The sequence below is a fragment of the Girardinichthys multiradiatus genome, chromosome Y (assembly GCF_021462225.1).
Source record: "Girardinichthys multiradiatus isolate DD_20200921_A chromosome Y, DD_fGirMul_XY1, whole genome shotgun sequence".
Classification (NCBI taxonomy): Eukaryota; Metazoa; Chordata; class Actinopteri; order Cyprinodontiformes; family Goodeidae; genus Girardinichthys; species Girardinichthys multiradiatus.
This window is the reverse complement of record NC_061818.1, coordinates 36924264-37028767: the sequence shown is the minus strand read 5'-3', so window position 1 is coordinate 37028767 and position 104504 is coordinate 36924264. Positions and strand designations below refer to the sequence as shown.

General features: G+C 40.7%; 4 protein-coding genes across 6 annotated transcripts; 3 read left to right on the top strand and 1 right to left on the bottom strand.

The window, feature by feature from the left end:
- Positions 1-2383: 2383 nt before the first annotated feature.
- On the top strand, positions 2384-21102 carry LOC124863760 (splicing factor U2AF 65 kDa subunit-like). The gene is made up of 11 exons (XM_047358230.1): positions 2384-2608; positions 6929-7103; positions 7245-7348; positions 7494-7645; positions 7727-7843; positions 9288-9426; positions 9517-9596; positions 14897-15019; positions 15113-15199; positions 15595-15837; positions 18246-21102. Exons 1-11 carry the CDS (start codon positions 2503-2505, stop codon positions 18375-18377), a joined length of 1458 nt encoding a protein of 485 aa, XP_047214186.1. The 5' UTR covers positions 2384-2502; the 3' UTR covers positions 18378-21102.
- Positions 21103-22546: 1444 nt separating this feature from the next.
- On the top strand, positions 22547-60213 carry LOC124864021 (myosin phosphatase Rho-interacting protein-like). 2 transcript variants are annotated; one of them, XM_047358624.1, is made up of 22 exons: positions 22547-22842; positions 29732-29809; positions 29899-29964; positions 30306-30457; positions 30542-30626; positions 31536-31710; positions 37960-38140; positions 39863-39977; positions 46379-46477; positions 48981-49040; positions 49126-49194; positions 49280-49369; positions 49459-49568; positions 49788-50304; positions 50599-50694; positions 51621-53666; positions 54947-55094; positions 55172-55289; positions 56588-56747; positions 58408-58509; positions 59664-59750; positions 59836-60213. In XM_047358624.1, the coding sequence occupies exons 1-22, from the start codon at positions 22717-22719 to the stop codon at positions 59974-59976; spliced, it is 4821 nt and encodes a 1606-aa protein (XP_047214580.1). In that variant the 5' UTR covers positions 22547-22716; the 3' UTR covers positions 59977-60213. The 2 variants fall into 2 exon arrangements, with proteins under 2 accessions (XP_047214580.1, XP_047214579.1); XM_047358623.1 differs by having other exon boundaries at positions 51618-53666.
- A 1511-nt stretch (positions 60214-61724) lies between these two features.
- On the top strand, positions 61725-71667 carry LOC124864023 (transcription factor 20-like). Of its 2 annotated transcripts, XR_007037248.1 has the most exons (7): positions 61725-62094; positions 63222-65125; positions 66248-66341; positions 66433-66482; positions 66679-66747; positions 67640-67676; positions 68192-71667. XR_007037248.1 is itself a non-coding variant. In XM_047358625.1 (6 exons), exons 2-5 carry the CDS (start codon positions 63224-63226, stop codon positions 66718-66720), a joined length of 2088 nt encoding a protein of 695 aa, XP_047214581.1. In that variant the 5' UTR covers positions 61725-62094; positions 63222-63223; the 3' UTR covers positions 66721-66747; positions 68192-71667. The 2 variants fall into 2 exon arrangements, 1 of the variants encoding a protein (XP_047214581.1); XM_047358625.1 differs by lacking the exon at positions 67640-67676.
- Positions 71668-82810: 11143 nt separating this feature from the next.
- On the bottom strand, positions 82811-104033 carry LOC124863967 (serine/threonine-protein kinase SBK1-like). The gene is made up of 4 exons (XM_047358558.1): positions 103814-104033; positions 88673-88890; positions 85959-86161; positions 82811-84750 (listed from the first exon to the last, which is right to left on the bottom strand). Exons 2-4 carry the CDS (start codon positions 88842-88844, stop codon positions 83947-83949), a joined length of 1179 nt encoding a protein of 392 aa, XP_047214514.1. The 5' UTR covers positions 88845-88890; positions 103814-104033; the 3' UTR covers positions 82811-83946.
- Positions 104034-104504: the final 471 nt, after the last annotated feature.

The following is a 104504-nucleotide window of genomic DNA, read 5'->3' as shown; positions in this document are numbered from 1 at the left end:
AAAAAGTACTCTGATCAAATGAGACCAACATTAAACCTTTTGGCCTAAATGCAAAACTCAATCTGTGGCAGAAATCTAACTCTGCACATCATCCCGAACACACCACCCTGTAGCAAAATAGAGCGGTGGCAGCATCATGCTGTGGTGATGCTTTTCTTCAGCAGGGACACAAAAGCGGGTTAGAGTTGGTGTGAAAATGGATGGAGCAAATTCAGGACAATCCTGGAAGAAAACCTATTAGAGGCTCAGGAGAGGTTCACCTTTCAGCAGGATAATGACCCGAAACATACAAGAGCCACAATAGAATGGTTTACATCAAAGCATATTCACCCTTGTGTTAGAATGGCCCAGTCAAAGACCAGACCATCATCCAATTGAGAATATGGTCTTCTGCAAGATTAGAAAAAATATATTCAGATTCTTGCCAATCATACAATCTGAGCTTGAAATATTTGGAAAGAAAAATGGGCACATTTTAGCTCCTAGTTGTGCAAAGCTAATAGAGACGTACCTCATAAGACCTGCAGCTGTAACTGCAGTGAAATTAGGTTCTTCAGACTCAGGGGAACTAAATACAAATGCACAGCATGCTTCTCACATTTTTATTTTGTCAAATTTTGAACACCCTTGTATCATTTTCCTTCCACTTCTCAATAATGTACTACTTTGTGTTACTTTATCACATAACATGCCACTAAAATGTAATAAAACAAACATTAAAAAAGCTCAAGAGGTACAAATACTTTTGCATCATATTGAAACAATGAGTCAAATAACTTAAAAAAGATGAGATGAATGCTCAGAGACAAAGAACAGCAACAAAACATTCAAATACAACCACTGCAAGACTCAGAACTATTTATGGAGAAATGACTGACAGTGACGCTGCTGCAAACCAGATTCCCAGAGTCCATTCACCGTTTTCGTCACAGAGCCAGTTTGGTCTCATCTAACATTATAAAACCAATATGTAACATGAGGCATCCAACTGGAAACTTGAAAATATCCTTTTGATTTGACGTTATGTTGCCAAGCACCAGTCGTTTGTTCAAGTAAAGGCTTCTATATATAAACTAGCACTAAAATAGATACTGAACTATTCAGTGTCACAGAATACTTAACCCATTATTCAACAACATGATTAGGAGCAAAGAAAGCACGCTGTCTTCTATTCTGCTTTGTATTTCTGGAATAAAACAAAACATCTTGCTGTTATATTTAAACATTGATTAAAATGCTGCCACATTAAAGAGATTAAATTAGTAATAAGAGACTGAGCCATCTGACTGTATTAAATGAATTAGCAGGCTCCCACTCACTGTTTCTCAGCCCTCTGCAGGTGGTTAGGTTTAATTCCCCTCCTGAGGAGCTGAGGCTGCACGCTTCAGCAGAGCTCCTCCAACATGACAACTGGCCAGCCTTCCTTAGCAATACTTTGGGATTTGAGGTCTTTTAATAGCTGCCCAGCTGACTCGGTTGTCTTCCTTGTGCGTTGTCAACATGGTATGAATGGAGTGACAAGCTGGGAGGACACAGTCATTCCACTGGCTGCAGAGGAGCTTTATTTAAGTAAACATAATCTTTTGTTTGGAAGGACACACCATTTCTCTGCATGAGTCAGAATATATTCTGCTTCTTCATCTGATAACCCCGAAATTTGCAAAACTGATGGTCAGATTAAAATATTTCACAGTTACTTTCAGTTTCATGTTAAGCAGCAAGCCATCTTCTTATTACCTCCAAATCACATCAACTTCAGTTTTTCATTTTTTAATTATTTTCTTAAGGGCTAGCAGGGTAATATGGACACTGCTGTTGAGACACAAGTTGGATATAAAATACACTACTGTCCGGTTGTAGATGTGAGTCAATGTTGGAGGAAAACCAGTGGGATTTCCAATTCAGTTTATTTTGCTGACTTGAAACTTTGGTTTACATTTTTTTACCCTGAACTTTAAAACTCAAAATACCTAATACTGACATGGTACACGAATATTAATTCCATCAGAATCCATCTACTTGGACACCATCAGAATTTCAAAGATATGTTTCACTTCAGTTATTTGTTTTCAACTTGGACCTCCGAAATTCCAACTTTACAATACAGAGATAATTTACCGTCAGACTTTGAAAGTGGGGATTTGGACTTCATTTAATTCAATACAATTCAATTCAATTCAATTCAGTTTTATTTATATAGCGCCAATTCACAACACATGTTGTCTCAAGGCTCTTCACAACAGTCAGGTACATACATTCCAATTAATCCTAACAATTGAACAGTGCAGACCAGCACTTCACATTTATTTTCCCATTGGGCACCTTAGTTTAGATAATCCAACAAGCGAAAACAAGTGAAACATTTCATTTCCTTAAACCCTCTGAACTTGGAACGTACGAAGCTTTTATTGTGAAGGGTTTACCGGATGTACGGCGCTCACTTTAAACTCCGCACGGAGGGAGGACTCCGGTTCCTCTGCACTCATACAGCGGGCAGTTCGTATGTATTTTCTCCCTCAGGCGTCACAAAGCAGCGGTATTTTGTTCACAGCAAATAAAATGTCGGATTTCGAGGAGTTTGAGAAGCAGCTGAGTGAGAATCGACAAGGTTAGCTGTTTGTTTTATTTTTCTGCCGTCGGAATTTTCTGTCTGCGTCCCGGGTTTTTTTTTTTTTTTTTTTTTTAAGGCGCAAGCTAGCGACCTAACGGCTGTGCGTACCGTTAGCTCGCTGGTTTTTATGAATGAATAAACCGACGTGACGACAACTTTACGGTGCACTGTATGCCGCTGCGGCTCAGGTGGTCCAGTGTGTGGGTCCTGCCGCTGATGCCACTCAGCTTGGCTTCATGTCTCAGCCACCATCCCATCCTTCACCTGCAGCTCCGGACACAGGCTGCCAGTTTACCTGTGGGGGAAAAGAGGCAGGAAGATCCTCTGGACCTTTAAGTGTATCGATTGCTTATAAATACAACGTGTACGAAGAGCTCAACACTATTGTTATGAACGCTTATTTAAAATGATGAAATTTCTTAACTTGCAGCTGTGGTTAGAAGTCCACATCCAAGCTTTTATTGATTAGGGCTTTTCCCAACATGGATGGACTATACAGGTCCTTCTCAAATAATTAGCATATTGTGATAAAGTTCATTATTTTCCATAATGTCATGATGAAAATTTAACATTCATATATTTTAGATTCATTGCACACTAACTGAAATATTTCAGGTCTTTTATTGTCTTAATACGGATGATTTTGGCATACAGCTCATGAAAACCCAAAATTCCTATCTCACAAAATTAGCATATTTCATCCGACCAATGAAAAAAAAGTGTTTTTAATACAAAAAACGTCAACCTTCAAATAATCATGTACAGTTATGCACTCAATACTTGGTCAGGAATCCTTTTGCAGAAATGACTGCTTCAATGCGGCGTGGCATGGAGGCAATCAGCCTGTGGCACTGCTGAGGTCTTATGGAGGCCCAGGATGCTTCGATAGCGGCCTTTAGCTCATCCAGAGTGTTGGGTCTTGAGTCTCTCAACGTTCTCTTCACAATATCCCACAGATTCTCTATGGGTTTCAGGTCAGGAGAGTTGGCAGGCCAATTGAGCACAGTGATACCATGGTCAGTAAACCATTTACCAGTGGTTTTGGCTGTGAGCAGGTGCCAGGTCATGCTGAAAAATGAAATCTTCATCTCCATAAAGCTTTTCAGCAGATGGAAGCATGAAGTGCTCCAAAATCTCCTGATAGCTAGCTGCATTGACCCTGCCCTTGATAAAACACAGTGGACCAACACCAGCAGCTGACACGGCACCCCAGACCATCACTGACTGTGGGTACTTGACACTGGACTTCTGGCATTTTGGCATTTCCTTCTCTCCAGTCTTCCTCCAGACTCTGGCACCTTGATTTCCAAATGACATGCAGAATTTGCTTTCATCCAAAAAAAGTACTTTGGACCACTGAGCAACAGTCCAGTGCTGCTTCTCTGTAGCCCAGGTCAGGCGCTTCTGCCGCTGTTTCTGGTTCAAAAGTGGCTTGACCTGGGGAATGCGGCACCTGTAGCCCATTTCCTGCACACGCCTGTGCACGGTGGCTCTGGATGTTTCTACTCCAGACTCAGTCCACTGCTTCCGCAGGTCCCCCAAGGTCTGGAATCGGCCCCTTCTCCACAATCTTCCTCAGGGTCCGGTCACCTCTTCTCGTTGTGCAGCGTTTTCTGCCACACTTTTTCCTTCCCACAGACTTCCCACTGAGGTGCCTTGATACAGCACTCTGGGAACAGCCTATTCGTTCAGAAATGTCTTTCTGTGTCTTACCCTCTTGCTTGAGGGTGTCAATAGTGGCCTTCTGGACAGCAGTCAGGTCGGCAGTCTTACCCATGATTGGGGTTTTGAGTGATGAACCAGGCTGGGAGTTTTAAAGGCCTCAGGAATCTTTTGCAGGTGTTTAGAGTTAACTCGTTGATTCAGATGATTAGGTTCATAGCTCGTTTAGAGACCCTTTTAATGATATGCTAATTTTGTGAGATAGGAATTTTAGGTTTTCATGAGCTGTATGCCAAAATCATCCGTATTAAGACAATAAAAGATCTGAAATATTTCAGTTAGTGTGCAATGAATCTAAAATATATGAATGTTAAATTTTCATCATGACATGATGGAAAATAATGAACTTTATCACAATATGCTAATTTTTTGAGAAGGACCTGTACAACAAACTGCAACGGTGTTTATAAACTAGAATTAGTTTGATCTGTTTGATTTTAATGCAGATTTTCTTTAATCCACACACAATCGTTGTTATACATGCAAGCTCAGGTATATACCTAGTCATCTAAATATTTGAGTACGTGGTACTGAAGGTTCTGCAACATATTTTATCTTAACAAGGTCAAAACCTGCTAACATTTGGTACGTCTTCCAGGGCAGCTGCTAATTTCTGTTTTGCCGCTTATAAAAGATCCGACAGCACTCTTTGGTCGAAGTAATACAAGGAGCAGTGGAAAAGTCAGAGGAAGTCAATACCTATAGAAGTTGGGAAAGCCATTTCTAACTTAATTCTAAAGCTTACCATGATGACTACCAGCAAAGAAGCTTCTGCTTAAAAATCGAAAAGTCAGTTTTCGTCTGCAGAAAGGTTTAATGGTCCGATGAGTACGTATGGAGGAGTAAAAGTAGGGCTTTCGAACCTAAAAACACTATTGGCTGTCATGCACGATGTTGGTAGCATAATGCTGTGGGGCTCTGGGGACAGGGATGTCTGGGTTTCCCTCCAGACCTGTTACACCATCGACCTCATCTCGGACATGTGAAAAAAATGAATTGATGGATTCTGGTAATATTATCTGTAGCTGACCCTCTCCACCTCTGCTCCTTCGGTTTCGGTGATTTCCTTCCTGTTGTCTCCTGTAGTCCACCTTGAGCTCCTTGGTCCTGTTGATATCAAGCAGATTGTTGACTTCGTTTAATACAAACTAAGCTCTGCAGTGAAACAAGAAAGGTCTCATATTGGTTTGTTGTAAGGTCTTAAGTTGTGCTCTGCCAAGAAGAGCGGCCATATTTACCCGTGAGCTCCGACATAGAGGAAACACGAGGGCATCAGACCATGTTATTAATACACAGGAGGGAAACATATTGTGCATGGTAGTAAGAAAGAAGCTGGAAGCTGAGGTTCAGCACTTCTATCAGAGTTGGAGTTCAGTCATTCCCGAGGCTCTCGTAGATATGTTTTTTTTATAAATACGCATTTATCAGAAGGTTTCCTGTTAAATACATTTGATAGTTTTTGTTTAGCTGTTTATGCTAAAATCAACTCCTCGTGCTTCAGAATTGATTTATTCATCAATTAATATTTAGTTAGAAACATCAGAGTTTGGGATAGTTTTACTTTCATGTTTTCAAGGTTTGGAAAGGCCTTGAATGTAGGGGATTGCATGAAATGGTTGCTTTCATTATAAATAGCTACACATTTATGATTTATAGATTAGATTGTTAAAAACTGGAACTGGCTTAGGTGTGTAGGCAGGCAGACATACAACAGGCCCAGTCCCCCCCCAGTCAGCCACAGCATGCATCCACTTGCAGCCTTTACCGTCGCCATCATTCCAGTCAACAGCAGACAGAAGAAAAAGGAAATCTCATTGGGTTTGGGAGTCAGACAGAGAGAAGCTCGATGGGTAAGCTGAAGAAGTATGAGCTCAGGCTGCAGGCAGTGCAGATGTTGAAGGTGATGCAGTGGAATACAGTGTTCACAAAATTTCCAGGGGGGTTCAAATTCTCATAAAGCGAATGGATGGAAACAGTAATATAAACATGTTGGTACCACATAAAGTTCTGAAGATGATCATTGTCTTCATCACTGTTTGCTCCAGCTTCTCCATCTACTTGAGCCTCTGTCAGAGGTCATCAGAGTCCAATTCCAGCTTAGCCATGTCAGGGTGAACCCCTTCAAGACTCTGATCAGCTTTGTGTACCTCTTGTGATGTCACCGACCCACGGAGTGCACTTCTTAAAAATGTTCGTAATCTTCACCACCCCGATCTGTTTTTATTGTCAGTGAAAACAAATACTGTTAGTATTTCTGTTCTCACCTCTTTGAACATGAAAGCAAAGATAGTCAAAGAAAACATCTAAAACAACCAAAATATTGTTTAAATTAACCTTTTTGTGTGAGGCTGAACAGTAGATTCAGGGTTAGTTAGAATTTATGAGTAATAACAGTAATTAGTGCAGGACTGTTCCTCAACGCTACTGGTTCTCCAGGATACCATTACCTTTAACAGCTGGTGATTAAAAAGGCCAAACTACATAAAACACGGTCCTTCTTCCTCGTTGGTGTCTGTTTCCTGAAATGCCTTCACAGATGTCATCCCATTTCGTTGTTACTGGGTTTAATGGGGGACCATTTTTTTTTCCTCACAGAGAGGGAAAGAGAGAGGCACAAAAAGCGGAGTCGCAGTGGATCTCCGGGCCGCGGCGACAAGCATCGCAGCTGGAGCAAAGACAGAGGGAGCCGCAGCCGAGAGAAGAGGAGCCGCAGCCGTGACCGGAAGAGCCGGGACCGCCGCAGCTCCTCCCGGGAGCACAAGAAACACAGGTCAGGTGCTTCCGAGACCTCATAGCAGCATCTCTAATTACATCATGGAAAAAACATTCAAATAAAACCAATACTGGTTTAAAAAGCCAGGAGAGAAGTTATTCCTCACCGAGGTTTTATTTGATAATTTTCTTCATCTAGCCATTCACCGAGGCGAACAAGAAAGAAAAAGACTTGCAAATACTGGGATGTTCCTCCTCTAGGCTTTGAACACATCACACCAATGCAATACAAAGCTATGCAAGGTACCTCCTGCTTCTACGTTTATTACATTTGTATGTCCACAAGAACATTTCTTCAGTGCTTTGTTGACTGATTGTCTTTTTAAAGTGCTGCTTTGTCTCACATGGTTTCACTGTCCAACCACGTTTCTCCTCCTTGTTCCCCCAGCGGCAGGTCAGATTCCAACAATAGCTCTGCTGGCAACAGCCACCACCACTGGAGTGGCTGCAGCGCCGACACAAGTGCCCATAGTTGGCAGTCAGATGACAAGACAAGCCCGACGCCTGTATGTTGGAAATATCCCGTTTGGTGTAACAGAGGTAAAGGCTTCAACATGCATGTGCTGCACTGATGTGTTAGTTCTGCAGCATTTTTCATCTTGTTGGACTTCTGTTGCGCAGGAGTCAATGGCAGAGTTCTTCAACGCTCAGATGCGTCTCGCAGGCCTCTCCCAAGCGCCGAGCAACCCGGTTCTGGCGGTCCAGATCAATCAGGATAAAAACTTTGCTTTCCTAGAGGTGAGGCTTTTAAAGATGCACTGATTACAGTTCCCTCAGTCTGTCTTTTGAAAAACATTGATTTTCCCATAATATTTTTAACTGGTTCTGATTTATTTTTCAAGAAATCTTACAGAAGAACATATAAGAGGCCTTAATACTCTGAGTAGCCGTTAACTATTCCTAATAACAGCAGAAGTAACGATACGCTTTATGCATGAGAGGAGTGGCTGTAAAACAGGGTTTTAATATTATTTTTAATGATCTGAAGTTGATATTTTAAAGTGTCTTTAGAATCTTACATTAGCAATTACATTACAGTCAGTTTCAGTTTATTTGAATGGAGCAAAATGCATCTGGAGGTAAATAAAACCAAATCGGTCCAATTCAAATCTGGTTTTAGTCATTTAGTTCATTTCCAGTATCTTGATTTTTGTAAAGCTCTGATCAGCTGATGCCATGTTGAGCTGATCCAGATTCCTCTCTGAGATTTACACATTTCAGAACATTTTCTTCCAGCCTTCCTGGTGTTTGTGACATCAGCTCCAGGTCAGTTCACTTCTTCACCAATTCGACTAGGCATCCTCAAGACAAAAGGACGTCTTGTGAAAAAAATCGGGCACAGACCGACCAGAATTAAAGTAGTACAACATGACCAGAACCTCCCTGTAGCTGCCTGAATCACCGCCGACACGCCTCAGTAGAAAATAGAATTTCAGTGAAATAGCTCCTCTGACTTTACTGTGAACACCTCACTGACGCTGACAGTAGCTAACCTTGAGTTTTCTCCATTCAGCAACCGTCTTTGCAGAAAAGAGTCCGGTGGTTGAGGCGACCTGGTAGCGCTTCGGGTCGGTGCGTTCACTGATAGGAAAAAAGATCAGATTTCTCCGCTGAGGACCGATTCTGGTTACCAGCTGGCTCCTACAGACGTGGGGAAACTTTATGTTAAAACAGGGTTTAGATGATTCGACAACCAAAGCTTTCAGAATTTATATGAATTTAATTAACAGCTGTGGAAACAGGTTTTTATCACAGCTGCAAAATATATTGTTACAGTAATATCAATGTACATATTACATAAATATTAACTAATTATTTAGCTACTATGCAATTAGGTTTTTTGTACCAGTAATATAGTTAGTAATATTTCTTGTTTAATGCAGAATAAAACGTTTTAGGAGGTAGAGTGGTGGTAAGGTTGTAAGTTGGTTTATTACCAAACCAGATGAGATGAATTTCATTTTTCTGCAGTAGCAGGTTAAACCAAACATTATGTGGTTTCTATGTTTGCAATGAGCAAAAAGCAGAAAGACATGACCTGTGTTTCATTAATTAGGTTAATGTACCTCAGGTTATACCATTACCCTAACCCTCGCTAACATTATTGCATGTTTCCCAAACATTGTGCACAGATAGTTTCTGTCCAACGTTTCCATTTTGTGTAAATGGACTTCTCTTCTAGTTCCGATCTGTTGATGAGACGACGCAGGCCATGGCCTTTGACGGGATCATTTTCCAGGGTCAGTCGTTGAAGATCAGACGGCCTCATGATTATCGTCCCTTACCTGGAATCTCAGAACAACCGGCTTTCCATGTTCCAGGTTGGTTTCAGCTGCCTATCCCTTGCTCAGAGTTATCCCATTCTGTTGAGTGATTTCTGACTTTCCTTTCTTTGCTTGTTGGCTGTGTAGGTGTCGTCTCCACAGTCGTTCCTGACTCACCTCATAAACTATTCATCGGAGGCCTGCCTAATTACCTTAATGATGACCAGGTATCTTACTGACAGCAGACTGCACAGGTTCCCTTTATTTTGCCAACTTTTCTCTCACACGCTGAGCTTTTAGTCGTACTGAAACAGGCCTTAGTGATTGTTTTGGCTTCCTGTAGAAACATGACGCCTTTAAATAACAATGTAGGAATCTTTTACTAAAATACTGTAAAATATTTTGTGTTTTTGTGATAGTTCCAACAGGACGCCAGCTTTCATTCAGCTAAATACTTAAATATGAAAGAGTCAATATGCCAGTAATTATATTATAACAATCACATGCTGAGGAAAATTATTTAGGAAAGGTAAGCAAATCCCAGTGTAATTATTTAAAAACAGATTAAGGGACACATACCTATCTCTTCTGAAAGAAAAAGTCCACCTTAAGAAACTATCAGGGAACCTTTTCATGAACACTTTATGAAATTTGCCTTTCTGGATTTTTTCAGTTGTTTGGTGTTTTTTTTGCATTCGGGTAGGCATTCTGAGTTCCACTCCTTTGCTGGCAAAAACTGTAACTGTAATGTCTACTTATTTTAACAACTGTGTGACTCAAATACTTTGTATTAAGAATCTGTGCAGTGTCGTTTAAAACAGACTGACAGTGAATGGAAGCAGCTGAAAATCTCACTTCTCCACATAATCATTCCATGTTTTACTGGCACAAAGTTTATGTTCTGCCAAGCCACCCATACTCAGTCACGTATGTCAGTTCATCTACAGGTAATATTTTTAATACAAAAAAGTGTTGTCTAGCCCTAAAATATCACTTTAGACTATTGCTAAATACATGAAGGATGAAACAGACGTCAAAATACTCATAAACAATCTGTCATTCGTTGCAGTAAATACTCAAGGCTGTAGCTAATATCCTTGCCACTCTATTGTGTATTGGGCTTTGGAAGTCATGACTCCATAGGAAATTAATGCTCCCACCTTGCTTTCTGACATATTTAACCCTGTAGCATTATAATTTGATCACCTGCCCCGTAAGGCCGCGAGGTTTGTTTTTTTGACACGTCAAAGCTTTCCGTTGCATGAGGGCCGCTAAACTCCCATGGTACATATAGCTAACATGCGTGTCACTGCCACAGAATCAATGCAGTTGTGACACAAGTATTACAGCAATGACCCAATAACAACATTACTGAGCATGAATCTCATGCAACAGTATAGAGATCTGAAATTTAACTTTTCAGAAGGTCAGCTTCAGATTCAGGCAACAGTTGACCCTTTTTAATCGAAAACAAAATCCAGTGAAATGGCAACATCTCCAAAAATGTATGTACCCTGTCGTGGCACAGCAGGACAATGGGGATTCCACACCATTTATCTCAGTATATACACACTATTCAGAATAAGAGTGCATAAAAGTTTCCAGGAAATTGTTAGTGATTTATTTATTAAAGCACATTGTTGTTCCTGTTAAGCCACAGGAAAACAACACATTTTCTAAACTGAGAAAACATTACGCTGTTTTAGGGGAAAGAGGGAAAAACCTGCGAGGAGGAAGGCTTAGTGTGTCCTGTGCTGTGTTGCCACAATAAGCAGCTCCACTACAGTTCGCCATGTCCACATTTAAACGGTCTGTTTTGTTGACAGAACATTCTGGCTCCTGTAATTCCCCACCCCAGCTTGAAGGTCATTGCTTTCTACTGATCCCCAGGGGTGGGTGACGTAATCAATCCACATATGATAACCATGCCACCCCGTCCCAAGCACAGAGTCCATTTGGCTCCAAGATGGTTTGTGTGAGTTAAAAGTTTTTTATGTATTTTGAAGAAAAGTGGCAAGGCTCATTGTGATTTGTTGGGAGTGTCAAGACTATGGAGTCTTCTGGCACCAAAAGGTTCTGGTCTTTAAAAATGTCATCTGATAAAACCAAAATGAGGGAGATTTGATTGTTTTCTCTGTGGACAGACATGAGGCTTATTACCTCTCAAAGGTATAAAGCAGGTCTAACCTAGAATAATATAACTCACTGATACATTCAGGACCAGATCACGTTAAAGGAGTCTTCATCGTCTACGTAAAACATCTGAGCATGCTCTGGTTTCTCTATGACTGACTGATGAAGATCTTTCATGAACAGATTAAAACACCAAAACATCACTGAACAACTCCAGAAACGCCTTTAGCTGCACAGATAAAGTGAACGTTTTTGTGACGGAGTAAAACCTTTTAGCAGGGACAATTTGCAGCCTGATGTCTTTTATTCACTGACTCTTTTCCTTTGATTTTTTTATTGAATAATTACAATCACTTCCACTGCGTTGATACTCACAGCTCTTTCATTTTTGTCCCCCCACTTTGTCCCCAGCTAGGGGCCTGTAAGATCGTTAAGTCTGCGCTCATAATTTGTTCAGTAGTACTGATCTACTGCTGCCATGCCAACATGTAACACAAGGCAAGTAAGAATTTCTGGTCCACACTCGGATCCACAGCGAGCCGGCAGGTTCCTGTTCTGGCTGTTCTCTCTTTCCCATCATGCTTTTGGAGCGCGCTTAGGATCTGGTTATCTGGGGTGAAGCACTGATGATCATTAAGACGTGGTGTTGATGGTGTTGGAGTTTGTTAGTGGTGGCGTTGTGGTGTTTTGAGGGTTTTTCTTTACAGGTAAGCTTTGATATATGAGTGGTTTGTTTTGGAGCTTTAAGAAGGCAGGTCACGTTAAAAACACTAAACATTAACTGATTGTTTTATCTTTGAAATTCTGTTAGAATATATATAATTATTATATCTTTACTGTTTGCACTCTGATGCCCACACCTTGTCATCTCTGCACATGAGAACTGGAGCAATTCTATAATTAAAATCATATATCAAGACATATTTAAGGCAACATGATTCCAGGCATCAGTTTTCTGTTGTTCATTGTTTGGTTTTACATCAGAAAAGTGTTGCTGCACACAGACTGGAGATTAAAATCAGTTAATCCTGCAGGTTGACTAATCTTCACAATAATCATCCTGGGGAGGTTATACAGCTTTTAGAAACCTATTTAGTATAAATCCAGACATTGCATTCAGTAGCCATATGTGCTGTGGATTGCGAACATATTCATACCACTTGAACTTTTTACCTTTTTACACATTGCAACCACCTCATCATGAAAACCAAGGAACACAGCAGACAGGTTGATGAAGGTTCTCTGGTTGGAAGACACCAAAGCTGAAGTCTTTGGCCTACATGAAAAACATCATGAGGGGTGGAAAACTAACATTGCACCACTGCAAACACACCATCCCTATAGTGAAACATAGTGGTAGCAGCATCGTGCTATGATGATGTTGTTTTTTAGCAGGGACAGATAAACTAGTCGGAGTTAATAGGTACACGAATGAAGTGATGAGACTGGCCTGGAGGTTCACCTTCCAGCAGGACAGTAACAATAAACATGCAGCCAGAACCACAATGGAATGGTCTATATGGAAGCATACAGGTCCTTCTCAAAATATTAGCATATTGTGATAAAGTTAATTATTTTCCATAATGTCAAGATGAAAATTTAACATTCATATATTTTAGATTCATTGCACACTAACTGAAATATTTCAGATCTTTTATTGTCTTAATACGGATGATTTTGGCGTACAGCTCATGAAAACCCAAAATTCCTATCTCACAAAATTAGCATATCATTAAAAGGGTCTCTAAACGAGCTATGAACCTAATCATCTGAATCAACAAGTTAACTCTAAACACCTGCAAAAGATTCCTGAGGCCTTTAAAACTCCCAGCCTGGTTCATCACTCAAAACCCCAATCATGGGTAAGACTGCCGACCTGACTGCTGTCCAGAAGGCCACTATTGACACCCTCAAGCAAGAGGGTAAGACACAGAAAGAAATTTCTGAACGAATAGGCTGTTCCCAGAGTGCTGTATCAAGGCACCTCAGTGGGAAGTCTGTGGGAAGGAAAAAGTGTGGCAGAAAACGCTGCACAACGAGAAGAGGTGACCGGACCCTGAGGAAGATTGTGGAGAAGGGCCGATTCCAGACCTTGGGGGACCTGCGGAAGCAGTGGACTGAGTGTGGAGTAGAAACATCCAGAGCCACCGTGCACAGGCGTGTGCAGGAAATGGGCTACAGGTGCCGCATTCCCCAGGTCAAGCCACTTTCGAACCAGAAACAGCAGCAGAAGCGCCTGACCTGGGCTACAGAGAAGCAGCACTGGACTGTTGCTCAGTGGTCCAAAGTACTTTTTTTGGATGAAAGCAAATTCTGCATGTCATTCAGAAATCAAGGTGCCAGAGTCTGGAGGAAGACTGGGGAGAAGGAAATGCCAAAATGCCAGAAGTCCAGTGTCAAGTACCCACAGTCAGTGATGGTCTGGGGTGCCGTGTCAGCTGCTGGTGTTGGTCCACTGTGTTTTATCAAGGGCAGGGTCAATGCAGCTAGCTATCAGGAGATTTTGGAGCACTTCATGCTTCCATCTGCTGAAAAGCTTTATGGAGATGAAGATTTCATTTTTCAGCACGACCTGGCACCTTCTCACAGTGCCAAAACCACTGGTAAATGGTTTACTGACCATGGTATCACTGTGCTCAATTGGCCTGCCAACTCTCCTGACCTGAATCCCATAGAGAATCTGTGGGATATTGTGAAGAGAACGTTGAGAGACTCAAGACCCAACACTCTGGATGAGCTAAAGGCCGCTATCGAAGCATCCTGGGCCTCCATAAGACCTCAGCAGTGCCACAGGCTGATTGCCTCCATGCCACGCCGCATTGAAGCAGTCATTTCTGCAAAAGGATTCCCGACCAAGTATTGAGTGCATAACTGTACATGATTATTTGAAGGTTGACGTTTTTTGTATTAAAAACACTTTTCTTTTATTGGTCGGATGAAATATGCTAATTTTGTGAGATAGGAATTTTGGGTTTTCATGAGCTGTATGCCAAAATCATCCGTATTAAGACAATAAAAGACCTGAAATATTTCAGTTAGTGTGCAATGAATCTAAAATATATGAATGTTAAATTTTCATCATTACATTATGGAAAATAATGAACTTTATCACAATATGCTAATATTTTGAGAAGGACCTGTATTTGTGTATTAGAATAGTCCAGCCTGGTAGAGATATACCTCCAAAGACCTGCAGCTGCAATGCAGGGTAAGGTGGTTCCATAAAGCATTGATTTAGGACTTGAATAGAATGCAGGCCGCACCTTTCAGTTCAAGTGGAATGGATGCTTTTGCAAGGCACTGCGTGTTTGTAATTAGTCACTCAGCAGACATACAGAGTGATGTTCAGATGGATCTTTGGTCTTAGATGGGGCTCCCTGACTCTTGTTTGCAGGTGAAGGAGCTCCTGACGTCATTTGGGCCACTTAAAGCCTTCAACCTGGTGAAAGACAGCGCCACATCTCTTTCAAAAGGTTACGCCTTCTGTGAATACGTTGACATCAGCGCCACTGATCAGGTAAAAGCTCTCCTACTGTTTCCTCTGAAAGATCAGATCGTCGCCAGCGGGGTTTGATCCGTTCTTCATGGCTCTGAGTTTCTTCTTCGACAGGCTGTTTCTGGGCTCAACGGGATGCAGCTGGGCGACAAAAAGCTCATCGTCCAGAGGGCAAGTGTGGGAGCAAAAAATGCTAATCCTGTGAGTAGAAGTTAGAGTTAGAGATGCATGGTATGGCTTAAGAGTAATATAAGCAGGATTCCATAGTAGTCCTTTAGTTTTTCATTATTTCTGACGGCTTGTATCCACAATAGATGTCACAATATTAAGATCTGAGTTACAAAAGTAACTGGTTGAGGAAAGGCGTATAGACAATATGTTTAAATGGATTTAATTAAAAAGTGCTGAAACAAACAACAACCTTGCTGTTAGAAGAGAAAATGAAAAAGCTTAACTGAAAACTGCTTTATTTTCTCTGATAGAGAGACAGAGGACAGGATGGAGGAGGATGTTAAATCTTCATCTATATTTGATCATTTAATGACCTACAGTTTGACGTTCAGAGCTCACAGCTGCTGACCCTTTTCCCCCTGCAGACCTCCATCATAGAGACCCCGGTGACACTCCAGGTGCCCGGGCTCCAGAGGCTGCAGAACTCCGGCATGCCAACAGAAGTACTGTGCCTTCTCAACATGGTGATGCCGGAGGAGCTGGTGGACGACGAGGACTACGAGGAAATCCTGGAGGACATCCGGGAGGAGTGCTGCAAGTATGGAAACGTCCGTTCCATCGAGATTCCCCGACCCGTGGACGGCGTGGAGGTCCCCGGCTGTGGAAAGGTGCGCTCAGAAAGTGTTTGGATAGCATAAAACAGATCTGTATGGGATCTTCTTTACAGAGAAAAGTTCACTTTATCTTTTATTGTCTTTGTAGTCTTACTGGCTTTTACAAACAAAAAATAAGTCATGCCAAAAATTCTAAAATCAAAAATATTTCCTGAGTAAAATTTTGTTTGTAGGTTTTCTTATGCAAAATATTTTAACATTTTTCCCAAGGCCTCCTGCATACAAAGACTTTATGAAATACTTTTGTAAAATGTGATATTTTGGGGCCAAGTATCACTTATCACTCAAATACAGGTCCTTCTCAAAATATTAGCATATTGTGATAAAGTTCATTATTTTCCATAATGTCATGATGAAAATTTAACATTCATATATTTTAGATTCATTGCACACTAACTGAAATATTTCAGGTCTTTTATTGTCTTAATACAGATGATTTTGGCATACAGCTCATGAAAACCCAAAATTCCTATCTCACAAAATTAGCATATCATTAAAAGGGTCTCTAAACGAGCTATGAACCTAATCATCTGAATCAACGAGTTAACTCTAAACACCTGCAAAAGATTCCTGAGGCCTTTAAAACTCCCAGCCTGGTTCATCACTCAAAACCCCAATCATGGGTAAGACTGCCGACCTGACTGCTGTCCAGAAGGCCACTATTGACACCCTCAAGCAAGAGGGTAAGACACAGAAAGACATTTCTGAACGAATAGGCTGTTCCCAGAGTGCTGTATCAAGGCACCTCAGTGGGAAGTCTGTAGGAAGGAAAAAGTGTGGCAGAAAACGCTGCACAACGAGAAGAGGTGACCGGACCCTGAGGAAGATTGTGGAGAAGGGCCGATTCCAGACCTTGGGGGACCTGCAGAAGCAGTGGACTGAGTCTGGAGTAGAAACATCCAGAGCCACCGTGCACAGGCGTGTGCAGGAAATGGGCTACAGGTGCCGCATTCCCCAGGTCAAGCCACTTTTGAACCAGAAACAGCAGCAGAAGCGCCTGACCTGGGCTACAGAGAAGCAGCACTGGACTGTTGCTCAGTGGTCCAAAGTACTTTTTTCGGATGAAAGCAAATTCTGCATGTCATTCGGAAATCAAGGTGCCAGAGTCTGGAGGAAGACTGGGGAGAAGGAAATGCCAAAATGCCAGAGGTCCAGTGTCAAGTACCCACAGTCAGTGATGGTCTGGGGTGCCGTGTCAGCTGCTGGTGTTGGTCCACTGTGTTTTATCAAGGGCAGGGTCAATGCAGCTAGCTATCAGGAGATTTTGGAGCACTTCATGCTTCCATCTGCTGAAAAGCTTTATGGAGATGAAGATTTCATTTTTCAGCACGACCTGGCACCTGCTCACAGTGCCAAAACCACTGGTAAATGGTTTACTGACCATGGTATCACTGTGCTCAATTGGCCTGCCAACTCTCCTGACCTGAACCCCATAGAGAATCTGTGGGATATTGTGAAGAGAACGTTGAGAGACTCAAGACCCAACACTCTGGATGAGCTAAAGGCCGCTATCGAAGCATCCTGGGCCTCCATAAGACCTCAGCAGTGCCACAGGCTGATTGCCTCCATGCCACACCGCATTGAAGCAGTCATTTCTGCAAAAGGATTCCCGACCAAGTATTGAGTGCATAACTGTACATGATTATTTGAAGGTTGACGTTTTTTGTATTAAAAACACTTTTCTTTTATTGGTCGGATGAAATATGCTAATTTTGTGAGATAGGAATTTTGGATTTTCATGAGCTGTATGCCAAAATCATCCGTATTAAGACAATAAAAGACCTGAAATATTTCAGTTAGTGTGCAATGAATCTAAAATATATGAATGTTAAATTTTCATCATGACATTATGGAAAATAATGAACTTTATCACAATATACTAATATTTTGAGAAGGACCTGTATCTCCAGCGGTCATTGGACGAGAGGCGGGGTACACCCTGGACAGGTCGCCAGTCCATCACAGGGCAACACAAAAACACACGGGACAAACATCCATGCACACACACTCATGCCTAAGGACTGTTTAACATAACAGTCTTGTTTTTAGACTGTGGGATGAAACTGGAATAACTGGCAAGAACCCACACATGCAGGGGAGAACTTGCAAACTCCATGTAGAAAAACCCCAGGCTGGGATTTGAACCCAGGACCTTCTTGCTGCAAGGCAACATTGTTACCAACTACTCCACTATGCAGGCTTTAAACCCAATAAGGAACAAAAAAACGTGCCTCGTTGTGGGCAAGTGTGGACAAAATGTCTACCACTGCAACACTACTCACTACTACCATGCCTGGGGAAACATTTGTATGGTTTTGACTCAGTTCTCTGTGAAATGTTCTGATCCGTTTCTTTTCCATTCAGGACCTGATTCTGGGGTTTTCTCTGTTTTTTCCTTTCAGATCTTTGTGGAGTATGTTTCTCCTGCAGACTGTCAGAAAGCCATGCAGGCCCTCACCGGCCGCAAGTTTGCTAACAGAGTGGTGGTGACCAAATACTATGATCCGGACATGTATCACAGACACGAGTTTTGATTCAGCAGACAAGTCCTACAGCCAGTCCTTTTCTTTCCTCCTCTGATGTTGTAAACGTGTCGTTTAGAGACCAGACCTGGAAAACTGTCACCATTTCATCATCTTCACCCAAAAAATATTTTTTCCAGACATTTTCCATTCCATCCATCCATCCATCCATCCATTGTTCCTTCTACTTACACATCCATCTTTCTTTTTCTTCCTTCCTACTTTCCTTCCTTCCTTCCATCCATCCAGTCTCCGGTTTTTCCTGGTTCCATATGTAAAGCCTGACCACTCTAGAAATATCTGCCATAAAGTTATGGTGAGTTTTTGTATTTTTATTGTAAATCTTGATAAAAAGGACTGAGAATTCTGGAAATGTGAGTCTGGACAAGTACAGAAGTATGACAGGTAAATCCATAAGAATCCTGAGTAAATGTTATGTTTGCTGTGCAATGAGTGACATGTATTTTACCTAAACTAATACTGTCTCAGATTAGCTGGCTTTTGAGAATGAACCACATAAGGAAAAAAAAAACATGTCAGCTGTTTAGATTTTCTTCCTGAGCACAAACATTTATTTCATGTAGATTTAAAAGTCCATCATGAAACGTGGCTACGAGAGAAATGTGTTTTTAAGTTACTCATTGTACAAAACTGATTACTTGCTTCTGAAGCGCCTCATTCTATTGTTCCTTAAAACGTTTACTTTGCGGGTTTGCTGCTCATTCAGGCCAAGCGTTGGTGACCTTTGTCTGATTGTTAGTGCAACCTCAAAGAAAACTGTGTAAATACAAAACATGAATTTGGAAAATCAAAGCACTCAATTCAAGCTGCTCCAGGTACCAGAATGGAAACTTAAACCTTTTTTTTCTTGGCAAGTTAAGATGGAAGACTGTCAGTCGCATTTTCTACTGTTTCACTGATTAGGATCTATAAAAGTAAATACGTTTGGGTGCCGACCCTTATGATGAAGTGATATTGTCTAATATATTTATATTTATTTAATTATTGTTATTTAATACTAATAAGCTAATAGTATTATTTATTTCTTTAATACAGCTTAGGAAAATATGCAAGATGTATGTTTTCTTTTATTATTAATGTACTTTAATCTGCCTTTGAGTTCGTTGTTGAGTCTAATGAGGATCCAGGGGGTTCCTGTAGCAGCTGAAGATCTTTCTACACAGATTAAACAGATCAAAGATGGATCCTGTTCAGACTCGGACCACATTGAGAAACAAGTGGACACCTTTAAGCACGAGTGTTCACTCTGACCATTAAAATCAGACCCGAATGAGTAGATTTTATTTACATGCAAATAAACACCAGGTCATTTCAGACCATCGGCATTACAGATCGTCTGCTTTTAGCTGCTTCCTATGGGGGGCGCCACAGCAGATCTTTGGCCTCCATCTCACCCAGTTTGTAGCATTCCTCCTCGGTCACGTCAACCTACTGGGAATATGTCCTCTATCCCTGCTCAGCAGATGTCCAAAACATCATTTTACTGAGTCATTTAAAAACAGGTTAAATACATGTTGAGAATAGCAGCTTTAGAGATTTGTAGATGAATAATTCACCGTTGAGCTTTTTACTCTTTACATGCTGTTCTGCAATCTCAAATGACGTCTATTTAAAGCATTCATTTAAAATATTAAAAAAAAAAAATCAACCTTAAAAGTCCAGCTCAAATAAATTACACCTGAGGGAATATTGTCTCATAAACCGAAGGATTTCTGTTCCTGTGTAAATCATGTTTTATTGTTAAAATATCAACCGGTATGAAACAGCTGCTGTGTTTTATGCGGGTTTTGGATGACCAAAAATGTAAAGGAAGAAAAAAAGTTTTTAGTTTATAAAACTAAAAACTGCCACTGCCATTTCCTCGAATAAATGCTTGTCTCCCTAAATATGGCTGCTTATGTGGATGTTTCTGTAGCTATTGAACACAAATAAGTCAGATATATGACTCAGCTTTATGCTTTTGCCAGTAAATGTGTGCAGGATGGCACAAACTGATTACTGGATCATGCTTTCTTTTTTTAATCCATCCATCTTTTGTTTAAGAGATTGAGTGGGATTGTGGAGACACTCCCCATATCTTCATGTAGAAACTCAGAGCATTCCCAGGTCAGAAGGGATATAAAGTCCTTCCAGCAGGTTCTGGGTCTGCTGTAGAGTCTTCCTCTAATTGTATGTGCATGGAAAATGTCCACATGAAGGCATCCAGGACTCATCCTGCTCAGATGAACCACTGGTGTGAGTTAGCAGCAATTCTCTGAAGCAGAGCCCCGCCCACTCAATGGAAGAAGCTCTTTTCAACTCCTTGTTTGTTCGTTTATTCCTTCAGGATGGATATTTTTTAGAACCATGGGTGGGTGATGGAACGTAGATGGACCAGTAAAACCAGAGCTTTTTCTTTTCAGGTTAGAGATAGACCTGAGCAATTCCCTCATTACTGTAAATATTGGTCCCCTGCTCCATCCTCCCATCGCTCATGAACAATACATCGAGATACTTAAACTCCTCGATTGAGGCAGAAACTCACTCCTGACCCGAAGGAAGCATCCTGACTTTTAATGTCAGCCAAGATCCAGTCCTTAGACTTGAAGGAGCTTCTCCCTTTGCTTCATTCTAAAAGCTTTGTTTGAAATGTGTTCCTTTTTCCTTGACCCTCTCTGTCTTTGATAAGTGACCGCTGCAGTATTGTCAATAAAATGCTTATTAGATTCATTCTCAACCTGATGTACTGGATAATATCTGTATCATAGACATAACTACTTCTGATCCCCATCCATCAAAGTATAAAGACAGAAATGTGTGTTTCAGTGTATAATTACTTTTTAAACTGCTTCCCTATTTTAACCATGACTATCCCCGTACTCATCATCTCCCGCTGATCCGTGACCGGGTCGCAGGGGCAGCAGACTAAGCAGAGACTCCTAGTCTTCCCAGGTCAGCCAAGAGACATAGTCCCTCCAGCGTGTCCTGGGCCTTCCCCCGATGGGACATGCCTGGAACACCTCCCGAGGGAGGCGTGCATTAGGCATCCGGAACAGATGCCGAGCCACCTCAACTGGCTGTTCTTGATGTGGAGGAGCAGCGGCTCTTCTGCGAGCTCTTCCCAGATAGCTGAGCTTCGCACCCTATCTCTAAGGGAGTGCCCGGCCACTCTGTCGAGGAAGCTTATTTCTTTTGGTCATGACCCAACGTTTATGGCCATAGGTGAGGGTGGGACCCTAGACCAATGGGTAAATTGTGAGCCTTGCTCAAAGCCCGCTTTGCATTTGGCTGCGAAGTGCCCCAGTGCATGCTGTAGGTCTTGGCTAAAGAGGGCCAGCAGACTATTCTCTCTTGTTTTATTGCTTTGACCCATTATGTCCCATTGTGTATAGCCAGAAAAAATCTTTTACAGATCCAACCTAATGATGGTTGGATCTGTAGTTAAATAGAGAATCAGTAGCTGTAAACTCTTTATAAAAACAAAGATAAAGAAAAACATGGAAAACCTGTGTGTGAAAGCTCTGTATTTCAACATCTGGTAGAACCATCTTTAGCACTATCAATCCAAACGACATTGTCCCGGAAGTCCTGTGGTTCATTTAAATACATCTCTGCAAGCCTTTTTCCAGGCAGCGTTTCCAAACAGGCTGTACTAATCCAGTCTAATTATGACTTTTAACATTTCACATGCTAGCTGAGGCCTGTAATGTCTGAGATGGAGCTCCTTGGTTCTATTTAAATGTCTCTTAGGATTACAGTGGCTTCTTTAGGGTCATTGCTGATGCCTTTCCAATTTGGCATTGTTTTACCATACACCTGTATAATACAGACCAGCATACTGCCAAAACCCCTGCTTTTATAGTGGTGGCCCCACTACTGATAATCACTTAATAAATTCATTCGATAGTGGCAACTGTCTGCTACTTTCCCTCTTGGATCTCGTGGAAGCAGCAATTGTGTATTTTAAATAAAGCTTGGTCATTTAATTAAATAATGAAAATAGATAGATAGATAGATTATAACTTAACAGAAACCTGTTTTATCTTTTTTTTTTTTTACTAAAATAAAAAATAATGGTAGATCATCACAATACATGTAATGAAAATGTCAAAAGTTTACTTTCCGAATAACATCGGCCCTTTTATTTTGTAGGTTTCAACCGGATGTGGATGGGTTCTTGTGGAACGTCAGACGCGTTGACCATGACGACAGTCGTCAGGAGAGCTCCGCGTTTGACAGATGCCAGTTGACGGAAACCCGCTTCATTTAATGCCGGGGAGCGACGCAGGACAGCCGGGCTTTGCTTTCGGGATTCTGTCGCAAAGCTAGGAGGACTCCGCTGCCTGAAAACATGCCCGGCGAGAAGGCGACAGGTTCCTGTAACAAGTTCCAGCCGAACATCTTTAATAAAAGCAAATGTCAGAACTGCTTCAAGTCCCGGGAAGTGCATCTGTTGAAGGACAGCGACCTGGAGCAGGTAGGTTCACCCCGCAGGTAACAGAGATATGACGGCTTGGAGGAGCAGCTAATGTTACATCTGACGCGTTTTACATCGAGAAGTCGCTTTTTTCGCCTCAGTTTGACGCAGTTATCGGCATATGTGTAAAATTACTGCCCCTTTGGGTTAACCGCCCGTTTTTTGCTCGTATGTTAATCTGTAAAAGTATCAAAGGGGGTTTTAATTCTTATGGACATATTAGAAAATCGGAGGCAGGACTTTTATTCTCGTTATTCTAAAAAAGGACAATCATTCATTTTGATTCATTTTGCCTTTTATGGCAGCGATTTTAATCCCTTTATAAATAATCAATTAATTTATTAAAATCAAATAAATAATTATAGGAACCTGTTTATCCCGTCTAATTTCTTTAACCACACGTAGAAATAACTATTTTATGAAAAACGTGGTTTATTAGTTTTCTGTTTCTCTCTAAGTCTGATCTCAGCCTAAATTGTGATTACTGTGTTGTGAAAAAGTATTTGCTCCCTTACAGATTTCCTCTCTCTTCCTCGTAGATAACCTGATTAAATGCAGAACGCCATTTTTTATATAATGATTGTATTTATTAGGAGAAGAAAGCTTTCTGGACCAGCCGGGCCCTGTGTGGAAAGTAATTGCTCCCTAAACCAAAACAACAGCCTGTTCCCCTCTTGGCAACAACTACCATCAGGCATTTGCAGGAGCTTGCCATCAGTCTTTTACCTCACTGTGGAGGAATTTTGCGCTCTCTTCCTAGCAGAGTTTCTTTAATTTAACAACATTTTTTGGTTTCTGAGCAACAACAGCATTTTGATCCAGACTTTAGCTAGGCCAATCCAAAACCTTCATTCCTTTTCTTCATTTTTTAAATTTTAATTACAATTTTAGGATGAATGGATGGCCACACCAGAGTCTCTAAGCTGGATTTAAACCTGGACTTTGACTATGCCACTTCAGAACTGTCATTTAATACTTGTGAGCCATTTGGAGGTGGAGTTGCTGTTGTGCTTTGGACCATTGTTCTGCTGGATAAGTCCTCTTGAGCTCAAGGTTGCAAACGGATAGCCGGACATTCTCCTTCAGGATTTTGTAGTAGAGAGCAGAGTTCATGGTTCATTCAAATACAGCAACAAGTCGTCCAGGTCCTGAAGCAGGAAAGCAGTCCCAGACCATCATGATACAGTCCTGACATGCTGGGTCCGTTTCACGGCAGATGTAACGTCCACAAAATTCCAGTTTTTTACCTGGTCAGTCCACAGAATATTTTTCCAAAGGTTTTGCTCATCATCAAGATGTTTTTGGCAAATGTGAGACAAGCCCTGTGTTCCGATTACTCAGCAGTGGAACTCTCCCATTTTTGTCTCTTTGTTACTGGTGACTCATCAACGCTGAGGCATGTGAGGCCTGCAGAACCGTAGATGTTCTGGGTTATTTTCGGACCTCCTGGATGGGTTGGTGATGCGCTGCTGGAGTAACTACAGTGGGCTGGACTCTGTTCCATGTTTTTTACCTTTGTGGACAATTGTTCTCACTGTGGGTCACTGGAGATGGCTCTGTAACCCTATCCAGGTTTTTATCATCTGCTCTTACATTTCTGTGGTAGGGTCAAAACGTGTTGCCTTTTGAGATCTTTTAGCCTACTTCATGTTGTCCCGACAGGTTCTGTTTAAGTGATGTCTTGATTCTACGGATCTGGCTGGGATCAGGCCTCGCTGTGACTGGTTACATTTAGCATGGTTTTCCAAAACAATTGGTTAATCACATTTTATTCCTGATTTAACACGGGGTAGGGGGAGCAAGGTTGCTTTTTTTCTCTTTTATGAATGAAATCATAATTTTAAAACTATTTGTTGCATTTATTCAGGTTATCTTTGCCTGATTTTAAGGTTTGTGGGATAATCTCAGAAATTCAAGTGTCACAAAAAAGCAAAAAACATATAAAATCTTTTAGGAACAAATACTTTTGTCAATCATATGTTTGTATCTATATATGGAAGAAAGTGCCTTCAGATGACACTTGCTATGAATTTGGCTTTTAATAAATGGATTAAATTCTTGTGAACAATGTTAATTTGAACAAGGCCCACCTGTCAGTATATTTTACATCAAGATAAATTTGAACAAACTAAATGTTTCATCTTGTTTGCTCATGTATTTAGTCTCTATGAATTAGGCAAAAGTTCTAAAAAATTAGGGGATAATTTGTAAAAAAAAAAAAAACATCAGCACTTTCAGAATCAGAATCAGCTTTATCGCCAAGTTCATACATACAACAAACAAGGGATTTGACTCAGGTACACTTTGCTCTCTGGCTTTTTTTTTTTTGGGGGCTTTATAAGCTATATCCTGCATATATCCTTATGTCCATAAATGCATATATACAATATACACATATACAAGGTGGAATTGCGACTTCAGTATGAGGTTGTTCTGTACTCTATTAAATGTTCATCAGAGAAACAGCCTGGGGGAAGAAACTTTGTCTGTGGCAGCTGGTTTTAGTAAACAGTGCTCTGTAGCGCCACCTGAAGGTAAAGCTCTGAACAGTTTATGTGCAGGGTGTGTGGGGTTTGCAGAGATTTTAGCAGCTCTTTTCCTGACCCTTGACCTGTATAAGTCCTGGATGGAGGGAAGGTCAGCTCTGATTATTCTCTCTGCAGTCCTGATTATTCGTTGCAGTCTGGACCTGTCCTGTTTTGTGGATGAGCCAAACCACACTGAGATGGATGAAGACAGGACAGACTGAATGATGGCAGTGTAGAAGATGACCAGCAGCTCCTGTGGAAGGTTGAACTTCTTGAGTTGCCTCAGGAAGTACAGTCTCTGCTGGGCCTTCTTTCAAACAGTGTCTATGTGTGAAGACCAGCTCAGGTCCTCAGAGATGGTGGTTCCTAAGAACCTGAAGTGGTCCACAGCTGACACGGTGTTGTTGAGGATGTTGAGGGGGTGTTCTCCGAAAGTCCACCACCATTTCCACAGTCTTGAGTTTCATCTACTTCCCCAATTGTAAGAGAAGTGAAAACACCAGTTAAGAATAGAAACGAGTAAAAAAAGGTGGAATCCGTGGAACAAAGGGCGTCTTTCACATTAACGTACATTGAAATGAACGCTGACCCTTCAAAGTTCAGGCAGTTAATAGGTTTAATTGTGCCTTGTGCTTTAAAAATGACATGTTTTCTAAATTTAAAGCAGAAATTCATCAGCTGCTCTGCTGGGAAACAAAAATATGCATTTGCATGATTCTTACCTGTATTTACATGTACAAATATAATGATATGTACCTATTTGTTCTTTTTTAAGCTTTTTATCTCTAAAGCACATATTTATGCATGTTTAATGTCTGTTTGCCGTCAGCCTGTGAAGCTGAAGTCGTATTCCTTGTTTTCGCTCTCAAACTTGGCCAAACCTGATTCTGATTCATTATTGAAGCATTCCGACATAAAACCCACCTCCAGAATGGTCCTGCTGAATACAGTGAGGGCCGATCCGCTGTGGTTCAGCAGAACCTCGGCCCGCGCCCTGTGGAAACACTGTCCCCGCAGGTCCGTGTTGAGGAGACGGCGCGCTACATGCCTCAAATTGTTCCAGTATGTTATCACCTTCTGTCCCCGTGCCGGGTTTCTCCACACCCTGTAATTTCAGCACTGTTGCTCAACCTGTAGACGCTCCACATGGTGTTACTCTGACACAGCGGACTGGGCTCAGACAGAGGCTGTTCTTCTGCTGGGGAGGTGCTGCGTCCTTTAACTGGTTTTATGTGTTTTCCTTTGGAAATATGGCTTTACTAGAAAGCTGCTTGACTTTATTAATGTTACTTATTTGTGCCTTTGATCAAAGCCAGTAAAAGAGTTAGTTTTTCAAGGCATTAATTAATTCAGATGGGTATTTAAAGTGGTTCTGTTATCTGTTTGTGGTCCAGTGAGTCGCTACTAATCAAATAATTGATTGATGAAATGATTTGATCACAATAAAAATACATTTTTTTATGTTGGTTGATGTGAATGAAACTGATCTTTAGCTTGTTCAGACCTGGGAACTAGAATGAAGCAAAAACAGATTAATGACAACTTTTAATGGCATGAAATCAAATAATTGTCATTTCATAAAAAAAAAAAAAAGATAAAGAAAAGTGTAGCAGCTGCAACAATAATGAATCAAATCATCCTAACAGCGACTGATCATTTGAACAGCAGACATTTGCCTGATAGTTCATGGAGTCTGATGTTGTTCAGGGACCTGTTCTTGCAACAGCTCTGAAACAGGCCCTGATCAGAGGATAAGGACTAATGATCTTCTCAGCTCGCCCCAGAAACCTCAGCAGGACCTTCTTACCTGCCATGTTGCAGGGCGAGAACCACCGAGATGCAGCACGGTCTCCACCACAGCTCTGTAGGGAGTGACGTTTCTTGTAACATTTGTGTTCAACCATTAAAACAGTTCTCGTTAATTTGATAAAAATTTGGGTCTGTCTCTGCACCAGAATTTATGAATAATGTCTGTTGTAATGAGCAGACCGAATTCTTCTTCTCTGGCTGCTTCTTACACACGTGTGTTACTGCATCAATGCAGTGTAGCATGGAGGAGCTCAGCCAACCGTGCTGAGGTGAAGCCTTAATATCGGCCTTCAGCTCGTCTGCAGAGCAAGATCTGGAGGACATAAACTTTTATTAGTGAAAACAAAGTACTGCATTTACAGGAAATGTCCAAATGCAAATTCCTAAAGTTCATGTAAGGCAAAAACAGGAACTTTGGAAGTAGATTTAATTAGGGAAAACCACCACTAACACAATGCAGTTGTGGTAAGTGACTAAATTCATAGGAAATAAATCAAGAAGCGGTTCTTGGTTCTCCAGGAGTCAAATGCCAGCTTCTGATCAGTAAGGTTAGTGATTTCTAGTTGTGTGAGTTTGTTTCTGCATTCCTGCGTAACTGATTCTCGTATGTTCACATTCTTCATGTTTTAAAGTTGAAAAATCCCCAAAAAGCTCAGAACCAGCTCATTTAACCTGTTTCCATTTCCATCTGAAATTTAACTGAAAGCTGCCCACATGTTTCTTTCCAAGTTAGATACTTTAGTTAAGTCCTTATTTTACTGAGGCTTAGTTATGTGATACGAAGGCATCTGCACCATGACTCCACGTTTACTTAAAGGTACAATGAAGAACAGCAGTGTCTTATCTGAGCTGGAGTTAGACGGGCAGAACTAGTTAGGTTTGGGTTCGTTTGTTCGTCTCCTCGGTTCAGCCGATGCATTAAGGAGCAGAGTAGCTCTTCACAGTTATGCTGCTGTGACTTTAAATGACATTAATGTCCATAACTCAACCAATGTCAGGGTTTATTCAGCTTAGAAATGAAATTAATTCCTCTGAGGATCAATTCTGGACCTTTCCAGGTTGTTTTAAAGTTTAATTAAAAAGCAGAGGAGTAGATTTCTTTTTATTTTATGGTTAATATTTATTAAAAGTATAAACATTGAAAACCCAACATATGAAGAATAGATTGCTCCTTTAGTTCCTTTAATGCTGCTGTAGACCTCTTCCTGACCGGTTCTGCAGGGACGTCACATTTCTGGTAATGAAAATGCTGAGTCTTCGCTGTGCTCCACTGTTTATATCTAATCCTTGGGAATGTTCTTTTTCTGTCGTTCTCCTGACTGGTACCTTTTGACAGTAACATCTCTCTGATGCTGTGGAAACTCTTCGTGGCTTTGGCTGAGATGTGAGAAAATGTCAGGAAAGGTCTACTAGAACAGTTCAGCTGTATTCGGGGTAAATCAGAGACGCTCTGAATGCTGGCACGTGTGTTGAGGCTATTGTGAACTAGGGTGGAAACGAATAACCATGATTAATTGATTATTGAAATAATTGTCAACTAATTTAGTGATCGAATATTTGTTAAATAGAGCATAGAGTCTACTCGAAGTCTTCTCCTTATCCTGGACCGGGTCACGGGGCCAGCAGACTAAGCAGAGACACCCAGACGTCCCTCTCCCCAGACACCTCCTCCGGCTCCTCTGGGGGGGAGCCCAAGGCATTCCCAGGCCAGCCGAGAGACATAGTCCCTCCAGCGTGTCCTGGGCCTCCTCCCGGTGGGACGTGCCTGGTCCATTTGTACAGAAACCGGATGGCCCCTTATAAAGGGCCCCTGACTCCGTACTCCTGGAACGTCTGCATCACGAGGGGCACGGTCAAATGCTTTCTCCAGGTCCACAAAGCACATGTGGACCAGTTGGACACTCTCCCATGAACCCTCGAGCACTCTGCAGAAGGTGTAGAGCTGGTCCACCGAAGTAATCAAATAAGCATTAAATAGAGCTTACAGAGTCTTAAATGTGCCATTTGATGAAAGAATATTCCACTCAGAGCAGTAATTAACCCAAAACTGTACAAAAAATAAATACATTTAGCATCTAAGACGAAAAACCTTCTTTATCTGTAAATATGCTTTAACCAGAACACCTTTAGTGGCATAGTTTTGGCTTCACCTGGTTTAAATTCTGTAAAAAATCTCCCATTAAGCACCCTTGGTATCCAATTATTAATCTGTTAATCGATTAGGAAATTAATGGTTGGTTGCAGAACTGTTGTGAACAGATCCACATCTCTGCTTATTGTTTTAGCTTTTTTAGTTTCTATTTTTCCACTAACATTTTTTTTATCCTCAATTTATTATCCTGACTTTAAAAACATTCTTGGTGAGGTCAAAGTTCACTTAAAAAGAGATGAATGTCACTGCTGAGCGCGCTCATTTGATGGCATTGAATCATCGACGTTGTATATACAACAATCACACGTCTCCAATCCCTCCAACATTAAACGATCACAGAAGATCTGATCCCACCCCAGTGATGCCCTAGACGGGTCCTAACTGCCCTCTTCCTTTCCAGGCGAAACCCGTCTACGCTGGCTGGCTGTGTCTGGCTCCTGTGGGGACAGATTTTGACAACCCGATGCAGAGATCCAGGGTAGGAAATGTGGAGTTTCTGACTGTTAAGTTTTTGCTTTAATAACTTTTCACCCTGTTCTTCTATAATAGAATATTTTCTGTTATCAGAAATGGCAGCGGCGCTTCTTTATCCTGTATGAACGCGGCAGCCTAACCTATGCACTGGATGAACTGGTAAGAAACAGCACAAATGATCCAACTCTGAATTGGTACAAAAACATAATGTGCACATTAATCCTCATTGTACATGTGCAGTGTTTTGGGATAAAACAGGCATCTTTAGCCCAGATGTTGTGTGCAAAACCACAGCACATGATGAGGCTTAGCCTTTCGTCGCAATGCAACCCACCCCCACTTCAATCTCATCTTCCTGATCCCTCCAAATCCACTCTCATCCCCAAAAACTGCTTTCAGATCAGCACTCGTCTGATTCTCAGTATATATGTTAACACTTTGTCTTAACGAGCTTGTACAACCTGCAGCAGCTTCATTCAGATGTTCTGGTTCTCCTGCAGCCGAGCACTCTGCCACAGGGGACCGTGAACATGAATCTGTGCACAAACGTCACAGATGCCGAGCCCAGGACAGGCCAGAGGAACGCCCTCTGCATCGTCACCCCGGCACAGGAAATCTTCATCCGTGGAGAAAACAAAGAGATCATTAACGGGTCAGCAGCCACTGAAACCTTACAGGAGCTTTTCCTAAATGCAGATTCCTGCCTCATTTTTGTTTTTCTCTGTGTCTTTACCAGGTGGTGTGAACAGCTCACACTTTATCTGCGAACAAATAAACAAAACCAGAAGAAAAAACGCAAAGTTGACCCTGTGACTAATCAGGTACCAGCGAGATTCGTTACCCAGACAGCCTGTTTGTACACAACCAAAACTTTACAAGCTCTCATCTCCGTGAAACCTAAAATCTGCTACCAGCGAAGGAAAACTGCTGGATTTAAACATCTTATTAAGGCCTCGGATAACCTCTGCTGCTTTCACAGGTTCCTCAGAATCTGCAGCCATGTTTAACACATGCAGATTCATCCCCAAGGCTGAAAATATAAAAATGAAACAGCTTTAACAAAAGTTTCTGACTCTCTTTGTGCTCAGTGTTGGTTTACACTGTAAGCATGTAAAAAGCATCTCATTACCTCAAGAACACGGCCTATTGTGTGGCCTTAGAGCAGGCTTTAAAGCTGCACAGTAGCTGATGTTTTATGTTTACACTGAACTTTTCTTTGATTAGTTCATACAAATCTGTCCTATATCTGAATTTGGAACAATTTTCTGTTTTTCTGATTGGATATGACGGAAACTGTTAGAATTATAATTATTATTTATTAAGTGAATTATCCCAAGGTAAGACATTTAGTCCAATTCAAGCAAGGAGCAGGAAATTATTACAGTTAAAAAGAGCAGGTTTCATATTGTGTTAGTTAGATAACGTACCAACATCTTTAGTGTTAAATGTTTTTATGTATGAAAATGCTAATTATTCTCATTAAATTAAGATAAGAAGAAAATAAACAAGGAATTTCAGTTTTTTTTAATTTTTATCAAGCTTTATATTTTAAGCCTAACTGTGTAAATATCCACTATACATTCACAATGAACTTTAATACTTACAGTTTTACATTACCTCCACTGCAAATAAAATACACTATGAAAGAAATAAGAAAACAAAGTCTGGAATTTTGACATGGAAAATGTGTCGGGAAACAATTTTGTTTTTGCTTCCTTAACCATTCCCAGGACCCCAGCCCAGCGAAGATGGCAGCCACTGGTCAGAGCTGTCCTGCCTCGGAAGCCGGATCTGCAGCAGATTCCCACCACTGGCAGGAAGAGCTGCATGCTGCAGGGCTAGATGTAACCCCAGTCTGGACCGTCACCAACACGGATCCCCCGGGCCCCGAGTGGAACCCTGAAGGTGCGGCGCAGTCAATCTATACACTGACACTCTGCAACCATATCCATCAGTCAATGAAAGCCATTTCTTGTCCTTTTCCGTGCTTATAGTTTGATCTAGTTGTACATTTGATTTAGCCCGTCTGAGACCAGGCTCATTCACCGAGTGCTGACTCATGTCATGGGAACTGGTTGGTGGAGTTTGTCTGTAACAGGAAGGGGAGTTACATAAAGACAGCGAGAGATGTTCTGACCTTCAGGCGTCATTTAGGCCAAACAGCAGCTGTGATCCATAAAAAGGTCCATTTAAACATGAATTTAAAAGCCTGCTGCTAGGCACAGAACAGGTTGTTCTCTCTGTTGGAGCTTTAAGCGTTGACAGTGGACACCAGTGACTTTTTGCAAAGTCTGGAGAGGTACCATAATAAAAGCCTGGATTATGTCCTGCTGCTACAGACTATACTCTGCCTCATTAGAGAGATGAAGTTTAAGCACAAAGATCTCTCTGTCCAATGAATGAAGCTCTGTTAGGGGCTCACTAAGGTTTCTTCAAGGAAATCTCTGGAATTTGTGAGATGTTTTACTAACTGTTTTTTGCGTCATTTCTGTCTATATCTATTGCTCTCTTTATGAAAAGAAACACAATGTACTTGTCGCTTAAACTCTCAAGTTAAATATTGGAAGCTACCAGTTTTCTGATATCACTTCTTGCAGTATAATGAGTGCGGGTTTTGTGAAAATCATGAACAAAGTTACAAATCAGACAATTAAAACATGATGTTCCTTTTACTTCACAGTAACTACCTTCCAGAACACATATAAACATGTTCATAACCTCGTTCCAGTCCCTGGGAAGCTGCTTTGTCGTTTGGTTTTATGAGATTCCACTTCCTGCAAGCAAAGAGCCTCTGGGTGTCTGAGACAGTCATTTAACAAGTTACGTTTTGTTCTGCATACGTGAGAATGAAAATGAAAATTCATTGAACTGCAAAGTCAACAAAAAAACCTCCAACAACGTGGATATTTCAGAGGGATTATTTTGGTTTAAGTTATGAATGGGTTCTGATTCTGGTTCTGATAACCCTGCAGACAAAAATACAACTATGTTGGTGCGAAACAGCAAAAGTTTAAAACAAAAAATGTATCACAAGATCCCAGTGCTTTTGTTTCCCAACACAAATACAGCAATTTCTACTGCTTCTTGAATATTAACTCATGAAAAGATCTAAGCAAAAAGCACTAATCCAAATTTTGTGGCCCATTTCTGATCTCTGGGTTAGGACCTGCCAATATTGATTTTAGCCAATTCCGGACTATAATTTCACAAATTCTGAATATGCCTTTATTGCCTTCTGCAGTGAGCAGGCATTAATTACCTACATTAAGAGCAGAGGTGATGTCACACTGTGTGTGTGACAGAGACGTTGCTGTGAAACAGGCTTTTATTCATTTAAAACAAAGATAAAATAATTTAGTTGGCATTTCAAACTGTCTTTAGCATCTTATACTAGGGATTAGCGCTGTTACCATGGTTGCCATTAATAGCCTGTTAACATCAGTTTATGTGTGTATTCCCTAAAGCAGAGATGTAAAACTCCGGCCCTCGGTAAAGGTGTCCTGCATATTTTCGATATGGCTCTGCTTCAGCACACCTGAATCCAAATATTTGGTCATTAACAGAACTCTGTAGATCTCGACTGCATGCTGAGGATGTGAATCTGCTGTTTGATTCATGTGTCTTGGATCAGTGAGAAGAAGTTGCATGAAATCATATGGACAAGGTGGCAGGAAACTGGCCTGAGGACTTGAGTCTGAGACCCCTGTCAAAAAGAACGGTCAATTTTTTGTAAAAATTATAAAGCTAACATTTGTGAAGCGTCGCTATAGTTCTCAAGCTAGTATACATATTGCAAGAATATTATGTATTTTCTGCTATTTTGGTCTTTGTCACATTAATTAGTTAAAACCAGACAAATTGGTTTTAGCAAATTAAGTAGCTGGTCAGTGAGTTTGAATGTATGATTTGCAAATGATTTGAGCTGTCATTCAACCATTGTACACAGCTGACAGACATCTGCAGAAAGATCCCATATTCATGTGAAGCAAATATAAAAAGCAGCACACGCTGGTTATTTTTCTGTTGATGTTTAGGTCACTACAGGTCTTGTTCAAGTTGTTCATTCAGGTTTACATCTTTTTATCAAACACACACCCAGAACTTTTAAGATCAATGCGTGAATTGTAAAGACACTACTTATACCACCCCCTTAACACCAGTACAGTAACATTTCTCCCCTTCAGATGTTCTCTTCTCAGGAGATTGAAATTTATTTTCGATCTGATGGATGAAAAACAAAGTGACCGTCAAGTAATCAAGAGGAAAAAAGGTTTTCATTTTTAATCCGCTTCAGTTTATTCGTACCACGCCAATTAAATCCCATCTTAAGGCCATTTACCTGAAAAACTGATCAAGATCATTTCCAGTTATACAGAAATACACAACAAACCAACTTCATAGCAAAAAAATCCAATCATATGTAGATTCAATGGCAAACAGTCCAACAGGATCCTAAATGTGATGAAAGACTGTCGAATTCAGTTTACTGATCAATGTAGAAGAGGTGCAGCCAGAAGCATTGAGTTGTTGACTTTGCAGCATAAGGAAGTGGCGACAGTGGACAGATACCTGCACGGAGTCGTTGCCTTGTTAAGGGAATGTAGACCCCTCTGCCCAGTTTTTACAATCATTTTCTAGAGGTAGAATTTATTCTGCAAGAATAATAGAAGCTTTTAGTAAAATAGTTTAAAGAAATACATCAATAATTTTTTTTGGAATTCCTGATGAGCTCTTATATCATGGATGTACCAGTGAGTCCTTTTAATAAGTATGTTTCTTTCAGCTTTCTTCCCAGATTCTGTTACAGAAACATTTGATCAAAACCAGTTTACAGATCTGGTCCTGTTTACTGTGAAGTGGACATTTCTCCTTCCTCCCCTCGTTTCTTTTGTTGCTTAACAATGACATCACTGCTATTAGTCTCCATGTTGGACTGTGATCCTAGTTTAAACACAGTGATTCATTAGCTGCCATGCACTTTAATGCTGAATGGGGCTGTGTTGATGTTCCCATGGCAACATTAATGTGTTAAGACTGGATGTGGGATTCTGTTCTTCAACGAAGAGAAAATGGAGAACTGTCTGCATGTATTTTTTTCCGGTGAAGTTTCACTCCCACAGATCAAAACTATAGAGAAGAAAAAGGAGACGGCTGATTGGTTCAGCTGATTGAGTCTTTTGGAGTTTTTCCACATATTTAGGTGAGATAGCCCAGAGTAACATAAAAAAAAATAGACCAACACAAAGAAGTGCATAATTGTAAAGCAGAATGAAAATGATACATGGCTTTAAAAATGTTTTACAAATAAAATTCTGGAAAGTGTGGCTTCTATTTTCATTGAACCCCTGTGTAAATACTTTGTTAAACCACCTGTGGCTGCAGGTCTTTTGTTCCTTTAGCAGCTTAGCACATCTAGAGATTTAAACTTTTGCCCATTCGTCTTTGCAAATAGCCAAAGCTCAGTCAGAGTGGATGGAGAACGTCTGTAAACATGTACACTCGTGGACAAAATTGTTGGTAACCCGCGGTTAATGAAAGAAAAACCCTCAATGGTCACAGAAATAACTTGAATCTGACAAAGGTAATAATGGATAAAAATTCTATGAAAATGAACAAATGAAAGTCAACATTGCTTTTCAAACACGCTTCAACAGAATTATTAAAAAACATAAACTCATGAAACAGGCCTGGACATAAATGATGGTACCCTGAAAATAATCTCACCAAAGGGACATGTTAAATCAAGGTGTCCATTAATTAGCATCACAGGTGTCTATATTCTTGTTATCAGTCAGTGGGCCTATCTATAGGGCTACAGGTAGTCACTGTGCTGTTTGGTGACATGGTACCACACTCAACATGGACCAGAGGAAGCGAAGGAAAGAGTTGTCTCAGGAGATTAGAAAGAAAATTATAGACAAACATGTTAAAGGTAAAGGTTATAAGACCATCTCCAATCAGCTTCATGTTCCTGTGACTACAGTTGCACATATTATTCAGAAAGTTAAGATCCATGGGACTGTAGCTAACCTCCCTGGACGTGGCCGCAGGATGAAAATTGATGACAAAACAAAGAGACGGATAAAACAAACGGTAACAAAAGAGCCCAGAAAACCTTCTAAAGAGGTTAAAGGTGAACTTCAAGCTCAAGGAACATCAGTGTCAGATTGCACCATCTGACGTTGTTTGAGATAAAGTGGACTTAATGGGAGACGACCAAGGAGACCATTGTTGAAAACAAATCATAAAATAGCCAGACTGGAATTTGTCAAACTACATGTTGACAAGCCATAAAGCTTCTAGGAGAATGACCTATGGACTGATGAGACAAAAATTGAACTTTTTGACAAGGCACATCAGCTCTATGTTCACAGATGGAAAAATGAAGCATATGAAGAAAAGAACAAAGTCCCAACTGTGAAACATGGAGGAGGCTCTGTTATGTTCTGGGGCTGCTCATCTGGTACAGGGTGTCTTGAATCTGTGAAGGTGTAATGAAATCTCAAGACTATCAAGGGATTCTAGAGAGAAATGTGCTGCCTAGTGTCAGAAAGCTTGGTCTCAGTCGCAGGTCATGGGTCTTGCAACAGGATAATGACCCAAAACACACAACTAAAAACACCCAAGAATGGCTCAGAGGAAAACATTGGACTATTCTGAAGTGACCTTCTATGAACCCTGACCTAAATCCTATTGAGCATCTTTGGAAGGAGCTGAAACATGCTGTCTGGAAAAGGCCCCCTTCAAACCTGAGACAACTGGAGCAGTTTGCTCATGAGGAGTGGCCCAAAATACCTGCTGAGAGGAGCAGAAGTCTCATTGACATTTATAGGAATCGTTTCATTGCAGTGTGCAACAACATATTAAGTTAAGGGTACCATCATTTATGTCCAGGCCTGTTTCATGAATTTGTTTTATAAAATAATTCTGTTGAAGCGTGTTTGAAAAGCAATGTCTGACTTTCATTTGTTCATTTTCATAGAATTTTTATTCATTATTACCTTTGTCAGATTCAAGTTATTTCTCTGACCATTGAGGGTTTCTCTTTCATTAACCGAAGGGTACCAACAAATATGTCTACGTGTGTAGGTGCGGACTTTGACTGGACCATTCTAATACATGAATATGTTTAAATGTTTTCGTCCTGCTGGAAGGTGAACCTCCAACCTGGTCTCGAGTCTTTGACAAGTCCTCTAACAGGTTTTCTTGAGGGATTTTTTTAGCTCCATTCATCTTCCTGTGAACTCTGACCAGCTTCGCTGTCCATGGTGAGGAAAAGGATCCCCCAGCAAGATGCTGCCACCATGTTTTACCGTGAGCGTGATGTATTCAGCATGATGTGCAGCGTACATTTTGCATGTAGACCAGAACACCTTCCTCCATGTTTGCTCGGTCTCACACTGTATGCCAGACTTTTTAGAATAATAAAAATAAAAACATGTATCCATTTCTCTCCACTTCACAATTATCTGCCAGTTTGTGTTGGTCTTTAACATAAAATCCTTATATAATACACATATATCTATATATATATATATATATAGATATATGATGGACATGTGGGCTGCACGGTGGTGCAGTTGGTAGCACTGTTGCCTTGCAGCAAGAAGGTCCTGGGTTCAATTCCCAGCCTGGGGTCTTTCTGCATGGAGTTTGCATGTTCTCCCCGTGCATGCGTGGGTTCTCACCGGGTACTCCGGCTTCCTCCCACAGTCCAAAGACATGCCTGTTAGGTTAATTGGTCACTCTAAATTGACCTTAGGTGTATGAATGAGTGTGTGCATGGTTGTTTGTGTGTTGCCCTGCGATGGACTGGCGACCTGTCCAGGGTGTACCCCGCCTCTCGCCCATAGACTGCTGGAGATAGGCACCAGCTCCCCCGTGACCCACTATGGAATAAGCGGTAGAAAATGACTGACTGACTGATGATGTGCATGTACCCTAATCATGGTGCTGATAAGACTTTTAGAAACTGTTTATCGCATTTATTGTGATTAAAATACATTTTTCATCCTGGTGTTAGCTGGTGAGTTTGTATTTATGTGTTATACGCACAGGATCTCAGTATCGGTTTCAGACACCAAACTGTAGTTACATTTTACTGATGTCACTAAATGCAACAATCTAAAACTGCTTGTGTGAAATCGTCTCCAGGCAACACATCTTCCCACCTGTGCCCGACCTCCAGGGGCTCTCTGACCTCGAATGGTGCTGGACGCTTATTTAGCTCGGTCAGCTCCCCGGACTTAACGGCTGCTGGCCATTACAACCAACTGACCGAGTCGAGCGATGGCCAAACGTCAGCAAGCAGGCATAACCAGAGACAGGACAGAAGGTTAGAAACAGTCAACTAATTTTCACGATAAAGAACATGCTTTTTATTCTCTTGCCTGTGTGCATGTTATCTCTGAGTACTACTGTTCATAATGCATCGGCAGAGAGAAAGAAGGAAAATGTGCAACTGATTAGAACAGAGCACCCCCCACCCCCCACATACACACACATACAGATCAAAAGCTCTACCCCTCCATTAGAGATCTTACTGCTGCGTCTTTATATTTAGCCTACAGAAACCCTCCCAGCCCATGCCGCAGCAGCATGTAAGCTGGCTTTTTTTGGAGGATCCATGTAAGCACTTCATCCTTGTTGCCTTTTTGGGAAACAAAAACACTAAATGCTTAAATTGTCCCCCCATCCACCCCTGAAGTAAGGCCAAAAATTCCTAAACACTAGTGTAATTAGAGATCTGCTGCATTGTTTCTCATGACCTCAACCCTGACAGCCTGCCTTCCTGTCAGAGAGAGTAGACTTAAGTTAGAGCTCAGTTTGGCCTTCTTGGACCGACCAGTGGAAGGATCACAGACATTTTTAAAAAACAAAGCACAGAAACTCAAGAATACTGATTTTTAGTAATATACTAAGTATGATAAAAAAAACAAAGGTCTGTAAGATACATAAGTGCAACAGATTCTATCCTGAAGACCCCATTATTTAAACTCTTCCTCTGTTGTAAGCCGTCTACAAGAAGGGAAAGAGCAGACCGTACTTCTTGAGGAAGCTTAGGACCTTCGGTGTTTGCTGGGGAAGCAGCATCAGAACCAGGGACTTACAAAAGCTCAACAAGCTGATAAAAAAGGCTGGCTCTGTTCTGGGGACTCCTCTGGAACCTCTGGAGATCATTGTGGAAAGAAGGATTCTTCATAAAATAAAGAACTTTAAGGAGAACCCTGAGCATCCCCTTTATGATACTGTTGTACAACAACAGAGTGTCTTCAGTCAGAGGCTTCTTCAGATCTGCTGTAAGACGGAGCGCTACAGGAGATCCTTCCTGCCCACAACCATCAGCATCTACAACGGTTCTTTGAAGAAACCTTCATAATGAGCTACAACAACATTTAATTTCCCTTTGGGATTAATAAAGTATTTTTCAACTGAACTGAATTGAATCTTCCAGTAAAAGATAATCCAAAACAGGAGAGGAAAGGGTGTGAATGCTGCACAGGTAAAGATGGCAGTGAGGAAAAGTGCTCAGCGTTAAGGTGCCTTTCACATAGCAGGAATGCACTGTGTTCAGCACTGAAATGGATCAGAGCTTCAAATTGAGCCAAGTGTCAGCAGTGCTGATTGGTGTTCAGCCTAACGAAGCCCTTTTACGCAGTTGTGCAACAAAAGAATAACCACAGAAACTGGTCAGGACAACATAAGAGAGCTTTTTCAAAGGGGAACGTTTTTAGCTTCAGTGTCTAGCTCACAACCCTTGGAAGAAACATGAGCTCTCTTTTTAATTTTTATCTAAACTTTGACACATTCTGATAATTAGGAATTACGGTAGTCCAGCCTAAAGTAATCTCTGTATGGACTAGTTTTTTGCATCAGTCTTGGAGTCTTTGGATTTTTAGTAATGTTACGTTTTTGTTTTGTTAGTCTTAGATTTTGTTAATTTTCCAGGACATCTTACAAACAGAGTTTGCTGTTTGCTTTGGGATTTTAACAATTTCAGATGAGTCACTCTTAAGTGGACATGTTACCAGGTTTTGATTTTTAATTTTTTTCCCAGGCTGGGTCGCTCAGCAGAGCAGCTGCTGGGGTCGGAGTCCACTAGGAGAGCACTGAGAGGTGGAGCAGCCGCCTCCAGGCAGGGCAGGCCCAATGCTAGACCTACGGGTCGAGAGGTAAGCTCATCCCTTTCCTGTCAGTGGGCTTCCTCAGAGGGAAGTCAGAGGATCTTTTAGAAATGTGTTACATATTGGTACTGTTTTACAAACCTGTCAGGAGGAATAAGAAGTTTAACTGATGAAGAAAGGCATGGATCAGACTAGCAACCTTTAGCTCTGTGGTTGACCTCTTTAAACACCTTAAAGCCTCATTATTACAAAATCATTAATATCAACGGTGAGCCTTTGCATTATATCTCCAGACAAATATATATTACACCTCCTTGATCTTTTACATTTTGTTACATTACAACCACAAATGTCAATATAATTTATTTATTTGTTTTATGTGACAGAAACATGCTTTTCAAAACGTCTTCGCTTAAAATATGAAAAGTGTCCCATGCCTTTGCAAGTCTCCACCAGCTCTGCTCATCTAGAGGCTGAAAGTTTTCTCCTTTCTTCTGTGCAAAACAGCTCAAGCTCAGTCAGATTGAATGGAGAGCATCTGTAAATATCAATTCAGGTCTTGCCACAGCTTATCAGTTGGACTTTGACTGGACCATTTTAGCTCATGAATATACTTTGATCCATTTTAGTTCTGGCTGCATGTTTAGGGTGGTTCTCCTGCCTGAAGGTGTACCTCCACCTCAGTCTCAAGTCTTCTGCAGCTTCTACCAGGTTTTTCTATCAGGATTGCCGTGGATTTATCTCCATCCATCTTCCATTCATCTCTGACCGGCTTTCCTCTCAATGTTGATGAGAAGCATCCCCACAGCATGATACTGCCACTACCATGTTTTAACTGTGAGGATGGACTGTTAAGGCTATTTATTCCCCGCCACATGAAACATTTTCTTTTATGTAAATCAATAAGTTCAGTTTCGGTCTCATCTGACCACAGCGCCTTCTTCCATGTGTTTGGTGTGGCTTGTGGCAAACTGCTAACAGGACATCTTCATTTTTCTTTCAACAATTACTTTCTTCTCACCACTCTTCCATAAAGGCCAGATTTGTATAGTGCAGCTCCTCCAGAGTCACCATGAGTCTCTTGGCTGTTTCTTTGGTTAATGGTCTCCTTCTGTCAGCACAGGTGGTCAGCCATGTCTTGGTAGGTTTGCAGGTGCCATACTCCGTTCACTTTCAGATGAGGGTTGAGGTTCTCCTGGTGTGTTCCTTGGTCTTCATGGTGATGTTTGTTCCCTAATGTTCTCTAACAAACCTCTGAGGCCAGTAACAGAACAGCTGGATTTTCTACTGAGATTAACTTGCACACAGGTGGACTCTGTTTACTGTTTAGGTGACTTTGTGAAACTGGATTTTGTTTAGAAGTATCAGAGTTAAAAGAGGTAGAATCCAAAAAAAATATATACTTTTTATAGTTGCCTTCTTTGAATTGTGATGGTCTGTCACGTTTAATTCCCACAAAATGCGCTGAGGCTTGTTGTTCCAACATGACACAATGTGAAGAAAGTTCATGGGGTGTTAATGCTTTTTACAAGAAGCTGTAAAAGGCCTAATGATCCTCTTCTGGTCTCACTGGGAGTCTCTGCGTTGGTTGTGGAGATTCCAAAGGTTTTCCAGGGTTTTCCTTTTTTTGTGCACAGTGACAATGTTTGCTACATGTTCTGAAGGTTCTTGCATTGGTTATTCTTGCCTCTCATAGCTACCGTAGAGATGTGCTGTTTTGGTTTTGCAACGTCCTGCATATATTAATCACCTCTAGGAATCATGTTATTGTGGATGTTGCAGAACCAGTCTGGCGGGTGGGGAAGTGCTTACAATATTTGTTTAATAACCTGGAGACACATGACAAGACGGGTGCCAGTCGTGTCTGTACAGTTGGTTAGTTTATTTAGCACCAGGACAAGAGAAAGGACAAGGAAAACAAATGAGACATGTTGAATAAGTGGTGTTATTAATGTGCTTTGCTGGCAGACTTGTTGCAGCACATTCACTCCTGATTGGCTCGTGGGGACTCCCTTATGTCATTTTATTGACCTCATGCAAGATTCACAAGGTTTTTCACACTGACTGATGTGTTCAGACTGTGGTTGTTCTTTTTATGTGACTCTGTGAACCATTTGTAAAGCAAATTAATCTTGATGAAGGATTTCCATGCAGTTTGCAGCTGTGCTCCGTGTTAATCATGCAGCCAGGTGTTACGGATCAGATGTGTCACGTTAACTGTGAGGTTCGGATCTGCTCTGACATCACCGAAGGTGCCCATGAGAATCCCACAGACGCTGTGTGCTTCAGTCCAACCAGAGAAAGACCTGATTCATGCCGGCACACGTGGTTGTAAAGAGGATGACGAGCGTTTGGCCTTAAACGTATGGAAGAGTGTGATCATGTGTCAGCAAGTGGGGTAGACGGCATGAATCATTTGTTGCTGATTTGTTGTTTGTGAACAAAACAGGTTGTGGTGCCTTGAGGGCATTCGGTCCACCTCCTGGGAGCTGGAAAGGGACATTCTTTGTAACAGCTTTTTTAATAGGGATTCCTCAGAAGTTGAGAAGGACTCGGAGCTTCAGAAGCCCTGAATTTTAAAAACTGTTCACAGAAATGCTGACGAGCTGCACTTCAACATGACCCTCTTTGTTTAGTTTACTGACAAATGCCCAGCAAGCACATCCTCCATTTGCTGTCATGTGATGCACATCTGGCTCTGAATCATAGTCACTGTGTTGTTGGGCTGAGGGCCGCTGATTAAAGAGATGAGTAAACGCTAACAAGTGTCAGTCTGTGTGAGACAGTAGCAACAAAACACAAACTTGAATCATAAACCGTCTATAGGGATGATAATGAAGATCAGAACGCTTCAGTAAATCAGGTTCAGGTTGGTAAATTAAAATTGTATGCTGACCTAAGTTATAGATAGGTGGCGGGGGGCACTCACACTGCACAACTTTCCCAGAAAATAACAGAAACTGATTCATCTTTTTCCAGGTCCTCTTTAATCGTGGGAGCTCTAAATCTGCACTTGGCACTTCTGTTTGTCCAAATGGCCACAGACCACCGACTAAAGCTCATGACCAAAGATTTTCCTTTAGGATGAAAGATTTAGCCTTCGATAGCTGGTAATAGCACGGTTTGAACCTAGCTCAAAATGGGAAGGATGAGAAAAACATTCAAGATGCACATCGATGCTGAAGTTCATAACTCAGGAAATGGCTGCTGGCCTGTCTATATCTAGAGTCAGACCAATAATTATTAAATTAAGCAATGAGCTCTTTAATGTATAACTCTGACATTTTCTTTTGTTATTCTACATTTGACATGACTTAATTATCATAAAGAAGCAGAACACACATGAATAACATATTTTTAAATGTAAAACATTTTACAATCGCAAAAAACAGTAAAATATGTTGTCTAATGCTTCTAAAGGGGTTTGTGTTGATATTTTCAGTTAATCTAAACAAGCAAAGTGTTTAAATAAGTAAAAGTAGCATCATATTTTTTTCTGTCTCACACAAACCACAGTAATATCTAGTTGATCTATTTATATGTCTTGTATCTGGCCTTTTACTTTTGTTCTTGCTTAATAAGATTAACTAGTGTATGTTAACATCTGCTGCAAATCTGAGTATGGTACATTAACTATATTAATGTACATACATAAATCAATGTAATAATTTATTAAAAAATCAGTCTGAAGGATAAATTCTTTCCTGCCCATTGATTGAGCTCATTTAAAGAAGAATCAGGAACTGTTATGTGATAATATGTTTCTCAGTAATACATGTGTTTGGGATCAACACCAGAATAATCACACTTCAATTAAAAATCAGTGGGAACTGTCAATTGAACCAAAAATTAAAATTAGAAACAGAAACGTATCTGTTAATTAGCAGTGAAAGAAACAAACACATAGAAAAACAAATGTGCCACACTAACTCTGCTATGCTGCTTCTACTAAAAATGGGAACATCATGACTAGAAACAGTTAACGTTCAAAATACGAAATAAACTGATTTATCAAGAGTTTAGGCTCTCGAGTTAAAAGAAAAGCTCAGCAGCCTGATATTTGACACTGTATCTACAGGAAGATGAATTTAATGTTTCTGAACCATCTTTGATCGGTTTTCTTTTAACATCAGAACCGCTACGATGTAACAGTAAAAAAAAAGTGACTTCTGTGGTCCGAAATCCTACTATTGGCTACTACACCGAACTGACTGGAATGTTCCCGTCGAAAGGTTGCTCAGACTGGAAGGCTGTTGGATTTTTTGGTGGTTCCTTATTCTAAAATCAGAATAAACTTTCATTATTTTTGTTCATGAAAGTTAGGAAATGATAAAGACACAAAACAACACAAATGTTAGAGGAAAACAAAAATTACACAAACATGGCAAAGCGTATGATGCAACCAAAAACATTTATCACAACCAAATCCAACCGGCTGATCAGCTCTCACCTCTGGGAGAGGAGACATCAGGAGGCTCTTATTAGCCAATCACAGGCAGACTTGGGATAACATGCAGGGAATTCATATTAAAAAGCCAAGGCAAAAACGTTTTCTTGATCGCATGTGCATTACATTAGCTTGTTAAAGACTGTGTGATAGTGGAGGGCTGTTTCTCTTCCAGAGGGGTTGAAAACCTTGTTTTGCCTAGCTTCATGGATTCTTTGAAATACCAGGACATTTCAAATAAAAATCTGGTGGCCTCTCCCAGAAAACTAAAAATGGGTTTTCAGCAGGATAATAGCTTCAAAATAACACATATTTTGCTTTTAGATGTCTGTGTTAATTCTTATGAATGTAAAAAAGTGAAGAAATTTAACATTTTTGAAGATTTTATGAAAAACGAAATTAGAAACTCTCCACAGCCTAATTTGACCAGCAACAAATGAACTAGGGTTATCAGAGCAGCTAGTAATCTTCCAGCAGACACGCTGACTCATTCCCATCGGAACATTTGAGCCTACATCTTGATTTCATGTCTTTGGGTGCGTTTGTTTTGGTAGCCAGGAGAAGACCAAAGGCATCTGTCCAGAGTTCATTCAGGAGATTCCCAGAACAGCCTGTTCCCCCCTTCCTCCCCTCAGCTTTAGGAAACTTCTTCACCGAACAGAATACAGCTTCTGTCAGTAGTGTTCAGCGATTGTTTGAAAGGAAGAAAAAAATTGGTTCACACTGCAGTCAGACGGCTGTATTCCTCTGCGTGTCCTTGGATAGTTTTCACCGTAAATGCCAGAAAAAGGACAAAGGACGTTCTGTATTGATTAAACTGGTCATTTCCCCTTTAAAGAGGTTATATAACTGAAAAGAGTGATTCTTTGAACAGCAGAGGCTGGAGTAACAATATGGACCGAAACTTGTGCCATTGGAAACTGAATTGAGTTGCTCAGACTGAATCTGTATTTGCACAGACTTTGAAATTTGTAATTAAATGCATTGGTTTGAAAATACATTTTTCATGCATTTCACAGATCATCTATGTGGAGTCCACTTGAGATGTAAGCTGGAGTTTAAAATATCCTGTTGGGCTCCCTGCTGTGGGGATTAATCCCCACAGCTGACGTTTCTGCCAAGCATCTGCTGGTTACTTATACACCAACGCCATCTTGACGGCATTAGGCAATTTTCGCTATGGGAACCAGAACGTCTTTTTTTCCTGGAACATATTTTACCTGAACATATTTTACCCTTTAGTGTGATTGTTTCCACTGTGGGGTCCAAAACAGGCCCATGATGCCCACAGATGCTTAGCATTGCAGCAGAGCTGATCCAGGTCTCGATCTGGCAGAATTAAGAGCTGAAATCTTTCACAATAAAGCTGTAACTGGTAATGATTCTGTCATGACGATCACACTTTGTAAGTAATATAAAGTCGCTACAAACTGCATGGAAACTGAAGCAAAACAATTTCTCCAACACAGAGTTCCATGTTCTGTCACTTGTAAGGTGAGCAAGATGAGAAGGTTCCGGTCGGGATTAAAACCCGCTATTTTAGCCATTTACATGAAAACCTTTTACGGCGATTACACTATGAAACTGTAGCATAATCCCTTCAAAATCAGAGGAAGTTTGTGTCGGTCAGAGATATTTAATAAATAATCCCTGAGCAGTGTGTTCTATAGGAGCATCAAACACACACATTTCCTAAAAATGGGGTTCAGGTTGGATTTATTTATCTCAGATCATTACCCATTCAGAAACCCAAATGTTACTTTGAATGAGGTGTTTACTCCTTCTTTTGCCTCAGATTTCTTTAAATGGATGATGTTTTAAAAGCCATTAGAGTTTAACAGAAAATGTAAGCTTTAGAAAGGAAATTATACCAACTCCATTTCCACAGTGGCAATTAGTTTTTACTCTGGTTATTCCTGCGCTGAGAACGCACTCTTTATCTCGATGAGAACTTCCTTTTCATTTTTGCTGCTGAATTGTGTCGTTTTTACCCTCCATGCAGAAACTGCTGTCGACCGGAGACGGGAGCTTGCTTAATGTTCCTCCTCCTCAGAGAAGAGCAAAGTCTCTGGACCGCCGGACATCAGACACGGCCATGACGGTAAGGCGCTGAACAAATTTCATAATAGAGTTTCTGTCTCTGCAAGGGAAGAAGTGTAAGAGTCGGCCATGGTGGCTGGTCTGGGTGAAGTTTATCTAATGTGTTCTCACATTTAGACCGCCAGAAACCTTAATCAGCACGCCATCATTCCCCCCCCCCCATCGACTATAACCAAGGTCATTTTGCCCAATGTTCTATCCTCTACAAACCAGTTATTTGTTAATTAGACCTGTTGTTTTGCCTCGTTGTGATGCTTTTAGAAATGAGTGTTTTCTTGTTTTTGTTAAGGAATCAAACAGAAAAACAACCACAAATCCCAGTTTACCCACATGAATGCTTCTGAAACTAAATGATATAAACCTCAGTTATAACTGCACTCAACTGGGCCTCCTTATCCACACACAGATATTTCCATTGGAGCCATTTTCTGTGTAAATTAGTACTTTAATTAGTACTGATGACCACCTGGAAATTGATCAGAAATGATGAAAGTATTGTCAAAGTTGGTTAGAACTGACTTTTAAAAATAAATATATCATAAAACACAGAACAACTACATGCATTGTGTTTGACCAGCTCACTTTAGCCATAAAACATCCTAGTTGTCAGTTTTATTTCCCATAAGCTGAGCAATCACAGCCTGAGCTCCCCATTGGATCGACCAGAACTTCCACCAGCCAAACCTGTAACAACCCAATCTTGTGAGACGTTTTAAACAGCTTTTAAAATTTCAGACAGTCTGAGGACTTCAATTGTTGCTTTCAGTGCTTGGGGATTTCATTGTCGCGTGTTGTTTTATCCGCTGCATTCAGACTAGTCTGAAGAATGAGATTGTTGATCTCGATGAGGCACCAATGAAGGTTCCAATGAAAAATCAACATTCAGGGTTTACAAAGGTACAAAACAAACACGTACTAAACAAACCATAAAGTTCCTCTTAAATGAAGTAGAAGGAGACCGTCACAGACACAAGGAGGGAGCAGAGAGGAGAAAATTGGGTCCAAAAGAGCATGAATGTAAAACAAAAAGTGGCTTCTTTTATCCCTTAAAAGCAAATCCTGCTGGTTTTAATGATTAAAATCATGGAGGAAGTTAACGAGGTGCTTAGTTTTACATTGTTGGGATGATGGAAAGCCTGCTGGGAATGATGAAAATCTGTAATCTTTGCTACAAAATAAACGTAAAACAGAATAACTTATGTGAAACTACAATAATTAGTTAGGACACATTTAGAGATGTATCAATTGGGCTGCATGGCATATGGAAAACATGCTATCATGTTGGTAAATGTCATGCTGACAATATGACTTCCGATTTAATAAATAAATATTTTTAAAACAGTGTAATTGCATTTCTACTTTGGGTTCATTCCAGACCTGGAGGCCAGAGAATGAGTTTTTCCAGCTGCAGGAAAAAAGAAAATATTCATTATATTCATCTCAACAACAGGGTTTTCTTAAAAAGGTTGCATCTAGCTACATACATCTTCTGCTTATTAAATAACAGACCAAAGGTGGTTCAGAACAGTTTTTAGTGACTTAACCAGAACATTTTAATGCCCTTAAGACATGTTCTGCCATAAACAGCAACTTTTACTGAATGTTATTAGCTTAGACAGCCTGAACTGTACTTGTATAATTTCCAGTCCAGTTATTGCAGTTCATTGCAATATTGATTCTGCGTGCAGAACCAATCAGATATCAGTGACCGATTTTTGATCCCTGGTTTTTTAGGCTCTTATTATTAGAAAAACAGATTTCAGTTTATTCCAATAATCTGAAAGCTGCAGGTTAAAGCCCTTGACTTTAACTCGCAGCATTGAGAATGTTTTCTTCCTTCCTGCCGTCAGTGTCATTAATTATTTCTATGAGAAGCAGAGGTAATGTCATTAGTATCTTTTACATTCATCATTTGTTCAAACAGAGAACTCGTGTCTTAAAAATCTTCATGCCGGGTCAATTAGGCCCAAATCCAAAAGCGTCCTGTCAGTTGTCCAGATAACTCCTTTTTGTCCCTGACTTGTTCAGGTATACTATGATGGAAACTGCCAAAATAAATGAGGAAGGAGCTAAAGCATCATCACTTGGTGAAGTCACTCTGTTGTAGGAGCCTGAATGAAGAGCTGATATCCCTCTGCAGATGTTTCCTTCCTTGTAAATAGCTTCTAATACCTCGGTTTCCTCTGATTTCTTTTTTAAAAACGTCAATGATACAGAAATGTATGCAACGTTGAGTCTTCTTCCAGCACTACCAGCTGAGCATCGCTGTCGTCTGTGGGAACTGGTAGCAATGGTGGATTCACTGAGTGGGAATAAAGATCTGCCTTTTGAGTTTCTGAGCAGCTAAAAATCATCACCAGCTGGTTTATGTTTACTTTTTTTAATGCATCTCTAATTATATTTAAGGCTGAACACTAGGATGAGACTAAAGACAATAAACACTGAATGCCATAATTTGACTTTTTTCTGTTTCCACTTATTTAAAATCCTTTTCTTTGTTACAGCCAGATTTACTGAACTTCAAGAAAGGCTGGATGATGAAGCTGGATGACGACGATGATGAGGTAAATTCAGCCAAAACGTTTATGTTATGCTGAGAAAGATTTCCACATTGATGGAGCTATTTGGATGTCCTTTGCTTCCCTCTAGTGGAAGAAATACTGGTTTGTGCTGTCGACGGCCAGTCTGAGATACTACAAGGACTCGGTAGCCGAGGAAGTATGTTAATGTCAGCGTTAGCAGAACAGAAACGAGCAAAAAATCAATTTTAGTTAAGATTAAAAGGTTTGTCTCTTTGTTTTAGTCTTCAGACCTTGTTGGAGAAATCGACCTAACAAAGTGTTACAGTGTGTCTGAATATGAGGTCCAAAGAAACTACGGCTTCCAGATCCACGTAAGACTCCGCTCTGACGGTTTGTAAACAGCAGAGTCCAAACTGAATCTGCTGCTGCAAAGAAGAAATGTCACCTTTGAATTTTACAGACCCAGAAGGCCACCTACACGCTGTCTGCCATGACTGCAGGAATACGCAGGAACTGGATCCAAGCACTGATGAAGAACGTGCATCCAGCTAACGCTCCAGATGTGGCCAAGTGAGAACCCAACTTTTGCTTACAGTGTTACAGTTTTTGTTGCTGAATGAACCACTTATTGTAAGATGACTAAAACCAACATGATAAACATAGAAAACCAATGTTCATAATATCAGTTATTCTGTTTAGTTTTTTTCTCTGATGTCACAAAGGCTTTGAGTCCAAAGCTGCTATTTTGGTTTAAGCCCTGCTCACCACCTTTATGTTCAATTTTCTCAGTTTACCTGGTCACCACATCGCCCACAGCCCACCTGAGATCATCTCCAAACCAGACGTAACGCAGGACTCTGGTTCCACCGTTCCTGCAATCAAAGACCATCCCTCCAAGCCCAAGACTGTTATGGAAAGATGGCATGAAGGTCACAGTAAAACCTTTGACTGGTCTGAGTTAAACTCTGAGAACCAGCTGACGGTGGACGTAGATCGACTCGGGAACAGAGCTCGGTGCTTTTTGGAGCTGGGTGATCTAGAGAGACGGAGGAGGCGGGAGGAGAGGAGGCGGAGGTACGAGAGCTTGCTGGGTTTCTCTCTGGGGAGAGCTGAGACATGGAAAACTGAGGACGGGACAGTGCAAGCTCTGAGTCCAAAATCTCAGCAAAGAACGGCAGAGAAGATAGCAGAGTGCTGGAGGCAGGTGGAGAAGGCCACGTTGAGACCAGAGAGGAAGGTCGTGCTATCTGCTGAGGTCAGAGATACTCTGGAGGTGGAGAAGCTGCTGCAGGGCTGCAGGAAGGTGGTACGTTTATGGTATAAACTGTATTGTGGTGCTTCAGTCTGTTCTTTCTCATGTTTGGTTCAGCTTTACTGATCTCCAGTGTTCCAGCAGGAAGAAACGCTCTGAACCTGAGCTACTGTTTTCACACATTAATGAAACCTGACATGCTGTTAATTTTCTGCCTGTTTGAGGGTGAAAAGGCAGCTTGGACCTGCTCTACCTCACTAGAATATTAGACATTGTATTTCTGCTGTTCTGTCTGACTATTCCTTTCTTTTTGCTGGATCTTGACTTTTTTCGTTTCTGTTGTTGGAGGTCGATGATCTGAAGGCCCAGCTGGCGGATTCGGAGCGTCGCAGACTCCAACTGGAAGCTCAGCTCAGCGCTGAGCTGAGCTTCTGTCCGGAGCAGGTCTGTAAATACACTACCTTGCCATCAACTCTGACCAGCTTATCTGCCCTGGCATAGAAAAGCATCCACACAGCATGATTCTGCCACCACCATGTTTTACAGATCTGAGTGGAACAACTTTTTCAATATATTTGCTCTGTTCTTGCACAGCTTGTGGCAAACTGGAGTTATGTTGGTATTTTGTTTTTTGACTTTCTTCAATTTTTAATAAAGGCCAAATTTGGTCTTTATTAAAAAGTGAACTGGACATTTATTGGCAGGTCTGCACTTGGTCCATCTTCTCTCCAAGTTCAGATGATGGATTGAAAACAGCTCTGTGAGATGTTCAAAGCTTGATATTGTTTCAGAACCTAATCCTGCTTTAGGCTGAACCAGAACTTTCTCCCTGACCTGTCTGCTGTGTTCTTTGGTCTTCATTATGCTGGTTGTTTAGTAATGTTCTCTAATGACCCTCTGAGGCCATAAATGGAGGACCTGAATTAATTCAGACATTTAATTAATCACAGGTGAATTCTATTCAATAATTAGCTTGCACTGCATTAGCTTGCATCCTTAAATAAAACTGCATTTTATTTAAGGATATTAGAGTAAAGGGGGTAAATATAAATATACACAACACTTTTCATATTTTTATTTTTTTTAAATGTAACAAATCATGTATTAATTTTCTTCTACTTTATAATTATGCTCTACTTTTCGTTGGTCTATTGAATAAAATCCCAGTCAAATACATAGTTTATGGCTTTAATGTGAACAAATAAAGAAAGGTTTAATGGATGTGAATAATTCACATCCAGATTGAATCAGCTGATGTTAAATTCTCCTGCAGATTGATGTAAACAGCTCTGTTAGCACTGATCGTTTTCTTTGTAAAATTCCTCTGTAGTTTCTACGTTTTTCCTTATGCCTTTGTTTTTCTCCAGCAGGACCTTCCAAGTTTATCTGAAGCAGCCTTCCACCCAGCAGATGTGCATTTAAAACCAGTGACAGACCTACATGATTCAGACGGATTGCACTGGTCTGAATCCGGTCTTGCATCTGGCATCTGGATGCATGATACAGATGGTGATTCAGCAGAGCGAGATGGTTTGCTTTTAGTTGCAACTGCGTCAGACGGCCAGTATGAAGTATCTCAGGTTGATGGACGAGTGGTAGAACCAAGCTGTGAGTCCCAACACCAGAAATGGCGGGACAGAGAAGGCTTCCAGCTGTTTCATGCCTCAGAAACAGATCTTTTGGTGCAGGAAAGGCCTGAAGGGAGAGATGGCATCCCTGAGAACCATCTTGCTACGGAGCAGTCTTCACTAAAGAGGCTTTCCCAAGAGGTTGAGCTGCTCACCAGTCAGAACCAAGCTCTCAACCAACGCAACCAGGAGATGCTAAACCAGCTGACTGAGGCGGACCGTGAAATAGAGAGGCTGAAAGTAGAACTTGGCAATAGATACACCGAGCCTCGTCACCTTCTTGAGGTGGAACAACAAGAAACGATGAAGCTAGAAGACTTGGAGGGCCAGCTGAGTCTGAGGAACCAGGAGCTCCTGGAGGCTCAGATGTTGATCACCTCTTTGGAGGAAAATCTGAAGGAGACAGAGGTTTTGCTGCAACTCAGAAATTCAGCAGAAACAGACGGATCAGGAGAGGATGAAAGCAACAAAAGTCCAGAAAAGGCAGAACAGCTTCAGTGTCTGGATACCACCGAGGCCAAGCTGAAGGAGCTGCAGAGGCAGCTTGAACAATCGGAGGTGGCCTGCAGGCAGCTCGAGCATCAGAACACGAAGCTGAAGGAAAAAGGGGAAATGTATCTACGAAAAGCTGCCATGGCAGAGGCTGACATCAGGAGGTTGACTGAGGAGAAACGGGAAGAAGCAGATGGGAACTGGAGTGTCCCTGGTGAAGAAAAGTTCCAGCAAGTGATGGAAGGAGCAGCAACAAGGCTAGAAGTTTTAAGGAAACTACTGGATCTCATGGACAATTTGGACTTTCCCGAAGAAACTGAGGAAGAGGAGGAGAGTGCTGCTGTGGTGGGTCAGCTGAGGTGGGAGGAAACATTTTGGAAATCTCTCCTCAACGAAATGAAGAAGGATCTGTCTCAGCAGAGGGACCCATCAGGAGAGCTTCTCTGTGAGGTGATGGAAGGTTTGATTTTGGAGAAACAGATGGTGCTGGCAGGCCATGAGCTGCTTCTTCATGAGGAAATGAGGAGATGTGAGAGCAAAGCTTTGAAGGATGTAGACTTTAGATGGGAACCTGAAAGTTCTTTAGCATCAGAAACCAGAGGAGAGGAGGACAACTGTAGATTTGGTATTAATGATCAGCTGAAGAATCTGAAAGCTGTCACACAGACCAAAATATCTTCACTAAACCTTCTCGCCTCCTCCGTCAGCAGCTCTGCACTCGACGGACTGCTGCCGGCTGCAGAAAGACTCAGTGGTTTTTACTTCTCACACCATCCTGCGTCCGCTTCATTCATTCGCTCTGCAGCCACTGAAGCGTTCTGCTGCTGCCTTTTAAGCAGGCGTCAGGCAAAATACGACAGAAGAGTCTGTTCCAACTGTGTCGGCCTCCAACAGGAAGACGAAGCGCTAAAAACAAGACTGTCAGCACTGGAAGAACCGTCTACCCCAGATGGGGCCAAGATGAGTAGAGGTTGCCAGACCAATGAAAGATCCCACCAGTTCACAGACACAGAGCTGCAGAGGTCAGGAGGGGGTGATGCAGAGGAAACGCTTGACATGCAGCTGAGTGAGAAGGACATACCCCCAACAAGACTGCAGAAGATCTCAGATAAAGGTTTAGAAGAAAGTGATGAGAAGGATTCAGACTTGGTGACGCAGCAAATCTCCAGTCTCCAAACAAAAGTAGAAGAACTGAAGGAGCAGCTGCGTGTTTCAGGAGACGAGCTGAAAGAGGATTTCGACCAGAAGATGAGATGTGTGCAGGAGCAGCATGAGCGGGAGATAGCAAAGCTGAAGGTAGGTGGTGCCACTGCTGAAGCAAAATGACCCCTAGATTATACTGGTTCATGTGATTGTTTGGATTTTCCCATTAGAGATTTAGGGTTTCTATGCAGTCTGTTACTGATGTGTAGTTCAGTCCTTGTTTCCTCCCATGGCTGGACCCAACAGCGTATAGCTGCAGGACACACTTTACTGCAGAAAACGTAGCTCTTAGTTCTTGAAAGAGTTGTTTTAGCTTGTGTGATATTGTCACTTAAACTTTATAAGTTGGAGCAATAAAGAAAATATACGTCAACAATATAAAGACAAAGATTTAAAAAGGCAAATGATTTTATATTCTTTAATTTCAGAAAGCAGCTTATATTCAACTCAATGATTTTTGCACCACATCTTATATTTTTGTAGGCTGTAATGTTAGTGTTATGTTTGAAAAAAGGAGAAGTTCATGTTCGATTCCTGTTGGATGCAACCAGGACTGGAATCAAATCATAACAGGAAGGACAGAAAACTAAAGATGCACTGATCAGAGTTTTGAGGCCAATCTCTGACCTCCAGGTTTTGTGAACCTTTGAGCTGCTGATAAAGTTTTAGACAATTCTGATTTCTTTTTAAGATTTATGATACAAGAAAACGTGAAACTGGATTAACAATATCATTCCCAAGCCTTCCTGCCATGAGCGGCCTTTACCGGTTTATATTAGAAGCTGAGGCATGAGAGCAGTCAGTTGAAACTGTGATTTACTATGTTAAAACAAAGACAAAGTCATTCTAGAGTTCACAGTTTACACTGGCTTTAGCGATTCCCTGGAGCGTTGACATTCTCACCATAACTGGGATATTTCCAAAATCCTGACAAACATCCAAGTCCAGCATGTTCCCATTACAGACATAAGCCCAAAAGGATAAAACACAACTTCTTTAATGTACTCTGTCCGGCCTTCCTGTTTTCTTCTGAAAGTCTCGCTCTCTCTTGCAGCCAGAATGACTTATAGCCGTGTCAATGAACACAGTTTCCTTTTAAATAGCTTTTTGCATCTCTCTGCCTCCTCTGACTTTATTTTTTAAACCCCACACTGATATCAAAAATAGCCAACTTTGAGTCTTCCTCTTTCAGTGGAAATGTCCACACTAAAGAGCGTTGTTACAGAGCTGTGAGATGTGTGCCTAGTGGACACCAGCCAAGGCCGATCAAGATGAAAAATGTCGTCAACCGATTTCTTAGTGCATCTCTATGCAAAATCTATTTATTTTGAACTGAACTGTGTGTGTGTTTGTGTTTGTGTTTGTGTTTCCAGGCCACATGTGAGCATGGCCTCGTCGCCATGGAGGACTGTCATCTCAGAGTTGTGGAGGAGCTGCAGCGTCTTCAGCAGCAGGAGGTGGAGCGCCTCCTGTTGGAGAGAGAGAGACTGCTGGAGGAGGAGAGCGCTGCCACTGCCACCGGTGAGTTATCTTTGGACTTCAGTCTGAAAATCAGAATCGGATCTAAAATAACCTCCCTCTTCTTCCTCCTCTCTCAGCAATCGAAGCCATCAAGAACGCTCACCGTGAGGAGCTGCAGAAGGAGATCCAGAGGAGAAGACAGTCTGAGAGCTCCAATGGAGATGCACAGCTGGAGGATATCCTCAAGGAGCACAGGTAGATGAAACCTCAGAGTGTATGGCAGGCCATTTTAACATAAAATCGGCTACGTCTGACTAGCTACAAGTCCATTCTGGATATCTAAAAAGGAGTTTTGACTCATCCAGAATGGCAGTTTAAAATATCTGAAATGCAAAGGCTGTCTTGATTTAAAAAAAAAAATGTTTTCGATATCTCAAATTTATTTTGAGATATCTTATGGGATATCTCCAACTCAGTTTGCCCAGAGTTCGTTTCCCCCTTGGTCCGGTACTTTTGTGCAGGTGTGAATACACTCAAGCGAACCCTGGTCTGGACCAAACAACCAGACCGAGACCCACGTTTTGAGGTGGTCTGGACCCGCTTCCAAACGGACTCTGGTGCGGTTCGCTTATGGTCTAAATACAATCCAGACCCGATCTGAGCTATCTACAGAAAACGTACATCTCCTTGGACTTAACAAGCCACCGTAGCCGGTAGCAAAGGTGTACGTTATACTGAAATCATATCTGATCAGCTGTATGTTGCTTAGCAACGCTACTGGCTTGTTGGAAGACAGGGCACATGCTTTCTCCAACGCCGCTCCAAAATTATAAACAGAACTTCACAAAATCTGTGTTGAATGAGCTGCTCTGGACTCTCACAATAATATTGGAGCTGTAATAACGGCACAAATATGCAGAACAGAGTTGCTGCATGCAGCACGTCTACAGTTGTTTTTTCTAAATTACCGGCTTTTAGGTTAAAATGGCCTGCCGTATGGAGTGCTGCTTTACCAAAACTATATGCTGTCAGGCATAAAGGCATCAGAAAGAGAAGGGACAGCTTTAAAATAAAATGCAAATGACTCCATGATGACTTAAAGATGGAGCCACAACAACACCGGTCAGACTTTGGGAACGTTGAGGAATTGAGGGTGAAGTCAGATCTTAGGGACAAAATGTTGGACATAAAACTCAGATGGTAAGAAAAACTTCCTCAGTGTCATCATGAGAAGTTTTCAATTCAAACTTCTTTTCTTCAGCAACTCTAAGTGAGATGGTGGAAATTATTTGACAGCAAAGCCAGAAAACAATCATCATTTTCATTGCAATCAATCAAAAGAAATGCTGAGATTTTTATCCATTAGTTAATATTAAAAAATTGTATAATTAACTGTAACTTTTAGGAATATTCCTCTTTAAAATGAGGTATTACAAAGTGTTCTTGTATTTCAACAGATTTTCCTAATGTAAACCACAAAACCTTGAAGAATAGTCCCAGTATTTAATTGTATGATGCCAGGTAAAATCTCTTGATCATGACTATGTTTGAAGGGAGGAGCTGGCCTCCTTCCAGCGGGAGCTCGACGTTTTGTCCCAGCAGTTCTCCCTGAAGTGTCTGGAGAACGGGCATCTGGTCCAGGCTCTGGACGCGGAGAGGAAGGCCTTGTGTCAGTGTCAGCAGGAGAACCAGGACCTGAGGAGCAGGAACCAGGTGAGACAGATTTGTGCTCTGGGTATCACAGAGAGATCCTTCATGTAAAGTCTCCTTTAGAGGTTATATCTGATGACACATTCATTTTATTTGGGTTTTTTGTCGTTGTTTCAGCTTATTTTAGCCGGTTTTGTATGCTCTGTCAGCTGGCATCATAAACTCCTATTCCTACCTCCTGGATCACATCCATCAGAGGGTTGAAACACAGGTGCTTTTTAGAAACTGAATGTAGCTTTACACATCAGTGAATGAGCTCCATTCATTCAGAATGCTTGACAGACAGCAGGCTTCATAGATCAAAAACTGGCTTGGTTTGGGTGCAGAGATGATCGTAGCACCAGCTCTATGTCTGATTGATAAAACCATACATCTACTGGTCAGTTCTGCTTGTGAAGAGTCAGGTGTTAACCTGGAAACAGTCTTAATTTAATACCACTTCCCTATTTATTCACCGTTTTGTTGACCCTCACAGAATTTATGTCAACGAAAGCCATAAAATAAAAATACATATTTCTCTCAGATTTTGAAGTGTCAGCATCATGATTGAAGATTGATGGAACACAAACAGACACAAACAAGACATGAATACTAGTTTCTAATATCAAGTCTTTCTTGTTATATGTTAAATATCATACTTGCCAAAAATAAGCATTTACCACATATCAGGAGCTTCAGATGAGGTCCTAACAGCCCTCAGAAACTGCAGTTCACCAATTAAACCAGACTGTCCAGTGCAATATTGTGCAGAACTGCACAGACCAAAATGGTGTGAGGTCTACAGAGTTCAACCAGCTGGTCCAAGGCTGATTAAGCGTCCCTTCAGTACCACTGAAGAAAGCGCTCCACAGCGGCCCATGTCCGAATGCAGTGTTCCTCGATCTCCTGTGGAACGATCTCGCTGTCTAACATCTGCAGTGAGAGGAGCAGCTGCACTATTTGTGGCTTCGGAGGTCCAGGTTTCCTACTTTAATGTGGTTCTGCATTTTGGCATAAGTTTAGAGTGACATGCCTTATAAAATGAAATCTACCAAATACGTAGCTACTCAGCCTGCATAAAAATAGTTTGATCCAGAAAACTATTGTCTTCTGTGTGGAAAAACACACCACAGATCTGCAGATCTCTCCACACGCTGCTTGTCATGATCTTATTTCATGTGCTGCTGACCAATTAATCCCCCAGTCTAAATTCATGCAGCAACTTCCCCTCAAGTAGAACATCTATATTCCTGAGAAGTCCACAGTTATCTAAAAGGATTCCTTTTTCCTAAGCAGTCGGCTATACGATCTTTGTTTTCTGATTCAGTCTCCAGAAATATTTCAGTGACTGCTATTTCACAACTTTGTATCATCCATGGCACATTTATGCAATCAGCCTCTCTGACAAAGAAAAATCATGAATTAAATATAAAACTCAATAGAAATATCCTATGAAATCTGGCTCTATTTTGCACCAGTATGGATTATTAATTCTCCAACACATCTTCAGTTTTCCCTGCTGCCCCACAGCTCCACACAAACATTAACCTACGTCCACGACCCGAGAACAACCAGAATCTATTAAAGGTCCATAGTACCAGTTTTCTGCGACTTTTGTTTTTAGGGTGTTTGGAAGAGTAAAATAAATGAAAATGAACTGCATTGTTGTTTTCTGCTTGTCCAGGAGCTGAGTGGTCACCTGGCAGCAGAGATCACCAGACTGTGTTCTCTGGCCAAACAGGACCAGCTGCCGCTGGGTCAGAAGATGGACCTGTATGAGATGGAGGTGAGCTTGTTGTCTGCAGATCTACGCAGAAGTTAGTGGATGACATGTTGTCATGGTCTGTTTGGCCTCCGATACAAAGGATTGTTTTCTGCTAATACGTGGGTTTAATTTTAAATTAAACAGTTTATTTATTTACCATAAGCTGAAACATGTCTGTGTTAATGGTTTTATAAGGTAGTTTTGAACAAATTGAAGGATTTTAATCGTTCCACTGAAGCGGTTTATCATCTATTGTAGTTATGACTGAAATCACTGACAGTTGACAGATTAGATGTTTTATGATAGACCTCTGGAATCATATACAGTCCTTTGCAAAGGTATTCATCCCCTTGAGTTGGAATCGCTGGTTGCAATCCAGTATAAATCCAACTGTCCTGTTTCTGGTCTCAGAGGTTTGTTAGAGAACAACAAGCATCTTGAAACCCAGGGAACACAGCGGATGGGTGAGGGTGGCAAAGTTTAAAGCAGGGTTAGGTTACAAAACAATATTCCAAAAACTGAACATCTGACAGAGGTGATTTTAGATTATGATCTGAAAACTGAGTACGGCCCTAATGCAAAAATATCCAGACCTGACCGTCCGCGTAAACTGACAGGCCAGCCAAGAGAAAAGCCATCGTTGAAAGAAAGCCATGAAAGATCCTTGTACCAAACATGTGCAAGAAGATGTTCTGGCTGGATGAGACCTAAAGGAAGCCTTTGACCTGCATGCAAAACGCACATCACCCTGAATACACCATCCCACTTGTGAGGCATGGTGGTGGCAGCATCATGCTGTGGGGATATTTTCTTCAGTAAGACAAGGAAGTCGTAGGAAGAAGTAAGCCGGTCAGAGCTGTTGGGAAGATGGATGGAGCTAATTACAGGGCAGTCCGGGAGTAAAACCTGTTGGAGGCTGCAGAAGACTGGAGACTTGGGTGGAGGTTCACCTTCCAGCAGAATAACTCTAAACATACAGCTAGACCTGCAATAAGAGGGTTTTATGTGTTAAATTGGTCTAGTCAAAGTCCGGAGCTAAATCCTCTTGAGTTTGTGGTAAGATTTGACAAGTAATGTTTGGAGATGATCTCCATCCAATGTAACGAAGCAGTGTAGCGGTTCACAAACCTGAAACATTGGTTTGAATCTTTCCTTATTTTCTTTCCTTTTTTCAGATTACATTGCGAGTGAAGCAGTCTGAGGTTCAGTGTCTGAAGCAGGAGGTCGCATCTCTGAAGGATGACCTGCAGACGGCAGTAAAGGTGAGCATCCCACACACCGCAGCTACAGCTTTATGATAAAAAACTGATTTTACAATGATTAGAAACTGATTCTGTCTCATTGCAGGACAAGAGGAATGCAGCAAAGAAGTACAAGGATGTTCACACTGAGCTGAGCATCATCAGAGCGAAAGCAGAGCAAGAGGCAGACGAGCTTAGGGAGAACCTGAGGCTGGCTCATCAGGCGCTGGGAGAAACTTCACCCTGAACTTCAGTTGTTTTCTCACTTCTTCTCTTTGTCTTTAACACCTTCTTGCTAAAGTAGATCTTAATTTCTGTGTAATATTTCATAGGAGCAGGCTTTTTTGTTTACCTGGCACAATGATTTTGATTTCTTTAAAGTAACTAAATGTTTTAAATTAAACTCATTTACTTTCAGATAATGAAACACTTTATTTTTATTAATGTAAGTCCTTTTTTTAATAAATGCAGCTTGCTCAATAAACCATCTGTAGTTTTCACTTTTACTTATTTAAAAATGCATTATTAGTTGTTCCAAGTTATTCATGTCAGTGTGATAATAATATTTTTGTTGTCAAAAAATAAACTAAAATACTGTATGAAGTATCTTTTACATACATTGATAAATTTAGCTTTCTAGTACATGTTTATGTTTATACGATCATATTTTCATTAATTTTTGCGTTAAAATAAATTACATACGTTCTTATTGTGAGCAAAATATTTGTTGTGATTTATCCTCAAACTAAATGGGATTTTTTTTGTACTGTGCATTTTAGAAGACCAAAGGTGATTTAAATTCTGTTTACGTTTCTGCACAAAGAAGAAGAAGCTGATAAGCTTGAAACGTTTTATTTAAAAGACCAGGATGGATGCGATAATAATGACACAGAGTCTATAAAGAGCTGTTCATTTTCTCAGCAGAACTCCCATGCTGTCTGGAAGACTGAAATTTGACTTGATCCAGAACGCTGCTGCCCGCGTCCTCACTAGAACTAAGAAAGTGGAGCACATCAGCCCGGTTCTAAAGTCCTTACACTGGCTCCCTGTAGCTCAGAGAATAGACTTTAAAATACTTCTGTTAGTCTATAAATCACTAAATGGCTTAGCACCAAAATACATTACAGACTTGTTGTCAGTGTATCAACCACCCGGACCTCTCAGGTCTTCTGGCTCAAATCTACTCTGCAGAACCAGAACCAGAACCAGACATGAAGAAGCAGCTTTTAGTTCTTATGCTCCACTAATCTGGAATAAACTCCCAGAAATCTGTAAAAGTGCTGAAACCCAAAGTTGCTTTAAATCAAGAATAAAAACTTCTTTGTTTAGAGTGGCCTTTGACTGAGCCATCTAAACATTTTTAAAGTTTTCAGTCCAACTTTCCTTTCATTTTCTTATCAATCATTTTATGATTAATTTTTTATTTTCTTTTTAATTATTCATTTTCTACTCTATAATTATTTAACTTCCTTTATGCCACTGTAATGTACTTTTTCTATTATGTTTCTTTTTTTTCTTTTTTTTTTTCATGTACAGCACTTTGAATTGTCTTGCTACTGAAATGTGCTACATAAATAATCTTTCCTAAATATTTCCCAGGTCTGAATGAATATGTAAGAAAAAATAGAGTATGGAAAAATGTTTGAATTTACAAACTTGCAACCGTCAATATGAAAATGCACTTTTTACCTTTTCACGTAGCTACAATATTTTATCTTCCACCCGTCCATCCAGGTACTGTTAAGAGGAAATGTTTCAGGCCAGAATAGACCAAATAAACTTTTCATGAAATAATCTTCCATTTTCTTCTTGCATTTTATACTTTAATAGCGTTGGAGCTTTATCTTTCTAGTCTTTTAAAAACACTGTAGTACTCGAATGAAAATAAAATGATATGTATAGTGGAATTAAACCCTACTAATGACTAATATTTAATATTCAATAAATAGAAAGCGTTCCTTAAAAACTCCCCTAAAGCTTTTATTTTGAAGGCGGTCGCTTGTCTTCCGGTGTGTCGGACATATAACCGCTGCCTTGACGCGGTTGGAATACTGGTGTCCATGATGACAACTTGAAAAATCCCCAACATCAGTCAGAGCCGAGACTACCTGCTTGATCCAGTTCGGTAAAAATGAAAGCGGGCCCGGGTCCGTTCGGAAGCTACTTGGCGGGGCAACGTCCTCCGGCCGCCTGGCTAGCATGAAGTGGGGCGGCCGCTGCTTTTGTTTACATCCAGACCTGATGATGGGCCCGGAGAGGCGTGTTGGCTAACCCCGCTACCCGAGCTGCTTCCAGGGAAGGTGTCACCGGAGAACCCGCTCTGTTAGGACCGGGGAGTTCCGTCCAAACCTCCGCCGCCTGAAGGGTGAGCGGACCGACGTTATTAACCGTTACCAGCTGTTTTTATGCAGCTGTTCTCGGAAAAAGCGACTAACCAGGCCTACCTGTTAAATACTGCTGACACAACTGTTTAAACATCATTATTAATCCCACAGTAAATTCATCTCTTAAGGAAGCCTTGTTTACTCTTCGTAGTCAAACAGAAAATAAAAACAGAATAAAAAGCAAAACTATACCAACAGCAATAATTTGAAAATGAACTGATGAATTTTAAACTAAAATGTAGTTTAAGTGTTTTCATTTAATACATCTAAATTATTATTTAACTACATAAAATAATTGAACCCTGATTCTAGGCTACACTGATGCATCTCGGGAAATTAAAATATTATTGAAAAGTTAATTGATTTCTGTAATTTAATCCGAACCGTGAATCACGCGTATTAAATAATAGTACATGTGGTTATATGTTGGGAAATATCTATCATGATATATTTCAAACTTTTATTTTTGTCTAATGAAAAACCTGAATGCATTTAATCAGAAATTTTGAATATTATGCTAATAAAATAGTTTTTTTTTTTTTAAAATGCAGAAATGTTTTGTTGTGGCTTACACAATCATGGGGTAGATTGTTGACTTGACAGTTGTCCAGTAGACTGCCATGACATCCTCCACGAGGAAGGTAAGCCACAACAGGTCATTGCTATTAAGAGTAGGAGAAAGTTGAGTGGAAGAAAAAAATATGAAATATTAATTTCTTCCTGAACAGTATAAAATAGGAATAAAAATAAAAGTGATATCCTGACTATGACAAGGAAGCTTCTTGCAGTGCATGGAGGGTTTCACCCAAGGTCCAGCACCCTGGAACTGCATGCTAAGAGGCAGAAGGGAGGTTGAGGTCTAGTGAGCATTAGAACCACCTTCCAGGATGAAACAGCAGAATACATTGCAAAGATTGCCCCAAATGATGATCTACTTAATGAAAGTCTCAGGCAGCAAAAACCCAACGTGCAAGAGAATAACCAGGAGGAACCATTGTGGGAAGAAAAATCCGCTGCATAATCTACTGATTACGATACATGAACAGGTCCAATAAACCAAATGCTGTGTGTTCGCTTTTCTAATGACGTCATCTTGTGTTTTTTGCAGTGATGGACGTATCCTCCCAGGACCCACCTCTCATGGCCATGGACCTATCGAAGAGCTACACCCCGCTGACCCGCAGCTGCACCGAAGCTGTGGACCTGGCCAAAAAGCCTGAGTGGTACCACCGACAGCCGGCGAACTGCAGCACAGAATGCGCCTCCGCGTACAGAACCAGGCCCTCGTCCTCCTACAGTCCACTGTCCCAGCCGGGTGTCCCTGTCCGCTGCAGGGACATGGAGCAGAGACCCGAGTCTTTAGGGAGCTACATGAATTCAACCCTGGCTCCAGGACTGGATCTTTTTCACAGCAGAGTGCATGACAACCTGTGGCACGGTGGTTACTACGGAACCGACCAAAGCAGGGGCCCAGTTCCTGAAAGCAGCGGTGCAGAGGAGAGCGACAGCGGCTCTGATGTTATCTTCCTGGTTTCCTCTGCGAAGGAGCCTCTTTTGTGTGGCTCTTTCATCCAGGACAGCGTGAGGCACATGGTGGAGCCGGTTTCCCCTGCCATGTCCTCGTTGGACGAAGGAACAGGTTGCTATCTTCTACCTCAGCCCATGAGCTCACCGAGTGCCGACAGCTCGTACTCGGAAGACTCCTCGGACAGCTCTGTAGACATTCCAGTACACCACACCAGGCCTGTGGTCCTCCTTTCTGACCTCAATGGTGTTTACGGACACCCTGGTGAATCCGTCGTGGGCGATTCAAGTGACGAAAGCGACGTTATTGAGGTGTCTGTCACTAACCGTGAGAAGGAAAGACACTGTTACAAGGAACATCTGCGTAAAAAAAAGAGTGAGGGTGAAGAAGCGCCATCTACAGAAGTGTGGTGCAGTGCCAGAGTTAGAAAATCCGAGTCCGAAATGCCTCGGTTAACCTGTGGTGTGTCACGGCACAGCTTGAGAAGACGAGTCAAAAACGACGCTGTGGGCATTTATAACGAAAGCAGTGACTCTGAGGATTTGATTGAGTATGCTTTTAGGTTTTCCAGCTCGGAAGAATCTGTCTCGCAGCCAAATTTGCCACAAAAAGCGAGCAGCAATTCAGAGGAATCAAACGGGAACGTCCAAACTTGCGGGAAATCTCCTCAGAAGGAAGCTCAATTTGCGAAACTGAATGACAAACGAAAAAACCCTCTCACTCTTACTAAAACGAAAAAGGTACGAAAAATGAAGCAGAAGCCGGTCAGCAGAATCCCACCGCCAGAGCAAGAGAAGGTTTATCTCGGTAAGAGCACAGCAGTGAAAAAACAGGTTGCGAGACGAAAAAGAAATAGGTGTCCTCAGACGGCACCTTCTGCTCTGTTTTCTCCCAGAGAACCTGAAATCATGCTCAAATATGCAAAAACTAAAGATAAAAAGGATAGAAAACCTGCCATTTTCTGCCCATTTGTTCACATGGAGCAGCAGCTGTGCAGGGTGGTCAACTACAAGGAGGAGGAGGGGACAGTTTGCTGTAGCAAAGGATGGCAGACGGTCTCCAAATCTCTACCTGGGTTTGTTCCCTGCACATCCTGCTTCCAGCTGGGTCGACCCAGCTTGGATAGCATCAGTCCGGACCAACTGTTGTGCTGCCTGTGTGGATGGCCAGCTAACACCATGGGCCTCGGGGATCTTCATGGCCCATACTATTCCTCGGTTTCTTCTATAGACGGTCAGACGTGCAAAACTGAGCAGAACGAGGACTTGCAGAAACTCTCCAACGGCCATTTGCTGCACTCCTCTGAGGACGACTGCACTCCTGATAAAACGTTGCTCAGAAGCGACAAAATCTCTTCCACAAAGGTGCCTCTTTGTCTAAACGAGACCTGGATCCATGAGGATTGTGGCATCTGGTCCGCCGGCGTCTTCCTTGTCCGGGGAAAGCTGTACGGATTGGAGGAGGCTGCCCGAATCGCACAGGAAACTGTGAGTGATTCAAAGCGCCCTTTTGTTACGTTCAGATCGGTGCGTTGGGTTTTCACATCAGTGCATTTGAGCTGTGAAGTTCCTGGTAACACACACTGAAGCACACACTGCTCCAAATTGTGCCCACACTTGGCTGTTCTGGTTATCGGGAGACTGAAGGAATCTGTGAGCATTTTAGGCTACAGTTGACTTGCACAATATATGTCAGACTGTCAAACATAAAGTCCCAGCATTGTAAAGAGGAAGGAGGATAAAAGGAAAGGAACAAGCAGTGGTGCAAAGGGTTCATAATAATCGCAGCACAGTTTATACAAAATGATCTTTTAGCTTTAGGGCCTCATTGTGATTCCCATTACAAAGTGCCATGCCAGGTTAAGATTCATGTGCAGGTTGGCACGCTCAGTGGTGCACACGACTCCATACAGAATACCAGTCATCATGCTTCCTCCTCTACAGCAAGGCTGAAACTGATGATGGAGAAGCAGAAACCTCTCATCTTGATACAGGGAAATTCTGCAAAGTGTGACAAGGCCAAAGAACCACCTTCATGTAGATGTGATACCAGTACCGTTTCTTTGTTTTCCGTCATCATGATGTCCTCAACAGCTTTAACATCTCAGTCATTAAAAATAAAAAGAGGCGCAGTGAAAGTCCATCTGACTAAATACATAACTGGCATTCAGAGTATGAATGCACAGCACTTGGAAATATAATATTCTAGCAATCCTTTGCAATCACGATTAAACACATATTGATACTGTGATGGTGACTGAGATAGAATATATGGTGCAGCTCTGCTAATAATGTAAGTGCAACATGATTGAGAGAGGGTTTCTACATCTGCTGTGATCCAGCTGTGCAGGGAGGTTTCAATCAGGTGTGAAGGGGACCTTATTCACTTTGATACCTCTGCTTTTTATCAGTTTATTGCTGGTCAGATAAAAAACCTCAGTGTTGCTTTTAATTCTTCTCCAGTGTTGAATATTTTTCCAACCTCTAGTTAGTTCATATTGAATTACAGCATTTTGTGAAGGTGGGAACTAATATCACTCTTTCATAACCTTTTTATTTCATCATCAGGAAGAGAAATGTATTTTTAATTTAATCTGTTTTCATTTACAGATTTGTTCAACCTGCCATCAGACGGGTGCAATAATGGGTTGTTTCCAGAAGGGCTGCCTGAGGAATTATCACTACACATGTGCCATTCAGTCAGGTAAACCATGAGCAAATCTATTGTGGACAAGTTAGGAACCTTTACTGAACAGTTGCTGTTAACCGCTCTGGTCACCATGTGTGTTTCTCAGGCTGCATCCTCAATGAAGACAACTTTTCAATGAGATGTCTGGAGCATAAGGTAAGAACGTCCATCCACACACACACACACACTGGAATTTTGACCTGAAAAACATGCAGGAGGACCCTGTGTATTGAACCTTCTTTTCTCTAAAACTTAGATCCAGTTTGTTCTGCTTTGAAAATGTTAATATATTATTTTATGAATAGAGTTTCTTTCTGATAGTTTTTCTCTCATTTTTTATTTAATCAACCAGAACAAAATCTTCCCACCTGCAGCCAGACAAGACAAGAGATGACGCTGAAGACATGCGGGGGCCATGGAGGTTTGTTCTCTTTCATTTTGAAGTGTTTCATAGAGAAAATAATTGAAACATTTTAGTAAACATAGAACAACTTTTTGGGTTTTTGTCCCACATAAACTAAACCTGAACTGAATCATTGGTTTGCCAAAGATTCATTTAACGAAATTTGGATTAAGTAATCCTAATCCTGCCATCTTACCTCCTTCACACCTTGTTGTTTTCCACATTGATGCTTTAGGCTGCTGATGGTAAAGCTTTTTTAAGTTCCACGCTGCACAGGGATTTTGTCAGAGCGCTCACACGTGGCTGCAGTTCCTCATCTTAGCACACGGGGGCAGCATCCCATTTTTGATCAGACAGCTTCGGTAGAGGCTGTCCTGCTAGGACTCCAGTAAAAAAAAAAAAAAAAGAAAAAATCATTCAGATCACAAACTGAAAGATCTGCTTGTTCCAGAACTTACTGACATGGGAGTCCGTTTTAAAAAAAAACTTGATGTCACACTGATAAAAACTCAGCCTGCAGTCTTCACTCTAAACTGCAAAAAATGTAATCATAACTTCTGTGATTCACTCCGACATGCTGGATATCAACTTCAGCGCCAAATCAGGACTGGTGGTGACCCAATCAATTGAATTCAGTGTTTTTTATTGTGGTACCTTCAAAACATTTATCATCCCAAGGCTCTTTACAGGACAAATGAGTCCAATTCATGGTTCTATAGAATCCAAATCTGTCCAAGTATGATTCAGATGAGTCCACTTCATTTAAATACAGTAGCTCTGCCAATGATTCCATCCAGGAAAGAGACACGGCTAAACACAGAAGCACTGACCCAGGTGTACTTTCTATAGGAAAGCACAACAAGATCTACACAAAGTTAATACTTTTTATTTCTCATCCGTGACTCTGCAGGATGGGGACGCACACAAACACTGAAGCACTGAGCCAGGTATGCTTTCTACGGGAAGCAACTCTTTGAGTTGATGGCTGTTTGTTGGCTTCTGTTTATCCAGCTGCTTGTTGAGAAGTGATCACAGGTTCTGTGTGGAATTAAGATCTGGGATGTTCTGATGCTTGAGCTACTCGTTTGCACTTTTTATTGGGAATGACATGTCTTTATTTTTTTAATGAGAGGACACCCTTCCTGACTTCCATCCCAAACAAACTGTACTTGTTCATTCAACAGTCCTCTCATCTAGCTGTGGCCTGTAGGGCCTGAAATGGGTCTCTGCTTAGCGTTGTTAATTTAAAAGTAACAGTGTATTTCTGTTGTGTGTCGCTGTAATTAAAACATTTAATGAGGTTTTATTCTCCCTGTTTAAGGCCTCCTGGGAGCGTCTTTGTATAATGGTCTAATACATACATCACGCCTTAGAAACACGAGTGTAGCTGTAATTTACTTCTAAAATAAATCTAACTCAGAGCTTCTTCTTGACATGCCTGTTTTTGGATCATCTGTTCCAGAACGCTCCACTGATCTCCTCAGGGTGTGACGAGAGCTGTTCAGCTTCACCTCAACACTTTCCTAGTTCTAACAAACTCAAGCAGAGCTCGAGCAGCGGCCGGAGCTTTCAGTAAGGATTCGCAGCTTCACTTGTCATGACTGAATCAGGGTCCACCTTATTTATTTATTTTTAAAATACTTTTTCCTTTCGTTTTGTTCCCTTTGTGTTCTTCGTTGATGTTTAGCTCAGCTACTTACTTGGATTAAACAGATGTTTTTGTATTTGTTCCTTTCTTGGAGATCCTCACTTCAACTAGCTGCTAAAAACAACCGTTTATTATTTTAACATAGGTATTATATCAGAGTTTTATTGACAGAACATGTCTTATATAAGAGGCCACTTTTCTACAAGTTTTTGTACTACTTTTTTATTCCTTTTAGTGCTTTAGTCGTAGTTATATTTCTCTTTGTTGCATGCACACCTGATATTTGCTACAATGCACTTTATATTCTAGTTTTCTATCAGTTATTTAGGTCTGTTCCGTCTTGTTCTACAAAAATTATTTACATTTGAAATAAAGCTGCACTAAGCTACAGTTAACCTGTAAAACTATATATGGTTATTGTTTAAATGTGTTTTAACCTCCTGTCATTAACTGGGACGTTCTGCAAATTGCACCGAATTGATTTTCATTTTTAATGTTAAGTTTGGACACTTCTCTGTTTACTGGATGTGGAAACCTGATGGCAAATAGCTCTTAGTGTTTAATAATTTAGTGTTTTTGGGGGGAATTAGTAAACTGGAAGGGTCAACCACAACGTCCAACCAGTCATTTATTGTAAGGAGTCATTTTTAAAAAGAGCTGTGGTGATTTAAAAAAAAAATCTTTTGTGCACCTAGCAGAAAGTGCTGAACTGGAAATTGGATACCAGCGTCTTAAATTTGCAAATTGGGGTGTTTTGGTTGTCTTCGCTAACTGATTTAAACACCCTTACCCTTTGACCTCTAGACTAAACAGAAGTAGATGGAATTACAACTTATGTTTTTTTCATAATTTAGAACTGTTTGTAGGGATGGTAATTAACAGTCTGTAGTGTTTAAATAACTGGAAAGTGTCACTAAAGTACCTAAATGCTAAAGAAAATGTTTAAGTTTGTCAATTTTCTTTTGACACTTTATAAAGTGGGAAACTATTCTCAGATAAACACATTTCAGCGATGTTAATAGACAGAAATGATTATTTGGGATACACATAGTCATCAGGATTTTGAAATAAATCTGTTTAGATTATAAAAGCACCGATCAGGCTTTTACTGGCCGATACCGATTTGAAGTTTTTGAGTTTTGACCTGCTTAATCCGAGTTTCTTGCTTGGAGATTATCACCAAATGATTTGTGTAAACTGTGTTTCATTCAACAATTAAATTTTCTCTAACTTCATTGAGCTTGCTATGTGTTGATGCATTTATAGACTGAAAAACGTGGGACTTTTCAGGTTTGATGAACAAGAAAAGGATCTGATTTTTCACTACCAGCGCTGCCGATCACTAGTCAGACATGATCAAGCTCAAATTTGGCCCGTTGGTTGTTGCATCACTATTTAAAAGGTCCTTCAGGTTTTCCAGTAAGGTTTTGTGGAATACATGGTAGTAGTCAATACCTTACCTTCAGTGCACAGACGTCTCGGTTCAGAAAAATTGCAGAAACGGTGAGAAATTTTAATAGATATGTTTCATTTCTACGTCATCAGACTGAGAGCCCACATGGATATCAGTCTTAAAGGGAAAGTTCACAATTTTAATATATGGTTCTAATAAAAGCTTACATTATTAGTCTACAAACCCATTCATTTATTTAGAATATTATTGAAAAGTTCATTTATTTCAATAACTCAAATCACAAAGTGAAGCGCATTATAGGTTAGGTTTTTTTAGCCTTTATTGCTGTTAATGATGATTTTTCTACTTACAGCTAATTAAAACAAGAGATTTAACATCAGAAAAATAAACATTTAATAAAGAAATGTGGGCTTAATGAAAAGTAAGTTTAATACCTGCTTAAAGGTTAATTTAATCTAACAAACGAGCCTCATCGGAACACATATTCTAATGTACTAAATACGTCTGTATTACTTGCATCCTGTGGATAATTATCCACGTCTTCACGTATAAATCCAGACTAGTTGGTCCAGAGGCTGAAGCTAACTGTACTGTCATCATAGAAATGTCATCAGAGCAGTTTATGCTTTATCTCCATTTCCCATCTAAATAACCCGCGGTTTCCGTTCTAATAACTGCCCCCAACGTATGACATGACAAAAATTTCAGGGTCCAGGTAAGATATTAACTGCTCAAAATATTTTCACTGAACCGCTCTAGAAAACCCATGAATCATCAACCTACAGGTTTAAGCAGATTTAAGCACTTCAACATAAGGCTGTTTAATTGGTCTCCTGATCAAAGTCAATCGTTCTGCACAAAATAAAATGTTCTGAAGGTTCTTTGAAAATAAAGGAAGGAGTTTAGCCAGGGAGCCTTTCTGGCTGGAGGATTGAAAAAATGGCAACAGAATGAGTCATTTGAAGAACCTCAGCACAGATGGTGTCATGGAGTAGCATGAAGATTCAGAGGTGAAAACGGCAACAAACAAAAATATATCAAGAACGGAGGTTTGCGATCTGCTAATGTAGCATTGCCTCGCTGCTGAATGAAATGTTGGAGTCGTTCCATGAGGTTGAAGTCTGCTCTACCAGAGACTCCGCTGATTAATCCTCCTGCCAAGGTAGTTCTCTGCCGTTCTCTACTGTGGGTAAGATGCTGACTACTGATCATTATCACACAAACCCTAATTCCAATAAAACTCCAAACAATCCATTTAAATGCAAATTAAACTTGATGATAATATACCTTTACATTCCTGCTCGTATAAAAAGCCGTTCCATAACTAATCATTCTGACTAAAACATTTTTATAGAAACATGAAAAAAATAAGTTTCTAATGTTGATTTTAAATGTTGTTTGAGTTGCTAAAATATCTAAACTGCCTCCCTGGAAACCGGTTGATGGTGTTGCTAAGCAGCCACAGTAATTAACATCCTGTTGTTTTTGGACCCTTCAGCTCCCGCCTCACACTTTGCAAACGGCTGCTCTGAAAAAAAAAAAAATAAATAAATCAGACGGCTCACTGTTTCCACCTCCTCAGGATGAAGAGGTCTCCTCCTTCATCCTCAGAGAAAATAAATGTCCTGCCAAACAAGGCAGCTGCAAAATCTACTGTTGTGATTTGGCTAAACTGACCTTTCTGTGTATTTAATAGATCTTAGTGCAGCTTTAACTGTCCCATATTGTGAGTGTTTGTGTTTCATTATGTTGGAGTAAACTGTTTTTATTTTAAGGGATGTTTAAGGTAAATGGTCTTAAAATTTGGATTAATGCCTGCACTTTCTGTTATTTGAGTATAAAGATAAACATTATTTAATAAAAAGAAATAAAGGTGGATCAGTGTCCTTGTCATAAGATGCATGAATGATTATTTTATTTATGTTTTGAAAGATTTACCCTTTCGGTGCTTTCTGAAGTTTATGTATGGATCCACAGTGTGCTGCTCCGACACAGGAGCAAAATGTCTTATTGCTGCAAAGAAGCCTGTATGCTTGGCCCACACACTAACTAACTGATGGGCTTTCCAGCAAATAAAAATATCAGCACCAGATCCAGCACAGAGTGTTCAGGAAAATAACCAGAATCCTCTTTGTTAGCTGGTTCTGATCTTTTTTGACACTTTATTGCTTTAGCTTAGTGAGATGGTGGTTCATTAGGCTGTCAAATCCACAGATAATCCCCAGATTGTTCCTGGATTTCTGGAAGAGGTTTCTCTTGAGGGATGGTTGGCTGTCTCTATTTACTCATGGGGGATGTTCTTGGGACAATTTGGAGAAAGCCTATTTTTGTAAACAGAAATGAAATTTGGTCATAATAGACCTTTTCGACCCAAATTTGCTGAATGGATGTGTAGCTGTTCTTTAAAAACAAAGTAAAGGATGGACTGAACACTTACTCTCACCATAATCTTGCTACACAGGAAAATGAGTGAGTTTCTTGAAAGTCAAGGAAACGGTCAAAATATTTCCACAAGATTATGAAATAATTGTACGTAACACTTAAATCTTATGAGATCATATAAGGGATGGTGGGGCATGCAAATGTGCATCAGAGTAAAACGTCTAATGCAGACGTCTCACTGAATCTTCAGAGAATAGAACAACACACAAGGCTGAGTGAGACAACATTACGTTTTATACCATGACTACAGCAGCTAGACCTTTCATGTACTTACTACTACAACCAGCAACTAACAGCCACTGGTCCTGACTCTCGGACACTATCAAAACAATGTAATCCAAGACTCTTCCTTCTCACCTTCCCACTGTAATTAAATACAACGGCGATATTGTGAAAGACACACTTACGAAAGTTGTGTTTTAGGGGACAATACCAGCTCTTTTTACTCTTCGAGTCTGGTTACTCAGACTGGATTCTCATAAATCTGCTGGACTATTTTTGAAGATAGCAGCTAAGATCATTGCAACACCTATCTCCTATATTTTTAATCTTTCTCTTCCAACTGGTGTGATCCCCAAGACTGGAAATCTGCTGCTTTTTAAACGGGGTGATAGCTCAGATCTAAATTGCTACAGACCCATCTTCATTTTGCCCTGTCTTTCTAAAATCTTAGAGAAGCTGGTCAATCAGCAGCTGGAGACTTATGAGGTTCTTAACCCAGTTCAGTCTGGTTATAGGTCTGGTCACAGTTGCATTACTCAAAATACTCAATGATATAATTTGTGCCATTGACAAACAAAGAGTACTTTGTGGCTGCATTTATTGATCTGGCAAAGGCTTTTGACTCTGTTGACCCCAGAATACTAAAAGATGTAGGCTTCACAAAGATGTGTCTGGATTGGTTTAAAGATTTTTGCTCTGCTCGTCTACAGTTGACAGTGGCCCGTCTTCTCTGATCCCTTACCTCTAACTAAAAATGTCCCTCAAACAAGCATTTTGGGTCCTACACTTTTCAATATTTATATTAATGACATCGGTTTTGCCACAGATAGTTCCCATGTGCACCAATACGCTGATGACACCATTCCGATACTTCCCTGACTACTGCGTTATCCTCACTGCCGACCAGTTCCCCTAGCATCCATAAATTGTCTAGCCTTCATTTTGTATCTCATTCATCTGTAAATTCTGCTTTATGTTTTTTTGTGTAGCTGCCTTGCATGCTGCCTCTTGACCAGGTCGTCCTTACTTCTCAACAGACCCCTCTGGTAAAATAAAGGCTAAATAAAAAAATGATCATGAATCATTAACTCTAGCGCTCACCGAACATTCCTCCTGCATGGTTTTCCCACTATAATTAGCCGAAGCATTTCATGTTTTTCCTTAGTTTTGAACCTAAATAAAAGAGAGTTTTTCTATGTGACACCACACATCCCTTTAGTTTAGATTTATAGAGCCAAATGGAATAATGTGACAAAACTAACTGTAGATGGACTTAGAATAACATTTTGACCTTGATGTTACTGTAGTGAAGAAATGTTTCATTCATACCTCCTAATCTGCTCAATCGCGAAGCCTGTGTGACGCAAATCTCATCACCTGCTCACTAGGGCCCGCTAGGGGTATCTGAGGACATCCACACACGGCCCAGGTTTTTGTGTCCGTATTGCCTGGCAGAGACGAAGACCTCAGTCAGACGGTGGCACCAAGCACAAAGCAGATGAAGAAAATGCCTCCTTAAGAGCCTATAGTGAAAACTGAATATCTATGAATGAATAGGAGCATGTGCTTGTCCATGAAAGAGGTCCAGGCACATGAATACGGAGACAAATGTCAAGCCCTTTGAAGCCTCACAGGTAAAGCAAGGACTAATTGTGTATAGAAAGGTGAGACTTTATGCTGCTTCCACCCACTGCTGTTGTGGCTAATAGAAGGTATTCTGCACCATGCACCATCAGGGTAACAATATTAGTCAGAACCACAACAGAATCCCATCTCCCTGAATGCTGACAGAATTTGAATATTTTTATCAGAAGTGGTGATTCACCGCTGTGATGAGTTACAGGCAGACTGGGTTTGCCACAGAGCGCCTTTAAATCTCTGTCACTAAATTACTGACTCATTCCTGCTGACTTCCTCCTCGTCTTTGGACAAACAGCCATGTAAATCTTCGCCTTATGAACTCATATTCAAGCCGGGGACTTTTGTTATTATTATTACTATTCTTATTGCTCCACATATACCAACATCATACTTCTGCATTTCTAGCTGGTTCATCCTTGGCTTTGTCTTACACTATATTACAGTTTCTCAACTTGAGTTAAACTTAAGACATGCGCTCTATGGTCTAACTACGTCCCTCTGACATATTGCAGCCTGGTGGTTTGTTTGGCCCAAGCTAAAATGATGAGACATTTAGCTTTCTGTTTAATTTCTCTCTGGTCCAGATGATGTGGAAAAAACAAATATATCCTGTTTCTCTCCTTTTTTTAAATCAAAGTGAAGCCAAACAACTGAGAATCTGAGCCACTTGCTGTTGCATCAGAAATTCATGGGAGCTTACGTGTATTTTAATTCAACACAGACTGTCACACTGAGCTCCGCTTTTTAAATTACAATCGCTTCACTGGAAATAGTCCAACCTGTCGCAGCAGGAAACTCTATATTTGGGAGCGTTTCGCACCGCCGCTCAGCAGCATAATTATCCGGCTGCCATGCTGACCTATGGTGGCTTGCTGATGATGTTTCTCACCTTCTATTTTCCTTCCATCATCTCGCCTGCTGGAACAGCCTAGCAGCTAGATTAGAATCAGTATATCCTTTAATGTTATTGTCACAAGTACAACAAATCAGAGTATGAGCCATAAATAATGTATGTAAAATAGAGAAATAGATTTCACACATTCATTCTGATTGCACGTTCCCATTGTTGCATCTCCCTTTACATTCTGGCTGTGTTGATTTTAGCTGTTGCTGTTGGAAAGCTGTTTTTGAATCTGCTTTTCTTTGCTTTAATTGATCTGTATCATCTGCCTGACGGTATCAGATCAAACAGAGCCTGAACTGGGTGAGAAGTGTCCGTTATGATGGTTGTGGCTTTTTGGAGACAGCAGTAACTGTGAAGCTCTTCAAGTGTGGGAAGAGGGTAGAAGAAACAAAAGACCCCTCTTTGATACTATAGCAACTGCACAGAGCATATAGCCCCCTTGCAACTTTTATTTGGGAGTGATGCAGCAGCTGCAGTTTGTCATATAATATCAGTTTCATTTCTTTCCTGGGAACTTGCATGTTTGTCTTCTAATGAAATGGCATTAGGCTGGACAATAGAAGGTGACATTCAGTCCCTCTGTGTCTTTACCTCTTTGTCTCTGAGTGCACCATATTTCTGTCGAGCTGCAGATTTATCTCTGCTTTAAGGAGATAAATCTGATCATAATCCTGCTTCAGTGTTCCTGCAGCACAGCTCGGCTGCTTTTACAGGTGGCTCAGCACAAAGTGATGCTGAAATTGAAAGGAGTCAAAGATGCAAATATTTTGCAGTTTGTTGCTGTGTCGCGTGTTGCTCCTCAACGTAAACTAAAGCAAAGCATTAGAAAGAACACGCAGGGTAAATGGGGACGTTTCATATCCATACAGTACTGAGGAGTGACTATGATGCATTTCTGGAGTTTATTGTCATTTTTGTACTCTTGTTCAGCGGCTCTCTGAGTGTTTTGGCTGGTGGTCTTTTGTTGTTTCCTTGGCTTTCGTCCAACACCTCTTAGATTTTGCTTTCCAAAGGCAAAATGCCAACCCAATCTTTCTTGGATTGGGTGTTCTGTCAACTAAACAAATCCTCATAGCATTTGACTCTGATTTAACTTTGATTGTTGGCTCACTGTAATCTATAACATCTACTATATATAAAACCATGTAAACAAGTTCATTTTTGTTGAAGGTTTGCAGGATTTTAAAGTAGCAGCCGTTATGTCTATCTGGTATTTTCTTCTAAAACCAATTGTCTCCTCACCTCATCTTCCACATGGGAGTTCCGTTTTGTTATTCATCACACATTTTTTGTTGGGAAAAGACCATCAATGCCTTCGTGCTGTTAGAGGAAATCTAACTGCTGCTTCAGAGAAACGCAGAGATCAGTGGATGCGGGTCTTGGCTCTAATTACTATGCTGAACATGCACCGTAGCTTGATGTTTTTCTCCTCAGCTAAGCTGCACATGATTCTTTCTTCCTCCCTCCTTTTAAATCTCAGTAAACAGACTCCGTTTTATTGAACTGACAGCAGAAGGCTCACTCTGCTCCTTCTTATTAGTGTGCAAAGGGCATCAGTTTAGAGATGCTGTACATGCGCATTAAAAGCCTGCAGCCTGACCTGGCTAGGTCTGATGATGTGTGGTTGTTTTTCAGCTGTAACTTTGGATCCGATTCTACCTGGGTGGGAGTCTTATGTAACTTAGTTTCCAGCAAGGTTCTGAAGCTGAAGCTGCACATTATAGTCCACCCTGAAATGTGCCGCGGTGGATTAATATTGGAGCATATTTGTGTGACCAACAGAAATGGCAGCTTACTGATTTATTGCTAGAAAAACATCAAGTTTATTTGTTGTTTTAATGTTTGAATCCTGAAGTAAAATTTAGGTGCACATTTGCATGAAAAGAAAAGTAATGATGACCTATCATCACCTTTTCCCGCATCAACCATTTCAAACTTCAAAGTCCTGCAGTCCATCTCTGCATCCGATCACCTTGTTTTATTTTTAATGAACAGAGAGAAAAGTCTGGACTTAACAGGGCATGGTGGCGTTCTCTCCTCTGGTGTTTCGTCGTCTGACTGAGATGCTGAAAAGACGCAGACTTCACAAGGAGGGATTTTTGTTTCACCAGAAATATTAAAATGACACACAGTGTGCACAATAATTAGCCAACTGAGTATTTTGGCCATATCATCATTTTTATGCATATTTTGTAACTCCAAGCTGGATTAACTTGAATGCTTAATGGGTTTAAGCATTCAAGTTACTTAAACAAAGTCAATTAAACAAATGAAAAAGTAAGATGGGAAAATGTGTGTTTTTCATTTAGTTGCATAATAATTCTGCACAATAATAGTTGCCCAATAATTGTGCACATATAGATATTCTCCTAAGAAAGTCAAAACCTCACCTTTACTTTCTTAAATATTCCTGTTTGAGGTTTTTTAACATTTTTGGATTAACTGAGAGCACTGTAGTTGATGATTAATAAAAATAGGACTTGCCTAATAATTGTGCACACAGTGTAGAAATGAGAAAATATGCAAAACTGATGGCTAAAAAATAACAACCTTCACCTGCTCCTGGTTCAAGGTTTACACTTTATACTCCCTCAGTACCAGTCGCTTAAGGAACGGAACCGCAATGCATTATATTTAAAGTAATCTTTACATTTAATCCACATGGTTTTTCAGACTGAAAGTAACATTTTGGTTGATTAGTGCTTTCTTTATGGGATTGGGGTAAATTGTGTAGTGCTGTGCAATTTGCCAGACTGGACTGGTTTCCCCACAGATGGGCTTCTTTTGAACACATTGGGCTAGATAAAAATAGCTTTGGGTGGCTTACTAAAATTTGGGCTGCTTTTCACAGTATTTGGAGGTTTTTTAGAAATTATTCAAGGGAAAATTCAATCAAAATAGTTGTCATAGTGTGGCAGAAAAGTAAAAACCTACACATCTCAAAATCTCAAATGTTCAGTCTTTTTTTTCTCATATAAATAGTTCATTTATTTTAAAAAAGAGAATCTGTCGAACTTGACAGCATCAATGACTGATGGTCAGTGGTTAATTAACTGTCACTATGAAATCATATTGGTCAATTTACTTTACTTTGTTAAGCTTTGACTTGATGTGGAGAGACAGCATCATGCTGAAGGGAAAAATTACAAAAGATATCCAGAAATCTAAATCCAGACCAGCACCAGATCCCAGTTGAATCTGGTGCTGGTCTGAACATGCACTGACATTTTTGGAGGCAGGTGCTCAAGCCAAAGAAGGGGAATCCATTGCCAAATTAATTTATAAAATTAAAATAAAAAAACAGGATATATTTATGCTTTTATAACCTCACTTTTCTTGGCAATAAGATACAAAATGTGTAAATACAATAAATCAAAGACTCACTGAATCAGGTGAGAAAACAGTAAACATTATATGACTGTTTTCTAACAGAGCTGAAACATTACATTAATAATAAAGTAATAAAGAATTACCAATATCAATATAACTCATCACACTTTAATGCAGCCCAACTTCAGACCTGGCTTTCATTTCAAATCACAAACCTACTTTAGGCAGTTAATGTTAACATTGGGTCTATCATTATGCTAATAATAGAAAACAGCTGAGTAACACTTTCCTATTTATTCATCATTTCTGTATCATAGAGGATTATATTTAGCCTTCGACATATATTAGCCTGTAATGTAAACTACCCAGCAAAATGATTCCTCAACTGTTGAAGTAGAAATGCTTGCATGAAAAAAGCTCCTTGAGGAAAATTCACTTTTACCTACAAAGAACAGAGTTTAGGCCAGCAAGCTGGAATTGTAAAATACTGTATGTTTGCTTCTATTATAAACACTTTTTTGTGAGAGTTACTACACATTCAGAAAAATGGTTGTGGCCATGCTTTGTCTTTTTCTTCTTCAGATTTTAACATCAAAATAATAAAGTGAAATTAGAGAAATGGTCTAATTTGTCTCTTTGGTTCTATATCTCCCTCTCATTCTCTCTTCATTAAACCTGACAAACATCAGTCCACAGCTGGACAAGGCTTTAAAATAACTGATTTTATGAGTACAAAATGTGTTGGCAGTGTTATGCAGTCATGCATGGAGGCTGATTGCTGTTTTTCAGCAGGTGTCGCATCAAAAAAGCCCCCTCTCCGGCCCTTTTTTTTAAAGAAACAATGGGCCAGAATCAGGGGCACAACTACCTACTTTCTCAAGGGTATGTGGACATATTACAGGTGCCCCCAACCACCACCCCACCCCCAAAACCGGACTTTTTCTTTTTTTTATGTTTATGTGTATGAATATTACTTATTCATGGACTTAGAATATACAAGACTACTATTAAAAACTTTTATTTTATGTTACATATTACAGAATCAGAATCAGCTTTATTGCCAAGTTCATGCATACAAACAAGGAATTTGACTCCGGTACACTTTGCTCTTTGGTTCTGTTTTTGCATTACAGAATATACAAATATACATATTTACAATGTACAATATACACATATCTAATAAAAAAGGTGCATTTGCAACATCTGTATGCTGTTGTTCTGTACTCTATTAAATGTTCAACAGAGAAACATCATGGGGGAAGAAACTGTCTCTGTGGCGGCTGGTTTTAGTGAACAGTGCTCTGTAGCGCCACCTGAAGGTAAAACTCTAAACAGTTTATGTGCAGGGTGTGTGGGGTTTGCAGAGATTTTAGCAGCTTTTTTCCTGACCCTTGACCTGTATAAGTCCTGGATGGAGGGAAGGTCAGCCCTGATTATTCTCTCTGTAGTCTTGATTATTCGTTGCAGTCTGGACCTGTCCTGTTTTATGGATGATCCAAACCACACTGAGATGGATGAAGACAGGACAGACTGAATGATGGCAGTGTAGAAGATGACCAACAGCTCCTGTGGAAGGTTGAACTTCTTGAGTTGCCTCAGGAAGTACAGTCTCTGCTGGGCCTTCTTTCAAACAGTGTCTATGTGTGAAGACCATCTCAGGTCCTCAGAGATGGTGGTTCCTAAGAACCTGAAGTGGTCCACGGCCGATACAGTGTTGTTGAGGATGGTAGGGGAGTGTATGGGGGTGGTGTTCTCTGAAAGTCCACCACCATTTCCACAGTCTTGAGTGGGTTCAGTTCAAGGTAGTTCTGACTGCACCAGTGGACCAGCCGATCCACCTGCTGTCTGTATGCAGACTCATCACCGTCCTGGATCAGTCCATTGGTTTCTTGGGAACCGGGATGATGGTGGATCATTTGAGGCAGGAGGGGACCTCACATTTCTCCAGTGATTTGTTGAAGATCCTTGTGAAGATCAGAGCAAGTTGATGTGCGCAGGCTTTCAGACATGATGGGGAGATGTTATCAAGTCCTCCAGCTTTCTTTGTTTTCATGCGCTGAAAGAGCCTGTTTACATCTTTAGTGCAGACAGAGGATCTGATGTTAGGGGGTTGGTAGCTTTGTGGGAAGAACTTGTTCCTGAATGGGATGTGGAGGAGATGATTTGAGGTGCGAATGGCTTCTTGTCATGTCTGCAGTAGAAGCCATTCAGACGGTTGGCCAGGAGACGACTCTGTTCAGGATGGGTGGAGGGGCTCTTGTAGGCAGTCAGGTTTCTCAGACCAGTCCATACAACTGAAGTGTCACCAGTAGAAAGGTTGTTCTTCAGTTTCTCACTGTAGCTTCTCTTGGCTGCTTTGATCTCCTTTGTTAGTTTGTTCCTGGCCTGCCTGTACCGCGCCCAATCTCCACTGGTGTGAGTTTCTTCCTTTTCCCTGCGCAGATTCCTGAGGTGTGGAGTAAACCGTGGCTTGTTGTTCCCAAAGGTGCAGAAGGTCTTGGTCTGCACACACATGTCCTCACAGAAACTGATGTATGATGTCACCACATCAGTTAGTTGGTTTAAGTCAGTGGCTGAAGTTTCAAAAACAGTCCAGTCTGTGCATTCAAAGCAGGCCTGTAGCGTCTGCTTTGATTCCTCAGTCCACTTCTTAACAGTGTGAACCTTGGGTTTGGAAGCTCTTAGTCTCTGTCTGTAGGTTGGGATGAGGAGGATTAGATAATGATCTGAAAAACCCAGAGCAGCCCTGGTAACAGCATGATATGAGTCCTTTAAAGCTGTGTAACAATGGTCCAGTGTGTTTTTGTCTCTGGTGGGACACTTAATATGCTGTCTGTATTTGGGGAGTTCATTTGAGAGGTTTTCTCTGTTAAAATATTACAGCAGGTGATTGCAGCGGCACCCAGCGCTCAATACATTCTCTGTAGTGGAAATATGAAATTATGACCTCTGAACAACAGCTTGTACTCTGTATAAGAATGTAAAAACTAAATTGTTACATTTTTCAGCAGAGATCACTGCAAACTGAGTCAAGCAATCGTTGCTCATACTCAAATGAAGGCACCACTCTCCAAAACCTCCTCTGAACAGCAATAATCTCTCTCCTTTCCCCCTCGGTGCCAGTCCAGATCCCTTCGGCAGAATCAGTCCATATTCATATTAATTAAACAAATGATTACTGCCTAAAAAACTAAATAAGCACAAGCAAGTTCCTTTATTTTTCTTGTCATGATCTGTTATACTGATCATTACACAGTTGCCAGACAACAGTAACCTGTCATTGTACTAGTAGTAGTTTAGCTAACCTCCTCTTCCTACACTGACATAATTTACCTACTTTCTTTCAACCTCTTTGGTCATCCCTAAAACATCTTTATCCTTCTCCCTCTCCCCTGTTTTGTGCCTCTGAGACCTTTCTTTTCTGCCTCTCCATCTTTAGCTCCCTGTGTGTGGGGCCTGGTGGTGGGCGACAGGACCGGAGCGGCGCATTTTGAATGGTGTATCTCTGTTATTGAACATATCATTTACACGTGCACAAACAGCTGTTAAATGCAGGAAATCCCGACTAAAAATTATTTTCCCACCATCACCATCCACCATCTAGCGCAGCGCAGCGCCGCATATAGTGCATACGCACTTTTAGCGCCACTGCCCAGAATCTGCAGAGGGAGCTACAGATTAGGATGATCACTAGGACGCTTTTCAGCCTCAAATACTTTAAGCTTATCACCTCAGATAAAGTCTGAAAATACCAGTGGAAACATGCAAAACGCCCGTCAGCCGTTATAAGAAGGGTTTGATTGCTGGCCTTTGCTTGCATTTAACTGTGCACCTTTTTGTTTGAGATGCAGCTGAATGTTGCTGAGCTGTTAAAGACTGCTGATTGGCTGGCTCAGCTGTATGACTGCTCTGCCTGTTGAAGCTTCAACTTTGCTTTCTTATGGGTTTTTGTCCTCTGACTTCACCAGCCAATTAATCAAGAGTTTCATCTATTTAAATTCTGATCTTCTTGTGTCCGTGTAGGTGAAAAGTGAATGAATGTTTAAGTCTGCTTAGTAAATATGGAGGTTAGAAAAACGTTTGAGTACAACTTTAGTTGCAAGCCATACTAGTTGAAAATCGTGTCTTTGGTTCACTTGGTTAACCCTCAGCAAATATTAGTCCCAATCTGGAAAAAACCCATTTATGCACAGAATTATGGAAACAGCCCTAGCTAGGATTTCAACCCAGGACCTGATCCAACAAGGCAAAGCCGACAAACAGTCCAAACAACTGCGCCACCCTGCAGCCCATCCACAATTAAACTGTGTATTATGAACTAACCTTGAACATTGACGTCATCCCCACTGAGGACTAGATAAATTAACTCTGACAAGTCTGACTTTGATAACCAGTGAGATTAATTGAGTTATGGACAAAGTGATCTAATGTGGCTGATGGTTCCTTAAAACTGAGAAGTAAAAGCAGCAGAGACATGATGCTATTTTTATTTTGGCGCTTTATTTCAAGAAAATACCACAGCAATGCCACATCATGCAAGAAGCACAAACACATGAACAAAAAACAGATTTTCAAAGCACTTTATTCCACAGTCCTAAAGATTCAGTTTTCTACATTGTTTGGGTGATGCTGTAAGCTTTTAGAGGAACATAAAAAGGAAACATGTTGAAAGGGTACTTTCCTGTCCAACTTTTCACAGAAAGCACAGATTATTCTGCTGAAAGACGAGGTGCAACTTCCGTTTTATTTTTTAATCATGCTAAGAAAAAAACAAAATGCATCGAAATAATCCAATGTCCTGTATGCTTTTTCCTCTTATGAAAGCAGTAGATGAGACATTATCACAGAACTGCAATTTTATTTGCCTTGGAGGAAATTCACATTTAGTTCATAAATGAATTGCTTAAAAGTGAGCAATATTCTGAAACTGTCCCAGAACTAATTAACTGGTAGGACTGGCCGAGGAGGTAATTAACTTTATCACAAGGAAACATGAGACACACAAAACATCTAGTTTTATGGAACATAACCTGCATCATGATGACTGAAGAACATGACAGACGAGCTCAGCTGCCTTTACTTTTTCTACACCACAACAGTTTTTCCTCCTATTTTTTATTTCCTTCCGAGGGAATAACAAGCAGACGTCCGATCGGTGCTGCCACCTGACAAAACAACTCATAAATATATTAAACTGACATAAACAAAAACTCACTTCACAAAAACATGGAAACGCTTGACGACGATAAACACGAGTCACAGTTGCTTTTATGCACGAAGCCAATCTAGTCTTTTTAAAGCGTACTGCTTCTTGGTTTTCTGGTTATTTTTCTCCTCTTCCTGGTTTTTGTTGTTCTTCATTAGAGAGTTCACGCAGTGTTCCAGGGACTGAACTACAAACCACAGACAGAGGCTACAGTTTGATTGTCACATGGCTCATTTCCTCAGATCTTGCCTTCATTGGAAATGATGAGATCTGCAGTGAAGCTACAACAGGCTGTCGGCCATTTCCTGATGCTGACCTTCTTCCATGCACTTTTCCCATTCTGGCTTCCTCACGTCTGAGAAATGTTGCACGTCGGCACCCACTTGAACAGGTAGCAGCAGCGTGCGTCTCTACACGCAGATCTCGATAGGCGTGGTCACCAGGATGCGCCCCCTTTCGTTGTTGTCCCTGTTGACTCGCTCGAAGCCGCCGGTGGAAGACGGCGAGCCGTTTGAGGACGAGAAGTGGGCGTCTATCATAAAACTCCCTTTCGCCACCATGCAAGCAGGAGATAGGCTCTGCTGCTTCAGTCTGTCCACCAACACGTCCTCCTCAGAGGAGGAAGAGCTGATTTCCACAGGAGGTGTGTTGGCTGATAAGCCGCTGCCGTTCCCATTCTCCGTGTCCAACATCCAGCACTGGTTGAAGTAGCTGAAGACTTCTTTGACTGCACAGCGGCGCTGCTGCTCAATGGAAAGTAGCCTGCGAAACATTCGCAGAGCTTCATCTGTGAAACGGCGCCACTGTGATGGCACTGAGCTTGTCCGACGACGCTGCCAGCGGACAAACTCCTCATAGAAGGCATCATTCGGCATGGCCTTCTCCCAGGGGAAGTTTCCTGTCAGCATGCAGAACAGCAGCACGCCAAACGCCCACACATCTGTGCTGTAGTCCACGCAGAAACCTTCGTGACGTGAGGTGTCGCACAGCTCAGGTGCCGTGTACGGGATGGTTCCGCTCACGCGCTTCACCGGAGAGCCGGCGCGGCGCGTCATGCCAAAGTCTGACAGCTTGACCTTCCTGCACTCCGTGTCGAATATGAGGACGTTCTCGGGCTTGATGTCCCTGTGGACGAGCTTCTTGCAGTGCAGGTAGTCCAGGGCGATGGCCACCTGGTGGACGCAGCGCTTTGCCACTGCCTCGGGGAGTCCAACCTGGACAGACAGAGCAGGAGGTCATGAAACTGACAAAATAAAAAAGCTGCAATCACAGATGCAGCTGTGGTCATCATTAACAATGAGACAAGATCTAGTATCAGATCTCGCAATATCAAAAACGTAACATCTCTTCGCCAAGTGAAGTCTGTGTTCGAGTTGTCTCTGGGAAAGACGTCACTCCTGAGTGGGATTTGCTATTTGTTTTGGTGCTAACTACTATTAGCAATACAAGCCGATAACTATATTTTCTCTCCATTTTATGTGTTCAAACTCAAAAGGAAGAAAAGGAACATGTTTAAAAGCAGATATTTTAGAACAACACGTGTGCTCCTTGTTCTGGTGAAATCAAACTATCACTGTTTAGTTTCTTCCAACAACTTTAGTAACTTTTGTTTCAGTATGCGTGCAGCCATACTGAACACTGATCCTGGGGTTGATTAGCAGGTCCTGACGTTCCCAGTTATGTTATCTTTCTGACTGAGAACTTTGGAAACTTCGAAGACAATGCAGTATTACAATGTCAGTCAGTCATTTTCTATACCGCCCCTTCCATAGTGGGTCGCAGGGAAGCTGGTGTCTATCTCCAGGAGTCTATGGGCAGGAGGCAGGGTACCCAGTGCGAACCCATGCACCGGGAGAACATGCAAACTCCATGCAGAAAGACCCCCGGCTGGGAGTCGAACCCAGGACCAGCTTTGCTGCAAGGCAACAGAAAAGCACCTTGACTGATCAAACCTGAACTGGATAATTCAAAACTGAAGACAGTTTAAGCACTGCTGTCCAGCTGGCTGAAGAAAAGCTACTATTTTTCCCATATTACTTGTCTAAAATAATTTAAAATGTTTTAGACAAAATGAATTTAGATGTGACCCGCAATTACTTTTTTGTGTGAGTTTAAACATTGACCTAAAAAGAACACGAAGTGCAGCAGGTTCCCTGATAGAGCGTAGTTTTCAGTCCAATGGAACATAAGGAATTACACATTATCCCCATTTATGCATCAAAACACCTGTTCTTGATCTAAAACAGTTTATATGCAGGACTTTCTGATTCCTGCAGACTTTGGCATGTTTGGATCTTTTCAGTTTTGGTAGGTGTCAGACAATGGGATCAAATGTCAGTAACACCGCTTTCTGAGGCACCAATTATTATCGGTGTCAGATAGTGGGCTTTCTGTTTGTAGAGATGTGAGTGGCAGAACTCACCTGTGGCGGGATGATGTCGAACAGATCCCCTGCTGGGGCGTACTCCTGAGCAAAGATGTAGAAGTCATCCGTCTCAAAGGCGATGCCGTACATGTTGATGATGAAGGGGCAGGGCGACAGGTAGAGGGAGACGCTGTACTCCCTCAGGAAGCTCTTCAGCTTAGTGGTTTTCTTCCTCAGAAACTTCAGTGCCATTTTTGTGCCTGAATTCCAGGACAGGACAGTTAGTAAGTGGCTTTTTTCCACTCTGTCAAAGCACTTAGGGATTTATGTTACAGCTGCCTAATAGCTCGCAAGGAATTTAATTAAAATCTTGATGAATAATTAAAAATCCAAACACATTTAAATCCTGATGTTTATTTGCTGGAGATTTACACTGAGTACTGATCTGCTCTCACATTGGGGATTATGTGATGTTTTCAACAGTCCTAAAGGAGAGCTCGTAATAAAATTAGAAAACCAAACATATATTGAGAAACCATTTCACTTTAACAGTGTCCACCTGCATAATGCATTTAGCTGCATTTATTTGCGGCGTCTTCACTTAGCTGCTGCTGACAGGAGGAGCAGTGAGAAAAAACGACCACGATGGGAAAACAATCCCAGACAATAACTTGGAGAACTGCCACGTTGGCCTATAATTCCCCTGCACCAACAGCTAGTGTGTCATCAGGGACCTCTCCATTACCACCTGCTCAGCTCTGAAAAGCGCTCTGTGGGTTTTATACAGTTCAGACACTCAGCAAAGGTCAACAGAGGCATTCTGTTCTTTCTGAGGTCCAAAATGAGACACTTTATAGACGTATTTAACACAGCATTTCAATTAGGTTAATGTCTGGACTTTGACTGGGCCTCTGCAACACCTTGTTTTCTTCTTTTTTGGGATTAGTTTGGGCGAGACTTCAGCTGTCCAACAGAAGGCCTCGCTTATGACTCTTGAAGACTTTGGTATACAGAGGACTTCATGGTCCAATCAAAGACTGCAAGAAGCTCAAGTCATGTGGCTGTAAAACAAGCCCCCATAATCAGCCCTCCACCACCATGCTTGACAGCTGGTATTAGGTGTTGGTGCTGATATTTTGGGTTTGGTTTTCTCCAGACAGTGTGCCATGCATTATGACTTAACATCTGTACTTTGGTCTCATCTGCTCAAAGGATATTGCTCCAGAAAACATCTGGTTCTTTCAGAAGAGACTTTCTCCTTTGGTTCTGTAGAGTCTTAAATAGGGATGTTTTCTTTCTTTATTTCATAATTTCACAATCTGACCATGGGCTGAATTTACTGGGTCATTCACCACATGTTCCTTATTTAAAAAGAGCATACCTATATATTATGAAGTAAAAGGAGCTTAAATTGAAAGATTTACAGGGAGAAAAAGCAGATGGTCATCAGCATAGCACTGAAATTCCCTACTTTTAAAAAGCATAAATTGTCTTAATTTCTATTTTGAAACTGCAGTTCCCATAATGCTTTGGAGGATGTTAATGAGTCAAGTCTACATTTTTAGAAGAGACCTTAATTGTTGTCCCTTTGTAAACATAGCAGTAAATAAACGTAAGAATTGCTACATTCACTGGAAAAAAGGAAATTGATCAAACCATAGTTGTTAGGATTTGTATGATAAAGTTTTTACTGTGATGTTTCATAATAAAAATGGAAATTCAGTGGCTGGGTATAGTTTTAGAAGCTTGTAGCCTGCAGAGCATAAAACAGGGTGAATTAATTTAGGAAAAGCTTGCTGTGAGAATTAGTTGGGAATATTTTCTGCAAATGTTAATTTCAAAGGGGATTTAACCAAAAATCTAAAGAGTGAAGGTTTATTTCAACAGCATAGTTCCCAGAAGGGTCTACAAATGAAATGCAATACTTTGACAGTTACAAATGATGCTGGTGGTGTTCTTATTAACATATCTATTTCATTAAGGTTTAATAGTAAAAGATAAATAAAGCACTAAAAAAGATCAGCAAGTTTTTCATTTCCCAGAAAAAGAACATTCCACCCTGAATTTCAGACAAATCCGCCAGTCTATTGATAATGCATCTATTTTTTTATAAAAGTTTTTTATAATGAAATAACGGTGAATGAAACTACGACAGAGTTGTTTGTTTTATTTTTTTGAAGTGTTTCAAGAGAGCACTTCAGTGGCGAAAAGACCATTTTTCCTCAGCCAATTAAAAACTGGCAGTGAGACTGCAGCTTTGTGCTCCATAAACCAGAATATTGAAAGGCTCGGAGCAGTTACGAATGTTACGAGGTTGAAGGGATTTTCTGTTCGTTGAGTGAATCCCAGGCTGTTAAATCACATTACATAGGCTACCGGCATTACCTCTCATTTGACTGTCAGAGTAAATTACATGCAGGGAACACAAGTCTTTTATTTTGCAAATAAAATAAACAACACTCTTGATATTCCTAGTAAAACCTTCTTAGTAAAACCTACATCTCCAGTCTTGCAGATGAGCTTGTTTTTGGGGCCAAATTAATTTCTGGAGTTGTGTCTGGGAGGAGAAAATGTATTCAGCCTTTCATGTTTGGGTCTATTTTTTGATGTTGTAATAATTAGAAGCTTTTGTGTTGTTTCAGGTTAAAAGCAGCAGTAGGCGAGGCTTTCATTTCAGTGTCTTGGTTACAAAATGAAAACTGAAGCTGGTTTCTTGGCAACAATAAGATGCCGAACATGTTTGGGTTTCAGACAGTTCCAGCACCAGTTACCTCGGATTTTATGGATGACGAGGTCCACCTTCCCATAGGTGCCCTTGCCCAGCTCACGGATGACCTCATAGTATTTGTTGATGTCCAGTTTTTCTAGGTTCTGTGCAGCGATCAGCTGGAGTTCCTCCAGGATGTCAACTGAGGAATGGGAGCTGTGCGGTGACGAATTCATTGTGTTGTGAGGTCAGGGCAGGAAGTTGTTCTGGAGACAAATGTTTCTGTGGAACAGGAGAAGCAGGAAGGAAAGCAAAGTTAACAGTTAGGAACAGCATCCACCCACATTTCTATTCCCAGAAAGCATCTGATGTCTGCAGACATGCTGTAACAACATGTACAAACAATTCAATTATGAGAAAGCTAAAAATACCAACTGTATGGACCTTTGTGTAATTGTTGTAAATTAAAAATAATGATAATTGTACCAACTCTTTTGTAGCAAAAATAAATATGTTTTAACTAATTTGATGAACCACAATTTAAACAAAGTAAAAAATAAAGAAAAACAACAGCTTTGCTTCAAGCATGGACACATTTCTCCACCTTTATAGTTTTAATTAAAACTGATTATGATTTAGAAAAAGAACCTGTTTTATTTGAAATTGCTTCCACTGTCTGTCAATGAACACAAAACACAAAAGCCCATTACACCTGCCTCTAAACACAAAATAAAAATTTTAAATCTAAACTTAAAGTTGGAACCTTGATCAGTTCTCAGTATGAGGCACGCTGAGGGCCCAAAGTTACCCTACAATAAAATCTTATGGCAAAAATTACAGTATAGGGATCACTATGGTGTTTAGAAATAACCCCATTTTCATCCCATTATTCTCCCATTTAATACTGGTGGTACTTACATATACTTGGAGGAGGGTCATACATAGGTTTGTTGTATCTAACCCCGTTGGGGCCCACTTGTTGCATAGCATTATCCAACATTACAACCACATGAGCAAAATTAGATGTAGATGTAGACAATTACACTCAGAACCAATATTTTCTCCCATGTAGTACCCATATGGTACCCACAGAAAACCCGAAGATGGGATGTGTGTGGGTTACGTGTATTATACCCATTTAGGGTTCACTTAATGCAAGGGTTGACTTTTATCAAACCCATATGAAGAGGTACCGTGAAGTATTAAAAAGATGGAAAATCCCATACAGTCAAGGCCCGTTTTTTTAACTAATTTGTTGCCTTCATCTAAATTATGTCTTGGTTATTGCATTTATTTTTATCTTTAACAATAACCTCAATCAATCAAGCAATTAATAAATCAATCTATATCAAAACAACAACAAAGCAAAGACCAAAATGCGTTCAGCTTTAACAGCTTTAGCATTGCTCAGCTAACATGTTCCAAAGCTTTACATTAAAAATACTAAACTGGCTAAATGAGGCTTTTTGTACAGTGAAATTTGTTTTAAAAATGTTTAATTTGAATTTGTAACCAAAAACGCAGCAAAGAAAATATGTTTAGCTTTGCTCACACAACTTCTGTTTTTATGCTAGCATGTTAATTGGGTGTAATTTGACACAGGAGTACATTAAATCATTTTTTTTACTGACTGAAAACAAAACCATTACCAGCCACAAAACGCATTAATAGTAGTTTAAGATCTCTACTTTTATTTTAAAAATAGTTTTGTATGCATGTAAAATGCTGTATACCATCCAGAGAGTGATTTTAGCTACATGCTAAATGAAGAGCATATTATTAACATTATTACTTTCTTCGCCACTTTGTCATATTGTATCCTGTATTGACTACTTTTATCTTTGCATGGTGACCTTGTGTGTCTTGACAGACACCTGTAAATACAATTGTCATTTTTGTTTTGAAGGGTTATGGGGCTCTGCAGATGGGCTAAATTAGCTGTTAATTGCTTGGCCAATCAGAGAACTGCTCGCAGTAAAGGAGAATGGTTGTGAAGAAGTGTAATAAAGAAAGGATGAAATTTTATCAATAGTTTTAACAGAATACAAATAAAGGTTTGCTTGGCCTTTTTACGTGCAAGCTACTAGGAATATGACAGTTTTGATCAGTTATCTTTTAATGCAGGTGTTCAGTTGGCTTGTTTGCTCTTATACTGTGTTGGAAATAAGGGCTGGGTCGCAGAGGCATCAGTAGAGACACCCAGACGTCCCTCCCCCACACACCTCCTCCAGCTCCTCCAGGGGGAGCCCAAGGAGTTCGCAAACCAGCCGAGAGACATAGTCCCTCCAGCGTGTCCTGAGCCGTCCCCTGGGCCTCCTCCTGGTGGGACGTGCCTGGAACACCTCCCGAGGAAGGCGTCCAGGAGGCATCCAGTATAGATGCCCGAGCCACCTCAACTGGCTCCTCTCGATGTGGAGGAGCAGCAGCTCTACTCCGAGTTCCTCGCCCTATCTCTAAGGGAGTGCCCAGCCACCCTACGGAGGAAGCTCATTTCAGCCGCTTGTATCCAGGATCTCGTTCTTTTGGTCATGACCCAATTTTCAAGGCCATAGGTGAGGGTAGGAACGTAGACCAACCGGTAAATCGAGAGCTTCGCTTTTCAGCTCCGCTCTCTTCACCACAACGGACCGGCACTGTGCCCCCATTACTGCGGCAGCCGCACCAAGGCAGGTACTCCCCTCCAACCTGAAGAGGACAAGCCAACCTTTTCCGGTCAAGAACCATGGCCTCGGACTTAGGGGAGCCTTTGGTGTAGCCGTGAACGTTTTCCTTTATATTATTTTCTGTTTCAGAACTATTCACATGGAAATTTTTGTTTAGGAGTATCCTTAAAGCCACTTTCCCTCGTCCTCCGGACCACTTAACCCCCTCTGCCCCCACACTTGGCGCTGCCCATTTGGTGGCATTTTTCAAACTTTGTCTGGGGGCGGAGTTATTCTTTTCCATGCGGTTTAGTTCCACTTTAATACTGTAAAGGGAAACTTAAAGACAACTGCAAGACATTTTTGTGCATTCTACTCGGTGCCCATTGCATGTCAAACTCCTGGAAATAAGTTAACTAACACTAAATCTGGCAACCAAATTATTTTTCTTTTATTAACCGCCTCAAGAAGATATGATTCATTAATGTTGTTTTCAAAGCAAACATAAAGGTGATTTTATTCCGTTTTTTATTTAAATCACATGGTATAGCCATTGGATATAAAACTGTCCTACAGTGATATTGTGATAGGAACATGTTTAAACCATGATCCGTCCAGTAGTCCGGCACACAATTAGCATTTCTGTCTTACAAGAAAAAGCCGCTGTGCTTTTTTGTCACGCTGGGAGATGCAAATCACAGACTAGAAAACGCTTGGTTAGGAGGGAGGTTATGAAGACACCATTTCCTAGGTTGAAATGATGGTCAGAACACATGAAGAAAAAAAAAGGCAAAGCTAACTATCTCTAGAAACATTTAGACATTTGCAGAGCAGACACTGTGCACTTGATTAATGATGCTCAGCTATTATTGAATGTCTAATTCTGATCAAGTGTTTTCTTCTCCATCTCTCCCATGTCCATATACTTTCAGCAGATCTGTCTCACTTTCCTCCTCCTCCTTCTGCTAAAAGGACAAGTCAGGGCTCAGTCATCTGCTGAGCAATCTCTGAATGACAGGAGAGATTTCACAGCCCTGATGGCACAGCGGATTTTGTGCCGGCGCTCATTAACCGGGATGAGAGGGTGTCGAAGGAGACAGGATGCTGGCCACACCCTGTGCATAAGGTCCACCTGCAGAGTGTGTGTGTGAGTGCGTGTGTGTGTGTGAGTGTGTGAGGAGGAGTGTGTAGAACTCGAGTAAAGTATGTGAAAACAATGCAACCAAACACCAACATGCAGTATGTTCGAGCTGGAAGAAGTACTGTAACACCAAAGCTGTGAGTTATGTCAGGATACTGCTGTAAAGTAGTAAGATTTGTATTTAAATAACTTTTATTAGATCATTTGAAAGTTGAGAATTTATGTTGGGACATGGCTCTAGTAAATATAGTTTTCTGATTTCACTCAGACTAAATGGTCGTTTAATATTTTTACGGGCTTGTTTGGGGCAAACATGGAGGCATGCTGTTCTACATTGCAGTAAATCTACACCAAACATTCCCTCCTGTAGCGATGATGCTTAACAATTTCTTGAAATTCAGTCTCTGTTTCCCTAAAACATGGTTCATTTGATTTTAAGTGGCTGCGCAGTGTGCTTCATAGAAAACAAAACAGCATGCCACCCAAAGATCTGCAATGAATGACCTCTAATGATAGCTGAACACTTATACTTCTGCTTTGGGACCTTTTTAGCATTATTTGTGTTTGGCCTAGTGCTTTTTTAGTGAAGTAGACTGGAGAAAACAACAGGTTACTAATTTCCTACATTTAGAACTAAGGGTGTAATTTTACAATATGAAACAGTGTACCAAGTTTGAAACCAAAGAACGACTGTTCAGAGGAAGAAGGAATCTGAGAACAAACAAGAGGAATCAGTTGTTGGGGATACTGACTGGTTTTATATTCCAGTAAAATAAGAAAAAAAAAGTTTTTTGTTTTCTAAGATGAAAAAGGGAGCAAAAGTATTAAGAGTGGAGAAAAATACCAAAAATGAGTGGATGGTTGGATGGATGGATGGATCTAGTACTGGGTCAGGACTCCAGGTTTTTGTCCAGGAAACGGATAACGAATTAAAAGAACTGCACAGTTTGCATGATAAACTAAAGATTTACACCCAGTTCTACATACAGTTAAATGCAGAAATGTTTGATCTTTGAGTAACAGATCAACAAGAAACAATGCAGGATCACTGGTTGTAAATTTAACAACTTGATAACTTGGTCATAGGTCTGTCTGTGCATGCCAAACAATGGACAACCCCCCCCCCCACCCCCCGGAGAAGGCTCCATAATGTAATTTAAAGTTGATGTTAAAGGTAGTCAGTCAGTCATTTTCTACCGCTTATTCCATAGTGGGTCACAGGGGAGCTGGTGCCTATCTCCAGCAGTCTATGGGCAAGAGGCAGGGTATACCCTGGACAGGTGGCCAGTCCATCGCAGGGCAACACACAAACAACCACATTCATACACCTAAGGGCAATTTAGAGTGACCAATTAACCTAACAGGCATGTCTTTGGACTGTGGGAGGAAGCCAGAGTACCCAGTGAGAACCCATGCATGCACGGGGAGAACATGCAAACTCCATGCAGAAAGACCCCCGGACAGGAACTGAACCCAGGACCTTCTTGTTGCAAGGCAACAGTGCTACCAACTGCACCACCATGTTAAAGGTAAACATCAGAAAATAAACTAGTGTATGCTCAGCAAGGTATGTGCTGAGCATTAAGGCACAACAAGCAGATAAAAATGGGGAGTGAGCTGAAGCCAAAGCAGCCAACTGGCTGTCGAACACCAACCCACTCAGCATCCTTCTGACAAGGTCCATACAGAACAGAGCAGGCGAGAGAGTTTGAAGGAACAATTGGACAAGCAGCACCTGCTCCATGATGAACAAACACACTTCATTGTTTCATTTTGCAAGCAGCATTGGTGAGTGTGTTTTAATTCAAATTCAAGCTCTTTTATGATTCAGCACACTCAGCATCCAAGTTCAAAGGGCCCACATCAGCAACACAATAAATGAAAGAGGGTGCGATTGAATAAAGAGATGAATCCACACTAGTCTCAAAGCCGAAAAGGAGCACATTGTTTCTAATGAGATTTTACAGATTTTCACATAAAATAAGAGGTCTTTAATCACAACAGCTTTCAATTAAAAGGCTGCAGTTTTTAAAATAGTTTTTGATCTTAGTATGAATGGGCACATAAATGTTCTTTTCCCACTGTATTACATCCAAGTAAAGTATAAAAGTTGCACATTAAATTGAAGATGTACACATAAATCCAAACAAATTAAAAATAATTCAAATATAAAAAATAAAGGGAACTTTGCTTGGTAATTTAACTAAATAAGCCCCTCCCATTTTGTCTGGCTAATGCTGTAGCTCTGACTCCAAAGCCTAACCAATCAGGAGGCCCTAGCTCATCAAACATGTAACCACAACCCTCCACCCGCCTCCCCATTATGGCACGCTTTGCCTTGTTACATCATACAAGTCGATCTGCTAAAATCATTGGCCCTGTGAGTTTTCAGCTAATGTTGCTGTGATCATGGAATCAAATGGGCATGGCTTACAGCCTGTAGCCTTCACCCCTGCGAGATTTTGAAAGGAGCCATAGCAAACCTTTTTTAACAGATTGTTAGAAAAACGTCTCATTTAATATACTTAAAAAGCTTTTAAAGTCTAAAATGGCTAATTTATTTATTTCTGTTGTAAAATTCAAAACTGAATACTAACTTTTAAATACATTTTTGTCTGAAGCATAAGTTTGATTTTAAACATATGGAAAAATGAATAGAAATGCTGCAGATTCACCTGCTTAAATTCTCTGTAAACTTCTGTACTTTCTGTTTATTTCCACCTTGTCTGACTTTCTTCTTAACTTACTAGAGGAAAACTTGACAAGTATGCAGGCAGCACACCTCCAACTCAATTTTAACGCCCCTCTTGAGTGCAAGCATTCCCTCATAGGAGCTCTCAGCTGATGTCATATCAAAGCGCATGGAGACGTCACAGACAGGGCTAATTAGAATCCATCTTCTGTTCGTCGCAGCTCCCGGCGCCTCTTCTGAGGGCAACGGTGCCACGGCGGCTCCCCTGAGAAAGTCATGGAGCTTCCAGACGAAGGAAGTGAGACCACCTTGCTGTCTAATTTCTCAGTGAAATGCTCCATTGTAAATACTTCACAGCTGGAATTCATCCAGCCTGCTTCATGTCAGTGCAGCATCCATGTGTAATTCCCAGATATTGTTACTGCTGTATGCCACAGGAGGTAAGCAGGGGGGATCTGATAGTGGGATGACTTGTTGACGGAAGTAAACAAAGGCAAAAAGCTCAGTCGACCTTATTGTCATGCCACCCACGGCTCATTTGTGCTTCTTTGTTTTCAGCCGCTCTTTGTTTTCATACTTAAAACTAAAATTTATAACTAAGAGAAGTTCCAGTATGCATTAGGGCTTGTTTTGACTGTTTGTGTTTTGGAGGTTTGTTATAATAACGCCTGATTTATAAAACAAAGTAAAGAGGATTTTCAATTAATTAATTCGTGGAAATCTGTTCGATTCACTTCAGCACAACAAGCTCCACGTTTACACCGGAATCCAGATATTTACATACACTGCATAAAAAGACACATAAGCTTTTCTAACCATTGTATCATTATAAGCAGCAATTGTTTCATCTCTGCTCTTCACTGTGACTCCAGTAATGCTCAGGACAAGTAACTGAGCCAAGGTTAAAGGTTTAAGCCAAACCATGCACTTCGCTAACTTTTTATATTTTATAGTTACTATCATAACTGATCTGACTGTAAAGGATAAACTAATTAAATTGCATATAACTGGATTTGAAAATGTACATAATTACTTTCCTTGCAAGGCTTCATTCCTTTTGATTCAGTTTTCCTTGTACATATTGCACAAGCTAACTTCTGCAAAGACTCAGCAAATCAACTGTCAGATTTTAAGCTCACATTAGAGCTTAAAATCTGACTGCTGCAAAGATACAATCCTGAACTCTCGCCTCTAAAAAACAGCAACATCAGCAAGAGCCGTGATCAATTTCAGGTAGATAATAATACAGCATGTGATGCGGGTAAACGTAACAAATGTGCTGAGTAACAGTCCCCTCATTCTGCTCAAAATAAGAACTGCAGAGAGCCGTGTCTTCTGTGTTCAGGCTTGTAAAACATCAGCACCTCATAAATCACCTGGAACGCCGGATCAATACGTCAGCCAGCTGGAAAAATGCTTAAAGAACAACGGCTGTTAATGTTAAACTGTATGGAGATCCAGAGAAAGACAAAACATGAACACTTTTATCTGATTAAATGAAACTTCAGATCTGATTTGCTGTCACATCAGAAGAGCTGATCTCTTCCTTCTAAATGTTTGCATGTTAAATATCTGACCCCAAAAGGCTGCAAAGATCTTAACACCTATTAGACGCATTTCAAATAAACTGTTGGACAACTGCCTGACTTTTCCTAACCGGACGTCATGAGTCAACTAATCTAAAGCTAACAAGTTAAAACCTGTAGTGGGTGTTGGTCAAAGACTCAAGATGGAAAAATACCTGGGAAAACCAACAAGAAAGGAGAAAAAAAGACATGTTCCAGGGAGGTGAAAGCACTTTGATGTCTGTTCGACTTTGAGCTCTGTGCAGTTCAGTTAGAAATCCATAAAATGAAACTTCAGCCTCAGATAACCCACCTCAGGGATTAAAAGGGCTTCTCACAAAGTGTTAACACCAAACAAACACAATGATTCGCTATCATTATGGCTGAAAAGTACACAAGCAGAAAACATACCAAATAATAAGAAAATATCTCATTATGGATTAGTATTTCCCCCTTACAGATTTATTTTATTTCAGCTTTTTAGTCACAATGAAATGTTTCAGACCATCCAATTAATGTATTTTACATCACTGTGGATGACTTATGCCCCACTCTGCTTTGCTAAATTGTTTTAATATAGCCAAAATGGTGGGTATTAGAGCATGAACGGTGTGTTTAAGGGCATGCCACAGCAGCGCAATCCAATTTACAGTCTGGACTTTGACTAGGCCAATCCAAAACTTAATTCGTTTTTTCAGCCATACAGAGGTGGACTTGCTGATGTGCTTTGGATCATTCTCCTGCTACATACGTGTGCTTAAGCTTAAGGTCACCACCTCATGGCTGAACATTCTCCTTCAGGATTTTCTGGTTGAGAGTCGAATTCATGGTTCCATCAATTATACAGTGTTAGTTTTAGGCCTCTTCTAACAGGATGCTCACCTTCCCACAAGCTTCATTTTTGTCTGGTCAGTCCAAAGAATATTTTCCCAAAATGCTTGAGGATCATCAAGATGTTTTTGGAAAATGCAAAATGGGCCTTTGTGTTCAGAAGTGGTTTTGGCAGAGAACTCCCCCACAGAGGCCATTTTTGCCCAGTATCGCATTCTTATTGTTGAATCTTGAACTCTGACCTTAACTGAGGCACTGAGACGATTAGAGCTTTAGATGTTGTTCTAAAACATTTAAGTGGAATAAAATAGCAGTGTACAACAGTGTGTTGGCAGATGTCATCATTATCTTTGTAAATACATCTTGGTAATTGTAAATAGTTAAATATGTTCTTTAGGATCTGCTGAGCATGAATACAATGTTTGGCAATCAAAATGTGATCACTTTTTTTAACCAGTTTAGTTTGAATTGTTAAATTCTCGATTGGTTCTTGTTAAACTTATGTGTTCGTAAAATAATTGAAAGGGGAGATCGTATTCTCTCATTTCTAGTTTCTCTTCATCCAGGTTCTCATCCTGGGCCTGGTCCTGCTAGAAAGGAGGGTTTCCTTCAAAGTTTGCCTAAAGCTTAACTCATAATGATTGCAGAGATTGCTGCAGTCAGTGACTCGATACAATCAGCTGGACTTCCAAAGACAAAAACCTTTTCTTTTTACTAATTACATGCATGGCGCTTGAAACATAACACCCTACTAAACATTGCACCCAAGTAATCCTTCGCGATTGCAATATAGCTCCTGCTGATACTGTGAGTACAATTATTCAGTTCTCTGTACAGCTCTAATCCTAACTGAATTTGGACCAAACTGGACTCTGCTTCATTGGATAAAAATCTGATGTTTTCTGCTGAGATGACATGTGTCTTGAATTGGTGAAAATAAACAAAATAAATAAACTGAATAGAACAAAATGCATCATAAAGAGTCTGGCAACATGTGCAGCAACTAAATGTTCTTTAGAAACACCTCTATAGATGTCTTTTAGACATAAAAGACTTAATTTAAAGTCTTCTAAACTTTTTTTGTACTTTTTTGACTAATCTTTAGCTTTTTTGGACAATTATGAGGTATTTTCAGTACAAAAATGCTTAGTAGGAAGCTACCAGAGAGCCCATTTAAACCTGTTAGGTGTTCTTAAATCTTCATCAACACATTGACTTGACCCATGTCTTCTAATTGTAATTATTTACAATTACTTAGATACTGACCACAGAATCAAATAATAATCAGCTCCTTGAATGTAACAATCAGCAGCAGCAGACAGTTTAATCAGTGCTGATGAGATGGGCTGAGTCTTTGCCAGTTAGAGATAATTTGTTGGAGAATTATCTTCAAAGCTGGAAACACTTTGTCTTTTTGAATGCAGGCAGTTTTTCATTCTCTACTGACATTTATGTCTAATTTATGCCTTAGTTTAAACCGAGTCCTCTGCAGATAAAGTGCATGAATGTTGATTTGTTCTACATCATAACACTGTTGTCTGCTGCTGAAAAACTCAATTAGCTCCCATTAATGATCACGCGCTCATCAAAGCAACAACAAGGAGAAGGAAATCAGACCAAACTTTATTACTGAAAGATGATGTTGAGGTCGGTCTAAATAACGTAGATATGTTGAAGCTCCTCTTCGGTATCAGAACATAAACAATCTCTGCTGGATCCTTTCAAAATAAGGGTCAGGCATTCAATATCTTGGATTTGGGTCAATGTTAAACTGAGCTACTGACCCACTGGGTCAGAATACCTTTCGTTGTAATTGAATGGAAAGAAAGCCTGGTAGCAAAAGCTAAACACATGCAAAGTCAAATATATACCTTAAAGATGTTTAAAGCACAAGTCTGCATGTTCTCGTTTAAGCCTGTATCTGTCCAGGTAAAAAAAAAAACACCATCGTTTCTAAGACGTTTTCCAAAACAGAGCATAAAGCTCATTCAGTAAATTGTTCTAAAATCCCCAAAACATTCAAGATGTTAACACACCGCATGATGTTCAACTGTCCCAAACCTGTGATCACAGACTCAAAAGAAAAAGAGGATTCATTTTCTGTTTTCTCCAAAATATTGCTCTTAGTGGTCAATGCACAATCTATGTCTGACCTTTGATGTCCTTAAAAAGCCAATATTTTATCACAAACGTTTTTTTTTGTTATCACAAAAGTAAAGGAAAGCCTAGAAACTCATTTTCAGCATTTCTGTTCAGAATACCCTTGATCTGTTTATTGTATGGACTTAAAAGCCTGCTGGAGACAAGAGCTTCTCCTGTCCTACACAATAATGGGTTTAAAGACAGACTCTCAAGCTTTTAAAAAGCTGTTTCCACTCTCCAACCAAACTGTCTTCTCTAAAACTATATACCTGCAATAAACAAACACCAATGCAACAAAAAAAAAACAACACATGTCAACTTGGGTGTTCATTAGCTGCAGAATGAAATGTCTTTAATTCCAGCAAAGAAGAAAGTCCAGTAAGACTTTGTCCAGCAGAAGCAGAAGCTTGTTGGCTGAATTTTCCTCATGTTCTTACACTAAAGGGTGTAAACAGGTTCTAAAGCTTGCTTAGCACCAGTTCTTTGAAGAAAGCAGGTCTGGCATTTTCAAGTTGATAGGGAGTGTTAATTAATCTTGCTTCAAATTTCTGAAACTAATTTTACACGATCAAATATGTGCAAATTAGAGTTTGAGCAACTGTTTTTGTTTTTTTCTCAAATCTGCAGAATAGCATCTCTCTGCACTGAAGCAGTTTACCCAGATTTAAATGAGGTATCATGCATGTATTTACAGGAAATCCTCCTCTTATTTCTATTGATAACAGGCAGCGCAAATTGCTTCAGATTCTTAAAAACCAGCGCTAATTGCGACAGACATATTGTGTAAAATAAACCGCATCTGCACAAACCTGTTTCTAGGTTGAAAGCCGGAGAAGAACAATGAATCTGCTGGGACGGCAGAAGTTAGGATTGATCTTCTCTTGAGATGTGCCTGATAGCTTTTTTTTTTTTTTCTTCTAATTAAATTGTTTAAATTGAATTCAGTTGGTTTTTTTTGCTATTGTTTTTCATTCAGAATACAAACTATTTGATTGCAGAATGTTCCAAAGAGATTAATAAATGGAAATTAAACCAAATCATCATAGTGCAGCTAGAGTGACAATGCATAATATTGAAGTACAATGCATTTGTATAGGCTGCATGTAACAATCTTGCAATTTGATACTTTTGAAGTCATAATCAATACTTTTTGGATTAAAATGAACCAATAAAGGGAGGAATCATTCCATTGCAATGAACTGCATCGACATCACCCACCAGACATGATCACTCCCTGACACAGAAAAACTTTTTCTCCTAAAAGATCTCGTTACGACCTTGAGTTCTCTTTGAAGACAGATTTTTCCTTTTTGATCACTTCTCTACCTGCTGTATTTTTGGCTGAAATGAATGAAACAGCAACCTGACAAAACGGGCTGTGAATTTCTCACATCTGCTCTCCTTGACTGTGCAATCTGCTTCTGCATCGCAGCATTCCAGTGTGTGTGACTGCCATTTGGAGAGCTGCTAATAAATACAGATCAGAGATCAGACATACCGGCTGGTAACATGGCACCAAGCTGGCTCTCTGGCTGTGGAAACACAAACCAGCGCTTTGATTTTTACCATGGGAAAAATGCTAAAAATCTAAAAAAAAAAACGTTATCGATGGAAAAAACCTGTAAGCATTGATGATTGCCAACAGTTCGGGAGGTATTGTCACCAGGGGCTTAACAGTGCAATCTTGCATCAGTCTTTTATTAATCCCAACTGATTGGATTTGGTTCCTAAATCTAAACAAACTGAGTGAAATCAAAGGTTAGCAACAGACTCAAAGGAACAGCTGATTAAACAATTATCTCAACAATTCAGTGTTTAGCTTAGGACTGTACAGGTTAGAGTCCTTTAACTTGTCTTTATTAGCAGCTTCTGGTCATCCAGCCCATTAATTAAGGCATGTAGGGCCATTTAGATGGCTCAATGACCCCCACCCTGAGATCGATTAAAAAAATAAAGACACTAAACTCCTTATAGCAGCGGATCAAATGGATTAAAAAGGTCAACGAGACAAATTAAGATTAGCTGTTTGAAATAGCAGAGCTTTAGCCCAGAGGGTTTGTGGATCTCCTGCACCAGAAACGGTTCTGATAGCAGAAGGATCACCTATTTTTCAGCGTTTGGCTCAGATTTGTTGCCATTATTAGCTTCCAGCAAAATTTACAAAAAAGGATTACAACCTGAACTAAACCAATCTTATTTTGCCTCATAATTTGTGTCCTTTACTTGCGTCTTTACATCTTTTACTCTCCTTAAAGCTAGTCCTCCAACGTGTGAATTTTATTGTATCCTCCAAATCAGAGAGGTCATTTCCACCACAGGAGCAGCTTTTTCCCCTGGATGTCTGCGATTGGAAAGGGCGTTTATGGAGCTGTGGAGCACATCAAAGCAGTCGGCTTTAACCAGCTCGGCCCGCAGCGTGTGCAAACACAGAGGCTTTGTGCTCGGCTCTGCTGCTGTGAACCCCACGCTACAGTAGGTAACGTTGGACCGCTTTGTCTGCTTTAATCTTGCTCTCTTTCTTCTGCTCTGACACTTTTTGCTCTCCCTGCTGAGCCGAGGGGAGGAATCAACTATTTCCAAGGAAATATGGTGGAGTCTAAGAGATTAAAGGTGGCACATTTAAAAGTCGAGCTAATGTCCAGATTCTGAATGACGATGTGAAAATGAACTCAGAGAATCATGATTTACCACAGAGAAAAGCAAAAAACAACAAAACTTTAGTATTTGAAATTAATTTAAAAAATGCAATTCACTGACATACCTGCAAATATAAAGTTAGCATGTTTTTTAAATCATAAATATAATAAATACGTCATTAAAAAGTTACACTTTTAATAGATTTCTAGTCAAAAACACAAAAAAAAACCCTACATTTGCTGTCTGTAAATGACCACAAATAAAAATGAGTAGTATTTAGTTGTTGAAAGACAAAAAATGAATGCTTTTCCACTAAACTAGTTTTTTCTTTATGTTAAATGATTATTATGTGAAGAAATAAGCAAAGTAATTTTTCAAGAAGAAAATGAGAAAATGGTTCACCACTCAGGGCGCCATTAAATTAGGAGCGGTAAGAGCACTTAGAAAAGAAGTTGTCGGTCAGTTGCATCCCAATCAGTTTCCTATTGCTTGATTGCATGTCCTGTCAATGGGGACTGGGCGCCCTCTGCGCTGTGCACATTCAATGTCTTGTAAGAAAACCAGGACAGGCAAAAATGTTGTCATCTGATCCTCAGATTCCTAGTTGCCACTAAGTTAAACGACTATAAAAATGTTTTTAGAGGAATCCTCACTGCATTTTATCATCTTTAGGTCAAAATATAAATAGCTGAACTGGCTCAGTCCACAGCAAACAAAGATTCATCAAAACACTTAATGCTCTTCATGAAACCTTTATTCTGCTCTGAATCATCCAAAATAGGGATACATTTAATGATATTAGATTGTATTCAGGTCCATTTGTAGCTTCATTTTTTTATGTTCTTATCTCCAATAGAGTTATTACACTTGAAATAGTCCTGCAGAAGGAAATCTGTCAAACTGTGGCATTCGAAAGGCTGAAACTGGAACTTATTGGTCAAATCCTGCTGAATCCACTGAAACTGGAGCATTTCTGCGCATTTGATGAGACTCGTTTGGGGCCAGTGAGAGTGACGCTGCGTACTGTCACACTGTGTGCGGACAGCCACAAACTGCTGCACAAAGAGCTGAGCTGTGCAGACACAAAGCATGCATTATGTCCGCTCCAAGTGCAGGACTGCATGCACATGTGCATGTCTCTGGCAGCAGAAAAACGGGATTCAGATGTATAAATGTTTATTGTTTGAATATTTAAAGCCAAGAACATCAATCAAGGCTCAGATGGAGCTTTGTAGCAGCTCTATTGTTCTCGTTTATCACATGGTACATCTCCAACTTTTACTTGCCTACTGCAAAATAATTCCACATCAAATTTGGATCTATATTAGAGGAAAAAGGATACATGAGGATATATGCTGCTTGCAAAACCAAACAATGCAGGGTTGTTAACACAACACCAGTGTAGTGTAATGCTTTGCTTTAGAGCAGCACAAAGACACACATGGAGACTTTAAAGCAGAACCTGAGCTGCAGGTGAATGAAAACACAGCTGCAGACACAGGAGAGCCTTTCAATCAGCTTTTAATAAAGACCAACACATCTGATGTGATCGTACCTTTCAGTCCGAGCTGCAGCTGTCAGTCCATCCAAGCGACGCTCTTCTTCTCCTCTGACCGGAGCCGCTGCTCCGTCCTGCAGCAGCTGCAGCTTCGTCCGTTCCGGGCTGAATCCGTGGAGCTGAAACCTCAGCTGAGAGTCGGCTGTCTGCACCGCGGACCACCGTCACTGTCTGACCGCAGATCAGCCTCCCTGGAGCCGCTCTCTATTGTCCCCCGGCGGACCCGCCCACGGACCCCAAACAGCCAATCAAAATGAAGAGCGGCAATAGGAATATATACTTTTAACTTAAAACTAGGATCAGGAGCGGATGACAGACATCTTATTAATTAGAAATGGTAACAAAGTATTTAGTTTCCATTTTTTAACCAAACCAGTTATTCCTCCAAGTTCTCATAGCACCAATAAAACTCTGAGAAAGGCTGAGAAAAGTGAACTATAATTTTCAGCAACCTACTGGGAAATTATAGTAGACATGGCAATTAAAGATAGCATTTACAATGTAATTACATACATTCCTGGAAAAGAATGAGTCTAAAAAGGTTTTTTTTTTTTACTGAGAAAAGTACGATAAATCCTGTTTTAGCTGTAAATTAAAGTAATTTCCTTGCAGTACAATAGTAGCTAACACCGCTCAATACAGTTTATTAAAACGTGTTTTTCAGGATTTAAAGGATTTATTTTCTTTA

Bases quoted from the DNA above. Each gene is read 5' to 3' on its own strand.
- LOC124863760 (XM_047358230.1), top strand. From the start codon at position 2,503: ATGTATTTTCTCCCTCAGGCGTCACAAAGCAGCGGTATTTTGTTCACA. The intron at 7,104-7,244 runs GTCAGGTGCTTC...TTCTTCATCTAG, and splicing joins CGGGAGCACAAGAAACACAG to CCATTCACCGAGGCGAACAA. The intron at 7,349-7,493 runs GTACCTCCTGCT...TTGTTCCCCCAG, and splicing joins GCAATACAAAGCTATGCAAG to CGGCAGGTCAGATTCCAACA.
- LOC124864021 (XM_047358623.1), top strand. From the start codon at position 22,717: ATGCCCGGCGAGAAGGCGACAGGTTCCTGTAACAAGTTCCAGCCGAAC. The intron at 38,141-39,862 runs GTTAGAAACAGT...TTTTTTTCCCAG, and splicing joins AACCAGAGACAGGACAGAAG to GCTGGGTCGCTCAGCAGAGC. The intron at 50,695-51,617 runs GTCTGTAAATAC...GTTTTTCTCCAG, and splicing joins TGAGCTTCTGTCCGGAGCAG to CAGGACCTTCCAAGTTTATC.
- LOC124864023 (XM_047358625.1), top strand. From the start codon at position 63,224: ATGGACGTATCCTCCCAGGACCCACCTCTCATGGCCATGGACCTATCG. The intron at 65,126-66,247 runs GTGAGTGATTCA...TTTCATTTACAG, and splicing joins CCCGAATCGCACAGGAAACT to ATTTGTTCAACCTGCCATCA. The intron at 66,483-66,678 runs GTAAGAACGTCC...TTAATCAACCAG, and splicing joins TGAGATGTCTGGAGCATAAG to AACAAAATCTTCCCACCTGC.
- LOC124863967 (XM_047358558.1), bottom strand. From the start codon at position 88,844: ATGAATTCGTCACCGCACAGCTCCCATTCCTCAGTTGACATCCTGGAG. The intron at 86,162-88,672 runs GTAACTGGTGCT...CCTGGAATTCAG, and splicing joins CGTCATCCATAAAATCCGAG to GCACAAAAATGGCACTGAAG. The intron at 84,751-85,958 runs GTGAGTTCTGCC...CTGTCTGTCCAG, and splicing joins TCGACATCATCCCGCCACAG to GTTGGACTCCCCGAGGCAGT.